The sequence below is a fragment of the Phaenicophaeus curvirostris genome, chromosome 7 (genome assembly GCF_032191515.1).
Source record: "Phaenicophaeus curvirostris isolate KB17595 chromosome 7, BPBGC_Pcur_1.0, whole genome shotgun sequence".
NCBI lineage: Eukaryota > Metazoa > Chordata > Aves > Cuculiformes > Cuculidae > Phaenicophaeus > Phaenicophaeus curvirostris.
In genome coordinates, this window is record NC_091398.1 from 36,090,058 (window position 1) to 36,234,236 (window position 144,179).

Here is a 144,179-nt window from a genome sequence, read left to right on the forward strand (position 1 = left end):
GTATAGCCTGAAGAGATTGTCTTCTTCAGTACCTGTTTCCGCTTGTATATAGTCTCTCCATGTAAAGAATGCAAGATCAGACAGAGAACTGGATCTGTACCAATTAGTGGAGATTTGACTGTTCTGAAGTTCACAATAACATTAGTTCTTGGAAAGTAATAGAAAATGCATGAGATTTCTGAGAAATGTTATACATATGCATGTAGATTGGAAATACATTCTGTAACCAGCTCTTGTCTTGTTATGCGTGATTGGTGGAATTATCCCTCATGCGTGGGGTGCTGGAATAAAGGATGTCTCCTTTCTAAAACACCAAAATGAGTATTGGAGAGTTTATTTGCCAGTATTTTTGATACCAACACTAGGACATGGCCTGGCCCTTGCGTCACCAGGAGCCTTCCCACAGGTGTTTTCAGACACCCTGTGTCAGCTACAACCACCTGCCCTGCCCTGTCTCTGTCCCTATCCCTGTTTCTCTGTCTCTTCCCCTCTGTCCCTCTTCTTGTCCCTGCCTCCGTTCCTACCCGTGTCTCTCTGTCCTTGTCCCTGTCTCTGCCTCCGTTCCTATCCCTGTCTCTTTGTCCTTGTCTCTGCCCATCTCTGTCCCTAGCCCTGTCTCTCTTGTTCTTGTCCCCATCTCTGCCTCTGTGTCTGTCCCTGTCCCTATCCCTGATGCTGTCCCTTTCCCTGCCCTGTCTCTGCTCATGTCCCTGCTCCTTTCCCTGTCCCTGTCTCTGCTCCTGTCCCTCTCCCTGCCCCTGTCCCTGCCTCTCTCCCTCCACCCCTGCCCTTGCCCCTTTCCCTCTGTCCCTGCCCCTGTTTCCCGGTCCCTCTCCCCCTGCTCCTGTCCCACTCCCTCTCCCTGCTCCTCTCCCTGTCCCCTCTCCCTGTCCCCTTGTCCCTCTCCCTCTGTCCCTCTCCCCCGTCCCTCTCCTTCTCCCCCTGTCACTCTACCTCTCCCTTGTCTCTGTCCCTCCCCCTCTCCCCGTGTCCCTGTCCCTTTTCCTGTCCCCTCCCCTTGTCCCTGTCCCTCCGGTCCCTCTCCCCCCCTCCCTCTCCCCCGTCCCTCCCCGTCCCTCTCCCTCTCCCCCTCCGGCCCCTCCCCTCCCGTTTCCCGCGGGGGGCGTGTCCCGCCGCGCGGTGCCCGGATGGAAGCGGCGCGGCGCGCGGCGGCTCGGCCCCTCCCTGCCCGGAAGTGGCGGCAGCGGCAGCGGGGCGGCCCGGGAGCCGCCAGGGGACGGAGCGCGGGGCGGTCGCAGCGGGTCCCAGGGCCGCGATGCGGCTCCGCCACCGCCCGGCCTCGCCGCTTCTCCCTCCCGCCGGGCACCGCTGACCGCCTCGCCTCGCCCCGCCCCGGCGCTATGAGAGCCGCCGCGCCGCCCGGCCAGCGCCGCGCTCCGGTACGTGCCGCCCCGGCCCGGGGTGTGTGGGGGCGCGCTGGGGGCGGAGGGGAGGCCTTTATCGCGGTGTCGGGGCGGGCCGGGGGCTCCTCGCACGGGGCGGCGGCCTGCGGGGCCCTTCCCCGCTGCGGCCAGGCCGGTGCCGGCCCGGCGGAGGGGCCGGAGCCGCCGCCTTGCGCCTCTGCCGGCCCCGCGTTGGGCTGGGGGCGCCCTGGGACGGGCTCGGGGAGGCCGCGGGCTGCGGGGGGCGCTCGCCGGGCCGGCTTTTTATTTCCCCCGTCCCGTCCTCGGTTTGTTGTGGGAAGTTCTCCTCTTGTGAGGAATCAAAGCCCCGGACCCCAGGGGCTTTGGCTGCCTCGTTCAGGCTCCTCAAACTTTGACGAGGCCGGAGCAGCAAGTGAATAATGTTGGAGAGCCGGTGCTGGGGTTCGCCTGCCCTGCGCGCTCCATTTTATACGTGGTCAGGAAGTGGAGTTGGCTAACGCTGGGGTTCACCTGGTGATGTCATCTGCCGAAATTCGCTGGATTCCGCTGAAATTTGCATCGCACTGAGGCTACTTGAGAGCAGAAGTAGCTGAGAACGAGCTTAAAGAATGGAAGGAAGCGAAACAAAGAGAACAACGCGAGGGCTGCTGAGGAGTTCGCAGTATTTTTTAAACTGCCGTGAACTGAAATCAACAGTTTATTTCAATATGTAGCTTTGCTTTGGGAAGGCGTTCTTAATTTGTTTTCTAAAAGGGTGTCAAGAGTTACAAAAATAATATTTGAACAAAAAGGATTGTTTCTAACCTCCTGCCAGGAAGAACAATCTGTGAGAGTCAAGCTGGGTCTTTCCTTATTCTTATCAGTTCTGCAGAATGCATTATTTTGATAGATCTCCCATATGGCCAGAGGAATTCGTACCGCAGTGGTGCTGAAGCTGAGCCATTTGTATGGCTGCCAAGGCATTTTGCTCAACTGTTAAAAAAAAAAAAAAAGAGGTTTAGTTCCTTTTGCTGTTATTTACGAAAAAATGCATTGTTTCTGGTAATAAAAATCTCTTCTGAGAGGGGCACTTAGCAGTTGCAGTCACTTCTGAAAGTGTTTTACCTGGCTTCTCTATCAGGGCCTTCTGGGATGTGTGACTAGGCCAAACAAATGTTTGTGAAGGGTTTCTAGTCTGTGTCTACCACATGCCATTATCCCCCTGCTCTGTAAGTGCACGTTGGCTCGGGAAAGAGAAAACAGTTTTTAAACAATATGCCTTTTGTATCTGAAGCTGCAGACATACCAGGCTTTGGTACATCACCAGAAACTACTTTTAACTCTCTTCTGGAAACCTGAGATTTTAAATATCCAGAAATATCCTTGGTGTTATATTGCCTTGAAACAGCTTTCTGCCAATCTTTTTGCTAGGTTACTTCACAGTCTGCTTTTAAAGTGTCAGTGAAAATAAAGAATTATATTCTGAAGTTGCATAGGCGTTGTGACCTACTTGTTGCTATTAAAAACTCGTATATGCTACAGACAAATTTAAAATGAATTTGAAAAGCTACCGAGTTTTTTCGGGCCTGGTCACGATTTCAGCTGTCAGTGTGTACTGCTTACAGGTCTTGGACATTCAGTTGAAATCACATATTATTAAGCTACTTTCTTTTTTTCCTGTATGTGTGTTTATCTGTTAATTTTTGTGCCTTTGAAGGCACCTAAACGTAAATATGCAGGAGGGATAATGAAACCAGTTGTCATTAACAGCATAAGTGGAAAAGAGGTGGCTGAGGACAGTAATGAGTAGTGTGCTTAAGACTTGCACGTAGATCTTGCTGGCTTCTCTTTTTATTTTTTTCTTCCTTGGTCTTCTGTCTGCATTTGTTGTTTTCCCACTCCTTCATGTACAGTCTCTTCATATCTTTGCCTTATCTGTTTTTTTTTTATCTTTACATCTTGTAGAAATGATTGTAGTTAGAAAGTTGTCCTGTTGAATTTGTTCCCAGGTTCATGGGGTATGCTTGGAATTAACCTTTTGTATGTTTTGCATTACAAAACTAGCCCGTTCCTTGTTTCTTCCCAGTTGATGACAAGTGCATGTTTGTGGAGTTTTATTCTGACAATTTTTTAGTGAGTCTTACTTGCTTCTTATGGGCATTTCTGTCTCTTTGTGAGCAGCAGTCTGCGACCTGCTGCCCTTTGCTTCCTGCGTGTTGGTTAAGAGCAAGGAAATGTGAGATTATTACACTCGGTAAAAGCAGTAACCTGGTAACTGTCATCATAACATCCTGTGGTTTTTCAAATGCTGCACCCTGGATCAAAGCATGAAGACTTTGGAAAGTATTATTCTCTTCCTACTGTTTTTTAGGTCCTCCCTCACTGCTTACGCTAGAACACTTTGCCTTCTTAAGAGTCACAGTTACTGCTTCCTTAACCATCAAATCAGCTAATATGCTACACAGTCAGCTAATGATAGGGCAGCAGGAGGATGTACTGATGATACATTAGCTTGTGTGGATCACATGGTTTCAGAAGCTGGGGGGACACGCAGCCTTCTCCTGGCTCTGTAGAGCTCACTGGAATGAGGAGGAAGAGGCGTTGAGCAGCCGATGGATGTTCTGCCATGTATCTCCTGGGCTCTGCATTTTTAGGATCAAATAGAAGGCCCTTGCCTCAGTGATTGCCTAATGCCTGCTCCATCGTGTCAGAAATGGCCTGCCCAAGAGCTTTTCGTACCTTGGCTCTTGGTTCCCTTTCCTCCCTCTGTAAAATGCATGTATTAACAAGAGACTTCTTCCTTCTTTTGATCTCTTGAGAAACTTTCCGATTTCTGTCCTTGTGGCACTTTGTTTCTATTTCTTCTTGTCCCACCCATATAAAAAAAGACATATTGGAATTGTCCCCTCAGATAGAGGTAGGAAATCCCTTCTTCAGTTTGTGCGTAGTTCTTAGGGTAGAATTGTTTCAACTGGGTGAGGGGTGGAGACGTCTCATCTCATTTTGTGGAGGCGGTTTAGTTTTCATGGAGAGAAGATGGTCACTTCTCAAGTTTAGTGGGTTTCTTGCCTAGTGTGTGTAATATGTTACTGGATGTGTATTGTTTTGCATAAGTGTTTTAACTTTCTGGTAGTGCTTTAGCTGTTCAGCTTGTGTGATGGGGCTGAATTTTGGTAGGGGTATATGTTCAGTGGAACAAGCTTAAGCAGAAAACCCTTCAACTTTCATGACCATTTTACATTAGAAAGCTACTAAAGTTGGGTGATTTTTGGTAACCAAGTTTAAAATTATTCCTTTTCAGCTATAATGGTTTTTTTAATGTTATTTACGAGGAATCACTTTGCAAGCATCCATGTATCTGTCATTGCTCTTTTGATCAGTGTTTGCATATAGCATTTAGGAAATGTAGTGGAAAGTGAGATACTCTTTCAGCTGATTCAGAAATTCATTGGCATGGAATAATCTAGAGAGCTCACGTGTACAAATTCACTGAATTAGATTACTTATCCTTGATGCTGTCTTGTCTCTCCCAAAAGCCATTTATCATTTGAATTTTGTGAAAAATATTACTCTTAGTCTTTTTCTTTCCATGGAAGTCATAAAAAAATAGGTGACATAAAACAAATATAATAAGTTATTTCCAGAATTTAACAATTGTTTTAGTGAAAAAAAAACTAGTAAAACCCAAACCAGTTTATTTTTTCCATGCTGCTTCTTCAGATAATAAAGATGGACTAAGGGAAACTTAAATGCTAGGTGAACAGAGAAAAATTTGTGTTGAGTTCTCACCTCTGTAAAAAAAGTCTGCTGTATATACTTGTACTTTTTTTTTCTAGGTATTAGAAATGTCTAGTATCCTCTCCCTCAATTTAATTGTTAAATATATGGAATTAAGCTGGTGGGTTTTGTGAACACTTGCAAGATGATATTTTACTTGTGTGTCTGTGAATGTTTAATTTAAAAAAACCCTAACTTTAGGTCTCAGCTCCCTTAGTTGATAAGCATTATTTGAAGCTCTAGTTTGATTGTACTCATGCTATAAGATTGCTTTAGAATAGACAGCTGCTTAGCCTCTAATTAGTGGTACTTAATCAATTGAGTATGGAACAGTCTGTGTCAGTTCTATCCACCTCCTTCGCATGGCATTGGCTCTTTTCACTGTATTGTGACTTGACATTTTAAGTAATTCAAAGGTGAATTATCATTTGGTGTGTAATTTAACTGAAAGCTTTAGAAAGAAAAAGCAATTGTGTGCCAGGGTGAAGGCGATACAGTCTTAGCGTAGGCAGTGCTGCTGCTTGTGGGGTAAACATCTCCAGCAGTTGGGAAAGTTCCAAAGTTCATGGGGTGGGAACCTCCTATTGTTGTATCTGCCTCTGTTGTGCAGTGGAGAGGGTCACTGGGTGAAACTTGGGAGCCAGGCTTTCTCTTGGCCTGTTTCCTGGTTTGTTCCTTTAGTGTTTATACCGTCCCAAAAGTGCACTTACCAGTTGGCCAAGTCGGTGCAAAATGAGTTCATAAGTATGGTTACAAATGGAGATGAAGGGAATGAGGAGAGTGATGACTTGCACTTGATTTCTTTTAGGTAGCTTGTTTTCTTGTGTATTAGATGTTTAGAAAAATAATTAGACTTGGATATCTCTAAAAGGGTTAGTTGCATAAGCTGTTATTTCCTGAACAACTGAAATTATATGTAGGACTCATGCTGGCTTGAGGAACAGTTGGTATACCTTTCTACTCTAGTGTCATACTTCCTAGTTCTCTGTTCCATGTTGACTTTTTCTTTGGAAAACTACTTTCCCTAAAAGTTTTAATTTTCCTTGGCTTTCTTTAATCATATTAAGTTTCTATTTGATGGATCTGTTTTGTCCATCAGTGTGGCCTGTAGCCTGTGAAGGACAGCTGTTTCCAATATACGGAGTTAAAGTAGAAAGTCACTCATTTAGATTGAAATAAAATCTAAGTATAAGCAATTTGTTGCTTTGGGCACTTAATGTATTAATATAATGATTCAGATTAGTTAGCTAATAATGTCTTTAAATTCTTTAGAGGAGGCACTTGTTTACTGTCTGCAGCATTTAACACAGTAGGGCCTGGAATCACCGAATTAGACATTACCTCACCAACAAACCAGCAGTCTTTGGTGGCAATTTTTCCTAAATTTTAAAACTGATGGTTTTGTTGTTAACTGAGTCTAATTTCAGAGCCACTTGTTTGTAATCAAAACTCTTGAAGGTAAAATCAGAGCTGTTTTGTAATGAATTTAGGTAACAAGTGCTTAATATAGTTTGCTTCAGCTTCTGGGATGGAGCCATATGTAATGAAAACATTAAGCTTCAACTCCTTTTTATGAGCATCCCATGTACCAGTGGTCACATTGATTTACATATCTAATTGAACAACTATTCTTGTAACAGAGGACAAAATACAGGTGTTTAAAACAAAGTGTTTTATCTGTGGTATGTGTGAAGTTAATTGCAGTAATTATTTTCGTATATCTGCATTTGTACCTATTTTTAGGTGTTTTTTCATGAATTTGGAAAGCTTGCTCACAATCTGTATGAATTCATTAAAAGACTTGAGTCATACTGCTTCAGTTCTGGAAGTGTTATGCTGGAAACCAAATTATCTGAAATCTCTACACTTGGATAAGCGTAGGTTAATGTGCTACGATGCTATGCTGACTGTTGAAGTAGGTAGGTGTGATCTGACTCTTAGGTCTGGTACTGCTTTGGGGATATGCTGGTTTCAGAGGAACAGATTTGATGCTGTTTTGATGTCCCTGTGGAAAAGGTCAAGGTAGATTTTGCTTATTACTTACACATATAGAGCACACAAATTTTTAAAATTAATAATGGCAGCAGAATAATGTTTGTGTTGCAGTGAGTGATGTAGTTTATAAGAAACTGAAACTTCTTATACTGAAGAAGTTTGCATAAATACATTTTTGCAATTTTTGCAAAGTGGTCTGGACGAGTGGTTGGTCTGAGAGGGATTTGAAGATAGAGTAGATACATAAGGAAGACTCGAACATCCTATAAGAGGCTTCTGATCCAGGGCCCAGGAAGGGATGTCCTGCCTTGCTTATGGCAAGCAGTGCCTTATTCTCAATGTTCTCATAAGTGTAGTTGCACTGTTTACTTACATGGGCATTAACCTACTCACAATTTGCCTGCTAAACTTTGTCTCCAGAGTTAGGTTGTATGGTTCTATTAATAAGATTACTGACTACAAAATAAAGGTTGAGTTTGCTTGATTGTCTTGAGTGGTACTTTACAGGCAGGGCATAATTTTAAATAACTTCAGTAAGTGTTTGGAAATGAGCCTTCCCCTCCAACAGTTGAGAGACTCAACTCACTGAGTGATGAGAAGAAAAATATTTTGTGGTAGCGTCACGAAATGTGTTTTGTCTGGGTTACTAACATATTATAGGTCAAAGCCTTCACAGATGTTTTCAGAATCACTTGTATAGATGAGCCTATCACTTGATGTTAGCTGACTTCTTGATTTCCTGATGTTAAATTGCATTTTTCTGTGGCTGCACCGCAGCGAAGTTGAATGAGGTGACCTTGTTTTGATGATTCACAGTGAGATTAGGCCTTGTGGACAGAGGCAACAAGCAGCAGTCTTGTGTCCACTTTTGGTCTGCCATATCTGACAACATTGATGGTGAAAACAAATACATTTACTTGCCATAGCTGGTGGAGAACTTTGCAAGCCCAGCTGTGCCATGGCATCAGCAAAGCAAGGAGGAATATTTGGCCTATTAAAGCATTGATGTCAATGGGTGATTGCCTGGGTGGATGCAGCCCATGTAGCTTCGTGCCTTCTGGAGGCTCAGCTTTTAGTAACAGGACAGCTGGTTGCCACAGCAGTTCAAGTTATAGCCATTTGTGAAGCGTGTTGCTGGTGACAGCCTCTTGAATGGAGCTGATGCAGCTCAGGAAAAGTGTTTGATCTGGTAGAACTTACTGCCTTTTATCAACTCCGTTGCTTTTGACAAACTGAAATCTGCCTGACTTTGCCGGGATGAGCCAGGCCAGCCCCATAGCCCTTCACCAGCCTGTTTGCATTGTGTTTGCCTTGCTGTTGTTTTTAAACTTCAGTAAAATAGTCAACCTGTAGAGGAACAAACTGATGGCATATAGAAACTGTGCTGAGTGGGGGAAGAAGTGAGTACACATCCTGTTAAACAAACTGTGGGTAAGATTTTCTGCATTCATGTTGTGGTAGCCTGGGCTTTTGCAAGACAGCATTTTTCTTATAGTTTTGAATAGTCCTAGGCCTCAATTCTAACCCGCAAGAGTTTGCACACGTTTTGTCAAGTGAGCAGGTGACATGTTAATGTTTTGGATAAAGGCCTGTAGCACAGAAGCCTGATGTGGAGAGAACTGCACGGTTTTCTTTCCCTCTCGCCCCAGGTAAGCAGCCTGAGGTTGCAGATCGGAGCAGTGAGTTCTGCAGTCTCAACTGCTGGAGAAGCAGTGGGGTTTGACATAGCAGAGACGGAAGAGGTTGTTGCTGAGTTGTCTTTTTTTGTGAGGCATCAGATGGTTCTGTGGAAATTGAAAGCTACAGAAATCTCATAGTGCTCGAACTAATTTTAAAGGAATAACCTTTCTGAGTCAAAAATGGGAATAGTTTTGGTGGTTTTTTTTTTTTTTGGTCTTGGGACTTTATTTTTCTAATCCATAATTTTAAAAGCTTGTGAGTGCTGAGTTTGCTCAACTTTTGTGTCTAGAGAGATAAGAGGTACTTTGAAAATTTTCTTCTGTCTTGAGCAAGTAAGACTGTGCTGTAAGGGTAAAACATCATAGGAAACTGCAAAGGTTGGAATCAATTCCGTTATGGAGAAATGGATCTTAAACAGATTATTTTGGAATTGTTCTTAAATCTAAAAGTGAGTAAAACTACTCATGTCTGAATGTTTTTTGAAACAATAGAATATGAAAGGAACCAAACTGGTGGACTTAAGTTGGATATGATGATCCTTATGGGTCCCTTGCAACATGAGATATTGTATGATTCTGTGAGCTTTTAGAATTTTATTTTTACCTCTGTGTCAGTAAACCTGTTTTTGCTTGCCTTGATGGTTTCATCAGGTCTTCATAGAGCTATGCTTTCAGAGACTCCTACTTCATAGTCACCAAAGCAAGTGAGTGTGCAGCTCTACCTCTTGACCTACCTGTCTTTCCTGGGAAGTTGCCTAATCAGGTGTTGTGAATGAAACTTAATACCCAGTCCACTGAAATTAGTTCAGTTTCAAATCTGGGACAATCAGCATCGAGTGCAGTTTGGTCCTCTGGGGGAGTTGAATTTTGGGGTTTGGAAATCACATGTAGGTTTTTTTTTTCCCCCCCTCTTGCCTTGCATTTAAGTATTGGTTGGTTTTTGCATCAAGTGTAGTACTCTGTCTCGTTAAGAGGTGTAGAGCAGGCCTGAGGTGAGCTGCACCTCTCAAAATTTCCATAAAAGTGCACCTGTGAGCACAAAATTGTCCACTGTTTGCTTTGAGTAATAAGGCAACTTTTGAATGATGAAAAACCTCTCCTGATAACATCTGTGAGTATGAACTTTTGTCTGCTGGAAGCAGCTTTACCCTTTCAGTGTGAACTTTGCAGGTGACAGTGGTCAGCAAAGGTCAGTGAGGAGTGTGTTATGCTGCTGTTGCTCTGTACAACTTCTCTGCAACAGCTGAAGGCGCCTGTCTCCAGAGACTATAGTCTGGTGCTTTTCACAAATGTTATGAATTTAAAAAGAAAATGAAAAGGAACCAAAACATAATATGCCAAACTAGCTTTCTCCAGCAGATTTGGTTGTGTTTTGTTGCAATTGAAGTCAACATTCTGTAGGCTCATATGGGTACTTGCTTCATGTGCCAAAACTAAGGTTAAAATTAGCATTTTCAATTTGGTGAACTCTTGATTATGTGTAACTGAAGTATTTAGGGAAGAAATGTCTTCATTTAAAACACTTTCACGTGTCAGTGATTTGTTTGAGTAAGAGCAATGGAGTGAAACTAAGGAGGGGAAAAGATCACTTTGGCTGTATACCAGGAAAAAAAAAACCCACAGCAGCAATAGATTAGTCCAATAGGATAGCTTCTCAAGAGGAATTGTGGTGGAAAGACCCATCTTCTGGGTCTTGTAAAACTAGACTGGGCAGTGAAATTTAAATATGCTGTAAGAAATAGTCTTGCATTTCTTCTCCAGGGGAACGCATAGATGACTCCTTTAGGGAATGGTCTAGGTTATCTAATATGGAGCGCAATGGTTTTTCTGTATTACAGAACAATAACAGAAGCCTAATGCTGAGAGGTTTTTATTAATAAGCTTGGCTGATGTAAACTAGACAGAGTTCAAGCTCTCCTGAGCACAAGGTTTTCTCTCTGCTGAGGTAAAAATCTGGTGTATTTTTAAAGCCTTATGATAGGAAACAAAATTCAGAAAAGCCTGAGAACTACATGTACTCAGCTTTACAGTTTTTACAACTAATAGTGTAATATTTCTAATTTTGAGTTGCTGACTTCAGTATTATTGGTTACAGCTACAACACCATGTCCGCAGTGAGAAGTTGGGCGTTTCACACGTGCTGGATTGTGCCTTGCTGGGGCTTTTCTGCTGGAACCACCTCGAGGATGTGCTTTTAAATTCTGGAGTCTTAGTTGTAGCTATTTTAAGAAGTCTCTGACCCCAGCTGCCTGCCTGGCCCCTGCTGGAGTTTACTGTCCTGGAGCAGGGGTGACGGGGATGTGCATGTAGTTTCTCAGCTGTCACGATCTAGTCCAGGGTAGTAATTTTTCTCACTGGAAGACAGTGGAGAGGCTTATGAATTGGCTCATGGTGTGGCTGCTGAAGCGTGGATTTCTCCTGGCTGGGCGGTTGCTTCCAATGGGGTTCAGGGGTAGTGAGTGTGAGATCTTAAGCACATTGGAGCAGCCAACGTTTATCAATTAATTCTCAAAGCTGTTTAGGTTTGTTTAGGCTTGGTTTGCTATTGTGTGATTCCAGAGCAAACATATAATTTATGAAGCATTTTTTTAAACATTGTATATTAGGGGGAAAAAGAAAAATCAATGTTCTTCCTTCCAGCTGTTATAGACCTTGCTTAAGTGGCATGGGATTTTCCTGTGTTGTAGCCCAACTGCTATTTCCTTCTGCTTGCCTTAAAAAGGAAACATTTTTTATGTTGGAAGTACTAGAAATAACGTTAAATGTAGTATATTCTCAACCTGTAGCTTTTCTAACTTAGTGGAGTAGATATATATATCTGCAGTTGTTTGAGTATTAGTAATACTGCTCACTCAATTGTTGCAGTGATAGATAGGGATTAAATTCAATAAATACTAAACACTATTTAAATTCTCTAGGTATATCTTGATTCTGTTTTCAGAGAAGCAGATGATACTGAATAAATTGGAAAACTGCCTAAGCTTAATAGACCTTTCAAATGTCTGTTATTGTGTTGTGTATCATCCAGCAGAAAATTTAGTTTAATAGGTAGTGGTATAGGAAATAAGCAGCAATTCTTTCAAAAAGATCAATTGTGAAGAGATGCAAATCCTGCTAATTAAGAAACAATCCTATCTTTTTCGAAGTCATTTTTTTTTTCTACTGGTAACGTCATATGAATTTTTGTAAGCATAATCGGCTTACCGGAAAAACTCTTACACAGAAGAGATGGTAAATTTCTGTCTTCGACTGGATATTTTTTATTAGATTTATTGAGAAAGATAATGTCTCTTGTGTGGGTTTGAGCAGGGTTCAGGCCAATTTAATCAGCCACAGGATTTTCATGCTCCTGGATAAGCACGACCAGGTGATGGGTGGCTGTTAACACAAGTCCTTCTGTGACCAAGGAGAAAGTGGCATGACTTTCTTGGCTCTTCAACAGCTTGGCCTTCCAAAGTAAAGTTAATGCTGCATGGAACTGCACAAGTTTATTGAAGCATTGCTTCAGATGGGTGTGTGTGTGAAAAAGTAACTTAGTCTTGGTTTTTAAAATCTTTAACTTCAGACTTAATAGTTTGCATCTGGTTTGTTTGTTTCCTCCACCATGAGCTTTGTATCTGTGTTCTCTCTCACCCACATACTGATAAAATAGTGAACCTTAAAGCAATTCAGTGTTTTTCCCAAGAATTTGCTGCCTTGGTAATTTAAAAAACAAAACTGGTTTCTTGAATGACAAATACTGATAGATGGTTTTATATGTAATAGAATATACTGTATAATGTATAATATAGTACTTTATCCACTGGTAATTGCTTAATGAGAGGAAATGAAATGAGTATTTCTAGCTAGAACGTGGGTTTTGGAAACTGATTTTGTTGAATGGAAGGCTTTTTCTCTTTAGGGTTTTTTAAACAAAATAACTCAGTTTTGGCTGTACAATTAAGACAAACTATCTGCTTTCTGAATTATGGATTTACTAGGAATAAGAAGTTGGAAGAACATTTGGCAGTTAACCTTCAGAAGGTGATCTTTTATTTCAGCCAGTAATGAAATATCAATATTTCCAAAGGGAAAAAAAACATAACAGCTTTGTATTTCTTGAAATATTCGGCCATGTTCAGGGCCAAACTGTCACCATTCAGTCTTAATATGCAATATATGCATGTGAGATTTATTGGCATGGTCATTTATTAGGCTCTCTTTAGAGACTGCTAATTGATATTCATACCTGTCTCATGTTCTGAGACTGTAAGTTACTCTCAACCTCACAGCTGTTGAATGGTTGAAGTGCTCTCGATTAGCGATTTTTGCTTCAGGCAGGAGAGGGTCTGAAGCCTCTTCTGGGCATTGTAAAGCCTCCGTGCTGTCATGGGTTGGAAGTGCACCCTGGCATTGCTGTTAAATATTGCTTTGGTATTCCGTTTCTGGACAGGGCTTGAGAATAAGACTACACCATGCCAGACTCTCTCCTGTTCAGTTATATCATGTGATGAGATGTTGAAAGTGCTATGATGTGCCAATATAGTCAGCCTGGGAGGACAACACTTTGATCCTGGAGGCTTCAGCCCTCACAAGAAGGGAGAGCAGAGAGAGCAGAGCAGGAACTGATACCCATTTCACAAAGCGTTTTCCTTCTTGCTTTTGAGGGAGCAGGACAAGGTCACTGGTTTGCTTGGTCAACTGATCTGCGGGTTGGGCTCTGGCAGGCTGGATTTGACTTTCGGAGTGTGTTGGCTGCTCTGCAGAAGGGTGTTTATCTCCTATTCCTGTCAGTAGTTTGCTGATTGTAATACCTCATGGAAATACAAAGATAAAACATTGCTATGATCACTGGTTAACATTTACTCTTGCTTTTATGCACCTGTTACACCATTGCTACTCTGAAAGGACTATTAGGATACAGTTGTTACCTGGAGATTCTGCTCATAGGCATCATAGCTGGCAAAAGATAATGTTAATATTTAGGGTAATTCTTTGGTAGGTTTTGTGGGTTTATTATTGGAGGAGTAGGAAATTCCTTTCGTGTACTCCTTTGGGTACTTTCTTAATGAGGTAGTAATTTTTTTTTGGTGGAAAATTTCGGATGATTTCAACACCAAGTGTCAGAAACTGGGAATGTATTCTTGTCCAGCTCTAAGAGATTGAAATGTAACTCTTTTTACAATAATGTTGACAAAGGATCTCTTAAGTCAGGAAAATAGTGAGGTGATGCAGCTTTTGAGGAAATTTAATGGACATGTGTATTATGTCGCCCATGCTTTCTTTACAATCTGTGAGCATGTGATTAGAGAGAACCATCTTCAGATGGCTTGAGTTTTAATACAAGTATTTATTTGAGTAGAGAAGTACTTCCGTTGATAGCTAAGTAAAATGAGCTTTGAGAAATCAGGGGTTTTTTTTCATGTGATCTCTATCTGCTTGCCCACTACTGGTCTGTAGTAGTGAAGGGCTCCTTAATATCTTGATTTAACTAGGCTATTTGACAGTGATTAGCAGGTAAAACAATATTTGCCTTGAAACCAGTAGCCTGTCATGTCTGCGTTCCAGGAGTATGGGTTAAGTAAAATACCTTTTAGCTTTTCTTTCCATTTTTGTAGTAGACAACGAAAGCAAACTTTCAGTGTGGAATCATCACTGACTGCTGCACTCTGTTCAGTGTGGGTTATCACTTCATTCAAACAAACAACAAAGGTACTTGACGCATGTTAAAAATACATTTCTAATTTCTATTTTGGAAGCCAGAAAATTCTTCTGCCCTCGTCGTTTAAAACTTTTTTCAGTGTTCCCAGTGCATGTTTCCTCTGGTTGCCAGGCAGAAATCTCTGACTACGTGGTCACACTGGCTGGTTTGCTAAGCCGTGTCCAGACAGGCACCGCATTGCCTGAGAAGTCTCGGAGGTATTACCTGATAATGGCCTGTCACCTCTGATGCTTTGTTCATGATAGCCTGCAGAGGAGTAAACGCATGTTCTAGCATGAAAATTGTCCCTCTTAAGTTGTTTCACCCTGCAGATAACAGGCCTGTCCTTCTGCACTTCATTGATTTAATTCCACACAGTCTTTCTGGGACCGGTTTTGTGAACTGCTGCTCCCCTTGATCTAATTGGCTATGATGAGGGTTTGGTGCTTGAAAAAAAAATTTTTACTAGAGCTCATAACAGTGGCTAATCAATGATTCATAAACACTTCGGTCAAGGTAGTGTTTAGTCTTCTGCCCCAAGCACGGAGCAGCATGTAGAACCAAATGTTAGGGGCTTCCTCTCTGCTTTGCCCTAGTGGCCGCCCCTGGCCTCTTGGAGCAGGTGGGGTACGTGGTGGCCCACTTGGTCTAGGTGTCAGCCTGGAGACTGAAAAATTCCTTCTTTCCCCAAACACCTCCATACTGCAGGATAACGTTTTGGAAGTTTATGTTCTCATTTGCCTTGTAGTTTTGGTAAATATCCCCATGTCTTTACTTAATCCATTCATCAGGATTTGGGTGAAGTGAGGGGCAGATCAGCAGCACCGATGAACTCTTGCTGCATATGCTTTAGTCTGATTCTCTGTTGTTCAGTTTGCTGTTGGTTGGTTTCTTATTTTTTAAAATCATGCATCCAGGCATATTAAAAAAAAAAAAGCCTGCTCCTCACTGCAGGCTCCCAGTATATCAGACTGTACAAAGCTATTGCTTACTTCTAGTTTTCTCAATCTAAAAATCCAATTGGCTTAGTAAATCCATACCAAAAAAGGGTGAGGTACAAATCTATTCTTCTAGACACACAAGGAGCTTGTGAAAATAAGTTGTCTAGTCCTAATGCTGAAATGGGAAACTTTACTAAAAGCTGAAGCTGTTCAGAAGGATCTGAATTGTACTTATGTAAAATTGTGGCTTCTGTGGCAATCAGAAATTAATAATAAAAATGTGTGGAAGCAGCCTCTGAAGTACAGGTACCCTGGGTAGAGCAGGTACTGAGACAAGGCAGCAGATGCACCTGAAAATAGTTGAAAATAACCACCTTTGCTTAGGCTTAAATTCTCAGTGAATCAGGCTGATTTAGCTGTGAGACAGGAGGACACAGATAATGCTGGTAGCTGGTGTAAGGTCACTGGGCACTTTCTAAAGAGGATACTATGCAGCAGTTACTTTCAGCCTTTTCCAATTTAGAGACCATTCAGAGAGCAAACTTGGCTCAGATCTGCCATTCCTTCATGGTTACTAGGAGCTCACTGGTGTAATGGACTGAAAGAATTGAGGAACAGATAAAAGCCAAGACAGTCCTGTGCATCTCATGGAAATGACAGAATAAGGAATGGGCTATGTTTCTTCTTGTTTCTAGTTTTGGAGAGTTGAAGAGCAAACAGGTTCAGTAGAGCTGAGGTAAACTATTCTAGCAGTGTCAGGGTATGATTCTATATAAAGTCCATCATGTATTTGGGTAACAGCTTCAGTAACTGTTGAAAAGGACGTGTTTCCAGAAATAATGGTAATATTATTACAGAATCAAAAGAAATTGCAAATCTGCAAGCAAAACTTATGTAAACAGTTTCTGCAACACGTGACTCCTGCTTAAAAAAATATGGGGCAAGCAAGTTCCATTATCTTAAATTTAAGGTGGCTGTTTGCTACTTGTTTTCATTTGTGGGAAGTGCTAATTAAATACTGAAGATTGCCATAAATAAATACAAGTTTTATTTGGAAAAAAATGTCATTTATGAGAGGCAGCTGGTCTGTTTGTGATTACATGTGAATGTCTCAATGATTCACATCTTGCAAGAGAGCCGTTCAATGATTGGGTTGGTTTTTTTTTCAACTTGTCATAGTAGATCTCAGTACAGATCCATTAAGAGATCTGATTATATAGCATCCGCATCCCCGTTTGGTAAAAACTGAGAATTAGGTTTGTGTTCAAGGTTTCATATGTGTGATGCAGTGCGATTCCCTTGTCAGCAGGCTTTAATGTGGAAGGGCTAATTTGTATTGCAAATAAGGCAGAAGAGGTACCAGAAAGGCAGGAGAAAAAACATCCACTAATGATAATAGAGGTTTGCAAGGAATTTTTCTTCTCATAGGAGTAATAAACTTGTTCACATAGTGACTGAACTGCATGTGGTCTGGCAGTGTCGTCTTACCGGTGTTTGCATAAAACCTTATTTCTGTGTTGACCATCCATGAAGAAAGAGTTCCAACACGATTAATGATGTGCAATTCCATCTTTTGAGTGAGACAATTAACGCTCTTCTGTCACAAGTGAAAAGACCTATATGTTGAAACATCAAATCTTCCGGAAAGTTTGTGGACTTCTGATCTTGCTTTAGTAATAGGATATGTTTAAAGGAGATTTCTGTACTAAGAGAAAAAATGTTTCGTGGCAGAAACAATTGTGACTTTCATCTGGTCGATCAGGGTTTATTTCACTTCTTTTTAGCAACTTAATGGAGCTGCTTAAGTGAGAAGCTGTGCTTCTGGCAGGAACCTGTCTAAAGATGACTGCACACCCTGCCTAAAGGAGAGTCAGCACAGTAACCAAGAGCCTCCCTCTGACAGGCCCGCCTTCTTTCATTAGCTGTGTACAAAGGCTGCTGCAAGTAGGCTGACTAATTATATGTCTGTAGCTAGATGTGATGAATCGAGGCATGTGGCTCAATTCTTCATGGGCAGGAGAAATTACAGTGCTCTGTCAGGTAATAACCCATAACAAAATTGGTTTATTTGGTATTGGAAAGTTCTTCAGAGTTGGTGAGTTGACTTAAACTGTTTTTCAGCTTGGTGCTTTGATGGGGAATGAGCATGTGGTGGTGGTCGTAGTTCTTCAGTCAGATATGTTGGTATTAAAGATGCAAGGCAACCATGAAAGATGTAAGAAGAAAGGGCTGCTTTAAATGCAAGTTTAATTCCTTACCCTCCCTTTAGAAAAAAACAGGAATATTTGACCTTATTCAGCTCCCAGATGATAGGGTGCTCTTTAAAGATAGAATTATGCGTGTGCAGTATTGGTACTAATTACTGAGTTCACCCAGGGCCCAAATCAAAGGAGAAAATCCTGAAGAAAGTTTTGACGTGACTAGAGTGGTCAAAGTAATAATTTGCCAAGGTGATGTTCAAATAATGTTGTGAGTGTTATTGTATGATGCATAAGTCCTTGCTTTTATGAAGTATTGCATGAGGGTTCAGCCTGCAGAATTTGAGTGCAAGTGGTCATTAATGTGTGACACCCAGCTTGTCTAATGCCAAAGTCATTGTCCTCTTTTCAAGTTCAATTTTCAGATGCAGCATTTAGTAAGCACAACAATGTGGATAGGAAAATATAGGTTTTTGTCATTATAGTTTTCCACACTTAAAAAGAGTGACCAAAACATATGAATTACTTCTTTTAGGAGAATTACTGAAGTTTGGATTGCTATCTTGATACGCTAAACCTGCAATAAGTGGCAATGTCAAGGGTTCCCACCCCACCTTCTCCTGGGGAGATGTCCAGTGGACCTGTGGCTGAAAGCTGGTGTTACACACAGGTAATCTACATCAATTCCAGTGGCTTTATTTTCTAGTCATAATTAAGAACAAACCCTAAAAATATTGAGTTGTGCTCACAGTCTGACTAGTTCTCATAGTTAATGCTCGATATGCAAGTTAAATTTTATTGAAACTTTCTACGTCTTTCATTTAGGTTAAAGTAGTAAAATTTTCCTACATGTGGACCATTAATAACTTCAGTTTTTGCCGAGAAGAAATGGGTGAAGTTTTAAAGAGTTCTACCTTTTCATCAGGGCCAAATGACAAAATGAAGTGGTAAGGTGTTTATTCTAGCAGATGCTTCTTTTTTTTGGTTTTTTTTTTTGTTTGGTGTTTGTGGGGTTTTTTCTGTTCAAAAGTTGCAAAGTTAAATTGCAAATATATATTAAAACCTTGACATTTATTGAGGTTTTATAGGAACAGATTGATTCTAATTTCAAAGTTTCAACAGTCATAACAAAAACATTTGTTTTGGCAGCATGTATCATTGTATCTTATAAAAATATTTCTTAATTTATTCTGGGTATGATTTAAAAATGTACAATTTCTGCATTTCTTTCAGGTGCCTGAGAGTGAATCCAAAGGGATTAGATGATGAAAGCAAAGACTACCTGTCGTTATATTTGCTATTAGTCAGTTGTCCAAAAAGTGAAGTCAGAGCAAAATTCAAATTTTCCCTGCTAAATGCTAAAAGAGAAGAAACAAAAGCAATGGGTAAGGCAATCTTAGTGTTGCATGTGGATTTGTTAGAACATCCCAAGGAAAATCAGTGTTCTAATTTTTTTCTGTTGAGAACAGAATTTAATATTGAAATGAACTTTAAAATACCTTATAATACCTGTTGTTTCACAGATTTCTGATCACTGAGCTGTGTCATTTCTGTTCTAGTCAGTATAAATTACAGCACGTTACGAGCTGCAGTCACTCAAGATTCTTGTCCCCTAGCTTTTCTAGCAGATTTTTGCTTCCTGTGAGTAGAGGTGTATTTGCTTGTTTCTAGAGGCAGTGGAAGCAAGTGCTTGATTTCCATAGTTAATTAAAATAAGTATGCATGGTAGTTAAGGCTCTCCTTTATGATGTTTTGGTCTGTTTCATCTGATTTACACTGTAATAAGTTTAAAAATGTGAGCCATGTACCCAAGGAATTAGAAGACTTTGAAATAATTGGTGATTTGATTTAATTGCCTTCTTGGTATGAAAAACGTGTGGATGTTAATTCCAAAATTATAACTACCACCTTCATTGGAAACGCTCTTGGGGAAAGCTGGAATTATCATGCAAGTGTGTCCTTTAGTCCTGATCTGCACTGAGTTTGTGCTGTTGCTAGTCCTGCACATGAAGATTCTGTGTACTTTTCTTCCCTCCTCCTACTCCAAGACTTAAATCTTGCAGAGTCTGTTCTGTTGCAGGTTCAGGCTACTTTCTCCTTGTAATCTTTAAAGTAAATCCACAAAATTGATTTCAAATCTAAAAATTAAATGGTTTGACGTTTTGGAAGGAAAGTGAATGTATATATTTTACTTTATTCTCTTCCACTAATGGAGCTGGGTGCTTCAATCCCTGTAAGTCTTGTGGTTCGGGAACTTACATGAACAAAGCTGCAGTTTTGTACTTTTGGTGGATCGTGGCTTTTGGCTTCAGACAGTCTTCCAGTCTAGTAGCATTTTGGTGTATCTAATTAAATGAAGCTGCAGTGTGTGCATCAAAAAATGTTTTGAATTCTGCAGTTCTGTGATTGAGGTTGCAAGGGATCTCTGGAGCTTGTCTCATCCAACCCCCCTGATGAAAGTAAGGTCAACGAGAGGATGTCGCTTGGGACCTGTTGTGCCTTGAATATCTCCAGTTTATCTGGGAAGCCTTTATAGATGCTGTTGGCCCTTTTGCCTTAGGGTTTTTGTTGCTGTCTTTCCTTCATTTGTTAGAAAGCAGGACCTCAACTGCCAGTCACCTATTTCTTCCTGTTCAGAAGGTCTGTAGCAGACACTGAGCACAGCATTGCTGACAGCAACTAATCCTGACCTATAAACTCTCAGCTGGTTCATTTTTTATTGCAGGGCAGAGCTCTGCATGTTCCTGCTGTCCTCCCGTAAAGGGTAGGTCCCTTGCCTCCCCTTCCCAGCCTGGCCTCCCTAAAGAGTCTTTACCCCTCCCAACAGCATATCAGTCGCGTGAGCTTCCTGCTGTGTCTCTGAGGCCAAGGAGATGGTAGCCCTGCAGCTGCACACAGACTTGTAATTCCTCCTGTTTCTTCCTCATGCTCTATGCCTAAGTTTATGAGCACTTCAGAACGGTACTCAGTTTTCCTGATTTCCCGGAAAATCTGAGAGCTTTCTTTGTAATGCTGTCCGAAATGAGGGAAATCAATGTGGGATGGAGGGGTTTTGAGAATCTGAAGATTATTTGCGAATTGCTACTGTAAGTGCTAAAAATCACAAGCTGCTGAAATAAAAAATCCTCTGAGTATCTTCACTTTCTGCAGTAGTAGCTGTCCTGTATTTGGCACTACACGAATTCTAAACATATTTTCACCTTGGGACATAATCAACAGAAATCTTATTTCTTGGACTTTCCAGCCATTTCCCATCTGCTTCTGGAGATGCTCTGTTTTTATTTATACAGTATAATGATTCCAAACTTCAAATGTCCTTTGTAAATTGATAATTCGTGCCTAGGCCAGTGCTTCAAATCATGAAGCTGTGTATAAAATTGTTAACAAACTAACATTTAAACTTTCTTAGAAAGAAGAAAAATATATTTCCAGTTTTGTGCTGCTTTATTTTTGTGGGGATTTTATACTTAAATTGCTACTGATAACCTAATTTCTGATGGTTAGCGCTAGTTCTTGCTGATAACACTAAAATCGAAGTTTGCAGAGTAAAGAAATGGGCTGCATCTAGAGAAGTTCTGGAAACTCCTAGGATGCGATTTTCTCATTTTATTTTTTCATTGAATTTCATGAGGTTTGAGTTTTTGGCAAGTTGGTAAAACTGAAAACATACCAAAACACCTAACCAGTATTTTTTTAACTGGCAATTTTTCTTCCTTGGTGTACACTTTTAAACAGTATGCTACGTTTGTTCTGTCACCCTCAAAGCCCGTGATGCACTTCAGTAAGTGCCTCTGCTTCAGTGCTAAGGGGTTTTTTTGTTTGAAAATGTGAGTGTGATAATGTGACAGGGATGGAGACACCTTCTGCTCTGGCACTCCCTGGGTTCTTCATTGTTTTCACAACGTACAATCAAAACCTGTACAACATATTTTGCTTGATGTAGTTCTAGTGAAAAACTGTTGTGAATATCCTTTCCTCATCCCTTGACAGTGAGGACAGTGTGTTATATGTGTATGTTCATATGCCGTGTGTTACATGGTCAAGTCTGTTTCAGTGATGCCACCAAACTAATTAGCGTAGAGATCTCTGACTTTCCTGTCACTATTTTGGATGCTGTGGAAGAAATGGTATTTTAACAGATTTTTGTCCTGAAAAATACTTTGCTTTTATAAAAAGCTTGTGACTTAAACTTCTGAATTGCTCTCCAGAGACTAAAGTATCTATACAGCAAATGAAATGGTAACATGTTTCTTGCCTAGCTTTTTTTGGAATGAAAGGAAAATTAGAAGACTCGTCTTGAGAGGTTTCCCCTCCGGTGTTATTTCAGATCAGAAGTATTCTTGCTGACTTCATTTCAAATGGCTTTTGTAAATATAGTACAGAAAATGGCTTATTCCATGTATATTCTCAAAGCCATTCAAACAACCTCATACCTATGTTTGTTCCGTATAAAAGGCATATTGTGCTCTTTCCTGTGGCTCAGTTTGTGGCACAAGTGGCCACCTTACAGTGAACATGTCATGTAAATTAATTAATATTACTGAAGTACATATATTTGCACTAATATGACCTTGGGGACTGTTTTGCGGGCTGTGAACGCTAGAACTGGAAAAAGGGTTTATGTGTTCACAGCAATTTTATAGATTTTAAAGAAAAAATTTGTAACTATGGCTGTAAGGTAAATATAAATAATATCTTTTTCTGACCAAAGAAATAGTTTGTTGCTCAAAAGTGTTTCTCTTTTGCTTTTTTAATGCTTTTACTGTATTTCAAAGTAATTTTAACCTGTGAAACTAGATTTTCCACTTCAGGAAGAAGTCCAAACAGATTGTTATGACAACAGCAGAAGTGTTGTCAGAATGCATTTGTGATGACAAATTCATTGTAATGGTACTTCCTTGTGAACAGTTCCTGTTTTGATGCATCATCATTCTCAAACATTAACTGAAAAAACTCTAGCTGGCTGGTGCCTAAAGATAACATCAAAGATGATGATATAGTTTGAATGGCAAATTGTGCTCTACTAAGTTCGATGAAGTATTCTATAAAATAGTACTGTAGCAACATTAAAAAAAGTTTTAATCAGTTGTGGGTGTCATAAAAAAATTGACGTTTGCGATCCAAATGTATTAAATTGATTCATTTTTTGATTAAAACTTAGTGGTAATATACAATTTATAGGTGTTATTTGTTAATATTTTTAAACTTTATTTGTGCATAAATGTGTTTTATCAGAAAGCCAAAGAGCGTATCGATTTGTGCAAGGCAAGGACTGGGGTTTTAAGAAATTTATCCGAAGAGATTTTTTACTAGATGAAGCTAATGGTCTTCTACCCGATGACAAGCTTACATTATTTTGTGAGGTGAGTGTAGGTATTTAAGTATTTTCTGCTCTAATGGAAGTTTATGTTGATTTAAGTAGTACTATGCGATAAAAGTTGTTTTCTTCTTTAAACTATAAATGTAGTAAGATACACGTGTACTTGCTCTCTGCACTGTATTTTTTCTGTTTTGATAGACATACACTGAAGTGTAGAATGAGTCTGAATTGATTGCTTGTAAACTGTTGGGCTTCTCCATGAATCTGCCAGGATTACATTAGAATTAACTATAGAATTACTTATGCAAAGGCTGACTGTTGTATGCTCTCTGTAGAAGTGCTACTTTGCAGAGGTCTCTTTTACTTAAAAAAGTTGTATTTAGAATTATAGGATTGATTTTGCTGAATAAGCAAAAGGAAATGTCTGCATGCTGGTTCACATTACTAAAAAACCCAAACAAGTAATTGACAGAATCTATGTTCCTGTAATATCATAATTGATTGCTTTAACTGATGAACAGGTCTTTCAAGTAAATGAAACTATGTTTATAGTTATTGTTAGATTTTGTTTTCTGAACAAGTGCGAGTATCCTATAGAAGGACTGCTTAGTACTGAGAATTAATAGAAAGCTATCATGAATTTAATTTCATAGGTTATTATGGGTCACTTTTATAATATCAGTTATGTTGGTAACCTAAATTGTTATATTAAAATTCAATAAAATGCTTACTCAGTGTTAATAAATGGTAACTAGAGAAAGTTGCAGCGTAAGTACGGTGTATGTTAAATATACGGTGGGCAGTTATCTTTGCTGCCATACAGTGATTAGTGGCTTAGGAGGATGATAGATGCTGTAACTGCTAATAAGTTTGCTTTGATCAGTGTATTTACAGGAAATGTGTAAAATTGTCTTGGCAAGATTACAATTTAATTATATGTCATTATACTGTGTAGGAAGAATAATTGAAATGTGGCCCCTGAGACTAGATATTGCAAATATAGTGCATCTTATTTTCACTTAGACAAGTTAAATTAGCTGCATGATAAATTTGTTATGAGTACAATTATTTGGGTGATAAAAGCAGATGTAACAAGTGTTTTATGGTTCTCTAAAGATACTTTTGAGTATTCTCTCATTTTAAGTTTTCCTGGTAATGAATGCTTTGATGTAAATTAACAGCTTTTAAATAGTATTTCGTTTTGGAAATAGGTCACTATCTAATTTTAAAGATGCAGTTTGTTTGAAAAAATAAATTGAAGTGATACTGAATTTTCCAGGGAGAAATAGTTACTTAAATTTTGATGCTACTCTTTAAATTTAACTGTTTCCCTACAAAACTTCTTGATGTTTTAATGCGAGTAGCTTTTGTGAAGTGTTTGACCTACCCTGGTTATAAATGCTGAAGGGAATACAGCATCTCGTTGTGCACAGTGAGCATTTTAAAACAAATTCTGGCCTGTTTCATGCTCAAGCAAAACAATTGGAAATTCAGATTTTGTGTATTCTGATATGTTATTGCAACTCTTCAGCCGTTATTGGAAATAAAGTGTTTGAAGGAGCTGTTTTTATAGACAAGTCTGAAGCTCTTGTCCTTTTAAAGTATAACTAAGTTTTAATTTCTGTGTTTGCCTCCCTATTTGTATCATAAGTCAGCTGAAAGACTGACCAGTTCTTAAAACTAAATTGCACTTGGCTTGATAAAACTTTACAGGTACAGCAGCTATTTAGTAAAGGTCACTGAGTACCAGCTGTGTTGGTTCTTTTCTCTCTGTTGGGTTGCAGAAGAATTATTTGGTCTTCCTTGGCAGCAAAGATATTCCTTCTGTGTTGCTGAATGCTCACAACATCAGTTGGATATGTTCCTGTGTTAGTAACTGGAGGGTTATTAGGTTAAATACTTTACAAAATTTAGTATTGCCACTGTTCAAGGGACCTATTCATTAAATACAACTTCATAATTTCTTTTTTTAAGCAAACGGGTCTCTTTCACTGAGTTATCACTTTTCATATAATCTGAAATTACTGAAGCCTTGCAAGTATTGTCATTTGCTAATAGAACATTAGATTCTCTACACGAATGTTTTTCCTAGGGAGTGCTTTCTCAGATCTCTTAGCTTAGGTTGACAGTAGTATCATGTTATGTTTACTGTTCAAAAGAAAAAAATTGTTATCCATGTTTACTGTCATCACGTATAGAACTTGTTCAAGTCCTAGTTTGTACATTCCTATATACCCTTACGCGTGAGGCTATGCCATGTAGACAGGACCTGTGCCCCTAAAGTATGTAAGCCTCACAAAAGTTGTGTGTTGGGTAGCTTCCTAAGAAGTAAAGTAAATCAGACCCTGTGGAAATCCTGGCTAGATTGCCACTGCTCTCTAAGATAGGTTGTTTGCTGTTAGTTCTAGCATCTTCTCATCATCCTGTGGATTGTGGAAGAAATACCTTCACTCCTGTGAGTGACTTTATAAACAGAAGTAAGGTGTCTGAAGTAAGGGTTGTATCAGGCGTTGAGACAATCATAAACCAGTCAGATTTAGCCTAAGATCAGTTTTCAGTAGTTACATGGGATTAACTTGATTGGAATTCAGCTTGATTTAAACAAATTTTAAGAGAATGCGCATACCATCTGGACAAGCAAGATATGAAATACCAGACCTCTGTCAGTGTTTGTATTGTAGTCTTTAACAGTTGCTATCTGTAGATAATACAAGCCAGACCACTCAGCTGTAGGAGATGTGACTTAAAATTCACATGCTCAGGTTATATCTTAGCAGGATGGCTCATAGGCAGTTGTGTTGCACAGCTATCAACGTATGCTAGAAACCATGAACATCAAAAATCAGTTGAAGTACACAAAGAATGTGTAGCAGACCTTCCTAAGCTGTATCTAGCTACCAAGAGGATGCTCTGTGGACATCTCAGACCATGAACTTTGACTCAAGTCTCTGGAGAAGCAGAACTCTCCTTCTGCAACAGAATACTCACTTTACTAAGCTAAAACTCTGTGTGTATGTCTCCTGAAGTCACTCTGTGTTCGTGAAAACTGTGAAATAGAGTACACAATAGCTGTATAGGTTGTTTTCAGTGTTATGAATGTGTAGCCTTACTGTGAAAGTAGAATTTCACAGTGCTTTGGGGTATTTTTTTTTCCTTCTAGAAAGGGGGAGAAAATAAAGGAATTTCTTATAATCACAAGGGGGTGTGGGATTTCCAGGGGGTATTCCCTGGAAACAGGGAATTAGGTAGTGTTTCAAATCCCCAATCTGCTGCCTTAATTGGATCATCCTCATCTTCTGATGTGGAGTTGGTTTGCCGTGCTGCAACTTTCTGTGAAGCTTAGCTGTGCTATTTTTGCTTTATGCCAGATTTGTTCCAGATGTTGTGCCTCTAGAAATCGAACAAAGCACTGATCTTAACAATATCACCATTTTCTCTTAATATATAATTCTAATTATCTGTGTTTTGTAAGCTGTCAAAATCTTGTCATATAGCTCTCTTCTTTACAAAGTTTTTTCAGGCATGTGCTCTTAGGGGTAGCCGAAGTAAAACCTGCTGAGCTCTTCTGTTTGTCAACATACTGATCAAAAGGACTTAGAATGTAAAGATAACTGAAAAAAACAAGAATGATACTGTCTTGTTTACTGCTTACATGAAAGACACGAACATAGGGAATAATGGCAATACATTCACTTCAGATACACGTATTTCACGGTTTTCCTAATGACTACTTTACAAAAACTACATCCTGTGAGCATGCTTTTAATTATTGAAATTCCCTACTACATCTTGTATTTCATGGACTTGTATTTCTAAAATAATGGCTTTTGATATTGTGTGGAAGACACAAAATGAAATAATGAAAGAGGTATGTTACTTGTACTAGGTTTGCATTATCACATTGCAGGCTAAGAAAGACCTTACAATAATTAAACTTAAAAATATAATACTGTTAAAATTTCCTGGGGATTATTCTGATGGGACGTCTATGTGACTTTTTGATCATGAAGATATATACAATATAAAAATCTATACATGTAATTTCTCTTAAATGTCTGAAGAATATTGAACTGTCAGTTTACCTCCAAGACAGCGTTAACTTTTTTATTTTTTGATTCCTCTGATATCCCAAGAAACTTATCTGTCCTTGACTTATTTACTTAGCAGTTCTTTTAGGTGGCATGTGGTATTGTGCTCTTCCTTTTTATTTTGGTTGGATAAGTGAACAATGTTAGTGTCTCTCAGTAAAGCTCTATTTGTTGTATGTTACTTAGGTAAACTGTAAAGCATTAGTTTATGGTTCTGAAACAGAAAAGCCACTGTTTTTGCTTTGCAATTGCTGAACTAGGTACTGTAATTTAATTATTGGCATTCAGTTATGAAGGAGTTGTCTTGCTGTGATTTTCTGTTAGGTAAGCGTGGTCCAAGACTCAGTAAATATATCAGGACAGTCTAATACAAACACTTTGAAGGTACCTGAATGTCGACTAGCAGAAGATTTAGGGAATCTCTGGGAAACAACAAGATTTACAGATTGCAGTTTTTATGTAGGAGGACAAGAATTCAAAGCTCATAAGTCTGTCCTTGCAGGTACTTTCTATTTTTGTATTGATATTATTTTGCAATTAAAATTGCTAAGAGTTTAAAATTTGACTATACTTAATATTTACTATTCTCGCTGCAGCACGATCTCCAGTTTTTAATGCAATGTTTGAACATGAAATGGAGGAAAGCAAAAAGGTAAGTCTTGCTGAAAACTGTACATGTAAATATTTTTACCTTGTGAAAAAGGGAAGAGTTGCAGAAAGCCAGTAGTATTGCAAATTGAGGAAGATGAATGCTGTGTGATGTGGAGGAGAATACTACTAAGCACTTTCTCAGTGAATTCTGCAGGAGTTTCTTTGTGTAGAAAGAGCAGATAGGACTGACTGTGGAGAAGTTCTTGAGGATTTGTTCTTTCAAGTGCTCTTATCTGCCCTAGATCAGTTTTGGTTTTTTTAATGTTAGCTACTGATGTAATCGACCTAATAATCTGTGCCCCTGTTTGCTTTAACTTGTACCTTCACATAAGCCGATTGACTTGACTGAGGTTTGGCTATAGTGTATTAAAACATTTTATATGGTAGCTAGGACACAGAACAGGTGAATTATGACTCCAATTAAGTGCTGAGGCAGTAAAGCTCCCCTTTTCATTCACAGTTTCTACAGGCACTTGACCTATGTTAAGTGTTTTGGATTGGTAGTTAACTTAATCGGCAGAGAGCTGCTTCTGCTCTTACGCACTCGCTGTCTCCCACAGCAAGGAGTTGTTTGTGTCTTTCACGAAGAATGTCTAAAATGGGTTAGTTACAGGCAGAGTCCATGAAAAGCCAAGGAACAGATAGAGGATTGTCATAGATCATCACTTAGTCTTGGGGGCTGCAGTGGTGCTACTTGTGTGAACAAATGCATAAGTTGAATATGCTGCTGTTTGAGTTTCACAAACGTGGCATTTTTCTTCCCTCCGTTTCTCGAAGCTGGAAATTTTCACAGGTAAAATTGGAATACTGGAAGCATATTATTGAGATTTCTGGACTGAAAGAAAGCCAGATGTGTCCCAGCTTCAGTAATGTGCACTGCCAGGGCTCTTCACCTTCATGTTAGCAGTAAATCTCTAGTGCAGCCCTACTCCTAAGTATCTGTATGTGTTTCAGTGGATTGGAACCGGAACACGTACATCTCATGTTGATAGCCTGTGATTCATGTACCCCATTCAAAAATCTGGTGCTTTATTCTACATCTTTGACTTAATTTCCTGCTATGGGTGATACTGTGAGAGGAGGGGGTCAAGCATGCAGTACCAGTTTTATTAGGACAGTATTCAGCTACATGGTGTCAGTTGGATGTGCTGCTTTGTTTGCCTTTTGGATTCAGAAATCAGAATGTAGTCTGTGTTGACTCAGCTTGAAGTTGAGCCAAAAATGGCTTACTTTGTTCTGTCTTCTCCTCAGACTTCTGATATTCCAAGCACATCGTTGTTGGATTGGAAACTCAGCAGCACTTTAAGTATTTCTGAAGCTGTTTCTTGATTTTTATGTACAGCCTGTGCAATAGAGTCCAGAATTAGACATTTCTAGGAAAAAGTTGCAATTACTTTTTATTGTCTAAGTTTTTCTAGCTGATTTCTACCTGACGTTAAGAGCTACTGATTTTGATTACTTTCCGCTTAATATTGTTAAGCGTTAAGTGAAATTTGTAAAGATTTTGCATGATGGATGGCAAGTGAAAGCTTGTAGCATGCGTGCAGACATTTGATATGTTCATTTTAAAGTAGTGGCTAAATTTCAGAGGCTTTTATTGATTCTTCTTTTTCACCAGAATCGTGTAGAAATAAATGATGTAGACCCTGAAGTTTTTAAAGAAATGATGAGATTCATTTACACAGGAAAAGCACCAAATCTTGAAAAAATGGCTGACAACTTGTTGGCAGCTGCAGACAAAGTAAGTAATTGACTCCTAAGTTCTCAGACCTGATGTTTGCATGTGGAATGTTCTTCTAAAAAGAAACCCAAACATATTTTTTCATATTGATACATATTTTCATTTTTTTAAAATTGGGAAGCAAATCTCATCAGAAATATAGAAGGTAGGAAAGAATAGACTTACCTTTAGCAGTAGAAGTCTGATAAATCTTTCTTGATGAGAAGTGTTTCAGAAATTAATTATATTTGCTATCCAAATTATCTTAGACACAGGGAGCCATTTATACGATTTGGAAAACCATTCTTAAATAAAATCTATCCGAGATGTTTTTATTGTTGAAGGGAATTTATACAAATGTTTGAATTCATTGTTCTCCCTTAAGTCCTGCTAGTTCAGAACTTTAATTTTTTTCTTTTCTTCCCTACAAATGTATTAGTTCTAATCATTCACCTCTTCTGTCTTGGGATCTTATATTCTATTTAAATTGTCACTCTGTTAAATACTTTTTCTACTACCGCCTTTGAGATGAGGGGACTCAATGTCACATTAATTGCTGTGCTGTATTATTCCCTTTTGTATGATGATTTCTTTTCTAACTTTTTAAAAACTTGACCCAATATCTTGGTTTCTATTCACTGCTTTACAACTTGAGTTGATATTTTAGTTAGCTGTCCTCAGAGGACACAGCTGTCTTTTCCAGGAGAAGCATAAGTAGTTTAGTACTCAGAAAATACTCACTTTAGTGTGTGTAATAAGAAACTTCTTCACTGTCAGCTGTGGCAATCTTATAAACTACATTTGCAAGGTCTGAATTGGTTGTGCAATTGTATCCATAAAACAGTAGTGGTGAAACTTCCTGTTCTTATAATCAATCCTATCATAATAATATAAGTAGTTACTTTCAAGAAACAATTTTTTTTCTAGCAGCTGAAGTGGTTTGTTTTTCCAAGATCTCTTGACTTGGCACTGCCTCCAGCTTTAGTGACTTACCAGTCTTATTTTTTTCACATCTCATTACCAGCATCTCATCTTCCAAAACTGATTGTGTTTTTGTCAAGTTTCAGTATGTCCAAGCAGGAAGCTGAAGTGGTGTTACTTTTATGAATGGTGGCCTTTATTTAAGGCATAATTGATAAATGAGAATATTATGTGGAATAGCTTTTTATGATTGTCTGCAAAAGTGGGAAATAAAAATGATGAGTAACTTTTTGTAACAGTTAAAAACTTCTAAAAACTTTCTGCTATTCTGTCTGAATGTAAAATAATCAAAAAATGAATATTCTGCATATTACCAAAGACGTTATACAGCTGTTTTACCTAGTAGGTACAGATTTGATATAATTATTGAATTTGAGTACAGGTATCCTGAGGAGTAGAGTAGGAAAAAAATGGAAATAAAAATGCATAGGTCTAGACACAGAATTTAGCTCAATAATTTGACTTCAGTGGTGTGTGTTTGTTGCTTAAAATAGTTGCTAATATGAAAGTATGAGTTGCAACTTGAGTATATGCCACTTACTCATATAAAATTCTTCTCAGACTTAAACTCTCTCCAAAAGGTGCTAAACTAAATGGGCTGGGTAAGATCTCAGTAGAAAAGTTGCAGCTGAGTGAAATCTGTTCAATCCATGACATTCCTCAAAGAAACAGCACAGTTGATTAATGCAAAATATAATACGGGAATTTAATTATTTTACATCCATTTTCTGGCAGGCTGTGTCAAAGGTATGGAAAAAAATAAGAAATTCAGAATTGGGGTTGGGAGTAATTTGGAACAAGCTACTCTTGGACAATTTAATTAAACTTCCCATTGTATAATTTCTTGCTCCTTGCTTTGTGATGTAAACCTAACTTGATTTTCATAAAGATCTCGTCTGTTCCTTGCTATTCGTCCCTTACCAAACTTGAAGCAAAGTGAACTTCTAAGTTGAGTTATTTGTGTTGTTTCAATAAAACTTGTCTCAGTAAAGTACTTGATCAGTTCGTGCCAAACCTAATGTCTATCTTCCCATTTGAGGACTTTTCAATGCAACATACTGTTTTGAATTACCTTTTGGAAGCAGTTTAATCTTAAGCTTGGGAGGCACCAGGCATTTTCATGACTGCAACTGTCTTAAAAACTGTAAAGTTAATGGTAGAAAGAATGAGTTTTGAGAATGATTAGTTGTTTTGTTTTTTGTTTTTTTTTTTTTTTTTTTTGCCAGTATGCACTGGAACGGCTGAAGGTCATGTGTGAGGAAGCACTCTGTAGTAACCTCTCAGTAGAAAACGTTGCTGACATTCTTATCCTCGCAGATTTGCACAGCGCTGAACAGTTAAAAGCACAAGCAATAGACTTTATTAACAGGCAAGTAATATGTATTAGACTTTAAATGTATTTGTATTTATGCTTTGTGTACCTCTTCAATATTGGCACAGTTTTCTCTTACAGGTGCAGTGTTCTTAGACAACTTGGGTGTAAAGATGGGAAAAACTGGAATAGCAAGTAAGTTTCCCTCCTCACGATGTTCTGTACAAACACTGCTAAATAAACCAGATCTTAAGAACTGTTGCTTCATTTCCACACTACTGAAGCCAGTCACTGACTGTAAGTAAAGCAGAATTCAGCGGATGCTACCGCAGTTGTGATTGTTACTTCCCCTTTAAATGACAGGGAAAGTTAACTGCCCTCCAGTGGGAGATCATAATGATAGCTGATTTTCATTCCTCTCCTAGGGGACACACCAGTGCTGTGAGATGGTGGCAGCCACCTTTACAAAGGAAGCCATTCTCTTGACTAACCAGGTTTGTGCCTGGAGGAGGGACAACCCCATTGTGGTTTCAAGACTTGCTTAGGTTGGTCTGAGCCTGCAGTACTTCCAAAGAAAGGAGGGCAGTTGCTCTTTTTGCCTTCAGCAATGTGTTTGTGCACCTTCCCACATGCCAGCACTAGTACTTTTGAGGCCACACAACTAGTCAGTCAGGTCCCTCTGATCCAGCTGACTCTGTAAGCTGTCATGCCTACACTGGAAATGGGTTGAGAGTACGTGCCTCAAACTGTAGCACTGATTGCAGTATATACTTAGAACATCTCAAGTGAATCATGGAATTGAAGACAGCCACCCTCAGAATAGCTAGTGTTAGGCTGAAACAGTAAAAAAACAGCAGAGGACTTTTTCTTTCCATCAGAGTCTCCAGAGAAGTTAAAAGCTGTGTTGTGCCAATTACTTTCAAATTAGATTGTTTATCCTTTTAAGGAAAAAAAAAAAGTCTTCACAGATGTAATGATTGAGCATCATGGTCTGAAACAAGGAGGGGGTAGTAGAAGGTAAATAGCAGTAGGAAAACTAGTAAAGTTAAGTCAGAATACATAACAATATAAGCTAGTTGTTGTCCTCCCTCTCAAGAGGTTTGGAATTAACTAAGCTGACTTCTGTCTACGGTAGTTGCTAGTAAAGATGCTGGTCATCTTTGCTATAGCTTAAACATCTACAATAAATCAGGGAAATAATGTGAAGAGGGTCTGGCTTAATTTACAGACTCTGGGCACCTGAGAATCTGAACTTCGGTTTTGTTTCTCAAGGCACTTACCTTTACTGACTTGGCAGCAGAAGATTGAAGACTTGCATTAGAAACCTGGAAAAGACACCATGTAGTGTAGAGGTCAGCTGTTAACTTCATGCTTGATGGTGTTCCTGAAACAGTATGAGGGTGATCATGAAAGGCTTTTCAAAATGCAGGACAATGGAAACTTGAGATTGATGCATAAGCTGTTGGTTCCAAATTACAAATTTGTCCTGTGTTAGTGTGGCATGCATCCCAAACAATGTAATATTCTTCATGTGCAGAGTGAATTTTATGCTTTTGTTTTATACTATTTCAAAAAAGTAAACATATACATTGAGTAAATACATAATTTCTTATCTCCTGGATGTCAATGTGATACTTCTTGAAATCTGTTCTTGCTTCTGTGTTAGTTGAAAATCAGAAATGGCCATGGAAAGCCATTCTGAATGTAGTCCATGATCTTGTACTGAAGGAGTGAATATTCTCAAGTATGCTCCACTGGTACTGAAACTGTGAACTCCCAGTGATGGGTTCTGTAGTCAGCCAACTAATCTGTCTCCGTGGCTTTTTCTAGTATATTAAATGCTACATCATTTTTTCTGCAATTTCCGCTGATTCATCTTGTCATCCTTCTCTCTTCCCCAAATTGAGCATGCCCTGCTATGTAATGAGATTATCATGTTTTCCCTTGCTTTTCATCTCTGCACTACACCTCATTTTCTTCTAATTTTTCTCTTATTTTTATTGGCTTTCCTGAGCGATTCCAAGGCAGTTACCTTAACACATGCCCACTATGGGACACAGTTTTCTAGCTAAGCTCTTGCTGATACTGAGTAGAACAGAACAAGTACCCTATGTTCTACATGTGGTGATATTAATATACCCAAATTGCAATTTGCTACTTTATTCCAATGTCATCCTTACTGGCGTTCAAAAAGTCTGTTTCATAATGCTGAACTGTTTTTCTGCAGTAGTTCTGCCTTGCCTGCTCTTCCCCGCTTTACATTTGTGCATTTGGTTTGTAAAATTGTGTGACTATTCTTAATGCTTCTGTTTTCAGCCAAGCAACAGACATAATGGAAACAGCAGGCTGGAAGTCCATGATCCACTCCCACCCTCACTTAGTAGCAGAGGCCTTTCGTGCACTAGCATCTGCGCAGTGTCCACAGTTTGGCATTCCACGCAAACGGCTAAAACAGTCATGAAATCTTCCATGAACTTTAGAGAAATTGAATTGACTCTACTCCTCCATGTCCAGAGGTGTTTTCACAAACCATAACGAGAGTTTTTGTTATCCTTGTCCACAGAACAGAAGCTGAAAAAGCCTATTGTTTGCTTTTCAGATGGATAATTTATGGTTTAATCCTCAGCTTTAAATTAGACTGATTACTCTTAATTCACTGAAAGGCCTTAAATTATCTTCAATGACTCTCTAGTCCATATAGTCTAATGTATCTTGATTTTTTTATTATTTTTTAATGTGCCTTGTCTTTTTGACTAGGCTCTGCAGGATTGCACTAGCTCCATAATGCAGTAAAGTTGATAACTGAAGATTAATTTTTGAAAGTGATCTTCCATTATTTTCAGAAGAAAAAAAAATTATTATAGTTTTGTCCTGTGCTAACTGGAAGGTTCTAACTAGCCTCCTGTTTAAAAGCACTTGCAACTGGGGCACATGATGTACTCTAGACAAGTGCTAAATATAGGGAGAGCCTGTTTTACCTTCAGCGAATGCCTACAGGCTATTTATGGCAATATACTGCTTTGAACATAATTTATTTTTCATTGTGTGGGCAAATATGCAATGGTTTGGCCCAAAAATGTATTTTCATTACAGTTTGTAATGCTTATTGTGTGTGTGTCAAAGCTGTCCAAGTGGTAAAAAGAAACACATAATAAACCTCTTGCTTGTGTTTCTTTTTGGTCCATCATTAGTTTACGTTTAATGCAGAACTGAACGAGAGGTAAAGTGTTCAATGTGAAAACAATAGTATTGTATATGGAAAAAATATATCCCACGTGTATGGTTACATAGAAAAGTAAAGGATGCATAGAATGACCAAATGTAAATTGAAGAAATGGGCCAAATGGGTTCTGAATATGCACTTTTAATGTGTAACTTTTGTATGTTGTGTGGTACATATATATTTTGCTTTTGATGAATTAATGAGGTACAGGTAATTGTGGCTTAACTTTTTAGATACATTTTAAGATACCCACAGCCACATGGGATTTAGTTTTGCTAGAAAAGAAAGGCATGTCTTTTTAAGACTCAATTGAAGGTGGCTATCGTAAGCTTTCATATTTAAGTAACAGAATATTTTCGCTTATTTGAAAAAAGGCATGTGAATGGTAAAATTTTTGAAGGGATTTTTCCCATCTTGATGTGTGTATGCACAGCTTCCATTAACACCTAAGGAGGTTCTGTACACATCAAGAGGAATACTTCCCTGAAATGTCAGATGGTATTTGCAAGCGGAGGCTTGCCCAGTCTTGCATTTCAGTTATTATACTAGCATTGTGGATGGTATTGAAATTCTGCATAATGTGAAAAGGATGAAACATCTGTAAACTGCTTGTCATGGGCCAGTTCTTTATCATATGAACCTTAGCTTTAATACCAACATCCTCAGTGTTTGATAGCTTTGTTTACAATTGGGAGGAAAAGTCTGCAGTAATGCACACTCTACATGTTTCCCAAGTTCTTGCATCGAGTGTACTGTAATGGTGATAATATGCTACGTTTCCCTTTTCAGAAGACTTGGGTTTTCGCAGTGGGGAATGGGAGGAGATCTCACCTAATTTATAAACATATTTGCATAAGGGGTTTAGTTTGCCTATTAAAAAGTTATGTAGGGAGGAGAGCAGAAAAATTTCAGATGGTTTACTATCTTAAAATGTGTCTCCATCCTCATTTCATGATGATTCACCTGAATTGCTCTGAATGAAAATTTTAGTTTTATACTTTGGCATCTAGTAAACTGCTATCACATGTAAATTGGAAAAATGCCTAGTCCAATTTTGAAGAATAAAATAACCTCTTAAAAGGCATTTTCTTCTTGCCTTCTAACTAAATCATTATGATGGATAAAATGGAAAATCAGGAACTTTAATAGTACGTAAGGCATCAAATTATATATTTAAAGATTTATCCTTTTACCAATTTTTAAGTATTTATCTAAAATAAGGTCTAATAAACATTCTTCACAATATGCTGTAAAGGTAATTGTTCCCTCCAAAATAGTGATGTTTTTGCTGCACTGTGTAATATGTTAAGACTAGATATCCTCTTACTCACCACTGGTGGAACTTGCAGCTCTAATATACAAAGTGACTTGAATATTTAGTGCTGTAATGATTGTCCAGTTCAGCTTGTTCTGAAGTAACAACGTACAGTAATCTAATGGAAAGCTTAAGGACTTTTATGAAGACTTTTTTTTTTTTAAGAGCTTAATACACTCTGTACCAAAAAATGTCAGACACTGTGCTATAAAATTGTCCACATCCTAGAGTGTCCACTTCTCAAGTCAAGCAGTGTATACCATATTTTACACTAATAGGAAACAAAAAAAAAGATAATTGACCTGTTTAGATGCAATTTTATTTATTATGTATGTTTTCAAGTTTTGTCAGCTCTTAAGAAAAAGGTAAAACAGTTGCTGTATTCTTAAGTGAGTGCACTAATTATTATTCTATTCTTTAACTACATGCAGTGTTCTCACTGGAACAGGATAGCTGGTAATTACAACCTTCTCCTTTGGATTTAGTAGCTTGTTTTTATTCCCCACATCTCAAGAGCTTCCCCTTCAAAGCTTTAGCTGTCAGTTCTGAGTGCAGCAGATATAAAACTATAATAGAATGGATGTTTTTTTCAGGATTGGGGGATTTTCTTAGTTTTGTATACGGATTAGGAATATTATGTATGAAGGTGCCATGTTTTGGCTTGCCAACACTACTCCCTTGGATATATGTGAACCACCGCTTCCATACTTTTCTGGGGAGAACCCTGCATGTGTCCTGTGTGTGCGTGCGCGTGTGTGTGTGATTGTGCGATGTTTTTGTCAAGAATGACTTTCTAAAAATAAGGACTCGATTTGCTGTTAAAATGCTATTATGTATTATATATATATATTTTTTTTTTTCCATTTGAACCTCTCCTAAGGAGATGCTTTGAGTGGAAGATGCTTCAATAAATAATCCTTATACCCTAGTCCATTTACTGCATGCAGAAATATGAACACATTGTGCCTTTTTTAGGAAACTGTTGTAATGAAGGGGAGATTTAACAGGATACAAGATCTTTTTAAAAGGTGTTTCGAGAGGTGAAGGAGAATGCGATTTCATACACAATTGAAATGGAAAAGTTACAAATTACCCATTTGAGCTTTGTTGCATGTTTGATTCTTGCTTCCTAAATTCAGTTTCACCTGGGTAGAAACAACACAAAAAAAAAGTGGAGTAAATATTACTGATGCAACTTGAGTAATGGTATATTTTTGTGAAAATGTGAAAATATTTGCTGTTACGAGATAAGTGTATGTCAAAATGTGAGAATCATGGACACAAAGTTAGTTTTACAAGTTACTCTAGTTCTGATGTTTTTCTAATCATTGAGTGTTTAGTATAAAATTCACCTTTGCACAGAAGGTCAGGACCTACATGGAGACTGTGTTCCTTTTAAATCCTCATGGAAAGGTTTCTCCCTTGGGAGCATAAAACAATGTGCAGTATTTGAAACTGTGTTTCATAAAAGACAGTGAATTGCAATTGTGAAGTATTGCTACCTGAAATATTGTTGAGTTTTGTTGAATTTTACTGTTAAAATTCCTCAGCTTAACTGATTTATTTTTTGTAATTGACAAATAGAATATTAACTGTCCTCTTCGTCTGGTGTTTATAGGATATTTAATTCAGAGCTTAGCTCCTTAGCTGGCAAGACACTGACGTAGTCTCATAACTTGGCTTCTGCTTACAGTAAATGGACTATGTAAAGGGAATTCACTGTTTCAAGTGGTTTGCTAGGAACTTCACTGTATTTGTAACCTGGTTTTTGAAGGCTTAAGATCAATGAGTCCTATTTTAGAAATTAAACCAGTGACATGACTTAGACCTGTTTTGGGGTGGAAATGATTAAGGTGATTCAGATATGTGAACAGTTGTATCAAACCATCCAGCCTTTTTTTATCAGCTGATGTTAATGGTGAAATACTTTTTGTACCTTGTTGCTGAAAATATTTTTGCGTTTCAGCACATCAAGTTACAATAAAGTTGTTACTTATACAGAATGTGTCTGTGTGGCTTGTGTTTGGTTTTTTTCTGTGTATGTTCACAGTGGTTACTTCTGTCTCTCTCCATCAAGAAAGGTGTTTTACCGGCACTGTCAGTCTAACTTAAAATATACTGTTGTCCTTTTGAAGACATTTTTTGGGGGCATCACATTGCAGTTTTGCTCACATCTCCACTAACTTAGTTATTTTCCCATTTTGACACTTTCATATAACTTAGAGCTCCAAGTAGCTAATAACTTGCCTACCTGAGAAATGACTGCCTTTTTACACAGGCTCTGTCGGAACCAATACTTGGTGGGAAGAATTATTCTGTGATAATGAACCTGGGCTTCATGTTTTGGGTTTTTTTTTCCCCCCACCTACCATCACATTTTTTTCTGTCAAGCAATATGGGCTTATAGTGACCACATCCAGCAGGAACGTTGCTTGCATTTATTAGGGAGAAGTTGTACATAAGAGTAACCTATAAAGGTATTTTGTGGGGTTTAATGTGTTTATTGGTATTTTGCAAAGAAGATATGAAGGCCTGTTGCTATTTTGCTCTATGTATTTGACTTTAGGCACACAGAACTCTGGAAAATGATGATGTCAAGGTAAGTTACTCTTGTAAAACATGATGCGGGCAATTTGGATACCTGTCTTGTGTTATCCAGGCTACAGTGAGAACGTGGCACAGCTGAAGATTGCAGTTCTTTTTAGGGTGACTTGGGAAACAAACAAGGTTCCAGAACTACCATCACAGGGCTGTCTTGGGTATCTCAGTGTAAACATGACTGTTTACCACTCTCATTGGTAATCTGAATTATTTGTGCAAGTCCATGTTTTTGAACTGAGCTTAAGATTTAGGTAAAGAAAGTTATGCTTCATTATTCCGGGTCATTCTGTGATTCTGTAATCGTGACAACTGGCATCTTACCTTTATCTTGAGAAATTCTGGTTTATTCTGGGACTTTGCTTAGCTTACCGTTTGATAAAGAATTCACTGAGCTTAGCCATGTTCTATATGGAAGTATATAGTTTTCTAATATTTGTTTTTCTAGGTTTCAGATGACTTCTCATACAATTACTGTTTATGTTAGAGTATTACACATTCCACTACCAATTTTATTTGCCATGTTTATTAAATAAATTATATTAATGATCAAACTGTTTGCATTATACACAAATAACTTGGCACTTAACATTGTGATAGCATGGTAATAGAGGAAATGTCCATTGCTTTTAAAATTGAAGTGGGCTTGAACAGTTTATCCTCCTGCAGACTACTTGGTAATTTTCCACTAGAGGAGCACCTTTTTATTATTGTCAATTATGAATAATCCTTCTTTGTTCTCTCAGAGAAAGCTGGAAGAAACACAAGTGCAGAAGTGGAATGGAGGATTTCAGATGTGTAATGCAAAGGACTTGCTTTTTCCACTATAAGCACAGCATCGTGGCAAAAATAGCCCCAGACTTAGCAGTGACAATTCACGAGTGTTTGGAATGGAGATGGCATTCCAGTGGTTGTCAAATAAGTTATATTTTAAACAGTATGCGAAGTTGATACTGTAAGTGTGAAATGGGGTTTCTACCAAGTCAAGTATAAATAAGAGAAATGAGCTTGCGACTAGAGACTCGGGAGGGGGAAAAAACCAATTTTGCAGAGTTTGCTTTGCCTTGGCTTATAGAGAAACTACCAAGAGTGGTTTGAGTTCTCAGTTAAAAGTATTTTGAAGGAGACTTGGAGCTGTAGCAATATGTGCTGATCATCCTGTAGAGCAGAGAAAGGATTTGACTTCCTTTGAAAACATTACCTGACAGTAACATTTTTGTCTTGCGTTCTTAGTAGAGTTTGGAGCATAACAAGATTCTTGTGCAGCTACTGTATTTCAATCAAGAGTATGTATATAATGAGTGAAAATCTGTGCTTTGCTAGACTTATGTATGTTTCATGTTGGCAGTGATAGTCATGTAGAAAATAAATTGCGCTATGTCAGACGTTGCACTGCTGATCAGAATTGAGGCAATTTGTGCTGCATTTTAAGCAGTTGTGGTTTTTTGACTTCCCACATTTCTCACTGCATAGCTGACTGAGCCATTTCAGTTAATAGAGGTAAATTCTGAAGCATATGCAAAAAATTATAATAGGATGACTTCTTAAAAGTGTAGAAGCTTTACTGCAGGTTAGCCTCCTACTTTAACATTAATTGCCGTGTGAACTCTTTCCATTTTTAATTTATAATTGGTAACTTCCTGTAAGCTTTAAAATTAATTTTATGTATTCTGTACTTTCTAACCCAGCTGTGTTAAGTTTATAAAGTCTTGAAAACAAACCATCTACTTGCTACTGCAGTATTCAACTGGAATGTTTATTTACTGTGAGCAGCAAAAACTAAGTCTTGCTAGGGTAGTTGTGCCATCCCCAGATTAAGAGCTGTGATGTTCTGTCTCCATAAAGCACACACCATATGTTTTAAACCAAAAGAGTCTATTAAATTTTGCATCTTGTCCCTGTCAGCTCTGGCAGATGGGCTCTTCCTTTCAGACACACGTGGCAGTCCAAGACTAAATTCTTCCTTACAGCACGAGTGCTTTGTTATGCATGATTGAAAGAATCTATACCAGTACAATTTACCTGAGGAGGATTGTCCCAGGGCAACAAATAGAGGAGTGTAAGATTTGTTTGCCGGTTTCTCTACTGCTGTTGTAAGGAGAAGCCTGTGCAGGGTGTGATCACTAGGACTGGCTGCCTAGTTGGTTGCCAAAAGTGCAGCTGAGTTTAACTAAAGCTGTTTGATTTTGATTGCTGGGACACCCGTGTCTATGTACAGACAAGCTCCTAAGCTACTACTTTTCTCTTTCTTTATGGTTATTAAAATGCATTTGGCTGCTACTATAGAATAACTAACACCCAGAACTTGTGTGTTTATTGGCTGGTGAATTTGGGGCTAGATATGGAGCAGTATGAATATCTCTTTTTTTTTTTTTTTTTTTTAAAAGGACATCTTCAGATGTCTTGCTTTGTTTTTTGGAACGTGGACTAGCACCTATCAAATAATACAAATACCCAGTGAAACTACAAATATTTTATAATGGCATTGCAGTAAATTTGATGTCCCCGATGAAAAGAAAAACAACTTTTCTTTGTAACTGTGCCTTTTAACAAGAAATGTGTCTTGTCACATGTAGTTAATCTCAAACTATAAGAAGGGTTAAATCATATACTAGATTAGGAAAATACTAAGTGTTCACCAGTAGTGCTAGAATACTAGGCATCTACTTTTGACAAGCTGACATACTAGAGAGCTGAAACTTAATGGATCTTAATTCTTTGTCATGTACTTCAATTTTCTCAAATTATTTCTCCAATTAGTTCCAGTCTTTACGAAGGAATGATTAATGATAATTAATACATTCTTGTGATTTGCATATTCAGGCTCCGGTGTTTCTAAAAAAAAATAATGTAGATTTGTGTATGTGGGTGAGGCAGATTTGTCTGTTACTTCTTTGGAGTGTTGGGGTCTTTTAGATTTTCTGGAGAATATGGTGGATATTTTAATATGCTACTTCCATATGAAACAGTTTGAGCATAACCCAGGTCTAGAATCTTTTCTGTAAAGCAATTTTTTCTCACCCACTCTTTAGTGGACAGGTAGGGAATGTTCGGATGCAAATCTATCATTTGGAGCTTTAACTCATTCTTGAGTTTACATCAGCTGTGGGAAACATCTAGATCTGCAAGATGGCAAACCAAGGTAAATCCTGATGTAGGGCATCTGCTTTTCAGAGTTTATTATTATTAGAGTCTCTGGACGCTTTGTTTTTTGTTGTCATTCAGTTTTGTGCTACTCCTAACATGCACACATGGAGGGATTAATCCCAATGTGTCATCATGAATTTTGTGTGTAAAATCAGTAGTATGAGGGTTTTGAAAGCTGGTGGGTTTTGTCTGCATAGGATCTCAAGCTTTTCACACTTCTCAACAGGTACCTGAACTTTGACTCTTTAAAAAAGGAGTGTGCTTAACTACTCTTGCTTCTTATGATGCAAATGCTCATCCAGAGGAATGTTTTTTCTCAGTAGTAGAAAAAAAAAAGGACTGTAGATAAAACTTTGTAATAGATTGGTAGGAAGTAAAGATGCAGTTTGAAGAAATAGAACTTAATATTTGGCAGTGTAATCAGCTGAAACAGAATTTGTGCAAAGGAGATGCTTTAAAGCTGCTAACAGAGAAAAAATACCTTGAGGCTATAATGAACACTATGCTAGATGGGACCTTGCAGAAAACAAACAAGTCAGCATCACTTGAGTTATAGACAGTAAGGATGCCAGAGTCTGAGGAGGAATGTTATTGCTGAGCAGTTATAAATATTAAAGGGAAAATTCTAACTGTATTTAGCTTTTGATCTTGCCCAAACTGCCACTTGGTTCTAGGTAATTCAGCATTTTTCTGCGTCTAGGAGAACATGGTGACAGAAAACAAGGATTCAGAGGGTAAAAATAAAGATGTCTTCTGCAGAATGCTTGTCCTCTTTCACAGAGTTGAAGAAAAATGCGTGGATTTAAACGATTACAAGCTGTAGGGTGCACAGCAGTTAAAGCAAAGGGCTCCCTTAAACCACTTAAATGAGGTGGTCTAGGGAGTGAGGTGCTAGTCTCCATTTTAAACATATCGAAATGCAGGAGGTGGTTCGTTATGAACTGTCGGTGTGCTGTTCCTGGGGTTGGTGCTGCCCAGTTATTGGAAGCTGAGGCTAAAGCTGCCCTGCCTCCACGTAAGAGAACTGTCCCAGCTCCACACCTCTCCTGCTTTCAGTGTGGAGGACAGGTACTTCAGATTCTTACTAGGGTAATTCATGGATGGTAGAACTTAGAAAAGCTTTTGGGTATGTATATTAGGATAGGTTCTGCTTGTATCTGGCTTGTAAATGACCTCAAGTTGCATCAGGGCAAGTTTAGATTGGCTATTAGGAAAAACTCTACTGAAAAGTTCTTTGGAGCAGGCTGCCCAGGGAAGTGGTTGAGTCACCATCCATGGAGGTGTTAAAAAAAAAGTGTAGATGTGGCACTTCGGGCCATGGTTTAGTGGGCATGATGGTGTTGGGCTGATAGTTGGACTTTATCTTAAAGGCCTTTTCCAATCTTAATGATTCTGTGGTTCAGGGCTCCTAAACTAGTGTTATTTCTGTGTTGCTGATTAAGGTGACTGCAGGAATGGCAGGAGCATCGGAATCCAACCGTATGAGCTCTGGGAGTCTGAGAGTTGCAGGGTCTGTATGTCTGAAGTAAGCATCTCTTTGGATAGCTACGAGAAGGCTACTTGTTTAGATTTGCCTTATCAAAGAAATGGAATGCTTGCAATTTCAACTACTGTTTTCAATCAAATATTTCATTCTAGTTGTGTTGCCACTTGTTTAGTTAAATATATGATGTTTACTGGGGCAGCGTGTTGCGGTTGTATTCACCTCAGAATATTCTGTACAAATTTTAATCAAAAGTACTTAAACAGAATATTGAAACTGTCACTCTGAAAGAATTATCCTGAAAAAAAAAGTGGTTTAATATGGATGTTCAGGAAGTGTTGAGATGGAGAACAGACTGAACAGGTGGCTGCTGTTTTCCAATAAGGTGATATTCTGGGCAGTTAGAAAAAGGTAAAAAATGCAGGTATTTCATGACTAATTTATGTTACAATGAGGTTTCAGTTTAATGCTGGAGAACGTTAAAGGTCTGTTTTGTGTTTTTTAAAGAAGTATGTAAAATAATCAGCTACGGAGGATGCTTCATGTGGTATAAACCAAAGAGCATTTCTAAGTTGGGGTCATTTTGTGTAAATAATCATTGCTGCACTCTTGGTCGCGCTCATTCTGTGAACAGTTGTTGTATTTACTTTGTCAGTGTCATCAGCAAGTCCATAATCTTCCTTCCTTGCTTGTTTGCAGAGAGCAAGTAAACAGCTGTTCCTGATTCCTCCAAATAAAAATGCGCAGGGGAAGGTGCTGTTGCCCTGAGACTGGCTTTAGCAATAATCCTTGTTTTGTGTTTTAGCATGAATTACAAAGATGAAAAGAAGTTTTTCCTGGCGTGAATGTTTTTCTTCTTGCATTCTTTAAAAACAAACCCCCAAACCGGGGCTGGCCCAGCTCTGTTCAGTGCTGCTGAGACCACATCAGTAATAAAAATAAGAAGCTTATATAGCTGTAGGTAGAGATTCCTATCACAGAACCATCAAGAACGCTGCTATAGTTTTGTAATCTTTGCTTGCTTCTTATAAGGCCAAACCTTGAGTGTCAGAACTGGCTTCTATTCCTGCAGATAAACAGGGTTTAAACATCTATAAAGGAAATGATGGTTCCCCTAGAGAAACTGCTGGCTAGGAGGAAAGTAGAAGTTACGGCTGGCCGGGTAGAGCTGAGGCATCACAGCTCATCTGCTAATAGTCAATATCCTTGTATGTGGTTGTCAAAGCTATTTATTCAGTAATTTTAGCTTAAATAGTGAAGTTGAGGATGAAGTGAAGAAAAACATTTGTGTTGTCCCCACTAGTGCCCTCCAGCAGAGCAGTAGGAACAAGCAGTTGAGCATTAAAGTCTGTGTTAGAACCGTGATCACTGGTTATTTTTCATGGTGAATATACCCCTTGTATTTAGTCTTCAGCCTCAGCTGTGTCATCAATGCTTTTTCACACCAGTAGAAACACTTGGGTTTCTCTAAATGTAATATGGATGTATTTGAGCATGCTGCATCACTCAAATTTGCAGCTGAACGTACCATCAGCTTGGTTACAAGCTTGATGCATTTAGGGTTAATATCCCAGAATTACACTTTGAGTGCCTGCTCACACATACCCAGCAAAAATGTCCAGGATGATTTGTTAGGAGGTTGCTCACAGTTAATTCTGGCATATGAGCTATTACAGGTGGGAATGTCTCCTGCAAACCAGGAATAGAAAGTGGCAATTGCAGCTTGCTTGTGTTTTGGGTTTTTTCTTTTGTGTCCTAAGAAAATAATAGCAATGGAGCAAGCTGCCCGAGAAACATTTTTCCAATTTAGAGAATGAGTTCTTGTTCTATTCTATTCTAGAATTTTCTAGAATATAGAATTTTCCTAGAATATAGAATTTTCCTAGAATATAGAATTTTCCTAGAATATAGAATTTTCCTAGAATATAGTTCTTGTTCTATTCTAGAGAATGAGTTCTTGAGGTTCTAAGGGGCATGGTTTAGTGTTTTGATAGGAACGGTTGGACTCGATGATCCGGTGGGTCTCTTCCAACCTGGTTATTCTATGATTCTATGATTCTCCCATCCCTGAGGTGTTGTAGGCCAGGTTGGATGGGGCATGGACAGCCTGGTCTGGTGGGAGGTGTCCCTGCCCATGGCAGGGGGGGAACTGGATATCCTTAAAGTCCCTTCCAACCCAAACTATTGTATGAAATACGTTGCTGCACTCCCATGCTAGACACCAATATCCTTGTCTTATTAGTTTTCAAAAGTAACAAAGTTACAAGATCTGTTCATGAGATTTGCCTTCATTTGAAAATCATTAAAAAAGAACCATTTTTCCTTTTTTATTTTTTTTAATAAAAAGCAGCCGGTAGTACATGCTTGAAAATGTAGAACTGAGAAATTGCCAAAGTCAGTCAGCTTTAGGGGATTATGTTTAACAAAAAAAGTGAGTATGTGCAAAGTGAAGGAAAGCAGCTATTAAAAACATATATTTAAATTTCTCACTTGCAGCTGTTAGTACCAGTTCATAATTTGTAGCACTCATTAAAGCTTCGTTAAACACTTAATTCAAATATCTGAAGTGTAGGAAAATAAATGATTTAAGCGATCTCAAATTTTGGGGGTGTTGCCAACTTTTGAGATGCCTGAAATAGTTCAGAATTCCAATGAATGAAGACTGAGAATGTGTTGTGATGGTTTTGAATTCCTACATTTTACCAGATGTAGTCTCTTGTCTTTGGAAAATGCTGGATTAGGTGTTATTAAGGATGTAAATGGCTAATTTCTGTTTCTGGAAATGGGCTCTGTGTTGACTCAAGGTAGTTCAAAAAAATCACTGTATGCGGCGTGGTCAGGATCTATTCGAGCACTTCATTTAACATCTATCACCTTGTATTCTGGGATTATCTAAAAATCCACTTTATTGTAGAGGTTTCCACACATTTATGGAGAATTATCTTAAAATTGTTAATTACAGAGGTATCAAGTTGTTAACATAAGGCACTGCTGGTTTGGTTTTCTGGATTATTATATAAACTAGGGGGTTCAGGGAGAAAACGGCAGGCGTGGTAGTGGTATAATTTGTTTTCTGAAAATGTTAGTTTAGTAGAATATTTCCCTTATTATAGAAATGCATTAGCCAAATACACGTGAGTATTTTGAGCTCCTATATTGTTCTTTGGTATCCTGCAGTAGATTAAAATGTCAGTCATGTTCTCCATATTTCATAGTCCTCTGAAAGCCTCGGGGAAGGTGCACATGTCTCGTGTTACTTATGTCCCACCAATAAAACAGCCCTTTAGAAGGAAATCTGTGCAGGCCATACAGCAAGATGTCAAATTAATTGTACCGAAATAATGAGTTAGCACCAAATGCTAATTAAATATTGATGGAAGTCATACTCTCAATTATCTGCATTATGGTGCAATGTTTTATATAGACATGAAATGCTCAGAATATGGGCATGTGTTATTATTAGTCTTGTCATATAAAAATACTAGAGTTATTTCCCTTCTTTAAAATCCATTCAAAATGTTCCATGTAGAGGATCTTTTTGACATAGTAGGTTTTTATTAATTTTGGTTTCTCCTTTTTCTTTCCCCTTCTGTTAAAAACACCGCGAAGCAATCATCTTTAATCATGAGGTTTTATAAATACAGATTGTGCTGCTGCTAGCCCGTAGCCTTTTCTCCAGTCAGCACACTAAAATGTGATGACTCTGAGATAAGTCTCACTATGATTTTTAGTGAGATATTGAACTTACTAGGTAAAGTCCTTCCAGTCCTTTTGGTTTCCAAGGAAGGGATCTATTTCATCCTACTGACAGAAGGTTTCTGAGCTTTTATTCTAATTTATACCCTCGCTGTCAGTCTTCTCCTTCTTCACAAGGTTTTCTTTGCTTGGCTGGAGGGAGGTGGAGGCTGTGAGAGCTTGTGACGGGTGTCTCGCTGCAATTAGGTGGCAAGAGCAGAGTTGGAAGGGTCAATCTCGAGCTTGAAGAGGACAGCAGATGTAGGGCAGCACAGCAGAGGAATCCAAAAGCAGGAGTGTTACAGTAGGAAATTGAGCTGAAGCAGAGAGTGACTGGTAAGTAAGATACAAGCCAGGATGTTCTGCTTTCAGGAGAACGGGATAGTCAAGATCTGCTCCTGTCTTCGTGTGCGTTAGCACTGGAGAGAGGGTTTTTAAGCCTAAGAAATTAGAGGACAGCTTCTTGGGAAGGACTTCGTTACTCAAAAACAGAAGTCCAGGACTTTACATTGCTAGGACTTAATTGCCTAGGGACTAATGAAGACAAAACTTTCAGGAATAGCCCTAACAGAATATTCTTTTATATGCAGTTGTCTTGGGGGAAGATGAACAAACCTACCACAAAACTCACAGGTCAGACATGTGCAGTGGCGTGCAACTTCATTACTCTCAAGTTCCTTTGAGCTCTTCTAGAAGGACAAAAATATTATTTCCAAGAATAAAAAAGAATTCCTGGAAAATGCTGTCCTAAAACTTCTGTTTTAAAGAGTACAGATTTCCTTTTAATCAATAACTAGAAGGCATAATCTGAGGTGAAAATGATTTTTTTCTAGAGATTCTGTGGAAGGGAAGATAGAGGACTGCTAGGGTGGGTGTTCTTTCCCAGGCTGAGCTGGAGAAGAGGTCTGTTTGCCCTTGAGGAAGGTAAATTTGTGCTAGTATTGGGGGGAAAAGCATGGTTTAATGCTCTTCTTTGATTACAGCAAAGCCTGCGTGATTTACTAGTGTGTGTCTGTGCCTCTCTCTGGTGGATGGGCAAAAAAAAAAAAAGCCCAGTCTGCAAAAGCATGAATGGTCTTTGTCACTTCAAAGAGCACTGAAAAGTTTAAGAGTGGAGGCAGGTGGATGACACATAATTAGAAAGGAGGGTGCAGCATTAGTGCCATTGTCTAAGTATAAATTGTTCCTAAAAGATAACGCTAATATTATTCACTGTGGAATATCTGTGAATCCAGCGAGAGGCATTTGAAAATTACCAGTGGTGAAGCTTGGCAGAGCAAAAGGAGCACTTGAGCTGAAGGATAGATAATACCCAATAGAGCAGAACTGCAGTACCAGCTGCTGGGAGGGTAATTCAGTGCTCATAATGATTTTCAACTTCACTCCAAAACTATCACTTTGGAAGTATCCCTCATCTAAAGTAGAAAGTTTCCCCAGACCATCAGAATAGAATCTCTCCACATCCTGAGCATGTGAAATTAATGACTGAATATTATGCTGAGAGCCATTTAATTAAAAACACTTCCATTAATAATGCAGTTGGAGAGTGTATGTGTGTTATGTAATTAAAGATAGTACATCAGTAAATGATACTATGCAAAACCAATTCAAAAAATTCAAATGAGGTGGTGTAACATAAGGAACTTAATTCAAGTGGGAATAAAAGTCAATGTGAAATAAGCTCAGAGTTTTTCCTGGAAGCTGCAATTAATCTGCTTCTGGCAACACAATTCAATACTCATTTTAAATAAGGGGCCCTGCTTATTTTAAAGATAACGGGTGTGGTGAATCAAAAATATATTTAATTCTTCACTCCTTTTGCCAAATAAAATAAGTATCCCTTAATTCTGTGCCACACCGATGAGCTTGGCTGGACTTTTGGGTCTGCATTGCCTTTTTCACTTTGAGTGATCAGGTTGTACTTGGCAGTGGCAAAACACTCTGGGTCTACTATTTATGGTATATTTACTTTAAAACCAGGAGGATGAAGTGGAAGAGAGAGGGTGTTTCCCCAGGACAGAGCAATCACCCTGCATGGCATCGCTTCCAGGAGGCTCGGGTGAGCAGTCATCTGGTTTTACTGGAGTACTTTGGCTAATCCAAATCTTCAGTGATTGAAGTCAGAAATGCTGCAGTTAAATATATCTGACAGGAGAAGTGGATTGGAATTAAGTAGTCTTTAGTGCTATATAATAAATAGGCTTGCTTATCTCCAGTATGGCAACTTGAAATGTTTTTAATCCTTTGGTTTACCTGCTCAGAAATTGGTGTTAAATATTCTGTACTGGGATGCTGGGTTAGCAGCGCTGGTCTGCTCAGCATCGCCTGCCGCTGTGGCGTGTGCTTCAGATGCTCCTTCAAAGAATCATAGAATAACCAGGTTGGAAGAGACCCACCGGATCGAGTCCAACCATTCCTATCAAACACTAAACCATGTCCCTTAGCATCTCATCCACCCGTGCCTTAAACACCTCCAGGGAAGGTGACTCAACCACCTCCCTGGGCAAGGTGGTGAGAGAGGCTGAGTGCTGTTCGCTTACAATAGACTGAAGGCTCCTCACTGACCAGTTCTCATGCTAAGCTGAAACACGTGCTCGTGTTCAAGAGTACCGGCTTGACCCATTTTGAAAACATGAACTGATTTTCTTTTTTAAACATGTTTATTTCCTTTCTAGAACAGACTGAAAGGTTATAATGGGGATTGTTAGGCCAGTAACCATAACAGGTGATGCTGCTGTTGCCGTGTCCCAGGGGTAATGCCCAGACCTGGATCCCCCAGAGGTGGCACCAGTGCAGGATGCTGGTACCTAGTGGTGGGAGCTGTGCTGCCTCCTGGTCTGCACCAGTGGGAATCAGTGCACGTTGTGAGGAGCAGCAGCCATCACCCTGCCTGTGAGCAAGGGCCTTTTGTCTAGGGTGGAGAGCCCTAAATCCTCTTCCCTGCAAGGAGATGCCTTTGGCATTCTCTAGAAGAGCTCGGGTTGAGTTACGTTTCATCAGGGGCTTTTGAAATGGGGATGGAAGGGGGTGCAATCGGTGTCCATCCATCTCAAAACCTCATAACTGGGATATCTGTTCAGATGCAGCTTTCATGGCTGCTTAGATGTTTATCACTTGAATCACGGGAATGAAAATGGGTCGTAGCAATGCAGGAAACCTAGAATCATAGAATCGTTGAGGTTTGAAAAGATCTCCAAGGCCATCCAGGCCAACCATCAGCCCGACACCGCCGTGCCTACTAAACAGTGTCCCAAAGTGCCTTGTCTACATTTTTTTGGACACCTCCAGAGGTGGTGACTCCACTACTCCCCTGGGCAGCCTGTTCCAGTGCTTGGCCACTCTTTCAGTAAAGGAATGTTTCCTGCTGTGATGTTTCTGAGTCCCAGCTGGGAAGAAGTGAGAGTTTCTGCTGTCTGACCTGTGGACTCTGAAAGATTATTGAGGTATGTATCACCTACGGAGTCTGGGCACCTGAAACGTGCCCTCCGCCAGGCTTCCTCACCCGTCACCCTCTGCCCCTCTGTGCGAGTGAGCTCAGTGTATCTACTTCATTGCCTCTGTTCTCGGGAACTGGCAGCATCACTGCTGGCTGTAGATATCTAGAACACAAGATCCCAGATCATATTCCCTGCAACATGATACAAACCTGACCAATACTAGATCTAAGCAAACACCCTGACTGATAACTTGAGATGCTTTTTTTTGACCATTTTTTAACTTCGGGGCTAATTCAAATAACCTCACAGTCCCATATTTCATTATTCTTTCTTGCCAATTTGGAACCAATTATAATGTATCACCTTTCAGGAAGATCACCGGCTTATTTGGAGCTGCTGAGATAAGGTAGCCAAAGCTTAATTGACTGCATAATGATGAAAGAGCCATGTACTGTCTGGGAGTAAGGCAAGGCGATAGAGAAATTGGGATTTGCATCTGAGGTGGCTAAAACCGTGGAGCTGCCAAGGGCAGATGTGCAGGATGATTGAAATATGCAGTGATAGTCTGGGGTTGGGCTGGTAATAAAACTGTCTTGTTTCTTGACAACAGTTAAAGTGAGGGGACAAGCTTGGTCTGGTTTGACCCAAAGCAGAAAATCAGCTAAGTCTCGTCTAAGTAACTTCATTTTCTGAGGGTTAACTTCATGTTTTTCAGATAGTGTTTCTCTCGAAGTGATAACACAGGGCACTGGTGTGCAGAAAGGCCAAAGCTTGTACCTACTCCTGTAGTAACCAAGGGCACCTTGAGGCTGGTGGAGTGTCCTGTCAAAGAGGTGAGAAAGACCACGCTTGCAGGGAAGGGACAGATGGGACAGGTGACCCCAAACTGACCAACAGAGTGTTCCATCCCATATGCATCATACTCAGTATAAAACAGGGATCATGGGGGTCTCGGTTTCTTCATCCTCTGTGACTCCTGCTCAGTGAGGATCTCAACTGTCTGTTTGCCCCTGATCCTGGAGCTGAGTGTTGCTGAATCCAGTTCTTGGGTCTAACCTCCCTCCTGCCACTCATTTTGCATCTGTGGTGACATATAGACATCGAGGTGTGGGGATGCAATTTCAGATATTTGTATGTATTTTATTGATTTTCATTATTATTATTTTATTAAAGCTGTCTTAGTTTCCGACCCAAACCTCTTTGCCTCCTCAGGGTGGAGGCTGAAGGGAATTGGGAGTCCAACTGCTTGCTTTTAGCTGCCAGAATTGGCTGGGCTGGGCCTGACAGAGCTGAGTGAGACGCCTGAGAAAATATTCAAGGTGGATTGTGCAGTTGTTCCTCTGTTCTGACTGCGCTCGACTGCTGCAGTCGGGCTGTGTCCCACGGTGTCCTGTGCCCTGCAAGCTAAAAGGGCTTGTGGTCTTACTGCCTGCCAGCTCCGTGCTTCCCACATCGCTGCTTTCCGTGTAGTTAAGAAAGGTAGTTGAGCCTTTTGACTTATTTAGGAAGAGAAATGCTTGTCATCTCTGAATGCCTGGTGCAATCCTTTGTCTGGATGAGGAATTGCGGATGTGCATTTTATATAAGATAAAGTAAATACATCAAAAAATCCCTAAACTAGCAGATATTTTCTCTGTTCTGACTTGAGGACAAAACCAAGAGCACAGTGCAAGAAATATTGTCTGTCTGAGCTGCTTGGCCATTTCATTACTGTTGAATAGGAAGGTGCTGATATTTCTTTTGGAGTCTTGTTTGAGTCCTACTACAGTTTACGTAGGTAGAACTTTTTCTTCTCTGAGTAAACGCTTTTCCTATGAACCTAATTGCTTTTTAATTGGGCTGCAGCTGGTGCTGCATTTATGCTGAGTTGGAGACTGAATTGCATCTCTGGAAAAGCATTTTTTGTGGTTGTTTTTTTTTTTTTCCTTCAAAACCTAGTCTAGATGACTGAGGCTCTTGCTTGAGAGTACCAGCAGCTGGAGGCTTGCTTCTGACTGAAAACCCACAGGTGTTTTGGGTTGGAGAGCTGTGGGATGTGGTTGGTCGCAGCGGTCTTGGCAGGAAGATGCTGCTGTGCCGAGCTGCCCGCAGTGTCCAGCAGACTCCGTTCGCTTTCCTTCCCTCCTGCTTGCAGATCTGAACAGGTTTTGCAGATCTGAACAGGTTTTGCAGCCCTGTGCTCAGTGACCTTCCAAGTGAGGTGTGTGCTTTGACTGAAGTGGGATATCTGATGACAATTCAGCTCTGCTGCTGGAAACCAGCCCCTTGGACCCCTCTCCTGTGGAGCTGGTGTGTTCATTGCACGTGCAGCAAGCTGGGCTGCATCGGCAATAAGGAGCTGTCTGTGGACACGTGGCTTAGGTTCTGTTCACCAGCTCCATGGAACTGAGTCCACCAGGAACATGATATAAACTTGGGATTTTTGGTTTTGTAAACCTGTTGAGGGAGTTACACTAACTCCTAGGTGCTTGTCTAATGCCGTATGGGCAATATCTTCTAAGTACAGGATGGTGCTAGTGACAAATGTCAGTATTTGCTAGTTTGAAAACAAAGGAGGAAGCCGCTTCTGACAGATGCCTGCAAGAGGTCTTCACAAGAGACAAAAGCGAATGGTTAAGTCTAGTTTTTCAAATGAGACACCCTACAGCTAAAAATCTACTTGATTGATGTGCACTTCATTGAGCTACTTAGTAGATGCAACTTGTTATTGTCTTTTCAGCTGTGCATATTTGAATAGGGACAGTGGTAATGACGAATCATTATTATACTATAAATAAAACATTATCCAGATTGCGCTGGTCAACAGAGCGTAAAACAAATAGCGAATTCTAATGTCCTTGAATTGCAATTAAAAATAAGCACAGGATGCTGATTTGCACTGAGCACCTTTACCCAGTTGCTATGAGTGTTTTTCCAGATGCATCAGGCTTATTCTTCTGCGACTGCCTAGGACTTTAGGACTCCCTAAAAAGAAAATGCAGCAGCCCTGGAGAGCTCACAGCAAACATTGCTCAGCTTTTTGCTTTTCTGTCTTGCCACTGTAGGACAGCGTGGCCACTCGATGTGAGAGGTTGGGAATTGGCACACAGGGGGCGAGGCGGGCAGGGAGCCCCGAGTCCCAGTGCAATATCACTGGCGCTGCGATGATTGAGAGGGTGAAGAGCTTGTGGCAGGATCCAACCACCAGCTAGGGTTACAAGGAGATGAAAAGGCTGAGGAATCAAAGGATGAAATTCTCAAGGGGAAAAGAAAAAGAAAAACCAAAGTTACTTCCCTGTTCAAGTTTAAATGATTAAAACAGAAAATACTGAATGCGCGTGGTTCTCACAGCACAGTATGATAGGTGGTCTAAGGACAAAAAGCTGATGCTTATGTGTATTGTGACTTAACCTTACATTGGGATTTTTTAATATGTATATCCATACATACAGTTTAATATATATAAATACGTATTTGCATTGATATAAATGCATGCAAAATAATGATACTGTTGGGATTTGGATTAAAATATGTATATTAATATCTTTTAGATTAAGTTGCTGCAGTTGTAAGTCATTATTGCCCACTTGGGACACTTAAAAAAAAAGATATTTAATCCTCCAAACTTTTATTTTAAAATCCTTTGAATAACAGTTGTAAGAGGAGCAATCATTGACATTTGAAACTTGTCTGAAACAGTCATCTGTTATACAGGAAAATCAGATTTAGTTCTATTTACACGGGCACTGTGAAATTGGTCCTAGTGAAGTTCTGTCACTTCCTTTGGTTCTCTGGACTGTATTTTGTTTGTCTTGCTAGGTGTAAAGAATTTCTTAATCTGAGTTTGACTGCAATAAGGTTCTAAGTGCTTTTCCGCAGTGCCTTCCTCAAAACTGATCTGAAAGAAAATCTGTAATGCTTTTAAGCTGATTTTTATTGTGATTGAGAAAGTGTGGTGGTGATTTCTCTGATGTGGTGGGGTTTGATACCGAAGCTCCCTCCCTCTCCTCCTGCTCCAGCCGCTCTGCTACCTTCTTGTGCGGCATCTGAAGAAGAGTGGTGCAAACTTCACCCATTGCGCCGGCATCACAGCATCGTAAAGCTGGTCAGATGCTGCAGACGTGGGTTAGCTTCTCCCTGGGAAAACACTCAGACTATGTTAAAGCAAATGCTAAGTCTCTGAGGGCAGACTCTGCTGGGTGAGGAGAGAGCTGAGCGGGTTTGATGATGGTCACTCCTATCTCATTAGGAGATTTGGGGCAGGAATGCTCGTTGAGGGCTTACAGGTGAGACATGGCAGCTCTTCCCCATGCTCTGGATCCAGTGTTGCAAGACACAGTCCTTGTTAACCCTCTCCTCCTGCTATCACAGGCCTTGGTTCTCTGCTGCTCCCTGTACCCAGTGCTGCTCCAATGACATGAGACCATCCTGGGCCTTGCTTGAAGAGGCTGAGAGTTGTTTTAAGCTAAAACCTGCTGGTAGGGTGCATGTCTTCTTATGTAAGAAGCTGAGGTGTTAAATCTGTTAAAATACATGTCTCTCTATCTGTATTAGCATTTCCCTGTGTTTCTCCACGTGGCCCAGGGCGATCCAGGTGTTTCCAGAGTAACGTTTGTCCTGGTTGGTCGTCTTAAGGTCTGGAAACCTCAACCCAGCATGCGGCTGTGTCACAATGAGCAGACATCTGCACAGGGTGAGAATCCAGCTCTGGTTTCAGTGAGAATCATAGAATGGTTTGGGTTGGAAGGAAACTTAAAGCCAATCCAGTTCCTTTACTTTCCATGTAGCTTTCACAATTGTTAAACAGTTCATGGTCGTCTTCATCTAAATGTGCACTCGAATATCATGAAATGCTGTTGAACCTAATTGGCCTCAGCTTGTAGCACAATTCACTACAATGTATACTTGAATATCTCCTAGAAAACCAAATTCCAGCTGTGGAAAAATTTTCAGCGATGTGTTGCTGTGTCTTAGTTTTATTTTGTGTCATTATATATACACAACATTTGGAAAAAAAAAATCAAATATGCCACAAGCAAGTGCCAGATTTAGCAAACTCTCTTTATTTACATACAAATACATGTACACACATATTCTGTATATGTACATATATTTAAGTGTATATACATAGATGATTTCCACATACTCTACAATAAATAGCATGTAGGGTTTTCTTTTAATTACCTACAGTGCTGAGTAAAAATACATGGCAATAAAATCATGGCTTACAGCTAAGTTGCAAAAGCACCAACCACTGAATTCATAGCAATAAATCCAAGCTTATATACAGCCTGACTGAGGACACGCTATACAGAATACAAAGTAGACCATCTTGTAGGAATTGACAGTAATAGACAAACTGAAAAACATCATTTAGACCAGGAGAGACTCTATGAAATAAGATGAAGGAAAACACTTAGATTATTGATCAAACTAAACCACACGTTTAAATTTGTCATCTAAAGAGAAAAATAAATTAGCCAGTTACTTGTATATTTTTAACAGAGTGGGGGTTTTTGTATGAGACTTTACCAAGGAAATCAGAGTTAATCTCATGAGTGAGTCTTTCTGAGCTGTCATCGTCATTTGTCTGGGTGCACACCACTTCCACAGATTATTTTAATAGTACTTAATTTAAGCTGTATGTGACTTCTTGGAGGACCCTGCATGTAAGTTTGATTGCAGAGCAATAAAAAGCACTTCCTCAGCCAGCTTCTTCCATGGGACGTGTGACATCAAACTGTCACAAAGGGCTATGATAGCAAATCTGCAGCGGCAGCAAAATCAACATCCAACAATATCAGAGGGGGCTGATTCTTGAATCTGCATCGCTGGAGCTATTGGCTGCAGTGGGAGCAACATCTTGTCCTACCGGAGCAAAACTAGAGCTGGGCTCTCCATTCTTACAACTAAGTATGGTGGGGTGATCCTCTACCCTGCGAGGGGAAAGTCTGGCTGAGTATTTTTATATTGATATCAATTGTTTGACATCCGCTGTGGACATACAGATTTCTGTTATCTGCTTTATTTGTCATTGCTTATATTTTGAGTTAAGGTGTGCAGTGCAGTAGTAAGGAAGACAAATGGGTGCCCTTAAACAGAATGCTTGTGTTGTTCAGGTTTTGTCCTTATGCTGCAATGTATTTTCCTTGCTACAGCACAGTGGTAAAAGGGCTAGACGGGAAGATAATTGCTTCTGTTAAGTGGAAGCCAGCCCCTGTTATCCTCAGACTTAAACAGAGATTATCTTTTTCCAAGGCAGGTATATTCTCTATCACTGTAAAACTAGTACTGGTGCATGTGAAAACATTTGAGAAGAATCAAAACCAATGGTGACCAAGGAAGAGAGAACATACAACAAACCTGCACACCTGGTGGGTCTAATAAAACTAAATCTCATCAATGTCTAATTACATCATTGCATATCCATGGGTTAGAAGTCTGAGGAAAGAACTACTCACCCTTCACTTCGATGAATAAGTATGACTACTACAACTCAGAAATGCAGATTCCTTCCCCCTTTTTTTTTTGTCCTAGAAATAGCACTTTCTCTTAGTATTTGGACTTGATTCCTTGAGCCCTGTCAACATTCTTTATGAGATTAGTGGGAGAGCTGTTTATTTGCATTTTGTATTATAAGAAGATGGGTGTCTGCTTCATCAGTTTTTCTTTATATTTTTATCTTCTGAAGTTCCCAATGAGAAACAGAGTCCTGCAAAGTGCCGTCCAATTCGAGTAAAAGACAACCTCTTTGCCATCAAGGCCAGTTTAAAAAAACTGATTTTCAAAGTCGATGTTCATTACAGACATAATTTTGATTGATTTTTTCATGTGTTTTGCCTAAAATGCAATGGTCTCAAATGGAAATGATTGTTACATAAATAGTTTGATTATTTACGATACAGCACAAACACAGCTACAGTTTTTAAAGACTCTTTAACCTGATAGGAAAACATATTCTTCTCCAAAAGGTTAATGGAAATGTTTGTTTTTATGACTGATGCTGTAACTCTACAGTTACCGGCGATCGTATCAGCCAGAGGACAAGTACGGAGTCTCACTATGGTAATTATAATCAGGACAGACCTTTTGCACCAGTTTGTAATCTACACTGTAAAAAGCAATGTAAATGCAGATAACTTTAAATGGTTTGGAACACAACCAGGAGACATGGCTTTGAGTCTGCTCTTGATAGCAGATCTTTGAAGGGTCGAAATTGCACAAGGCAGTTTTTTTAGCGCGGTCTGTTTTTTCATACTCAATTCGGCAGTTGAAGGACTTTGATTCCTTGGTCTCCAGCGTTGACTGTGGAGATGACTCAAACTCTACCACCTTGGATGGTGGTACCAAGCTTACAGAAACATTTCCCAGACCTGTGGAGTTATGTCGGAAATAAACACTGAAGGTCCCATTGCCGTGATCGACGATTTTCCCTGTGATCAGGAGGTTCAGCTTAACAGTTTTGATGTTAGAGTGGAAGTCGCCCCATCCAAACATCTTCTTGAATTTCCCAGTTTTTACTATAGGTCTGCGTTTAGTTCGTGCGAGAGATTCCTGAACTTCCGTGATGTTGGACAACCAATCCCAAAAGTTTTCTATGCTGTCTGAGTAGGACACCTGGCCGTGTTTCAGGACTGGAGATGGCTTAACAAACAGGCGTAAAGGATTGATGATCCGAGAATGGACCACGTTATCAACCAATGTCTCTGCAGCATCCTTTTCTTCCCAGTCGAGCACGTCTGTAGCTTGTACAACTTGATTAGCGTCACAAAACACCTGTTTCAAAACAGAAAGAAAGAAAGAATTGTCTAAAGTGTGAAATAAAACTGCCAAGTTACAAAAGGCTCAATGGGGGCCGAACGGATGCATCTCTGGACAGGCTGAGGACAGACACCCTTTTCTCACAGATCTGTTGGATAAAAAAACATGTCTAAGGCTGCTAGAAAACCTGAACAGCCAAGTGACACCTCTGCTGAAAGATGAAGTGAAATAGAAAAGCAGAATTTTCCCTTTCCCTTTGTTTTTTTGCTCTCCATTTAACCTCCAAGCTGCCTTATGGTTAAAGTCCTCTCTTATGTAGCTGCTTCTGGTGTTGCAATTGCACACTAAAACGTTTACCATAATTTGTTTTTTCTGGTGTTGCCTTTTCCATTTCTTCCAAACTAAGCATGCCCATCTGTACTTTTAATTTGAAACAGAACCATGAAAATAACCCTATTTTTGGTGTTTTGCTTTCAGGCTCTAGGATGCCTTCATTTGACAAGAGTTAACCTTCAAGAAGTGCTGAGCAAGCCCAGCCACAGAGCATGTCTCTCTCTTCTTCAGAAATGTGGCTAGGTGAAGCTAAGACTAATGCAAAGTTGTTTACAATTAGACAGCAAATAACTACTTCTGGTAATGACAGACTGGTGTTAGAATCATACACCCTGATTTAATTAGAAACATGTTGCCCATGCCCGTCCTTGCTGTAGACTATGAAAGAGAAGTTCTATTGCAAAGTCAGATCTTGAGCATATGATCAAGAAGTGAGAAGCAGGATTCTTGTAGAAATTATCATCTTTTTCTTTTTAGGCCCTTTGAAGCTTGAATATAAGTTTCGGAGAATGTGTGTTCAGGGTTTGTTGTCTTCAGGACTGTCTTACACCATCATCCTAATGTAGAAGAAAACCTTCTCAGCTGCAAGCATTCTTACAAAATACATGGGCAGAAAGAGTAGGTGCTTAAAAGGGAAGGAAGAAAGAACAGTGTTGTACTGTTGCTGCCTCCTCCTCCTGGCAAAATGCTCCTCTTACTTCATCACCTGTCTTGCTGTACCAGGATCAGGATGGTGGGCTCCCACTATTCCTACCATGCAGGATGGGGTTTTCATTGTCCAGTAAGGAACCACAGCAAGATTCTGGGGTGGAAGTTTGCCTAAAGCAGTTAAAACACTAAGTGCTGATGCTGATTTTGTGCTGCCTGTTTCATTTGGGAAACTGCAACACTGGCCTTGCTTATCCCTCTGTGACTGATCGCAAAGGCGTCTTCTATGCGTTTAGTTTCTAGCTCTATTCAGTTTCTATCATACTCAATTGTTTGTTTTGTAATCCTTCAGTTTTTCATTTCACCATCTGGCAAAGATCAGAAACTTCAAAGCCCTTCATCTTCGCTGGGACTAGTTCTCTAGCAAGAGTCTCTAAACCAGAGCCCAAACCCACTTACCACATGTTCTTCCTGATCATCTCTAATGCAGTAAATTAAGATGGGATATTGAAAAGAAGCCATTGTGGCAATGTTCACAACTTGAATGCTGAGGCAGCCACCACCACTATTGCTAAATAAATCATGGAGTGGTTTGGGTCAGAAGGAACCTTTAAGATCATCCAGTTTCAACCTCTTGTCATGTCCAGTGACACCTCCCACTGGATCAGGCAGCTCAAAGCCCCATCCAGCCTGGCCTCAAACACCTCCAGAGATGGGGCAGCCCCTGCTTCTCTGGACAACCTGTTCTAGAGCCTCGCCACCCTCAGTATAAAATTTCATCCAAAAAGCTCACCTAAATCTCTCCTCTTTCAGCTTAATCTATGGCTGAATCAAACTGTAGTGGTCAGATGCGTCTCTGCAGAAATATATTATTTTCTTCTTCAGATTAGAAAGGGGGGAAAAAAAAAAGAGACAACAATGATCACTCTTAGCCAGAAACCTCATATATCAACTTTCTGCTTCTCCACTACACTTTTTTATGGCTGAGTATGAACTCAAGAAAATAGAAGATTCTAATGGAAACAGTGACAGATGCTTATCTGCACCAGCACAAATAGTGCTGTCATAATGATGTTGGGGGAAGCATTGTTTCCACTGTGATGGAAAGCTCCTGGTGAAGGAATGTCATGTTTATGCATGGTTCTTCAGCCACTTCTAAGCCTGCTTGCAAGCTCAAAATCAGCCGGGTGATGCTGAGAACAGCCGGCCATCCCCACTGCCAAAGACGTAACTCCCCTGCTGTGGAGAAGTGACTCTGCTCAGATGAAACAAGAACTGATGTGCACGTTCACCCATCCTTCACCCCAAAACTGACCTGAGGCACACAAAAAAATAATAATAATAAAAAAGGCTTTTTCTGCACGCTGTACTTCTAGATTCCAGCTAGGAACAGGGGCCTGGCAGTGCTGAAACACCAGAAACTTTTCCCTGTGTCTGCTCAGCTAAATGACCTGCTACTTAAATACCTAATGGCCGCTCAAAACCATGGGCACCCAACAGCTGGTACAGCTGTTAGCAACTGAGCTGGAAGGAGCAATAGATATAAACAAAGCTGCCTTGTTCACAGGAGGCTTTAACTTTGCTCGTGTCCACACCCAGCTCTGACTGTCCTCAGGCAAGGGCACAGGAACACACACAATTGTCCTTCTGGGCTACTTTTTCTTTTGCAATGTTTATTGAAATCCCTACAATGGCTCTTTGGCTTTTCTCCCCTCTCCTTTTATGAAGAGATCTAGAGGGCACTGAGCCATGTGTTACTGGTAATACTCAATGTATGTCTCTTCAGGGGGCTCTCACTCCAAATGAGATGGCAGAGCATTGCTTTCTAAACTGCTCTCTTTCAGAAGGCTCTGATAGAAAAAGAAGAAATATGTGTAAGGCTCAGGAGAGCTGAAGGATGGGGGACATCAATGCATGCTAAAACCAGGTGGGTTTGTTACGCCAATAAGGTATTGGGGCAGAATTATTTCAAAACCACGATGGTGGAGTTGCAGAGTTGTATCATGCTAAACTACTACTACTTTTACTTGTCTATGTACTACACCAAATGAGGTGTACTCATAAGATAATGGCACTCATCCCCAGAGCTACAGTGACATGGACTGTTTCATGTGACAATTAAAAAGCTTTCATCATATGGCAACATGAAATCTTTAATGTCTTGACTCATGATGATGCAATATTCCTTTTTAAAGCCTAGCTAACAACCAATAGCCACTGTTGGAAATTGTACCTTAATGTGAATAATTTTGGCCTATTTATTTCTCAGAAATAGTTTGCAGACTGCAGGATTCTCCAATCCCCCTACAGCCCCAATTCTTGAATCTGCTTCATCCTCCTGCTGTCCTGTTTCACTGATTCCATTATAGGAATGAGATCCGGAGGCAGACAGAGTTATCAGCTTGGTTGGTTGCAGGAGCGGGGACTCTGCAGGCTCTCGGTTCTGCAGCTGTTTTGATTTGCAAATGTTGGGTAAGAAGGTAGGACACACTGTTCAGAAACGTGAATAATATTTGTGTTTTTAAAATGTAAAACCTTTGTGTGTGTGTGCAGATATTTTTTTCTATTTTGAATAAACCTTTCTGCAGTATAAGAGAACCCAACTCTAACGCATTGTTTTCCTCTATACATTGCAAAGGCTCTTTGCTTGCTGACAGCTTTTTGCTGTTAGCAAGGATGGACCAATGTTCTTTGTTCAGCTGTTTATTCACGTTGGTTGGCAATTTCCAGGAAATAAAAAAAGACTGTATTAAAAGAATGCAGCACATGCTGGAAAAAATTACTTCCTCAGCATCTTCCCATTTCACTGTAGTGGTTCTATATAGTGGAAAATATTGCCAGTAGGGTATTTGAAAAATACTAGCTTAGGGAAGTCAGTGTATACATTTAAATAGATGGCTATTGCTGTAGTTCTCCTCTGCTGCACCTGCATTTTCCCATTCCCTCCAAACCATCAATTTTCGAACAGAAGAAATCACCTTATCTTTTTTTTTTCCGTATTACAGAGGCTGTAAAATGTCACCCAGTTACCCAAAAATTTCCATTAGACTGTAGATATTTCCTAGTAAGGGACATAATCTCGGACCCTTTGAGATGTACAGAATCTGCAATGTGCCTTTGCTACGTTAACCACAAGAACAGCTCCAACCAAGGTACGATGGGGTTTATACTTATGTACTTTTTAAACTTCAAGCCATTGGTTCTTCCTGTCTGCTTTTCTGAAAGATTGTGATTGCTCTTCAAAGCTATTCTCTTCCATGAATGATCCCGACCACGGCAGAGCAGCACAGGGTTAAATAATGTTCCCTGAGAACTATTTTTGAAAAATGAGCCTGTGTTGATGAGATGCCAGTATCAGGAAAGGCTATGTTTTCTCTATTTGCCCAAATTAATTTGTGTTCATCTGGAACTCACTCCCATGCCTTTCTCTGTGGGCAAGGCACTAAATAAAAGCAGGTGTACCCGTGCAAGAATTAATCGTTTTGATGCTTTGGGAATTTTATCCAGGTTATTAATCAATCACCAACAATCATTTCTATAGCTTCACCCCTGCCAGGAATCATTTAAAAACTCTCAGCAATTAGCAGAAGTAAATAGATTTGGTGGGATAAACAGCTCTGAAGCACCATTTGGCTGCTCACTGGTACTGCTGTGAGCTTTTTATCCCACCAGCGGAGAGGAAGGGGTGGTAGGAGGGAGTTGGTGCTCGGTAACCTCCTTCTGCCCCCAATTTCACCAGTGAAAAGACTCACACTGGGGGAGGCTTCCAGCGGTCTCCCTGGTCTCTGCTACTTCCATCCCTGGGGCTGTCTTGTGGGTCTATATTTGTGTCATCGCTGCAGCAGCACAGGATACTTCTCTGATCTCCTCGTAGTACCTTCCAAACCATGTGCTACAAGGATAAGGCAGCATCATCGAGCGGCTGCACAAAACCACCCTCACTTTGAGGTGTGGGGGGCGAAAAGAAATAGCTCTGCTTTGTCTGTTTGAAAAGTCAATGATTTCAACACATTTATCAAATTTTAAATAATTTATGTCTTGACAGGCCTTATCAATTTTGCAAAGCACACACATTAACCAGATACAATGATCTCATATTAGCTTTTTCAGCATCTTACACTGGAGCCCAGAAAGATTAATAAAAACTCAGCATGTCATCAATTAAATGGAAAAACATAAAACATAAAATTGTGTTCCATTATAGCCCTTTTTTTTTTTTTTTTTTCAGGAAAATGATGACGGGTTCTAATAATTCATCACAACAAGCTGAGCTTGAACTTTACTGATTATTAAATATGTTTTTCCCAAAGGCAGAGGCCGTGATGGGTTTTATGGCAGCAGATGTGATTGCTGTCAGGAATGCTTCAAGGAATTCAGGAATTAAGCAACATCTTCTTTTAGCGGATCTCTATAAAAGAGCCAAGTTTGTTCTTGTCTCATCACAGCCTTATTTTTCAGGATGTTATAAGCCCTTGTGCTTTCACAATTGTAAGGTGGATTAACTTTCATTTACCACTGCAGCTTTTGATAGGAATGAAAGCTGCAAATAAACAAGGTGGGTTACCGTGCAGAAAAATCCCAAACACAAAAGCCCAAACACATCCTCAGGTTTCTCCTTGGAAATTTTTGATCCTTTCTCCCAAAAATTCTGCTGGGAAGCTTTTGGATTTCCCTTGAGAAAATAAAGTCGTGCAGGTCAGCCCACCCCAAGAAACAAGTCATTGCTTTGCACAGAATCAAAAATCTTTCATTTCCAGACAGGTCCCAAAATTTGCACTGATTCTTCCTCCTCCTGACTTTGCAATCAGCTGCAGCTCCCAGCCAACCTGCCCCTTTGGAATTAGGCAACAGTGGCTACAGCAAGTGGAAATGGAGTGTGTACTCTGCCTTGTAAGCAGCATGTAACATCCTGCCATGGGTTGAAGTTTATGTTTTTTCTCAGAAAGTGGATTTTAAATTAGATAAGTATAGAGGAGTTGATATAAGCTACTTACTAGAAAATTGCTCTGTAAGTTAAAATATGTACGTGAATATCTGAGAGCTTGACAGCAGGGTGAGTGGTTCATACTAGGAAAATAACAATAGAGCTCCAAAGAAATACAACTAACTGCTGTATTTTATTTCAGCTGCGAGGAAAGCACAAAAATGACCCGAAATGTTCGAGATGAAGGGGCTGCTAAAACACGGCCATGTATGTGGCTGCTTGCTTTACTTCCCGAGCTGAATTTTCCTGCTGCGGTTGTGATGCAGGCGATGAGGGGCCCCAAGGTGGCTCAGGGTGACTGACCGTCCCTGCCAACCCACAGCCAGCCCGAGGGCTGCTGAAGGTTCTCCCCAGGTCCTGGTGATGCAAACTACCTGCATGGCAGCCTGGTCTGACCCATGAGGAGCCTGTGAGCTGTCAGCGTTGAATATAGTTTGGGAAACCGAATCTAGTGGAAGGTGTCCTAGGGCATGGCAGGTGGGGAGGAACTGGATGGTCTTTAAGGTCCCTTCCAACCCAAACCATTCTATGATTCTATGATAATCCTCCAAGCACTGAGTTGGTGGGAAGGAAGAACAAACAGGGAAGTACTTGTGTCAGAACTAAAAAACCAAACAAACAAACAAACAAAATAAATTATGAAAGACATCTCAACTGGAGGTTAAGAGCGGGATCTTCGTGTCCTGTGTGGCTCTGGAAGTGGGGCTTGCAGTTTGCAGCATGGAAGAGAAGAGAGGTGCAAGCAGCACGCTGGCAAAAGTGCAACCTGAATAACACTGAAGGCCCTGCTCATCAGCTTGATTAGTTGAGCAACCCCAGCTTTGCTCTGCATTTGTCAAAAGCCACGTAAATGAAGAGACTCCACAGAAATTGCTTTCACCATTTACCCGTGCAAATGGGGGTGGTGGGATGTGAATATGCAGAAGAGAGGCTGAACCTTGTAACTGAGGAAGCCTTTGCTCTCCTGGTACCTGAACCCTTTCCTAGGCTTGTACAACTTCACCCTTGCTAAACCGTAAATAAATCCTGGTTAGTTTTTATGACTGGCATTCTCTCTCCTTTGGGCCACGACAGACTTTTTGAAATACTCTGGTGCAAAGATAAAATTAAGTCAGAAATTCAGAGTTCACCTGCTTGATTTTTGTCTAATTTTTAAAATGGACCAAAAAGAGGGGCTGTGGGGTTCATTCTGCTAATTTCAGCAAAGACTGAACTGCAGAGCACGGGGTGAATTGCCAGGAGTGCTGAACGGTAGCTGGATGGCAGCAGAGTACCCAGACATCTCACAGGCCCCCAGACATGTTAGGGGGGGCTGCAATTTGGAAAAATTTAAAGGCTAATGCAGCTATTACTACTTACTTTCACTTGGGAAAAGTGGACAGAAATCTCCTGTTCAATTGCTAATATAATTGGATTGCTTTAACAATTCTGTCCTGTCTCCAGCAGTTAAAACTAAAATGACAAGCTGCTTCAGCAGAAAAAAAAAAAAAAAAGCCTTCATGATCGAACCTTGCAGCCCATTAAATTTTTTCCTTGTAAATGAATCCTACAAAGAAATTCCCCCCTTGCAGATGCTGTATTAGCATTCCTGCTGGCAGGAGGGAAGCCGATTGTTGCTGCACAGCGTCCTGCTCTCGGTGACTGGCGATGGGGCTTCCTCCAAAGCCACTGCTCTCCAGCACTGCTGGGAAAGTGACTGAAAGAAAATGAAGAGTGACAGAATAAACTATCTATCAATATATTAATTGTGAATATTAATACTTTCTGCCATCTTCTTGTCTGAAAGCTCACTAACACTGCTAAACGCAAGTACACACTTAAATACCTCAAAAAGACACAACAATAAGGGCAAGCCTGAAGCTTTCTCTCCCTTTTGAGCCTTTTGCCTTTCAGGAGTTTCAGACTGTCACAGAAAGTAAGTCGGAAAACGTAAATTGGAAACATGAAAGCCAAAGTGCGACTCAGCACTATTTTTCCATCCTATACTACGGCAAGTTCCTCCTCTCTTCTCCTGGCAGGTGTGCGGGAAGCTAATGAAGTGAGGTTCACCGTGCACTGCTGAAAGGGGCTTTGCCATTATTCCTCAGAAGATCTGAGTGAGAGAGAGCTCTACCTACATCTGTACATACCTAACGGCTAGGGAAGGGAACAGGTAAAAATCTTTAATGAAAATATGAGATGATAACATTCAAATAACTCAAAGACAAAAACATGAATCTAAACTGAAGGGGTACGTTGGGAGAAATTCCAATTCAGGCAATGATTTCACTGCATATTTTAAAACAAAGCACATACTTCTAACTCAGTATCGTATTTTACAGAAGAAAAAAACTCTTGGAAATTCTCCTATTTTTGTGAGAAAGGGGAATAGTGTTTTACTAAAACAGCACTTCAGTAAAGAAACAAAACTGTGAGGAAGAAGAAGCAGAAGAGTGAAAATTAAAAATAAAGCCTGCAAGAACTTCCCTTTTCAAAAATGTATTTGTGGAAAGTATGTTCCATCTTTCCCATAACCCTGATGAGTAGTTTTAGGTTATCTGAATAGTCCCCTCCAGCCTCAACTGGACAAATTGCTTATAGCACAGACAGCTTTTAAATGATATCCATGCATCGAACTGATCTGCCTTTCTGCCGAAAGAACAGAAAATTTGTTCTGAGAAATGCATCTTGCCAAAAATGTGCACAAATCCTACTCTTGAAGACTTGACCTCTTTCTGTTTGCTCCCCCCCAATAGAGATCTTGGAGATAGAAAATAGATATCTCATTTTTATGCTTACAGAGGAACAATTCTAATAATTTGGTCTAACATTACTAAGTAGTCTTTCTCTTTGCTAAAAATGAGACATCCAGCTCTTTTTGGAGGTAACATAAAAAGTATCTAATTCAGATAAAATAGACATGGAAGACTTAGATAATAAAGAAATATATTAAATGTTCAAGAAGAAGACTTGGTTTATAGCAGGACAGAGAAGGAAAGATGTGTAGATGTGGTGCTTAGGGACATGGTTTAGTGGTACATTTAGCAGTGTTAGGTTTATGGTTGGACATGATGATCTTAAAGGTCTTTTCCAACCCAAACAATTCTATGATTCTATGAAATGCTGCCACTGAGTGGGACTGGGAACCACTTGACTGACTGCAGTGTCTTGAACTGTGTTAGAGATGGACTGTCCTTCAGCAAACAAAACAAAAAGGTCATTGAGTCTATGACATACTAATGGAATAATCTAGCTAGGTGGGACTTCTGATGGACTTCTGAATATAGACAGCTAAAAGCTGAAACTCTCACTTCAAAAATCAATGTGCATTTATTTCAAGAGTTGTTTCAAACTCTGGTAACTGGAAGAGAGAAGATGAAACCTGAGCTGAGTGTGTGGGTGCCCACACAGTGATGTCCTGTGTCATCTGGCAGCCCTAGTGAATATCAAGGCTATGGCGTCAGCAATATTTCTTTTGGTGCCTCTTCTCCACAGAATCACTAGGTTGGAAAAGACCCACTGGATCATCGAGTCCAACCATTCCTATCAAACACTACACCATGCCCCTCAGCACCTCATCCACCTGTCCCTTAAACAGCTCCAGGGAAGGTGACTCAACCACCTCCCTGGGCAGCCTCTGCCTGTGCCCAATGACCCTTTCTGTGAAAAATTTTTTCCTGATGTCCAGCCTGAACCTCCCCTGGTGGAGCCTGAGGCCAATCCCTCAGTTGTAGAGAGTCTTGCCTGCTCCTGCCTCTACACAACCCTCTCCCTAGACCTGGGCACGGCCACAGTGCCTCATGAAAAACAGACTGAGGTACTTGTATAACTTTAAGAAGAAAACACAATTCATGCTCTGACAACATATAAAAAGGAACTGATTTTCAGGTGCTTTTCGAGTCACTGTGTACATATGCTTGAAACCCAGGCTGCACTCTAGCAATCTATTTTGCACTAAGCTACACTGGTGCAGTGGACACCATTGGGACCGAGACTGTGCTTTCAGGATGAAGATCTAGTCTTAAGTTATTTTTAGAAGGCATTCCTATTCACTCAGACTGCTTGTGAGACGTCCCAGACTTTTTCAAAATCCACTGAAGTCACCACGCCACTTGCAGATGCTGCTGAGCAGCTCACAGGGCCAAAACCTGAACGAGCCTCCTCCCGTTGCAAATTGGAACAGGAACACTCAACTCCTCTGTCAAGACAGCACCTGCTGACCATCCGTCTGTTGAACTTTACAGTTAATAATTTTCCCTCCTGCTTATTTCTTTAATGCCTGGGAGATTTTGCTTTACATTTGCTGAGATCAGTTCATTAAAATACTAATTTCAAACTGTAATTATCTGTTGGTGAGCACTGCCGGTCGAACCAACGGTAGGACTGATATGCTTGTAGCTGCAGAAGAGTTCACAGATGCTCAAGTCCCTTAAAGCTCCTAGCAGGAGTCACAGTGGCACTCAGATAGAGGCAGGCTTGCAAGAATTTTTTGGGGGAAATGTTTTAAGAGTCAGTTAACCACTAACACTATTTGATGCGATGGGGAAGAGAAAACTGCTCTACCTGTTAGAAATGAACCCCATTTTACTGAAGTTGTCATCGAGGTTTTGTATGCCTTGCAAATTTTAAATTAAAAATTAATTAAGGAACAGCCCTTAATCTCATTGTCAGAGTTTATTCACATTTGGATGCGAAGTCTGAGACCCTGGGTGACCTCCCTCTGTACTAAGTACGATGCAGCAAAGGCTGATTTTCTATCTCACTACTCACATGCCGTTATTCATTTTTTTACTGCATTATGAGGAAGAGAGTTTTAATAATCAAGCCAGATTAAATGAATAAGAGGATGCTTCTGACAAGTCCGAAACAGAGAGAAGCTGTGCCTTTCTAGCAGATTTCAAACTCTGCATTATTACAACACGTAAGAGATGATTAACAAAGAAAAATATTACAGTTATCTACTGCCTTTGAGAGTCTAACTAATGAACCTCTAACAGCTGCTGTTGAAAAATCAGTAACACCATCACTATCAATTTCAAGACAATGCACAGCTGACAGATGTTTGAAGTGATAAATCAGGCTGCACAAGGATTAAAATAACAAGCCCCAAATGGCCTTTAAAAGACAAAGGTGCTGCAGCAAAGTATTTTCAGCCACTTGGATACTGTCAAAAGTTAGATGCCGATACAATTATCTTGCACAACAGTAATGACCAAAGTAATACGTTACGAAAAATCTAACAATGGCAATACTTGAGCCAAGTTTTTGAAAAGAACAGGTTTTATAGTCATTTGTGTTTTTAATGGCAGAACTGAGAACGCTGCGCCACCCTGAATATGACTTCTGGGAATGAGTGATGAAAAGTGTGCATCAGGCTGAAGCATAAAATGTAACCGAATTGCATTCTTGTACATTTTAATTAATCCTATTTTAAAGCAAGAAGTTACACATTTTAATAGGCAATGAGCACCATTATTTAAACAAGGCATAAGATTTTTGTGTTGCTTCACTGCAGGCTGCATTTCCTAACAACCTGTCACCAATGTGATAAAGAGCCCATTCCTGGAAGATGCTGTGTGCTTGCAAACTCTGCTGCCTTTAATGGGAGACAACTGCACTGTAGTGAGGGGAGAGCGAGCTGAAACAAATTCCAAGTTTCTGAAATTTATCTCAGCTTTCACTGCTAAGTGCACCTTGTCAGAACGTGCGTAACTCTCTGTCGGGTTAGGGAGGAACTGCTCAGCTTCAGGAATAAAAAGAGGCAGATATTTTCCTGGCACCACTCCTGGCTCAGGCAGGGTCCTGCTGAAGAACCTCTTAACTGGGGTTATTCAGTGACTCCTTGCGATTCTTCCGGAATCTTCCTGCTGTTTCATGGAATCATCGAACAGCTTGGGTTGGAAAGTACATTAATGCCCATCCAAATCCAAACCCCCTGCCACAGGCAAGGACACCTTCCACTGGGCCAGGTTGCTCAAAGCCTCATCCAGCCTGGCCTGGAACACCTCCAGGGATGGGACATCTATGACTTTTCTGAGAATCCTGTCCCAGTGCATCACCACTCTCACAGTAAAATGTTTCTTCCTAAGATCTCATTTAAGCCTTGCCTTTTCCAGCTTAAAACTGTTCCACCTTGTCCTGTCCCAGCACTCCCTGATAATAAGCCCCTCCCTATCTCTCCTGCAGGCTCCCTTTCAGTACTGGAAGATTGTTATAAGATCTCAGAGCTGTAAGATCTCCTCAGAGCCTTTTCTTCTCCAGGCTGAACATCCCCAACTGTCTCAGCCCGTCCTTGTATGGAAGGTGCTCCAGCCCTCTAATCATTTTTGTGGTCTACCTGAAAAACGTGTGGGGATGTATCCAGGAGACCATCAGCTGGGCAGCGAGGGGAGGAATGACTGGTAAACTTAGATTCAAAGCTTTCTTCTAGGAAACACATTTGGTTGTTTACTTTAAACAGGATGTTCCTTCCTGGAAATCCCACTTCCCACGTGCACTTTTGTTAATGCTTCAAGAAGGGGACAGTCAAACCCAACCTGCTGCAAACTGTGGGAGCTGCTTGATCCATTCTTGGCGTGTACTTAAGAAAAACATTTCTGCTTAAAATCTTTGTGATAGAAACATGTGGGAATTACAAACGCATGCTGGATTGCTACCAGTACAGAGGAAAAAGGTGACCTGCTGCTGATATGCTGCGTGTTGTGGGTGAGGCTGCCTGGGGAGAGATGGGTGCAAATGCCAGGGTCGAAGCTGCTTCAAAAGCAGATTGGGAGAGGAGGGTCACCTGTTGGGGAAAAGCTCCTCCACTTACATCTTTTCAATGAGGTGGAGGCCCTTTAGGAAAAGCCTGGCTAGCATAGGGGTGGGTGTCCTCCCAGGACTGCACCAAACACCCATCCCTTGCTGTGTGGTACCGAGCAGCCCCTTACTGCTGCCTTCTCCCTGCCTGCCCCAACAGAGACAGCTCCATCACACCAGTTTGAGATGAAGGCAGAGCTGAGGTTCTTTCCCCCCTTCCCCTGCCATGCAGCCGGGTGTGGAAGCTGGAGTTGGGCTGGGAGCTCTATCTGCACACCTGCCTGGGGAGCAGAGGCATGCTGGCTCACAGCTCCTCTCCTCCCCGCACTCTGCGTGGAAGACCACAGCAGCTTTCTAAATTAAATTAAAATCTTTTTCCTTTTCAAACCACTTAGCATGAGGTAGCACATTGGGGCACTTGGAGATATTTTATTGCTGCCTACATACATGCATGCATGCTGCTTTCCTAAATGAATTACTCTCTTAAAGAAGAGAAAACCATTGACTGAAGCTGCTTTATTATTAAGTTTTAAGGTGAAACAATATCAGCCTTTGCCTAGCAGCAGCCAGCCACGCCTGCAGCCATTGTGTGCTGCATAATGGTATAGTAACAGTGACTTCATAATTTAAGGTCCTTGGTTGAAACACAGTTTTAATCCCTTTTAATTTATTCAGCCATCTTTTATGTCTCCAAGAAGAGGAAAACCAGAATTCCTTTCAGCCTGAATCTGTTTACGCTTTTAAGATCTGGGGAATAGTTTGAGATTAGTTGGTCAAATCTTTTGTAAATCAAAAGCTTTCTAAAATACAGATATTTTCCTTAACAAGTTTTTAGCTATTTATCAATATAAAATCTTGGTTATTTTGATTAATTTTTAAAACAGGCAGCACAACCATAATGAGTCCCATTCAAGACCAGTGCTAGGTATGTGAAGTGTTAATTCCAAAATGAAATGATGGGTTTGAGACCCTTTAAAAATGACATGGTCCAAATCTGAAAGCCAGTCACCATGCTTTAACAGGGCTTAATTAAAGTTGGTTAATCATCTGTCCTGACATAATAAATCCATGGCTTGGGTTCAGAAAAGAAGATATGAGTTTGGGATCTAGTTTGACTGGAAGAATGTCACAACATGTACCTGGCCTGTTTCCTTTCAGTAATTTACCAAGATTATGAATATCTAAGCTCCTTGTATGTGCACTGTAAGAAAAGAAACAGGATCTGAAGAGAGAAGGGCTTACATCAGGTGAAAATATTACATTTTAGCACAAAAGGAGTTATTAAAAATTGCTGTCATTTGCATATAAAAATATAATTTCAAACCTATTTGCTCCACATATTCTGTATCTGTATCAATCAAAAAGCAAATACATTCAATGCCTCTTTACATCTTTCAGTCTTTCTTTTTGTGCAGATACTGCGCATATAACCCCAGCATCAATTTGGTCTCATGCCATGATGCATTTACGTTCTCAATTGGCATATAAAGAATAACAATTTCAGGTTGTATAAAAGAACTGTACTAGCAGGGTGCTGGCAGTTGGTGAAACAAGCACTAAAGGCAAATAAATCACCATAGAGAGGACTGCGGGTGAGGGAAATGGGACTCTAGCACATCGCTTTTAAGGCACAGATGTCTAAAATCTACACCCTAGACAATGTACAATTCTCAAAACAAGATAGTAGGAAGCATTCTCTTCAGATGCACACTAAAGGTGTTTTAGAGGAAAGGCTGTATAAAACCAGAACTTTCAAAACTCTTCCCTGTGTTAGCGCACATAAAGCAAACTGGAATACAAATATGGGTAAATACGTGTGCTATAATAGCCAACTGGATCCCCAGCCTTTGACTGCAAACCCTCAAAAGGCTGGAATATGAGGTCAGTTTAGATAAGCAGGCAATGAGAAGGCTCAACTCTGTTGACTTCTTTTCACCCACAGCAAACATTTACTCCCCAATAGTTTAAATAAAGTTTACATTATCCATATTCCTCTGCTAACAGCCCCTTTGGCTCTCTTCCCTGCTCCTGGACTTGACCATACATGATAATAAAACCAAAGTGGTTTCTTTTGCACCTTTCTTTGGGGATTTTTCTTTTTCAGTTGACCATAGTCCTGTCCTCCCTGGCAGATTAATGAATTTGCTTCCACATTAGTTTGCTAATGTAAGGTTTACTCTGAAAACAGTCACTCTGCAGTAATCAGTTCTCACTGCCTTTTAAAAAAGCAGAATGAACCAGTTCAGAAGAATCCATAATTGCCAGTAAGACTTATAGGTCACTGCTTAATTCACTCACTGTCTGAAAAGGTTTAATATACAATAAGGTCTTTTTCATTAAATAGACAAATTCTGAGTCTGTATAAGAAACCTAACCACAATCTATGAGTGGCTTTGAGACTGAATGTTAACAAGTAGCATGAGTAATCTCAAAACCCAAACAAATTTGGGTTAGGAAGAAGAGGTTTTTTTAAGTAAGAGATAGGAGATGTGAGCTGATAAGCAGAAGGTATGAGAACTGGTGATAAGTAAGTGAAGTCAGGCTTATGAAGTCATGCATTCCTTCTTGTGTCTAATGTGTGTTTTCATACAGATTGTGGAGATCAAAGAAGGAAACAAATCTAAATGTAACTGCTTCCTAGAGCAAAGCTGGTAATAAGCATCTGACAGGCAAAAAAGCAACGCTGCTGTAAATGTTTTAAACTGCCTCCTGTGGATACAGAGAGTGGTTCTACAGGGACAGCAAGTAATTCCTAGTATTAAAATTGAATGTGCTGCCCTACTTGATCAATTACAAAGATTTTCTGAAGTCTATAAATATGTATGTGCATGACTGAAGCAGTAATAAAAATGTGATTTTATAAATCTCTGAGCCTCCATGATCAGGCCAATAAACTGTGTTACATCAAATAATATTACAACTCCTGATTTCTATAATAAAGTGCCAGTTGCTTGCAATGAACCATTTCAGGAAGGGCTCGTTTCTCAGTCCTACCTGCCCACAATGCTGCAGGGGTAAGGATGACAGGAGCACAGCCCTGTGTCAGCGACCTCTGTTCCCAGATCACTTGTGTTTAAATTTAATCTGGAGCTGGCATGACCATCAAATTAGCCACAGCACACACATGGTGGTGAGCTACAGATTTTTGTTCAGAAATTTGTAACTAAATCTGGTTTCCCTGTTCTTCTTGGCTGAGGTTGAAGCAGAGAACCTTGCAGCTCCTGTTTGAAGCATACCAAGCCTCTTCCATCCACAAGCCATGCATGCAAGAGAGAAGGACGGTTGGACTCGCAGTGAGAAACCTGAATTGTTATCACCTGTATTCAGAGAACAATAAGCTTGAATACGTTCTTTCACTGAGCAAAGCCGGTACTTCCAAATCATGCTCCAGAAAAGAAAACCTTGGCAGATATCCTTCCAGTCAGCAAAGGGCAACACCTCATTAGTGTAGACTGGACGTATGTGTCTCGTGTTCGACTTTGCTTAGGGCTCGCTCAGCTGAATTTCAGCCAAAATTCTGATAGCTAAATATGGATCAAAATGTCTAAACAATTTTGATGTGCACTTCATGGCTGCTCAATACTCGGAAGGAGATGTTTTCTCCGGGGTGCCAACAGCATGCTTCACTTAGCTGCTTTTTCTCCCTTTGTCTTCATGGTCACTACACAGGATAAACGCTGCACAGACTGGAGAGAGGAGGAGAGGTTGCAATCCTGCTGTTTTGCTCCTCCCTCTGGTTTGGGACGCTGCTTTCCTGGCCTTGTAGCCAGACTGTGATGGTCCCACCACTGTTCCTCTCTTCTCAAGCTGAGAGCTGCTCCTGCTCATGTCTCGACTCAGGAATGAGAGGTCAGCCCCGTGCTGAAAGATTCCCTGCTGGTTGTATGCCACCCCAGTGCCATCCTACCGGGTGCTGTACTTTGGGAGCACGTCACTAGTACCAGGGTTTGCATTAAAGACAGCCAGTCTTCTCTTCTGTCTCCTGGCTTGTTGTGGAAACCCTCCCCTTCTCCACTATCAGTGAACAGGCATTCAGGCATGCACACACAAAACTGAGAGAAATTTGGAAGAACGTATGTGGTAAAAGGTCAGATTAAAGCCTGATGTTCTACATTTAGTGACGTACTTGTTTTCCTGTGTGTTAAGTCCAAAGCCAAATGTACTATACCTGGGTCATTTTTGTAATAAAAATCTTACATTTTGCATGAATGTATAAGGAAAATATTCCCTACCAGAAGTCAGACCCATGCAGCCATCCACGAGTTTCAGTAAGAAGTATTTGGAAAGCACACTGGCTGCAGATTCAACTTCTCCTGTCTGATAGCTTCAGGCTAGACTCATGCAAATAACTGATATGTGTGATCCTGACAAAAGTGAATTATGACACCAGGTAGTCCTAGAGAGTCCAGAGAATAAGCTCTGTTGCAGGTCAAGAATGTCTAACCACTACCTTTGGGTTTGATTATCTATATTACGTGATAAATGAATGAACAAGATACTTCCATATTTTATTGCTTCAACCAAGCATCTCTTATTTTTTGCTGCAGCTAATACTACAATTAAATCTTGCTATACAGTCCGGGTATTTATAAAAGAAAAAAAACCTTCTCAGCTGTGCAGCACAAAGTATTTCTTACAGAACTATTCCTTTCCTGATTTCTTTCATGCCTATATTATTTACAGAGCAAACAAACAGAGGGAATCAAATCACATAACCTACAAAAAGAGTGAAAAACAGGGCCTTACTTGCTCCCAGTAGTGAAGAAATGTAGCATTAAGACTTGAAACTAATTTCCAATTTTCTGTGTTTGTAACATGGTCTCTAAACAGTGCATTATCTCACATACCAGATGTGCAGCAGTATCTAGGTACAACAGGGTGTGATAAGTATGGAATTTCAGCCCTATTTCTTCTTTTATGTTTTAAGTCAAATCCTTACTCTGATTTTAATTTAGGTTTTTGTCTTGTTTTCTGCGTGCTTTAGGGGGTGGGAGTGAAGTGGAGAGTTTGGTGTTCAATTATAGAAATGGAAAAAGAAGTCATCGGGGACTGAATAGCATCTTAAATTAACAACACAAGAGAAATCAACATCCAAATCTCTAATTTTATTTAGACTGGTGTAAAACTAGAGTATAGAAACAACTTATGCTGATTTGATTAACTCCACTTAAGTGGAATTTGCCCCCAAGATAGCAGTCTCTTGGCTGACACAAGAAGCTGTATTTGGAACTGCAATAAAGTGGAGAGATCTTGGAAATTATCTGAATCACTGTCAAATGCTATTCTGAAAATACTATTTGAATGTTAAGCAATTTGAACTCATTTCAATAAATAACTCCATTACTTTTGTGTTACTAGGAGTTTTAATATAATAATAATAATAATAATAATCCTGTTCTGTCTCAGCTGAGAGCTGGTAACTGGTAAAGCAGTCAAATTGTACTTCAAGAGCACATTTTTCATTTGTAAGTCGTCATCCTCGAAACAGAGGAAATAAAACTTTGCACCAGGATGAATATAAAACTTGGATACAGCGTGAGAATTCTCTGGTATGTTAATAGTACTTGTAAGTTGGAAGGTGGGAGGAGTTTCAACTGAAGGTGAAAGACAGACCACAATGGGGGAAAATGGGCTTTATTCTTCAAGGGATATTTTTTTTCTTGCTGTTTCTCTGGAGAGATTCCTTTGCCTGCAAGGAGTCATCAAACGCTCTTTGAACTCAAAGGAAACTTGGCTTCCATGGGCTTCAACTGGAGCCCAATGCCTGAACATTACTATGGTGCTTTTTCCTTATATCTAATAGAAATCTTCCCTCTTTCAGCTTAAAACCATTACACCTCATCCTATCCCTGCACTCCCTGATAAAGAGCCCCACCCCAGCTTTCCTTTTTCCCCCTTTCAATACTGGGGGCTGCTCTAAGGTCTGCCTGGAGCCTTTTCTTCTCCAGGATGAACAAACCAAACTCTCAGCCTGTCCTCACAGAGGAGGTGCTCCAGGCCTCTGATCATCTTCATGGGCTCCTCTAGACTCGCTCTAACAGATTCGTGTCCTTCCTGTGCTGAAAGCTGAAAAGGTTCAGCTCCTTGCAGGATCAAATGGCTGCACACCTATAAAGAAGCTGAGCATGATGTGCAGTGCTTTCAGTCATCCACAAATGAATGAGCTAATTAAATTATTTTTCTTGCTCTGGTATAACGCATAGTCCAATTAAGTTGCTAAGCCAATCATCTTGAAATAAATCAACCATATTGTTACATAATTCTTTTTAATAAACAGAGATACCATTATATGAACTAGGTTCTAAGGGTGCCAGATGCTCCTAAACAGGGAGTCTAATTTATTTCATTGATTTTAAGAAGCAACCCATTTATGTGTGATAGCTTTTATAATCCAAAATTCTGACTCTTTTCTCAGTTTAAAGCAGATTTCTGTCTTTCTCATGCATCAACGAGAGCTCAGAAGAGCTAAATATGGACCTTCCTTAATTCCCCATCACACAATCACATAAAACTGCAGTCCCGAAACACTGCGTAAATGCCCTTTAAAACATGATTAATAGGATTGCGATAGAAAGAGACCAAAAACTCCTCTCAGAATTATTGCACACAATATGAAGAAAAAACATACAATCTTGAAAACAAAGGTTTTGCTTAAGGAAGAGTGAAAGAGGGGTGGCTGGGTTCACCACCAGCCGGTAATGCTGCCCAGTAATTGTGCTCAGCCCTGGAGAGGAGCAGAGCATGTTGGTAGTTGGCAGGGATGGCAGTGGGCTTAGCATCTCGGACAGAGTGGGAAACACAGTTCCCTCTGAAAAAAACATGATTATGTGCTTTAGTTTTGATTATAACATTTAAAGGATACTACTAAAGGAGATGGGAAATAGAGCTGTCCCCTTCAAATACTGTCAATGATGTAGGCTCCTTCAGAGGGGAGTATAATGCACACATCTAACCCAGTAACCAAGCACAACTGTTTTTATCTTTCTGCCCTTAGTTTATGCTTTTTTCTCCCATGGAGATTACACAAAACAAAGAATGTTTTGGTCACTTTTGGAGAGCTTCATGGGAGGGTTAAATGAGTCATCCAAAAGTCAAGGAATGCAAAGTAGCTTCAGTCAACAGTTCTCTTCTAACCCACCAGCAAGTTCTTCCTGAAGAAACTGTTGCTGACCATTAATCATCTACACCACTCAAAGATAAAGGCCCTCAGAACATCACTGAGGAGAATGATATGGTGATTACTAAATATTCTTGGTGCACCTGTGCGTACTGCTCTGATTTGTTCCTGTTTATTTTGGACATCAACAAAACATCATTTGCTTTGCATTTTCACTTGGACGCTGATGACTGAAAGCTATTTCTCTCCGTAACAGTTGAAGGTAAAAACCCCTGTGGTTTCCATGTGGACATTTGAGGGTTGATGTATTTTGCTGTCACATTCTATTTTTAAATGCATGACACTGCACAGGTGTTCAGACTCCAAATCCTTAGCTAAATCTGTCATTTCTCTGCATCTTGTCACTACCTCAGCTAACAAACTGAGGGGAGAACGGAGTTTCCGTATGGTAGAAAACTGTGAGTGCTTAACAATGGCTAACAATAATTTCTTTCCATAGCTGCAGAATATCACTATACTTAATACATTTTCAGGTGATACAATTGCTTTGAGGTTCATTTGCTTATCTAGATTTTCCTCAATTTATTAATGTACCTACAAGCCCTTAATATATAGGACACAAACAGACAATTAAAAATGCAAATTGTTTTTGCAGGAGCAAAAACTGTTAGACTGACTTGAAGCATAAACTGGCAGTTTTACCTCTGTGCCTGCTATCCATAAAACATGGGCTGAATTCAGAAAGTTGTGATTTACAAAGAATTGCAAATCATCTTCCTGCATCGGCCTTAAGCATGTATTATGTCTGTATCTTGAGTATTGCTAAAATGGAACACAGCAAAGAACACAACAATCAGTTTTTAAGCAAGCTGGCCTTGAATTTTTACTCCAGAAACGAGGCTAACTGACACTACTACCATTTTCAACATTTTGGATGAATCCTGTACACTGCTGATGTAGACTTCAGGGAAAAGTATACCACATTCAAACTATACAGGGATAGGGAAAGATGGGAAAAGGAAGCAGTTCTTACAGGACTGCTGTTCCAGTCACCAAGACAGTGCATATCGCAGCTCCCCCCTGGAGCAGCATCCTCACTGACAAGGAACATTTTCAGTGCCCCAGAAGCACGTTTCCTTCTGCCTCTACAAGCCAATTGCAATATTAGAAGACAAAACTCAAGACCACCCGTGTAAGTAAAGAAGCACAGATCTCCTAAAGAGACCTGAAGTGAACCACCCTGTCTTCCTAATGAATTTAGAGAAAAAATTATGAATGACAACTATTCCTTTGCAAGTGATCATTTAAATTCTGTCTTAAGGATCATTTAGCATCGTCACTATATAAAAAAGCAGTGATACCTATCTCTGTGATGCAGAATTGAATTCAAAGGGATATATTTGACTCTTGCACAACTAAGCGTAACTGATTCAAGTCCTTGAAAGTTTTGATTCTATTCCCTACGTAATCCTTACTAGCAGTCACAGAACACAAATGAGTCATGGATCTCCTGAGCAACCTGAACCCATACATAGTCCACAGGAATGGATGCGTATCATCCAAGTGTGCTGAAAGAGCTTGGTGCTGTTAATTATGAGGTTGTTCACTATCAAGCTGGAAAGGTCTTGGAGATTGAGAGAGTTCCTTGATGACCAGGAAAACCTCAAATAGAGTGACCTTTTTCAAAGAGGCTAAAAACAATCCAGGAGATTACCAGCTGCTCAGACTCACTTCAGTCCCCAGGGAAATCACGGAGTAAATCCCTTCTAAAGTCATATCTGGGCACATGAAGGGGAAGATGACAACTGGGAAGAGCCAGCATAGATTTACTATGGATTTACTAAATTTACCATGCTTGACTAAATTGATTGCCAAATATTTATCAAAAGACTAGATCTGTGGATGAGCAGAGGAATGTCATCTCCTTTATCAAGGTTCCTGACACAGTCTCCCAATCATCTCTGTCTCCAAGTTGAGATGTTACTACCTGGATGAACGGGCTACTGTTTAGGTGAAAAAGCAGCTGGACTTGGGCTCAGAAAATAGTAGTTAACGAGTGGTTAACTGGAGGTCAGTAACACATGGAGTCCCATTCTTCTGTAAGACTACAGATTGAATTCACAGAGAGATTTTGTAGGCTTAGTTTTCATAATCACTATCATTACTGAAAATTTTTGACGTAGTTTTTTGCAAAACAGAATAAACAAAATAAAGCCCCCAAAAATACAATTCCCAAAGAAGATGATTTAAACAATCTTCTTTGCTTCAAATCTCATTAAGAAGATATTTTCAAAATACAATTTTTGAACGTTGTTGCTGTTGAGTTTGAAGAATCCAAAGGCGGGGTGTTATTAAATACACAGAATTTCCATATAAATGAAAACCTACTTTTCGATTCAACAGACACTGATGGGTGCTGAGTATTCAAGTTAGCTCCTTCCTCTCAGTATCAGCAGTGTGCCTGAGTGTTTGTTCCTCAAGGGCCAAATTTATGCCAGCGGTGCAGTATCACGGGAGGGTAGACTTCCTTCTCCAGGTTAAGCAAGCATAGCTACTAGAAAAGGCACTGCCACCACCTTCCTCCCACTCAGGTACACTGTCTTTCCTTCAACAGAGAAATACTTGAGCCAAACACTGGATATGATCCATTTGAAAAATAAAATAATATCCCTATCACCATTATAGGAATATTGGAATGGTTGGACTAGATGATCCGATGGGCCTTTTCCAACCTGGTGATTCTATGACTCTATGATTATTTTTTAAACCTAACTAATTTAATTATCCCAATTATAGGCTTTGAATGGCAGTGTATAAATGAATTGTGCATCTTCTTTTCCTTGTTTCAAATGTACACATTCCTTGAAACAAAAGTCATAGTTGTACTGTGTGTAGACTTAGAGGACAGCTTTCATCTGCTAACTTCCCAGGACACCGCCTTACATATATATACTAAATGTATTGCAGGATGAGATGTTCTTCCTTGCTTGGTAATAAAGCTAGACATGGAGTGCTTCCTATTTGAGCTGTCTGGAAGACAGAGCACTTCTTGAATAGAGGGCTCAAAAGCGTTTTGAAGAAAACAGAATATTTTTCTTGCCTGATAGACTTCAAAATAGCCCTGCGCAGACATTCAATTAGCACTGTGCGAAAGAATTTATCTCAAAAGTTAACTTCTGTAATTATAAAAGCAATTCTCAAAGATAAGAAAAGATTCATTGTGATTGACTGACTTCACCTTTCACCCTACGCATGGATGTAGCGTTTTAGACCCCATCGTTTGTGAAGTGATTGTGACACACCATAGAGAGAGCTCAACCAGTTGGCCTCAGAATTGAGACTGCAATCAGAAAATGAGCAATCAGGTTGGAAAAAGAGACATTTGTGTACCTTCATGAGTCAAATCAATCAGTTGTACTTATTTATACTGTCTGACAGAACATCAGTAAATGCATAGAACGTTAATGTATTTTTACAGCAGTGTAATTTATAAAAGGAAAACAGTTTTAGGAAAAGCCCCGATGCATCTACTATATAATTTTTTTTTTCCTGAGGGGGATGAGACTGTTAAATTACCTTGCAAACACTACTTAAAATTGATAAAATACAGCCTAGGAAGGTTATTCTGTATCTTATCCTCCACAGGTCAATAATTCTATACTTGGAGTCTTCTCCAAACCGATTTGTCTATACTTCAGATAGGCTCGCACCTTGATGTTTTGAACCAAATCAATGAATTTCTCCCACACATTTATTGTTCTTATTTCTGACTACAGCAAGAAAAACTAACACCTCATCTAGCTTTTAATGGAAAGTTTATCTATTAAAGATGATGTCTTGTACAAGAAGCAGGTAGTGGTTCCAGGTAAAAGGACTATTTTACACACAGGTAAATATTTTCAGGTTTATTTTCCAGGTAAAATAGGTTCATTTTCCAGGTAAAAGGACTATTTTACTCTAAACTATTTCTTTTAGGAACAGGAACTTTGAAGCAATATCAGGTTTATACCAACAGAACATGTGATTTTTTTATAGCATCTTTAAGCAGAAGTTTTCTAACACAGTCAGCTACAAAGGTTGTCACTGCTTGCAAATAAACATCTCTCTCGGGAATTCATGGGATATTTCTTTAATCATAAATTAGAGAGTGAGCAAAATATTTAGGTATACAACCCGTTTATGTGTAATTCCTGCTGTTACTTTTCTTCTCAGCCACTACTGTATTTACTCTGAGCACTGATTTGTGCTCAGCCCTGTACATGAAGCAGAAGGCGCCCCTGAAGAGCTCATAATAGAAGTAAAACATTGGGAACATTGGTAATGTTTCTGGCTAAATATGAGAATGTTCTCACCGAGCTCTGAGCTGATCAAAACCTCTTCACTGTACTCATCCTACCTTTTAGTGTCGTGCTTAACTTGTGTACTAATTATAGTCACATAGTTCACATCTTCAGAATATACACATAGCACACAGTATCCCATCCTCATGGGCTGACTGCTGATGTCCAGAAAAAAAACCCCAAACTTCCCAGATAGCATATCCAGAGCTGGATTTAAAAAAATTGGTAGTGAAAGCATTGCAGTCTGAAGTAGAAAAAAAATATTCCAAGAGAATTATTCTGAAGATAATGTCTTTCTTATGAATCTAGCCCCACTTTTTTTCATCTGCAGAGTCCTCTATGCTTAGATAGTATCTTTTAACCCTAATAAGTTGGGTCAGCACTGCGGATATCTTTCCATTAAGATGTTCTGTGAAAAGCAACAGGAAACATGGAAGAAAAAAAGATGCAAGTTGCTCCAAACACGTATGGACAGTGGAAGAGATCAATAAAGTGGCAAAACTTGCTGTGACTCATACTGCTAATGTTGTAGTTCTTTGAGGAAAATGTCTCCAGGAACAGGCAAATAATGCAGCCTAAAGTAAAGTGTCTCAAGAGTGATAGAAAAGACAACAGCTAAGGATAACAGGAAGGAATTAGGAAAACTTTGTGTTTAGTATTAGGAAATCTTAATAAACAATATACCATCAGCTATGAAACTTCCTAGGGATTATCCTGGGACCTTCTAAAAAAATACTAAGGAAGAATACTTAGAAGGGCTCTATGTGAGCAGCCGTACATCACCGGAGAATATTGAGTACCTTGTCCTGGTAGCCATCTGCTAAAGTAAACAACAAGAGAGTAGGGAGAACTTGAGAGACAGCAGGTACAGTTTTTTCCACAGATTTATAATGGATGCCTAGGTTCTAAATCTGTAACCTGTAACACCCATGACCCAAGTAGTCCTTATGTTTTAAGAATGCAAACTCCCTTTATTTTGTTTTGGACCATGGTTTGCTGAGCTTCTAACCCACGTATGGGTTCTCTGTATGAATCTAGGCATTCCTTCACCTATTTGTGTTGAAGGATCCAATCCAGAATGTGGTCTTCACACACACCTTTGAGTAAGGTCAAAGAAAGAGGAAAAAATGCTTACAATGATGCCTCCATCACATTTTATTTTATTTTATTTTATTTTATTAATCCAATAACTTCTTGCAGAAGCAACTACATCTTCTGGTAGATGTGAGAGGGAAGTGACTATTGTGCTCTCACTAAATTTGAACATGCATATCTTATCACCAAAAAATCCCCACCAAATTTGTATTTATTTTCTCTCGCCCTCTTTCCCTTTCCCTCAAAAAAGTAGATTCAAGCAGTTCTCAGTCCCTTCGAGGCCAGGGACTGAGCACCCTCCTGTAGAACACTGGCTACCTTGATAAATATGATACTGTCTTGAGAGAGGCAGGTTCCCTTTCCCTTCTGCCACCCTAATTAGGGGATGAGAGCTGCCTTATTTGCATGGAGAGAAGGGAGATATTATCACCTATTTATTCATTAGTCATTATAAGCTTTCTAACTAACCAGCTTCCCTGAAAAAAGCCTGCTAGACAAAGTGAAAGAAGGCATCGTTGCAACCTAGAAGAAGGATGTGAAGTTTCTAAAAGGGATATATTTTAAACTTACTGCTCCTTTCTTCCTGGGACCTTGGCAGGTATCTCCCTCCCTTCTGTATGTGGAGCTTGCCGAGTCCCTTTCTCAGGCACCATATGCAAACTGGTCTTTAATTCAAATCTGTGAGAGTGAAAATTTCTGTACTATCTTTTAATGACTTTACATTTCTGGAAAATTCAGTAGAATTCCAGATAACATTTAGGTTATTATCCTTAAACTGAAGAAATGGGGGGGGGGGGGGGGCAAATATCACCTTTATTTGTGTAGGTATTCTTGCCTCACTAAAATTGCTACATCTTTTCCAGTTGAGTATTTTGAAGAGGACCCTGAACCACGTTTTAATAACAGCCAAGGCATGACTAAAATGTCTCCTGTAGCCTCTACATGTCTATACAATAACAACCAAATCCCTGAAATGTGGCCACTCCAAGAAGTCCTGGTGGACTTCAGATTGGGATGCAGATGTGGTTTGGTTTTCAGATGTAGTTCTGTTGTATATATTATTTTAAGTCCATTTCCTAAGAAAATGAAGCTTCCTGTCATGCTGTTGCCCATCAGCTGTGTGCTAGTACCGCTCAAATAACTGTTCAGCCATTCTGTGCACTTCAATCGGATCTGACAGAGCTGGTGATCCCAAGGATAATTAAGGTTTCTGTTAAATAATTGTAGAGGGTAAGGCAGAAATCAGGACACAGGGCATACGAGGTCTGACACAAAAAAATCCCAAGACTCACTCTATAGCTCAGGAATCAAGACTAGGAGGGGAGAGACAAAGAGATGGTTACAAAACGTGTTCTAACCTATCACGGTGAGACAAGGCTCAGCGTCACTGCTTCGCTCAGTACAAGTGGACGCGTCTTAAAGTACAGACATTTTCACACTCTCCGTCGGAAAACACCGGTGTCTAAGAGGGAACAGCCAATTAATCCCAAGACAATGCGCCAGCCCACAACGCTTTGCCTGTGGAACAGTTTTTAGCTCATAACAACATCCCTGTGCTTGAGGACCTACCCTCTTCACCAGACCTGGCTCCCTCTTCCCAAAGATAAAGCTGGTGCTCAAAAAAACCCATTTTCTGTTGGTAGAAGAAGTGAAAGCAAAAATTATGGAGATCCTCAACAGCCTTTCAGCAAATTATCTCAGTATTCCCTGAATATTAGTATCACTGGTATGGGAAAAGTCAGTTAAGTGACTACTGGTTTGTGCTATCAGGACTACAGTTTTAATATCTAAATAGAACATAACACTCAATCTCCTTCAGAGTTACCAGCTTTACTGTGATCAAGTAATATAAATAAATCAAGAAGTTAATCTCAACTGGACAAGACAATCCAATCCATCAAAACTCAAGAAAGATACAGTACTTATTATATTTGTATTTTTCACAATATGAATGTTTTATTCCGCCAAAAATAACTGTGCTGTTCATTGAAAGAATATTGCAAACTCACCAAAAGGCACATTTCTGCAGAATGGTATTCTTAGTCATCATAAATACAAAGTTAGCTATTTTAAATTCATTCCTCCCCTCATTGTTCAACATTATTAAAAACAGCAACACTGCACCTTTAGTCCAAGCAAGCAGAGTAACAGATCCCATCCAATACCCACAAAAAGGTTTTGTTAAATAAAATGCAGAGTTTAAATTCCCTACTCACAGCAGTGTTAGGCTGTCCATTGCTGATAATAGAGGTCACGCATATCTGAATAAAAGGATTATGGGGTGAATACCATAAAACGGATCCAAATATAAGGTATGTCATGTTTTTTCATTCTTACATTTAGAGGCATTTAATTTATTTTAAATCAAATAGGTCCTGATTCAACAATGAATTTATTCTCTTGTCAGACCCTCAAGTACCTTGGTATTATTTTAAGCTAGCTCCTGTTAGGTGTAGTTTTAGTGAAAAGAAAAATAAGAAGAGGCTTGAAGAGGGAGATGGAGGAGAATGGCTCTCTCACTTTTTAAGAACTTTAAGGAAAAATATCAGCCATGATTTCATCAGAACTGCAGTAGAAAAAAAAAAATACTGGGATTTTGGGTTCTATGGGGAAGGAGAGAAATTGTAAAGAAACAAAAAACCCACTGCTCCCCTAGAATGCTAATGTGGTGAAAATGCAGTTTGTTCTATGTCTTGGTCTAAATTTTACACACCAGAGCTCACTGCTACAGCAAGACCTTCATAGAGACAGAGTGTCAGAAGGAAAAAATATGATTTTTAGAGAAATAGCGCAGTGTCTACAGCATCTGAAATTCTGTAAAAAGAGGGTGACAGCCCCCACATCATGTTCCAGCTTTTTGCTTCAATAGTGGCTATGCACTCAAATTTTGCCTTGTAACAACTGGGTTAAAAAATGGACAGTTTTAAATGGAAACACTCTAGAAGTATATTAGACAACCGAGGACTCAAAGCCAACAATGCCTTTGGATTGATCCGCTACCAGAGACTGTGGACAGAGCATTGTCAGCAAAGGGTGAACTCATGAAAACTAATAGATTCTGGAAAGGTGGCTCTAACTATTTGATTTGTTTCCTGCACAAATGCACTATTCTTTTCTTTAAAAAACAAAGTTGAAGTATTTTTTCTACTGGGCAATTGAAAGGAAGGTCTTTCTACCTGCTCCTGGCAACAATACTTTGGATCAGGTGGGAATCTCCAGGAGGAAGAAGAAAGCAAGAGAGCTGCTGCTTATCCTAGAGGAGCTGAGCATTCTCTGCTTGGAAAAAAACTTCAGATGAATGGAGCAGGGAGGGAGGGAGATAGAAAAAGAGGTGGCAAGCAGGCAGCTCACGTCAGAGTAGAGCTTGCAAAAGCTCCCTCAAGGGCCAGAGACTTCCCTACAGCAGACAGACCCAAGCCAGGCAAATACAGAGAAGACTGATGGCTTTGTCATTCAGCACAGAAGACAGTGCAGTCTGAGTCAAAATCAGCTCAAAAATGGATGTTTCCTGTACCGGAGGACTGATTCGATAACTGTACACTACACAGCGGCTCAGCAGTGGGATGGAGTCTGGCACACAACTGCAGCTGAAGCACAGGATTTGTCCTACCCAATAAGGAGTTCAAGATCAGTCCTGTCCTTGCTTTGAATGGCCACAGAATTGAAATTTCACCTGTTTTAAAAGAAAGTCAGGTGCAATTTAATTAGTGCCTGTCACATGTAAGTGTTTCAATCATCTAATTTAAAGCAGCCCAGGCTAACACACCCGATAACTCTTCAGTGGTGCCACATTGACAAAGGTAATATTACCTACTAGGAGTCTTTCCACAAAGCCGATTAGCATTTTGTTACTTTAATGAGTGGAAAACAACACAGGCTTTAGCCTTCTCCCTAGCACGCCGTCTGCATTATATCATTCCAAACATGTCCCAGTCACTGTCCAGTTAAGATCAGATTCAGCAGCACTTTTCAGCTGCTATGGGGGTTTAATCTTATAGCAAAAGTTTGAAGTTTGATCCTTAACCTATTTAAGAAACTGATTTTAAGACTCCATAATAGAATGAAGCACAAGAGGATTTTATAATTATCCCCAAACTAAGCATTAAAATCTGTGAGTTTAGTTTCTCACATGCAATACTAACTGTCCTGACAGGGGAACACATGTGTGCATGGCCTACAACCAGCAGTCGTACAGTTGTTTCACCTGAATTTAAATCTGCATTCATATCCAGAGGTTGCTTAGACATATTTAGGTTTAAACCTTGCCACCCTAGTCTCTCAGCAAGATTTAGTGGCACTGAATTGTGCTGCCATATCTTACTTCCAGACTGGAGTTGGGTTGAACCCCATGAACCAATGGAGTCCAGCAGAGTTTCCATGTACTCATGGAGATCATGGCCTCATAATGCAACCTCTGCCCTGTACTATATGAAATAAATGTAATTATACTTTGTCCTGAAATTATAGTAAAATTTATTGTAAAGACATTCAGGAGGTTTTTCTGTGTTTTATGTTTTCCTTCTCCAAGTGTCTCTTAAGGGTAGGGATAAACCTAACTCTATGTCATTTATATATTCTCCTGAGTAAAAACCCTGAAGTTACTCGGTTTCCAAATACATGGCTCTGAGATGATTATAATCAAAATACAGTTTATTGAACTTTAAATATCTACTCTTAATTATACATTTTCTTGTCTTTTGGAGACAGAAAATACGAAAATATTGTGTTATTGTATTAAAAATATAGATATACTAGAATTTTGTCTGGGGGAAGCACGTGGCACAGCACTAAAATCCAGTTTGGAAAAATACATGAGTGTCAACTTAATAGTAATGGGTTAAAAATCTCAAGTAATAAATCACATTAAACAACATACTGTCATTCACCATGGATGCAAACACATCACAGGAGTCAGCTTCTCCTCTGATAAAGTTCATCCCTGCCTCTGCCTTTGTATTGAGAGAGGCGAGTGACAGAGAGGGTCTATTCTGCTATGCAGAACACTCTCCTGGTCCACTAGAGGTGGAGCTGAAAAACATATCCTGGAGGTCTCTTTCATTAAGCTGAATCAGCCTTCATTCCCTCGGTTTCCCAGAATAATGAGAGCACGCATGTAACATAACTATAAAGTACCATGTAATCCAACTACAGAGTACTATAAAGCTACTGTTAGGTACCTAGTACTCTGATCTCTTAAGTTTTCGCCTTCTAAGAAGCACCCAGCTGCTTGGAGTGAGAAGAAAATACATTTTATGGTTAAGGGTGCCAATGGCAGAGGAACAAGCTCACCAGTAACAGCTAATGCTGAAGGCTGGAGAACAAATCACTGGCCACGAGAGCCTCTAAGCCCCATACGCAACAGCAATTCCAACTTTCCAAACACATGCAATATACAGAAGAAGCAATCAGCTTTTGCAAGGAGAAAAGAAATAGGTAGCCTAAGGGGAAAAGAACTTCAAGGTCCCCTGTTTTACCCTCCTAGGGCACTAAGCTTTGTGGTTCCTCATCCCCCGTCATGGGATGAAAAGAGCAACAGCACCCAAAACTGCTCACGGCAATTCCTAGATTCTTGTGCTTGTACAGCCAAGGAGATGAATTAAGTCAAGGAGTTCAAACCTTCCTTCTTTGCTTACCCCTGCTGAGGGGCTGCTTGGAAGAACCTCTAGTGGGAAGAATAACAGCAGAAAGGAGTGACTGTGGCCTCTCACATGGAGAAACTGGTGTTACTGTGGGCAGGTTCCTTCTTACTGTCGGTCTGTCTGCCCCTCTCCTCCTGCAGCAATGGCTAAACCTGCCCACGGAGCTGCTTTATTTCCATCTTCTTCCTCTTTCTCATATTCACCTCTTGCTTCCTCAGCCAAGTCCCAGTGCTCTTTTGCTTCAGCACAGCCAGATCCTCCTCCATCAAAACCATAAAAAGCCATTATACCTAAATAACAGCAGAACAAATATAGAAGCACTTCTATGCATTGTGTTTTATCTTTCTAGACAATGGGTAATTAAGGTTGTGTTTATACCGGTGATTCATGGTATTAGAAATACCTGGTCATCACCAAAAATGAGTAGTATAAGGTCAGGAAATTCTCAACTGAACATAAACCAAACATGCTGGATCTGGAAAAGCAGAATTAGAACATTTGAAGCAGCCTCAACTCTGCACTGTAATGACACAATAACCATAACTGGTCCCAGTGCGCATAAAACCTGATTTTAGAGACATTAGATTCATAGTTTTATTTTTTATTTCTCCCTATTCTTTCATTTTCACTTCCCTGGTCCTAACAGCTTCTATTACTACCAGTCGTTTAGAACAAAGCGAAAACCTCTCTCAAGAACTCCAGCTCTTAAAGCTTTTTAATTCTACCTTAAATTACAATCAAGTCATTCAAATTCTGTATTTACAGTAAGCATTGCCCTCCCAGGGAAAGCAAAGCATCACAGCAGCACCGAAATCTCTGCTGCAAGGACAAAACTATTCAGTCTTAACTGTAGACCCAACTTCATAGACATTTATTTCCCCTCTGCTCTTAATCTGTGAACCTCTTGTTATCTGCAACCGAGCCTAGAGCTTACAGAACCAGCCCAGAAGGAGATTCCCCACAAGAAAGAAATTAAGGTTGTTTTCCCAGTCCTGATCTGCTGACCTCATAGGTTTTGTGGGAAAAGCATCCAGAAACTCATCCACCACTCGTTCCATCTCTTGCACACCCCGCAAAGCACTGACAACTCCTATAATTCTGCACAAACCCCATAGTTTTTCCAGCACCCCACGCGCCTGGTGTAGGGGGTCTGGAAGCCGATGAACATCAGGGTCCAACCTGTGTTCCAGTCTGCGAGGAGACCTGCTGCAAGGTGCAGACTCTTGTGCTGCACCCTTATGTTGAGGCTCCTCTATCGATTCATTTAATGCAGAATATCCTAAGTGCATGACTGAACGGGCAGGCATGACCCTGTTGCATGACTCTACCCAGATTCTAGCAGTTTCAGTGCTACAACCATACAGTAATAGTTTCTGAAGCATGAGCCACAAGGAAACAACTGATAAACAGGATGAATATAGATAATCAGTGAAAACTTGCAAGCATGAGAAGTGCTGTTTTGCTGGAAAGGGACCTTAAGAGGGTGAAATGTGACTCTCATGGACCTGACAGTAACATTAGTGATGCTCTGCTGGAAGCAGAGTCTACCCAGCAGGTCTACACATTACCTTCTTTAACTCTGATTGATTCTTGAACTACCTCAACAAACTACATCAACTACAGCTACAAACAAGGTGGGAAATGGAGAGAATGAAAACAAAATGGGAACAACGAACAGAGCTGGGAGATACACAGAAGTCTATTAAGATTTGAAGTGAAAGGCCAAAAGATAATATTCAGAAATCAAATTCAGGATAAACACACAACAGTCACACGAGTGCGAGCTTTCACTTTCCTCTCTTCTGGTTCTGCAAGATTTGACCTAGTAAAAATTTCAAGGCCAGTACTTTTGCTTTATAATGGGTATGGCAAAGTGGTGAGTTAAAGAGGTGGGCAAAAATCAGTGCCAGAAGACAGATGCACAGAGCAAATGTGCTGTCCCATGAAGCATGTCTGCTTTTAAACAGTCACTTATCACAGTGATTTTCTGATAAAGGAAAAAAAAAAAATCTTCCTTTTTCCTTACCGCATTTGCGTTTAATATATTGACATGTATGTCTGAAAGCCTCAAAGTGCGATTTTTTTCTGAGCACCAGAACAGCTCTCTCTGTTTCTGATGAAGAAGTAATCCACACCTATGGAATTACAGTTCTTGTCATAAAACCGTTCAGAAAAGACAAGCACTGATCTTTCCTTATTACAGCTATTTAACAGAAGTGCCCAAGAATTACCATGTTTTATTCAACACTTGAGCCAAATTCAGGATAACAGCTCACCCACAGATTACAGGACACGAGGCACTAGCATCCCACGACCGTTCCTGCCCTGTGCTCATTTCCCATGTCCTGCCATGCCGAGCAGCTCTTTCTTCTCCTCATATATTATTATTTAAGATCTGTTCGTTAAGGGTAAAATTTTCAACCGTGTAGAAAGAATTTGGTGCACCAAGAGCGGAGTTGCACCTCCCTGCATCTTGATGCCCTGAAGGTGCAGGCCAGTGAGTGGTTTCTGCTGTTGCACCCTTTCGACTACCATGTCCAATTTCTTTTCCTGCAGAGGCTCAGGAAACAAAACAAAGGTGAGACGGATCAGCACATCCCAATTTAGCGTTTGGATGCCATCAATCCTTCTGTTTCAATTTCCTGACAGTTACACTGCTCTAAAAGTAACAAAAGATGTTCACAGCACATCCCTGATATGTCGTGCTTTACAATGGCAGAACAACGCTTTCCATGTTACACACAGAAAGACTGAGATGTGGATCTTACATTCCCTGTGTCAGAGAAGCCTGGGGTATCTTACGGTCTAGCAGACATCAGTCAAGCAGATTGGTTGTACAGATTTTAAATAGAATCTATAACCTTTCTGTGCCCCAGTCAACCTGCGCAGAAACTGAAAAATATCAGTCCCCAATTCCACAGAATTAGGTCAAAAAATGTGACCTAAGGACAAGTTGAGTTCAGCGTTGCATGTTAACCTCCTATGTAAACTAAACCTTGCCCCATCCAGTTTACTCCTCATTCAGGATACTAAATTCTCCAGCTGCTGGAACCAGCATGTGTTCAGCTGTCTTCACCTTCAAACTACCTGTGTGCTCCTTGGATTACTTCTGTTACTTCATTACACAAGAATGATGACTACAGCATCAAAAGAAATACCAAAATAACCCAAATGTGATGTAAGTATATTTAGTGTATTTAGTAACAAAGATCTTTCTGAAATTAAGGGGGAAAGAATTTGATCTGTGTGCTTTAAGGTGAGGGAAGTGTTTACCTTTCCAAAACATTTGAGAGTTTTGCATGGTGTCTATTTCTGACTCGCTCTGCAAGGCCATGTTACGCCGACCACGTTTGCAAGGGAGGGAAACAAAATTAAAGTAGCCAAGAGGACACATCTCTGTTTCTATGCTTCACGTGGTATATGCATTTTAAATAGGAATGCAGCTTTATCTCAGTTTTCAAGCTATTTCTCTGTACGAAGCAATGTCTTATACTTCAGCAAGTTACAAATGTTCTTTTCAGGTCAAGCTGTTAAACTCTAAACCTCTGTAAAAATTTTGGCTTAATTGTCTGACAAATTGTTTTTAACTATAGGTAACAATTTCAGCCCTTGAAAAGTCCAAGACAAACATAATCTGTTATTGAATTTCATATCAAATGCTGTACTTCAATCTTGGCGGAGAAATTAAAAAATCATAAAATAACATACTGAGTCTTTTGTCTAAACATTTCTCATCCGTACAAACACTACTGGGGAAAAAAATCAACTGCTTTTAAGGGTTTATAAAATAATTGACTGCCAAGTTTATAGCACAGTGACAGCTCTGCCCAGTGACTATGTAAGAAGACAGCTTTTGATAGGAATGCTAATGCAACTTTAAGTACAGCTAATAGAAAATGCTGCCAAAATCCTTCCTTAATTTCAGGTTGCAAAGATGTAGGAATAAACATAGCTAAGGTGCCCGATGACCCTGTCCTGTCTTTGAGTGTTTGTTTGTAAATACACCTGACTGAGACAGATGGAAAATAGGGGCTATACCAGTGATCTACAGCTACAGCAAACTCCACTTCCTCCCTCAAAGCCTGTATACAAACCCTTTTTTCATTTTTTCTCTTTATTTCTTAAAGAGGTAAATTTCATACATTTTAAAGATCCCATTTAAAGCTATTTTAAACAATGTTACAAGCCATGACATTTTAAATGCTCAAATTAATAAAATGTAGATTAAATGTTGAATACTGACAACATTTAAAAAAAAAAAAAATGTTCTTTAAAATGACAAACAATATTCCCAGGGAAGTGGCAGAAGTTCCCCTCCTTTAAGGCATTTAAAACTAACTTAACAAAACACTAGCAGGCATACTGCAAACCATATAATTCTAATGCCTCGGTCTTTTCAATTTCCAACATGCAGAACTCCATTATTTATAAAGAGGTAATTGCCAAATGCCCTGTTAGCTATGTGACAATTGGAAAAGCTTAATGAAAATTCATAGTAAAGCAAGAGTACCTGCTAATAATACAGTGCAATACAACAATTTTTGGGCTTCTTATCAATAACAGCCCAGACGTGCTCTGACTGTGCATTGCAAATTACTGTTTTGATCGATATTGACACTATAAGGTAAATCTGACTTTTAAAATGAGTACATTTACACAGGAGCAAGTTAGCATCTTATTCTGACTCAACAGCAGGCTTCCTTACTGTTTAATATACCCAAATATGCAAAGCAGTTCAGGAAATATATATGTGCTTCTACTGCATGCATATTGGCACACCATCTATTAATCAAAATAATAACCCAGGAATATGCTACAAAAATGCATCCATACTCTTTTAAGGAAATACTAAGCATGAAGTTCTGATTGAACAATATTAGATACAGCATATAAACAACATCTGGCCAACGCTGCTTTCAGAAATCCAGCGAGATTGTCCGCTGTAATCTTTAGCATCTACTGAAATCTGTGAAGTTTTACGTGGGTTTTATCCAACATTTGTGCACCTTTAAGAAGTAGGTAAGTAGGAAACACCCTTTTGTATTGGAAAGCCAAGCAAGCATTTGAAGTTAATATAAAAAAAAAAAAGAAAAAAGAAAAAAAAAAAAAGACTGCTTCCCCCTTCACTAAAACATAGTGCCGTTTTGTATCCTAGCTCCTCTGTTTTCATTAAAAATTAAGATTGCACTATCAGGAGGGTTCGATGGTCGCATTTCTGGGTTACTAGAACACTGCTGTATTGCAACATTGAAACCCACAGTTTTTTCTTTCTCGGCTGAAGCGTTCAGCCTTTAGCACTGTATTAATATTAACCATGTTGATTTCTGGTTAAGAAAAAAAAAGGTCAAGAATTAGTACTACCAATGCCTGCCTGCTAAAACAGCTAATTAGCTTGCAGGAAGCCACCAGTCACTCCAAATCCTGGCCAGAGAACAAGGAATACTACAGAGACTTGTATTCGATTAATTACCACCGACATCAAATATTTCCAAACTCGATTTATAAGCCGCAACTTTAACCAGATGTTGATCAGAAGTTCTGGTAATAACATGCCAAAATGTATTTCCACAACTTTTTAGTAGTAGATTAGCATTAAAATGTATACCTAAAATGCCTCAAAAATTACACACATGCTCGTTTTGCTTTAATTTCTTAATTTATGTCGGCAATAAAACTAATTGACTCCACAACTTTGCTGGTTTGTACACCAAGAAGACAGTAAACACGAAGACTCCTGGGTGAGCCGAGTGCCACGTCCACCTGAAAACCTCCACTGACTACGCATGATTTTTGAGGTTTGTTTAATTCGTGACAGCGACTTTGCTTCTTTACTCAGCCTTCGGCCAAGGCATGTAAGACCACGGCAAGCAACTTCCCAACATCCTCCACAAAACACTGCGGAACAAACCCAATCCCCGCTGGTACAAGTTTCAATCAATCCCTTTGATAGCTGTTAAGAAGTAAGTGAGAGAGAGAGAGGTCGTAGGTGGGAGGAAGGAGCGATTTTATTCGGTTCCCTTCTGCGGAGCGACTTTGTAATCCATTTACCGCTTTCCTTTCCCATCTCTCAGCCTTGTTTGGCTGGAAACGGGGCTGCGAGAACACGAAGGATGTAAACAGCCTCTCATTGTCCAAGAGGAGAGGAGCGTGAGAGGGATGCGCGGCTTATCGCAGGGCTGCAGCTCGCCACTTCGCTGCTGTGATAAAAGTGCTGGAGCAAAAAAAAACATTACACGACAAGCACAATCCAAAAACCGGATTAGAATTTGACATAAGCTTCCTCAGAAAACTCATCAATCAACTCAACGCTGTAATATCAAACTCCGGCTCTTAAGGAGGGTGTTTAATCCCTTCAGGGTTTATTACACACTCCCTACTGACTGCAAACTTGCAGAGGCTGGGGAAGAAGAGCGGAACTTTTGCAGGAGGAATGGTTACGGGAGGCAAAGCACAACTCCCCCCCCGGCCCCATCATTTCAAAATAATAAAGTGAAGGTTGCCACAACGATTACAAACACTTGAAGGCGAAGCCCATTTGTTTTCTACCCTTCGTCCCTCCAGCACAGGACGGTTTGCAGGCTGGGGGAGAAGCTGCGCTCCTCTCCTCGCCCACCTGCTTCCAATTCCCAAGGCTGCGCTCCCCCATCCCGCCCCTCCGGCCCCTCGAACTCCCCACCGGCCTCCACGGAGGAGGCTGCACATCACCGCCCGGGGCCGAAACTAAACGCAGGGAGCTCTCAAACCCTCCCCACGCCACCCGCGACGCGGAAAAAAGGAATAAAAAAAAGAAAAAAAAAGAAAAAAAAAAAAAAAAAAAGAGGCGTTTGAGGAGAGCTGGAAAACTTTCCGGGAAAGGAGCGTTTCAGGGTCGCCCCGCGATCCCAACCGAGCCCGAAAAGCGCGGAGCGGCTGGTTAAAGCATAAATAAAAAGGGGTGAGGGGTGTCGGGATGCTCGGGGGAGGAGGAGGGAGCCGGTTCCCCGCGGAGTCCCGCGGCGTGGGGGCGGCGGGGCCGGAGACTTACGAGCCGGAGGACGCCCTGGAGCACGACGAGGGGCAGGGGCTGCAGGTGCCTCATCGTGGCTGCCGCTCTAGGAGGAGGCTCCGCCGGTCTCGCACATCTCCGCTCCGGGGAGGAGGAACGGGGCGGGGAGCGGGGGGGCGATGGAGGGGCAGGACCGAGCGCAGGGACACACCGCCCCGCTTGTCCCCCCTTCACGGGGCGCCGGCAGCCAGCGGCGCCCACAGCCCCGCGCTCCGCTCGGCTCCGCGGGCGGCCATGGCGGGGGGGGAGGCGGGACGGGAGGAGGCGGCGGCGGCGGCGCCCCCTCCTCCTCCTCTTCCTCCTCCTCCTCGTTCTCCTTGCCCCGGACCCCTCACAACCCGGCGCGGAACAGCCGAGCCGCGGCGAGAGGGGCGGCCGCTACCCCGGGCGGGGCGGCTCTCCCGGCGAGTCGAAAGGGGAGGCGGCCACTCCTCCTTCCCCCTCGGCCCTGCCCCGAGGAGCCGGGCGGGGAGCGTCTCTCCGGGGTTCGGCCCCGCGGGAGCCTTCCTCCCACCATCTCCTCGTGCCCCGTGTCTCTCAGGGACAGGGTCAAGTTCAAGTGCGAGGCTGGAGGGGAGGACCCAGGCCCCGCGGGCTGGGGGGAGCCCGGCCGCGAGGGGCTCGCCCTGAGGGTTCGTTTCATAGCGTCAGGTCACACTCCGGAGCTGATTTTGGGACTGATGTGAGCAGCCGGAAAGTTTGGGTTGTGTGCTTTCAAGCCGCAGGAGTGACAGCCTTCTAATCGTAGGGTCTTTAAGGTTGGAAAAGACCTCTAGGATCGCCAAGGCCAACCATCGACACAACCCCACTGTGCCTGCTAAACCATGTCCCGAAGAGCCACGTTCACATGCTTTCTGGACGCCTCCAGAGATGGCACCTCCACCACTCCCCTGGGCAGCTGGTTCCAAGGCTTCACCGCCCTTCCCGTAAAGAACTTTTTCCTAATATACAAATTAAACGTTCCCTGACACAACTTGAGGCCATTTCCTCTCACCCTGTCGCTCGTTACTTGGGAGAAGAATCATAGTAATGATCTAGAACCATAGTAATGAACCTTGGAAGGGGAGATGAAGTTCTGAGGGCAGGAGGCTGGAGTCGGGTGGGAACCCCAGGTGCATTTGGCCTCAAACTCCACCAGGGGAGGTTTAGACTGGATATTAGGAAAAAATTTTTCATGGAGAAGGTCATCGGGCACAGGCAGAGGCTGCCCAGGGAGGGGGTTGAGTCACCTTCCCTGGAGGGGTTTAAGGGACGGGTGGATGAGGCACTGAGGGACATGGGTTAGTGTTTGATAGGAATGGTTGGACTCGATGATCCGATGGGTCTCTTCCAACCTGGTGATTCTATGATTCTATGATCTTCTTACTAGGTCTGTGTTCAGGTTACATTTGACCACCTTCCTGCCTTCGGCTGCTGAGATCCTTTCCAGTGGCAGCAGCTTTATGAGCCCTTTCATTGGATTGAGAGCTGCCATCTTCCTTCCCAGGTAAGAATTGTGGTTATGCAGTTGTTATCTCCCACTGGTTCCTCTCCCAGCTTTGCTGCTGTGTGGATTGCAAAACATATCCTCGGGGATGCGATCTAGCCGCAAGTGGTTTTCCTGAGCTCATTTGGCTCAGGAAAGATGCTCAGGATGCAGGAAAGGAAGCTCGATACAAACTGAACAACTCCAAAACGGGTTCGGACTCAACTCTACAATAGGTGTCAGGCTCAAAAAAGATTTAGAGAAATATCTGAAAAAGCAGTGGTCACCAAGTCTATATATCATCATGTAATCCACTTAGTTACTTTTGACAGCAGTGTATAAAAGTTCATTTTCAAGTGTCTGTTTAAGTTGTCTTCAATCTGTTGTGCTAACATTTGATTTTGTTTCTAATAAAGAACCACCAGCACAAAATATGTTAGGATTTATCTATTAAGTCCAAAAAGTTATTTCCACGTCCTGGACAGAAAACAGTTAAACACCGATGTGCGTATGTTTAGTGTCAAAAATTGGAATTATAATTTGCCACGTGTAAACGAACAGGTTTGTTGGAGTTTTTTTTGTTTGTTTGTGGGTTTTTTGTTTGTTTGTTTGTTTTTTTGGCTTAACCAGGCATTCTGCGGAGCTGCCCAGGCTCTGCCTGGAGCTCAGGGATGATGCCAGGGCAGGAGTTTTCCCAGCACCGGTCCCTGCAGAGCCTGGGAATATCTTGGGCTCCCTCTGCTGGGCTCCCGTTACTCGTCCGGGAAAGCTGCTTTATAATTAGTTACAATTATGGAGACTAAATTCGGATGAAGCATTTAGATAATTTTTTTTTTAAATGAAAAGCTGCGCTCTATAAATTCAAGGAAAGCTGAATGTCTGTAATTGGCTTTTAATGGAACAATAGCGTTTAAACTAAAGAAGTGTGTTCCTATCCTATTAAATACAAACAGACTCGATTTAAGTGACATTAACTTCGTCACACAAGCTATGAGAAGCTGGCCTTAAATCATACTTTTTTTCTAGATTAACTAGCAGTAAATGTTTGTAATGCGCTTTGAAGATGAAAAGCACCGTGTACAGTCAGTGATAAGTAGTATTGTTATTTTTATTGCTTCCCAGAAAAGTCACGGTAGTGTTGGTTAAGAACAGAATGTGAGGCCTGAGCTTTGCATTCCCTTGCTGTGGCATGTTAGTATGATCTAACATTATCTAAATGAGTAACTGAAATTTTTCTGGTCTAATTTTAAGGCACAATAACAAATAGTTGGTTCATCTCAGGAAATAATGCTTGTATACTGCAGGAAGTAATCCTAATCTCTCTAAAAACGGATTGAGCTGTGGGAAAACTAAAGCGAGAGCTCAGGGTCCTACTAAATCATCTTGGCTGCTATCAGACAGCAAAAAAAAAATCTGAATAACACATGATCTCTAATGCTCATGCACAAAATCATCAGTAATTTTTATTCATTTATCATGTAGTTTATAAGCACAAACAAATAAAGCCTGTACTTAACATAAAGCCCATCAAACCCTTCCAGTACTTTAAAGGGGCCTACAGGAAAGATGGGGAAGGGTTCTTTATCAGAAATTGTAGTGAGAGGACAAGGAGTAATGGTTTTCAGCTGAAAGAGGGGAGATTTAGATAAGATATTAGGAGGACATTTTTCCTGTGAGGGTGGTGAGGCACTGGCACAGGCTGGCCAGAGAAGTCAAGGATGCCCCATCCCTGGAGGTGTTCAAGACCAGGCTGGATGAGATTCTGAGCAACTTGATGCAGTGGAAGTCATCCTTGGCCATGTCAATGGGATTGGAACAGGATGGTCTTTAAGGTTCCTTCCAATCCAAACCATTCTATGATTCTATCATCTGTCACTCAACCGCAATTAAATTCTCAAATCTCTGTGCTGTGACCTAATGTAAAACACTGACATGAATCTTTACTCCTCTTAGCCCTATGTTTCCTCGCTCTGTTTCTAAATGTCAGGAACACTGGACTAGAAAGATCTGCCTGTGTCATTCAGTCCACCTTCCTTGACTGCAGAGTTTGGAAACTCTTCAAGATCCATCTTTAAATTGGCGGGTTAGCAGTAGGGGAATTTCCATGCTGCATTAGAAGGCTGTTCCACAATTCAGTCCTTTGCTACTTGAAAACCTTCTTCTAACTCCTAGTTTCCAGATTTACTCTATTTGAAATCTGGTTTTGTACGCATTTGTTGTTTTCGCAGTCACTGCTTAATCTTAATCAGCTCTTCTTCCTCCTTCTAACAATGTGTAACCGAAAATATTTATAATATGCAGATTCCCTCTCAAAGTTTATTAATTATGTGTGCCAGGCAGTCTCTCTCAGGCAATAGCACTCCATTTCCTGTGTTAGCCTGGCAAAACTTTTCTTTTGTCTATTCACTTTGGAATTAATCTGTTTCAAATGTGTGTGAACATCCAAAATTAGGTGTTGGTAGCCTTGTGAAACATCATTAATGCCTAATCTATCTCTGTTAGAAATGTATTCTCTGATACATTGCGTTGCTGTATTTTCCTTATCAAGAACATACAACAGTTATATTTTTTTCTCTTTCTATTGTTCAAGTTGTTCCAATGTGTTATCCACATCCTTCACACTTCTGGCAACCTATTGGCTCTGCGTCAGCAGCGTATTTCAATAGCAAGTTCCTAAATTTTGTGCTGGAATTGCTAATTAATTTATTGAATAGTAGTGGTCCCAAGATGATCTCTACTAGCTTGAACACTACCTGTTAAATCATACCTTACTGTCTTCACAGCTTTTTCCCAAACACCTTCTCCAGCATATCCAATTTTTTCTGATATGACATCCAATCACATTTTGATTGAAGTTCTGATAGATGACTCTATTTCATTTGTCTAGAAAATTAGTAACGTAATCAAAGGCAGGTAATGAGACATTCATCATCCTAGAATGATCTACCTCTCTGAAAAAAAACCCAAATCGAACCCAATAAATTTATCCCATTTTCTGTTTACCCATGGTTCCAAGCCTTTTTTTGTTCTCCTTCAGATTGCTTTCAGCAGCTTTGCATATTTCTAAATCTCATGTTTGCTGATATTGTGGTTTTCTTCCTTTTCATATTCCTAGGGGTAAGAATTGCATTTGCTGTTTTGCATATATACCATTCCTGATTTTATAGATTTATTACGAATCTCTTCTACCTGACTTGCAGTTTCCTATATTTGAGAATTCTGGAGGGATGATTGCCTGCCATCGCTTCTGCATCTACGCTTGTCTGAACGTATCAACTGTCGGTCTTTGTTTTTTCCAAGAGTGTTATAACTTTCACTTCCATTTTCTCCTGCCCTTTGTATTAGCTACTTTTGCCATAATACTGAGAATCTTCATTCATACTGAAAATTAAAGCTAAAGAGTCATTTGAGGGCACACCTAGACTATCTTTAGTTATTTCTGCATCCTAAAGAAAGAGTGCTTTGGATTTTTTTTTCCTTCTTTCTGTCTAGTCTTGTATGAGGCTGAAGGATCTTTGCTACTTTTTCATGTGAATTTCTATTTATCACGCTTTCTGGCCTCTAATAAACTCATTTTATCTCATTAGGCCCAGCACACCTGACACTGAGACATTATGTAGCTTACTTGGAAGCCTATCTTTGTATATTTAATTTGACCTATGTTGATCATTTCAAGTTGATTTTCTATGACTGGCTTCTCTAAATTTTGTACTACACCCTAAGCAAGTAAGTGTACATCAGCTTTCCATTATTTTGTACTCTGGTACCTAACTGTTTTACTCCAGTCCTTGCAGGAATATCAGTAGTGTTGTTTCCCCAAGCAGGACTTGGCAAGCTGATATATTCTATGGTAGCACTCCTGGGTCCTCCCATTCTCCAGAATCCATGCATTGCTGCCAGAATATTTTAGTTAGTTCTCTCCCTGCATATAACAACTTTCACATAAATCTAAAATCTTAAGTTCTCTACAGCGGCATCAACAGCAGCGCTTTCTGTCTCTCTGCTATCCATCCTCTCAGCTTCTCATTTTTCTTTATCCATTGTTCCTTCATTTATCTGAGGTGCTCAGCTGTCATTAAGTTGCCCTGTAAGCTGAGCTCGAAACAGAGATTGCCTCTCCACTGAAATTTTCTATCACATCAGTTAATTTGGGTTACATACAAAGCCTTTTTCTCAGTGCAGCCAGTGTACTGGGTTTTGCCGTAGTGACTAGTCTAAATAGAGAATGATAGTCTGCTACTGCTATTTAGTACTCCGGCTTTGACTCAGGTGATGGATCTATGCTCTGACAAACTCTCGTTCAGATCCTCAAAGGAGTTGATTACACATTTAGATAGAAAGCTTGGTTTTCAAAGACTCTGAGGGACCGCTGTGTTGAGTTGTTTTTCTTCTGTACCTTTTAACGCTATCTTGAAAACCATTTAAAAGAGAGAGATGAGCCAGCAGCACTTACTAACTTCTTCTGAGTTCCTGGAATTTACTTTTATTCCAAGAAGTTTGAAGATCAAGCAAGTGAAGCACAATGTAGTTTACCAATGAGCACAGAACTGTGAGTAAATAAAAAGTCACATCCAGATCAAAATCTATGGACAAATACAAACTTATGACGAAGCAAAAATTTTAGTGGATATGCTGACACTAGTGGAAGAAGACTGGGGAAAGCAGGTCACTAATTAAACAGAGAGATATACAGTAGTGGCAATCAATACATTTAAAGCTGCCTGGAGGAGAGGGACCTGGGGGTGTTGGTTGACAGCCGACTGAACATGAGCCAGCAGTGGCCCAGGTGGCCAAGAAGGCCAATGGCATCTTGGCTTGTATCAGAAATGGTGTGACCAGCAGGTCCAGGGAGGTCATTCTCCCCCTGTACTCGGCACTGGTGAGACCGCTCCTTGAGTACTGTGTTCAGTTCTGGGCCCCTCACCACAAGAAGGATGTTGAGGCTCTGGAACGAGTCCAGAGAAGAGCAACAAAGCTGGTGAAGGGGCTGGAGAACAACTCTTACGAGGAGCGGCTGAGAGAGCTGGGGTTGTTTAGCCTGGAGAAGAGGAGGCTGAGGGGAGACCTCATTGCTCTCTACAACTACCTGAAAGGAGGTTGTGGAGAGGAGTGAGCTGGCCTCTTCTCCCAAGTGACGGGGGACAGGACAAGAGGGAATGGTCTCAAGCTCCGCCAGGGGAGGTTTAGGCTGGACATTAGGAAAAAATTTTTCAGAGAGAGGGTCATTGGGCACTGGCAGAGGCTGCCCAGGGAGGGGGTTGAGTCACCTTCCCTGGAGGTGTTTAAGGCACGGGTGGACGAGGTGCTGAGGGGCATGGTTTAGTGTTTGATAGGAATGGTTGGACTAGATGATCCGGTGGGTCTCTTCCAACCTGGTTATTCTATGATTCTATGAAAAGGGGGCATACAAAAATCAGTAATTGTTAGTCAATGCCTTATGCTGGGTAAAATACTTGAGCAAATATTAAAGGAATTGATACAACAGGACCTAAGAGATGATTTGGTGCCTAATCTTCCTGCTTTTACAAAGACTAAAAAAAAAAATCAACATTCCAGCCACTTTTTTTCTGACTACATCTTTATTTCTATTAATAAAAATATTTTTTTATGTGAGGAAGAATTTTCAGGATTTCAGCTAATAGTCACAAGAAATAGATGTTATTTTTTGTACCATGGGCTTTTTTAAAATTTTGATATGTGTTTATGGTTGCTTTTGTGAATCAAATGTTTTTAGATCTGAATAGTTCCCATTCAGAACTCTCAGGTGAAACAAGCATCTAATTTGCTGTACCACCACAATAGTTTTATATGTTTCTCTGTCAAAGTACAGAGGATTCTCTAAGCATAGACTAACTCTGATTTAAGATAGTATTGGTGGAAAGTTAAGATTGCTCAAATTGTCCATATTTTTCTATTTTAAAATCAACTAGATGTAGTATAATTTACTAGAAAAGTTAAACTTCCAAAGTTTATGAACTATGGCTAGACGTGTAAAACAGGAACATGGAAAAGATTTTGTAAGATATAATAACGAGAAAAAGTAATGATGAAAATTCTGTTCTAAATTATCTGTAGGAAGGTAAAAAGAGCTATTAAATAAGATTGGGTTGAAAATTCATACTCACTAGAGCTATTGCAACACAAAATATTCACTGAGTGATCATGGCATTTGAGGACTGACTGTCCTTGCGTTAATGCTCTTTTTTCCCCACCTTTATAATTTTTAATATGTTTTTCTCATCATAAATGGATATAATCTTTTATCAGTTAATTTCTTACAAAGGAATCTTTTTTCATTTAGAATAGACCCTCCGGTGAGATTCATTTATGCTGCAGCTGCCCTGTTTACTTTAAGGTTCTACATTCTAAAATTGTTTTATTTTTGAAGATTTTTTTTAGCATGTGAGAGTTTTAATTTTTTAACTATTTTCTCTATAGAATATGAATGAACCCTATCAGAACACCTGCATCATGTGGTTTATGTTTGACCTAGGAGACAAAATAAGCAAGTCTGCTTTGTGATACAAATATTTGCTGTCTAATTCTGCTAAAAAAAGATCTATCTTAATATTATGAAAAAAAAATAACCACAGAGCTGAGCTAAAATGACTGGGGCTTGAGAGATTACAATTTGCTCTTGCATTCATCTAGTATTGAAGAAAATAATGTGATCTTTGGTTCAGTGAATGCTTCCAAATCCACTCCACTTTCACTTTTATTACACTTCTAAGTCGTAATCTCTTAAATAAAAAGACACATTTTTTTTACTATCAGCTTTAGTATGGGGAGTGATAAGAAAAAATCTGCATAGAACATGCACGATTACTAAGTATCAAGGTGGCGTCTGGCTAGTTCTGAAAGACAACATAGATATTTTTAATGCTTTTTAGAGTTTTAGCTAACCAGGGAGATATATATATATATATATAGTTTAAAGAGATGATAACAAGCCCAAATGAACTTGTTCAAAGAGAGAGAAAAATATTTTCCTTCTTAAAGATGGCTCAGGTGTTTGGGTTTTTTTAAAATCATTTTTCTGGACAAATTGACAAAATGTGTATCTCTTTTATTTACATAATTTCCAACCTAAGCAGTGACTTGAATCACTGATGAAGGCATTCTGCTCTGCATCTACTTTCATATTGTTTATCAGCAATTGTCAGATTGCATTACTCTCTTTTCTTATTACTCTCAATCTACCCAGGCTGGACCGCAGCACATCTCCCAGTGGCCTTTGGTACCTCATGAGGTTAAATTCTTCATAAAACATCCAGAACATGAGTTATGTTATCAGAACAATTATAGCAGGTTGGCAAATAATGCAAGCACGTAGGCTAAGTGCATAATAGGTTGTTTCTGAAAATGAGCACAAATTCTTTTTCTTTATCATCTTCCCCAATGCCAAAGCAACTATTCAGAAGACATTTTTATATCCCTGGGAAGCACAGAATCTTTCAAGCTTTCCTCATGTTATGACACTATGAAAGAGTTTTTGTTTATCAGGTTCTCTACCATCCAGCTTGGGGGATGGACACCTGTATGAAAACTGAAATGTAACAATCAATGTTACACTACATTTCAGACTAAGATTCCTCTGTTCTGGAAAAGTGTGGTAGCAATTAGTCTAGAATGGCCTTGAGCTTACAAGAGTCTAAAATTGGGTATCATCAATATCATCAGATCTGATATTGCCGTACTGAATAGGAGACATCCCGCTGCTCAGACGAGACAGGGCTGTAAACCTGGTGTGACTGGAAGATGAGGAGCAGAGAGACTCTGAAGATGTTTTCTTTCACTTACAGTGGTAAGAGGCATATATACGTCCTCTTAGATTCATTTTTATCCACCAAGTCTTTGACAAATCTATCACGCTCTCATTTTTCTTGCTTGCAGTGTTCTGTCAGTTTTTTATGCTTGTAAGACTCAGTTGAAAAGACCATGAAAGACTGCCATCTTTAAAAGACTCAGAATTAGAGAAGAAAAGATTTGACAGATTAATTTTTCTTTTCTTTTGAGACTGAAATCAGGAGGGAGGAAGAAAAGAAAATGCCCAGGTGGATGAGAAAAGTTAGGTTTCTCAAATCAGAAGACATTCTTTAAACCCCTGTAACAGCCACCTTTGATCTGGTGGTTAGTGGAGAGAAGTACTACTGTAACTTTTCAGTCAGCAAATGTCATCAATAAAATAATGAATTGAGGGAAATAGCCTTTGTAGGATTAAATAATTCATGAAAGAGAGCTTGGGGTTTCGTGCAGTGACGCGGTTCCCTCCTTATTCTCAGATCACTCAAGGCACGTTGTAGCCATGTTGTGAATTGTTAAGTGTAGCAAGTAGAAATCTTCAATAACATGTTCAGTATTGAAGGGCCTACAGCTCAACATTCATTTCAGGAGTCAAAACCATCGGTATAAACAGTTGCCTTTTCATAAGTAGCAGTGCTCCCACTCATTTCAAAGGAATAGTGGGCATAAGTTTGGGCAGGTGGAATCTGACATTATTCAAAGTTACTTCAGAAGGCTTTTAAGTTACTAGGAATTTTTGTTCAGTAAACTGCAGTTTCCACAGCCTTACAGCATTTGTAACAGTTTTCTAGAAACAGCATGGTTAATTTTCTAAGATAACCAATATTCAAGATGAGATCTATTGATACTAGTGCTTAATACACAATGTTTCGCAAGGCAAACCTTACTGTAAGGAGTGGAAAGACACTGGGACATTAAAAAAATAAAAGTCATTATAGTGAGGTGGCTTATGTCTACTGTATTTGTCATTTTTCCTTCTGTTCACAGCAGTTGGAGAGGCTTTGAGAAAGCTTAACTATTGCTGCTGCAAGCTTATTGTAGCAGCCCTGTGGATGTCTGAATAGGAATGGTCCGAGCACAGACCTGTGCCCATGCCAAATGGTTTAATTCAGTGGATTCTGACCTGTTGTCCTGAGGCTAATGTATTTGTTTTCAGGGATCAAGAAGAACAGCTGGGAAATACATGCTAATTTGAAGTCGTTTTACATTTACAGTATTGGAATATTGCAATATTTTAAAGGCCTGCCAACTGAGGGAAGGTGGAAAACACAGATTTAGCTGTTCAACTTAATAAAGCAGTGGGTTTATACAGTTAGTTGTGATTATGCGGCAAGATATGCAGATTCCTTCATCTCACAAGGCAGACGGAGAGTGCCACGTGCATGGCTGTTACAGCCATTATGCCTTTTTGTTTTTTTGGTTTTTTTTTTTTTTTGTTTTTCCTGCAGTGTCACATCTGGCACATGTTGCATAGGCTGGTTATACACAGCAACCTTTCCTATGCTGATGTATTCCAGAGCGTGCAGGTTCTCATCCATGAGGGCTGATGGTGGTTTATCCTGCAATTGCTCCTCAGGGCAGAGACAGTTAGCTAGTGTCTCTTTTCATTCCATTTGTGACTGCCTAATGAGACTCAAAATATGATCAGTCACTCTGTAGTGTGTGTTCAGTATTAAAAGAAAATCACTGGCGGTAGGCAGGAGGTCGTTCAGCATTGCCACTAACAGCTTTTGATATTTCTGCATTAAAACTCAAGCCAAACATTATAGGCACTGAACCATCTGCAGGCATAAGTAGGCTTATTGTTGCTTCTTAGTACAAATGAAGAGGTCTGTTATGTACTTCTGTCTGCTTTTGTGTGATCAGGGCTCCTAAACAATGAATCCTCTGCTGCTATTGCTGCTGTGTCAGAGTTGAATGAGATGCAAAGAGGTTCTTTTATTTTATTAAGTGTGTGTTATTGCTCTTTGCTCCCCCATAGCAACATGATCTGACAATAAAAGCGACGGCTCGTCATAAGATAGTGTCAGTAGTTTTTTTTCCAGAATAGCCTGTCTACTGGTAACCCTCCTCCCAGCGGTTCTGCTCTCTGTGATCCAAGACCCAGCTTGCACAGGACATGTTTGTGCAACCTTGGCTTAGACTTCTGAGAAACCTGCTAAACTGACAGAGAGCTGCAAGAGCCTACATAGAACAGAGCCGTGCAAAACAAGAAAGATGAAACTGCAGAGATTAGGTTGGTGATAAGGGTATAGTTGGCTGGTGAAGGATTCAGAAGGAAGAACAAACATGGAAAGCTATACAGTCCTAAGGAGAAAACAAGGAGACCAAGGATGGCAACTGCGGCAGAGAGGATCAGCCTATCCCAAGGATAAGTAGAGAAAAACTTCCTTGCGTGATTTGCTTGGCTGGCAAATGTTGGTTGGATGTTATCTCTGGAGCAGTGAAATTCTCAACCACTGGAGTGGTAGCTCATTGATCCTACCAATCATTTTTGTGTGCCGGACAACAATGAATTGGTTTGTACTTTGATACGTTGTGTACCCCACCTCTAGAATCTATTTGTGCGTGGTAGTTGTCTGAAGTGACCCAGAGTGGAAGCGTTACACACCCAAGGATTTGCTTGCAGAGGAAGGCAGATCAAATCATGTCTTCAGTTTGCGTGAGCATGTCGTATAACCTCAGCTGATCACATGCCCACAACTTTCTTTCTCCTTTCTGATGCCTACTTCTCTCTCAGAGTGAGGCCAGGCCTCATTCAGACCTTTGGTGCTTAGGCTTTTGAAGTTCAGCTGGAGTTTCACCAGTCAGAGCTTCGCTCTTGCGTCACCATTCATTTCCGTGGCTGTACTGCCTCTTTGCAATCTAGGTCTGATTTTTGTGACTTGACTTCATTTCTGAAGCACTGGTGCATATAAGAGAGGAGTAAGAGGGACAGATACTTTAACTGAAACTTTTCTGGCAGCGTCAGAACTGAGATGTTGTTTTATAAACAGGTAAGTGAAATAGTTTTGTAGGTACAAGAACTTACATAATGACAATGCAGACAATATTAGGCAATAAACTATGAAAGACTGGAATTAAATTTGAGGCATTTTATTTAACAGTAAAATTATGAAGGATTAAGCAGAAGAGCGAAGTATTTTCTTCTTAATGTTGAGCAGTTCTAAACTTTTAGCTGTGATAATGTTGGTTATATGTTGCATAATGTGTGGAATATCTTTCTACCTCCAGCAGCCAGCTGTGTAATCCAAATTTCCAAAAATTTGCCAAAGTTAATTGTTGCTAGGGGCTTCTGTGTTTGTAACAGAGACGTCATCAGAATGGAACTTGCTGCTGAACCTTGTTGGATTGCTCAGCTGAAGCCTACTTCATTGCCATAATCTTCCGCTGGTGGCATTTGGCACAGCTCCCTGAAGATGTGATACTCAGTATGTGTTATTAACCTAGACAAGTTATAAGGACAGTGGAGGTAAAGGATGCTTATAACTGAGCAATCATATAATCTCTTTTGGGTGAAAAAAGCCTCAACAAAATAGCAGCTTGTCTGAGAAGAATTTCAGAGAACTTTTTTTATGATGTAAAACTGCTTTTGCTGATAGTCTGAAGGAAGACTGGGAGATAGAGGCACAGCAGTCTGCCAGGCAGTGTTTTGTCCCAGAGGGATATCCAAGACAAAACTAAATCCTTTTCAGACATTGAATCAATCAAGAACAATGGTACATGTTGTACCCTGGAAAGGCCAAGGGCAAACTTTAAATGTTGCACACCCAGATTCTTTGTATCCACACACTTCTCTAGAAATTCATTCTCTTTCTAATTTGTAGACCCTAGTTTTGCTTCCTAGTAGTAGGGACAGGGAGTGAGAATGTGGCTGCTCAAAAATTTTGATCTGCTGGTTTTTATCTGCATTTAGGTGCCAAGTAGCCTAAATATTTGAACTGTCTAGATCAGATATTAGGAGCTACAGCTCAAAGGCTGTCCTGTTAGCTGGAGGCAGCATAATTATCATCTTGCCTCTGCTAGACAGTGGCTTAATTTCTTGCATGTTTCCCTGTCCAGAAGTATTTCCCATGCAAGACTCAAACCCCAATTTTGCTTATTTTTTATGACATCTGTATATAAAATATAACTCATATATATGTATATTCATAGACTCACAGAATGGTTGGAGTTGGAAGGGACCTCTGGAGATCGCCCCACCCTGCTAAAGCACAGTCACCTATAAGCAGACTACACAGGAATGCATCCAGGCGAGTTTTGAATATATCCAGAGAAGAGGATTCCGCAGCCTCTCTAGGCAGCCTGTTCCAGTGCTCCATCAACCTCACAGTAAAGAGGTTTTTCCTTATGTTCAGATCAAACTTCACGTACTCCAGTTTGCACTCATTGCCCCTTGCTCTGTCGCTGAGCGCCATTGAAAAGAGTCTGGCCCCATCCTCTTGACACCCACCCTTTAGATATTTATAAGCATCGATAAGGTCTCCTCTCAGTCTTCTCTTTTCCAGGCTAGACAGACTCAGGTCTCTTAGCCTTTCTTCATAAGAGAGATGCTCCAGTCCTCTCATCATCTTTGTGGCCCTCCGCTGGACTATTTCCAGTAGTTGCTTGACTGTCTTGAGCTGGGGATCCCAGAACTGGATGCAGGACTCCAGATGTGGTCTCACTAGGGCAGAGTAGAGGGGGAGAAGGACCTCCCTTGACCTGCTGGCCACAATATTCTTGATGCACTCCAGGATACCATTCACCTTCCTGACCACTAGGGCATGATGCTGGCTGTGGTTACCTTCTTGTCCACCAGGATTCTCAGGTCCTTCTCTGCAGAGCTGCTTTCCAGATGGTCAGTCCTTAATCTATACTGATGCTGGGAGTTACTTCTCCTAAGGTGCAGAACCTTTCATTTGCCTTTGTTGAATACATATATATTTTTATATGTAAATATCTCTATATAGATCGATTGATCTGTCCATCTATCTATTTATCTATCATTTATATATATATCTGTGAAGAATCTTCTCTTGTTATGCAAGCTCATCCTCTCTGCTTTAACAAATACTTTAATACTGTTAAACTTCTGCTGTGTTAATTATAACAGCAAATGTAATCATATTGCTGAAACAACATATTTCTGAAATCAGATAAATTAGAGGTCCAGTTCTAGGGGAGCAGATTTTATAATCTTCTTGTGCTAAGATATGTTACAACAGAGGTTAAATTGGGCTATAATGTGAGGAGACAGAAAACTGGCTTGTACCTTTAGGGACAGCTGGTGAATTCTGGCATGCCTGCTCATGCACTATGAGCAGTATTTAAATATATAATGACATTAGATCCTGTTGCCCCTCTTTTAACCTTATCTTTGTTAACTAGTACTTCAGAGAAGATTCCTCCTCCTCCTGATATTATGATATATAAAACTTATTAAGAACTGAAGAAACAGGAGGAAACACTGGGAAAGAGAAGTTGGGGAGGATATAGAGATTAATGGTAAGGTAATAAGGAAAAAGAGGTCATAAAAATAAATCAGAGGATTAGAAGAGTATCAAAGAGATAAAGAATTGTGTCATCAGTTGCCATACTACATATACGGTGTGAAACTGAGAAGCAATAGTTGCAAGTAGAATGTATCAGGACAGAGTTTAAAGCTGGAGAAGTGGAATATCTCAGAGTTGCCTGTGTTTGCAGTATTAGATTGATGCAGACCTTTCACTGCTGTTCATCACTGTAACTGTTACCATTTAAATTGTCGTTACTTTGGGGGTCTCTAAATGCCATCATCATTTTACTCCATTAATACTGCTTAGCAGTACAAAGAATTTTTAAATCGTTATGTGCAGTTCATCTATTTCAACTCAAAGTACGCTGAATTTCAAAGATGTATTGAAATTTGGACTTTCTGAGATAGACTCTTGCCATAATTGCCTGGTGATGCTCTCCATGAATAAGGAGCTGGTTTCAATTTCTGTTCCTTGACAGACACTAAATAATCCAAGGAGATGCAGGTGCTCCTCCTGACAGGTGCTGAGAGTCCTGGGCCAGCAGGAGTGAGGTAGCAAGAGGCCCAGACCACAAAGACTTGTAGAACCCTGTGCCTTTAGCACATGAACCCACCAGGAGCATAGGCTTCACAGCCCTTGTTTCCATCACTGTTGCGCATGCTGGCTATTGTACCTGTGCTGTAGGAGCCATGCAAACTGGCCTTACAAGCTCAAACCAAATAGACTTGCTGCTTTAAAAAAAAACCTATATGCTTCTACAAGTTAGAAGGCCCTCCCGAGGCCTCACTTTATTAAGAACAATCATGTGTGTGATATGTTGTAAAATAAAAACGCTATGTTGTTTGAAAGAAGGGTTTTCTTTCCCTACAGTGCTGAAGCAGCTGCTACTTGCAGCATGGAAAAAGTGGAATTTTAACCACTTCTGAGGGACAGGAGACGACTAATGAGATCATTTCAGGTAAGGAAAAACCCACTAACAATCTAAAATAGACTCTTGTTTCCTTAATGTGCATTTTGAAATGGCCAAGTCATTTTGTCTGTAGCATGAATGTGACACAGGGGTTGCATGAGCTGGTTGTTGATTCTTCGCACTTTTGTAAAATTACCAGTCAGTTATACCTTTAAGCTGTTGTGCTGTCAGAAAGGAAAAGGATATATCCAGACTCGGTTAATAGGGGTAGGAGAGAGAAGGCTGCCTATACTCTGAAAACTCTATTATAAAGACATCCTGAACTTCCTAACCTGAAATGAATTGAAATAAGCCTTGTAGGCAAAGGAGAGAAAAATGCACTTTTGTTACATTGCCCACAGCATTTAATATAATTGCTTACTTGTAGGAGCAAACCATAGACCTCAGCTACAAAAAGCAATGTTCATTATCTGAAGCCCATTTTGTTTTTGAAAATGCGAAGAACTAGGAATTTAGAATGACTGAAATCTGTACACCCTACTTACTTGGGGTTTGTTTCTACTAAAATTATGTGGAAACCAATTAGGAATGTAGTAAAATTTTGGAATTAATTATTTTCAATTTGTTTTGTGTAACTCATAGCTGCTGCCTTTTCTATAAATAGAAGAGGGAGAATTGTTACGTATGTGTGTGTATGCTGTTTGATAGCAGGTCAAGAATTCTGAAAAGGCAGAGATGGAAGAGTAGCTTTTGTTGCTGGCAATGATGTCCTACAGATGAAGGACTGGAATTCCAAAATTACAAACCTGTCTGAGTATCTATACCAAGAGACTTTCTCCAGCTTATCTCTGCTTCCCAGAAATGTTTTAATTTCTGCAAAATGTTAGTTTGAAAAAAGAAACCAAACAAACCCCACAACCAAAACCAAACCAAGAGGCAAGGAAAACTTTACTCTCTGACTCAGCCCCTGAAGGACTTCTAAGAGATGTGACTTCAGTATTTTGCTGTGAGAGAATATAAAGGAATGTGGATTTACAAAATCCGCATTGTTTCAGTCTGAAAGTTTGTTTCCCCTGAAGGCATTTTGGAGAGCTCGCACGAGCTGAGCAGCCACATGCTGCCATCTCCTGGCAAAAAGCACAATAAGCAGTCTGGAACACATCCTAGCAAATACCAGGAAAATTTATTTCACAACTTTTTCTTTAAATTGATATGCTGTGAAAGGCAATCCATTAATTGCAAGGAAAAGTCTAGCAAAAGAAAAGTTTTTTTCAGAATCAAAAAAATTGCAATGAAAATGAGTGAAACAAGTGCTATAAATCACTATAATACACAAGTCATCAATATGCAGTATGTAAAAGTAGTATTTTAGACTAGAGGGAAAATGTGGGAGAAGATAAACCATTTCTTAATGAATAAGCTTTATCTCTTTCCCAACAGGCTGAAAATGAGAGAAATACAAAGTATTTCCCTCAAGTAAGATACTTGAGATTGAAATGGTTCTACAAATCTGAAAGCAAATGATTGTGCGTCCAAAGGGGGAATGTTGTATGAATGTCTGCAGCAAACAGCACTTACTGTGAGAGAGATTCAGTAACAAAAATGATGTTTATAATCCCCTCTGAACCTATCTGACTTCACACACTTGAATGAGTAATGTGTCTTACCACTTTTAACTTTCACTCAGCCTCTTGGGATTGGGTCTGTAAGGAATGAAGGCTTGTATACATACAGTCAACACATCATCTGGGGAGAATATGTAAGCAACAAGCATTCTTCAGCGCTTTTAATGAATTGCTCTGAAAATTGTTTTTCAATGCATGATCTGTTTTGGTTTCCTAGACTGCTATAGAACACGTGAAGGGGGAGGGAGGGGGCGATACTCTGTTTCTATGAAGCTGTCTGCTAAATTTTCCTATATATTTTGTATGTGAAAGACGAAATATATGTGAATCTTCCTTCATTTCCATGGAAAAGAACCTATATAAAAATCCTGACAACTTGATGTTGTCATCCATGTCTGGTTGTTGACCAAAGGGTAAAATCGTTCTGTTTATGAGGCAGCTTAATATCTGCCATTAGTGAATCAATGCATTTGCAGTAAAGGTATGCCTTCCAGACTGCAGAAGCATCTAGAGCATCTTACCTTATTGAAACAAGTGTCAACTGAGTGAAATAGCATAAGCAGCCCAAAGCATCTCGTGTGAGCCCTTGTTCCCGGTGCTGGAAGCTTACCTGTCTGAATGAGTACAAACTGTGCTTCTACTTGTTTCCCATCATGTCTTCCTGAACATCTTAGTCTCTTGTTCCCCTAAGTCATCTTCTCCAGCTTTGCCTGATTCATCCACCTTGTTGATGGTTGATGGCTTTTTTTGATGAATGTGACACAAGCATTTTCCTAAAACAGTTTAAAATCTCTGTGTTCAGTTAAAACGTTGCTGTCATGACATTCCCATTCTGTTCTTTTTCTTGTCTGTAGGACTTATCCATCTTCAGAGTCTTCCTTTTGCATATGTGAAAGCACATTTTTTAATAAAGTCAAGTAATGCTGGGACAAGTTGTCTTAATATTTGAAATAGTGAGTTTATTTGCCAAAAAGTAGAATTTTGACCAAAAAATTAGTAAAATATTGACAAGCATTTTCATGAGTAATCTTCAGTGTTTTTTATTATCTCATGCAGAATACCACCAGAAACACTAAATATATTTTAGAGAGCAATATATCGTATCTGTGTTTGGACAGAGGAGTTTATTTTGTGATGGCGATAAAAGATCAACTATCTGACTTGTAGGCTGACTTCCTTTGATGCAGTGTCAGCTTTTTGTATTATTTTAGTGTGCTGATAACTGGGTTTTGTGACACCAATTTACAGCTGGGGGTTGATACTGTCCAGCTTGTAGTACAAGACCTGGGCAAAAGGTGGAGAAGTGGAAGCTGGACTACCAAGTACTCAAATTTCAGCAGAGGAAAGGCTAAGCAGAAAGAGGAGCGGGGTTTGCCTGTTTCCAAGGATGTGAATGTAAATGCTGCCAGCAGTGTTTCTAACCTTTGTGTAACCAAAGTGGTTGAAATTTCCTGACATTTCTGCTTGCCTGTAAACTGCCAAATCACAGCAATAATCTGAAAATGGTGGTGATGGTGATGGTTATGGAGCTGCTGGCAGGGGTATGTGAGTTCTCCTCTTTTTGGTGTCTTTCTGTTCCATCCCTGTTTTGCTAAAGGGGCACAAGAATTCCTGTATGGTATCTAGCTGTTTATACATTTCTGTAGAAACTCAAGGCTACTGTGATCCAAGCTATGCAAGACTGTCTCCTGAATCAGCTTGCAGAGTAAAATTAACAGGACGTATGCAGTGGTCAGTAAACTAACCTGGCTACCATCCCTGTGGATTTCTTTCTACATATTTCTGTTTGGAGGTTAAACTCTTTGGCTCAGAGATGCCTAAATGGTGGCAGCCTGTTGCCCTCAGACAGCAGAGATGCATGAACTACTATGGCATGAATACAGTGAGAAAGCAACAGGCTCTTTTCCTTGTCCACCATTCAGCTCCTTGCTTTTCTTCTTACTAGAATATGATGGTTGGAGTTCCTGGTATAAAGTTCTTAACTTTATTCAGGCTCTCAGACTGTGGGTGAGGCCACATGAGTTTCTATCTCTCCCCTTCTGGTTTTGGGTGAAGTCCAAATTGGGTGGCACCTGTTTTCTAGATCTGCATGGGCTGCAGTCCAAGTTGATGGAAATGTCATGAACAGCTGATCTTGAAGCAAGGACTGTCAAAACACTCATGTTTTGCAACCTTAAACCCATTTTTAGCACCAAAGAAATATTGTTCTGAAATACTGAGCAACAGAAAACCTACTGTTTTCTTTCTGTTGTTCTGTCTTGGAGTTTTGTTGCGAACTATATCAAATACTACTGTTTTCAAATTCCAAATGTATGTTCAGCTATAGTCATAAAATCAAGCCTTGAACCTGTCCTACACCTGAACCCAGATCTGATTACTGCCTCCTGAAGATATCTCTAATCAACAAAAATCGTAGGAGGTGTGATAGGAAAAAGATACAAGCTTGTTCTAAATTAAATAAAAAACATTCTGAAAGAAGATAAAACCAAAAAATTATAAGGACGCATACATATCTGATGAGTCTTCTGCATGGCAAGGTTTTTTGTAAGTCTTGCCATAAGCTACAGATCAGCCAAGTACAGAAAATGATAAGGTTTAATGCTGTGCCCAGTCCTAAATAATTTCATCACAACTTTCTCCTGTGTTAGAACCTGTGCTCTCTCATGCTAAATATATCCTCAATTATTGTACACGGCCTCATAGAAAAGCATAAGAGATACAATGGTGATACAGATTTTATAAAAGAGTTGCTGTCCTGTCTGATTTTATAGGCAGTCTCTCTGGATACTGGCTTTGTGGCCTACCTCTGGTAGCAAAGCAAGTTCCTTCTGGCTTTTAATCAGGTCTTAAGCTGAGGGTTTGGCTAAATTTATGGGACAGAATATTTTATTGATAGAAGAGCTTGCCAGACCTCTTTGGCAATGCTCTCTTTTCGCTTAAAGACCTTGGTGTAAATCTTTTTAATGGTTCAGCTACAAAAGATTTCAAAGAATCTTTCCCTTCTTCTTAGCGTTGCACTATCATCTGTGTAAATCATCTTGCTTACTCATTCTCTTAGCTACTTTAGATTGTTAGGCTTAATGACAAGATTGCAGTAAAAGGGGGGAAAAAAGTATTTTAAACTGTCATTAGTCCATAAAACCTTGATCATTTATAGTAAATGGGAATTCATCTTGGACTTTTAAGAGAAGGGAGAGGTCAGTCAGACCACCCCTACTCAGTTGTGCACCCATGGGATAAAGCATACCTCAAGGGAAAAATAGAAGGTAGAAATGTAAGTGTTAAATGTTTAAAGACTTGGATACAGCTATTCTTTAAGTTGTAAAATATGATGCAATAAGTATTGAGGGCTCTTTTCCTTGACCCTTTCCTGTACTTTACTTTAGTGCTGCATATTTTAGAGGAAGAGTTATTTTAGTGGCACAAAGTTTGATTACAGTAAATCTTTTCAGAGTTATCATTGTCATCATTCAGCAGCTCTTGAAATGTAAACGTCATGCTTATTTTGCTACTGAAAAAGGACTTTTCGTTGTATATACTGCAATTGCACTAATTTTTAATAACTGTGACAGTGTGCAGGAAAGTGTTCCAGGGTAAATGTGGGTCCAGTGCAGAGAAATCTTACAATATCATTTGCATTTTTCTAGTTAAATCTTTAAAAAAGCTTTTAGTGAGACATGAGGTCTTCCTTGGGACCTTCTGCTAAATTAATATGACCTTCAACCACAGCATCTGCGTTTCCCAAGCTTCACTGGAATTGATAAACTGGAATGTATGACCAGACCTTAAATATTCTAAAACTGGGCTTTTGTTATAATTTTTAAGATATAATATTTGACAGATTAAGAGTCAGCCACTTGAAATGCCAATACTTTACAGATGAACTCTCTTCAAACTTCAATTTTGGATTACCTGAAAACCTACTTACTGCTGAAATGTGCAGATCTCATTCAGAACAAGTCAGTTAAAAAAGACTTTGCAGACTATGAAGCATTGCATGAACATATAGAAACTTAGCTCTTGAAACAGAGAGAGGTTTATTGTCATCATTGATGAATACAAGCTGTTCTATGCGCATAAGTTTTAGTATGTGTGTTTTCTTGGGAGGGGTGTTAATAAATGTAATTTATAGCACATCTGAAGATTCGTTCCTGCCATTCTGTCAAGCATCATTCCAGTTCTCTCAGTGACCTCCCTACACACTCTTTCCAAACTTATGCAGACCCTATTTAGACTCTATTTTTATTGTGCTTACTTTCAACAGAAACAGGTAATTGTGGGAATAATTTGATACAAATATGATTACCCATTTTAACTGAGTAGAACAGAACAAATACATTGCTATGCCTGCTACATAGAGCAGTCAAGTTGATTTTGGAATACTCTTGCACTTTGCAGAGTTGGCATATTTGTGAAGCGGTGCAGTGTGCTACTTTCTTGTTCTGAACTCATGCTTTTGTGTTGCTGTTCCATGTACATAAAACTCAACAAGTTTTAACAGATGTAACTATCTATGCAAATGGAACAAAATAGCACATGGACTGCCTACCTTAAACACACATATATCTTCTGGGCAAGTGCAAGAATTGTCTTGAGTAGAACCTGTATATGGTGTGTATGTGTCAAAGAGATTTACCATGTTGTCTCTTTCCCTGGTATTTTATATAAACTCAGTTTGTGTGAAAGAAGAGGTGAGCACTAGGTAAATATTTTTATTGAATTTCAACCTGGATTATGAATAATGATTTTAAAGTCTTAGAACTCAGCTTACAATACTTGCATTTCAAAAGACCTTGTTTCTACCTTGCTTTATTTAGAATCCTTGTGAATAGTTTTTTATTATTGATTTTTGTTGTTGTGTTTTCCTACAAGATTTACTAGATATACCAGAGGTGTCCTTTGAACAATTTCATTTTCTTTTATTGGTTCCCTCAGGACATCGTTATCCTTTGAATAAGCACAGAAAACTCTGTTCTCCTCCTTCTGTTTGGATTTTTTCCATACTCTTTATTTCTGTTTGAACAACAAGATGGGTCAGGGAATTCAGAATTAGGAGTCCTTTTCACACTCTCTTCCTTCCTTGCCTAACAGTGTTACAACTAATATTGTCCTCGGGGTATTTAATCAAATGAGACAGGAACTCATCCTGACAAAACAGTAGGGCCATGTCTAAGGGGCTGGAATGCACAAGGTCATGAATTTTGTAAAATAAGAACTTCTCAAAAGAGCTGATATGAAGAAATTGGCAGTCAGAATTACTCTGTGAGAAGGAAGTATATATCAGAATTAGAATATGATATCCACAAAGTAGGAGAAAACTCTTCTGAAGTTTGTTCTTGTGAATCTCTTCTCCTTTTCTGCCCTTTTCTATCTTTCTGTATATTCTGACTGCTACTTTCCATTAAGAAAGAAAACTCTTTTAAAATGAAGTTAACCAGTGGTGCAAGCAATTTTGCTTCCGTCATGGTGAAGAGAACAAAAGAAAGTCTTCTTTCAGCTTGTTTATCCCAAAGGGATGGATGGTTTCTGCTGTGGTTTCAGGAAACAGGCACTTAAAGGCGCATTTTCAAGTGACCCTAAGATTTGAAGGAATTAAAAAAAAAAACCCTAAAGAAAATGAAAGCAGAAATAGCTTTGAATTAAAAAAGCTGAGCAAGAAATTTTTTCATCTTCATTTATTTGTTCTCTAAAGCTTCAACTGCTAGAAAGGGGAAAAATATATTAAAATTTCAGCTGGAGTAGGAATGAAAGAGAAAAGTGTTTGGCCTTTCAGAACAAAACCTCAAAAGCAAGCTGAAAAGCATCCTCTTAGTGCAGGACGTAAGGGATGAATTCTGCCCTAATTGCAAAAACTCAGAAAACTGCAGAGCTACTTGAAGCTGATGCATGACTTAAAAAGAGAGTCAGCCTGTGCTTTCACAAAGGGTCTTTTCTTTGATTTTAATTTTATTGGTTTCTTAATGTAAACCAGATTTACTCAGATTCAGCTGAATGCTGCTAGTCCTGTTTGAATCATAGAATTGTAGAACAGTTCGAGTTGGAAGGAACCTTAAAAATTATCCAGTTCCAACCCCAATGATGCAGCCAGTGACACCTCCCACTGGATCAGGCTGCTCAAAAAAGCCTCATCCAAACTGGCCTTGAACACCTCTAGGTATGGGGAATCCATGGCGTCTCAGGAAAACCTGTTCCAGTGCCTCGCCACCCTCATAATCTTCCTAATATCTCATCTTATTCTTCCCTCTTTCAGCTTAAAATCATACCCCTCATCCTATCCCTGCACTCCCTGATAAAGAGCCTCTCCCCAGCTTTCTTGTAGGCCTCATCTAGTTCAAGCCATGAACTCTTCAGTCTACTGGAAACACCACAGAAAGACTCAAGTAAGAAGAACTTCTAGCAAAACTATTCCTCTGCTTTGGTATCATTGCAAAGCTTTAATGTTTATTGCCTTACTGTCCTTTTGTGTTTGAATGAGCAGCTTAGTGACACTCCATCTGCTCAGTTCTGATAGAGTCCAGGAGGATGGGAAGGATTTGATTACAGTGTTTGAAGAGTAGTAGATAACTCTGGTATGGTGGCCAACACTCCCTTCCCTCACTTCATAGCTCTGCAGATTAACTGACATTAATGCAAGGATTCACAACTGCACATGGAATTTTACTGAAAGCAGGATGGCTCCATGTTTGCCTTGCATATGCTCATTTGCCTACAAATAGGTGTAGAGTCTTGTTCAGGTTTTATTTTTTCTCTCTTAAGAAAGCGTTCAAGCATTGCAAAAGCTATTTTGGTCAGTGCATGGGACTGTTATATTTGCTTCCATTTATTTGCATTACATAAAATCCTCCAAAGTGTGTTCTAAAGACTCACATACAATTGAAGTCAGACTAATGAATTTGTAGTTCCCAAGATATTCCATCCAGCTTTTTAAAACATTCAAAGTGAATTTTCTCTTTTCAAGCCTCAATTTCTTAGATTTATTAGACAAATCATAGAATCACTAGGTTGGAAAAGACCTTTGAGATCATCAAGCCCAACCGTATCTGTCCATTACTAAATCATATCCCTAAGTACTTAATCTACCTGCCTGTTAAATATCTCCAGGGACAGTGACTCATCCACATCCATGGGCAGCCTGTTCCAGTGCTTGATAATCCTTTCAGTGAAGAAATTTTTCCTAATGCCCAATCTGAACACCCCTGACGCAGATTCTCAGCCTATGTGGTTTTTGTTAGTTTTCACCTTTTCTTCTTGGATCTTGAGATCACATTTGATCCTGAAAAGGAAGCAGCTTTCTTTGCTGAATGATCTTTTTTTGTTTTTATTCCCTGTAGCCTCTGCATATTTATAACACCATTCTGGGGTGTTTTTAACTCAGTGCGAAACTCTTTTTCACTAGCTTTTAATCTTTACTTGAAATACAAGTGCCAAGTATAGTTTGAATTCTAAAACCTAAACCTAAAAGATGCTTTTGGCCCAGTAATAGCGAGTATTTTCAAAAGGCTGAGCTGCATGGTAAATGTGATGCACTCAAAATATTAATGACGAATCCAGCCTGTATAAATTCAGGTTTTTGATGTGCATTTTAAATATACCACATCATGCAATTACAAATTAGTCTTCTGTGTTGGCATCTACAACTGGCATAGATGACAGGCAGCTGCCGAGTCCAGATCTTGTTTGTGATTCCGCAACCTTTACAGAAATGTCATGGCTGGGTATGGTGTTTGGCTGTTATTAACACTGCTGTGAAATTTCAAAGAACCCTTCTTCCACTGAAAGAAGGCATGAAGAGTACCTCAAAATAAAGTTTATATTCCCACTTTGGACCACATCCAGACATAACTGGTGCTGTGATATCAGCTTGAGTCTGAAACATTGCCTCAATGTTGTGACCTGCATTACACAAACTCTGCAATATTGGGGTGTCCTGGTTGCCCAGGGAGGTTGTTGAGTCACCTTCCCTGGAGGTGTTTAAGGGATGGGTGGACGAGGTGCTGAGGGACATGGTTTAGTGTTTGATAGGAATGGTTGGACTCGATGATCCGGTGGGTCTTTTCCAACCTGGTGATTCTATGATTCTATGAAACCCAATGATCCTCTTTGTGCTGCTTCTACCAGTTTAAGGCAGTTCCTCCTCAGTGAGGGGGAACACCATCTTCCTTCCTCTTTTGTGCTCCTGAAGGAGAAGCCCATCAGTAGAGAATCAGTGCCCTTGTGCTGCCTCTAGGCTTGGTCGTAAGGCACCATAGGTATCTGTGTGCTGGCTGTCAGGGAGAAACAGGAATTGAAGCAACAGTTACCTGATTTCATCCTTTGGCTGACTTGGCATTGTCTGACAACAAAAGGGGAGCCAGCAAAGTGTAGTTTTGCAGCATGCTGGGACACAATCTAATTTTGGATGGATTCTGTGTACTGCTGCAGGGAGCTACTGAATTGTTGCGCTTTCGCTAGTTATATTATTTTGCTGGAGGATGTGCTCAGATTCTGTTTAAACAGTAATTAAATTTCATTTGTAGGGGATGACTAAATGTGTGGAAAGACAGATAAAATAATCAAGGACACAATTATTCACAAAATCAATAGAAATTCTAATAATCTTATAAAGTACCACTTCATTTCTTTCATGAAACTGCTGGGTTGTTCGTATTTCATATTTTTCTCATGTATAGGTCAATTCAATTCTATGTAATTAAATACACTTTTTCACTCTTATTGGCCTTTGAAGGCTACTGCACATCACCAATTCCTATAAACTACACTTGCAGAGCCTATTTTTAACTCTCCATACTTGAACAAAGTGTTTGGCTGTTGACCTTTACAGGGTCACACCTGTGTATTTTACTGAGTAATAGCCAATTTGTTCTTCTAATCTGTTAGGTGCTCTGCACGTTTGATTGGATCTACAACACAAATAATTTAAAGGCAATTTTATTTAGAGATACAGAATTATTCTTGCTGGAAGACTAGGGAGGTTTGTGGTAAGAAATCAGAAATTTTTGCTACAACTCACAAGTGCCTGACAAATCTTTAGAAGAAGTATCCCTGCTCTAATATTTTGAGACTTTTTTAACACTAAACTTTATTTCAGAATTGTAACATCTCCATATATGAAAATCTAAACCAGACAACCAGCTCTTAAGTTAAAAGTATTAAACCTCCGTAGTTTCACTGCAGTAGAACATATTACAATTTATCATTTTGCATGTGCTAATGGCACCTCATTATCAATACCTGCTGATATTGTCTTCATTCACTGAAAGTGAATGTCTAAATGCTTTATATAATACATAAATATTTTCAGGTCACCTATTCATCTTTGAATTCATTTTTTTCCACAGGTCTACTTGACAGATGGAAACAGGCACAAAAATAAAAGCATATTCTGTGATTTCTGCATTTTAATTATGTATCGGATTATAAAGTGCAGACCTATACAAAGATGAACGTAAATATATGTACATTTTTAATAGGTTATTAAGCAACAACTTATTTAATGAAATATTGGGGTATGAAGATGAGAATACACAGTCCAACTAAGGCAACATGTGCAGCAGTGTAGCACTGCTGTTACTGTCAGTCACAAGTTTAAAATACTCCTAATCACAAGCCTTTCTGTCTGCAACCTTGAATTAAATTCCACAAAGCTCCTAATTAACACAGAAATTTATGGTAACCTCATGAAGTTTGTTACTGTACAAGGTACTCACTATATCTTGCGTTAATTTCATTTAGAGATGAACACCTGAAGTAATAGCTGCAAGTTAGCATCTATATTATTATTATTCACATTATATTGCATGCATTAAAATTATTTATTTTGCCAGCATAAAAACGAAACAAAAAACCCAAACCCCAACAAAAAGGATGGGTTTTTTTCTAGGTTACTAACAAGTATCCAAGAACCATCTGCAGACTGCTCAAGCACCTCAGAATATTGAATGCTTCAATTTCCTCTCCGTTACTACATCACAGTGCTCAAGGCCACTTCAGTGCCTATTTGTCATGCTTGTAAGCACCTGAAATCTGATTTTTCTTGCTCACTGTGCAGCATACACAAACACCAATATCGAAAGACCCATAATAGGATTCTAAAGTTTGGTGAACACAACACTTAATCAGTGCCATGAAATTTGTTTTAGCTATACTTTCATATACAATCAGAACAAGAGGTACTATTTTAATTTTCCAAGGTGACACAAAGTTATTAGAAACTGAAACCCATCCTTAAATGTTGAGGCAAACTGAGCTGTGGGCTTCATCTCTGCCTAAAATGGGAGCATAATGGAGTACCAGACCTGAAAAGAATTAGGACTTGGACATTATCTGATACAACCTTCCAGTTCTGCGTAGCAGATTGACTTGTCAGGGATTCACAGGAAAGCTCAAACCATGTACCATATGTCATCAAGGAGCCACACAGAAGGGCTTTTTGTTATTTTTCCCCCTGCTCGGCAGTGAGCTCGCCCTTTTCTTCCAAGCCTGAACGTTGCTCAGCTGCTCTGCTGACATTTGCTTGTGGAACACCAGTTGTGTGTTCAGGGACGCTCTCAGTGGAGATTGCAGAATATGCTGGTTTGAGCTAAGCTACTGAAATGTGTATCTTGATTCCACATCTTTGGACTGTAAAAGGGAGCAAACAAAAAAGAGGAAAGATGTAGACGGGCTGTTTGTCAGGGAGTGCAGTGGTAGGGTGGGGGTAATAGTTTTAAGCTGAAAGAGGGGAGATTTAGATGAGATATTTGGGAGAAATTCTTTACTTTGAGGGTGATGAGGCACTGGAACAGGTTGCTAAGATACGTCTTTGATGCCCCATTCCTGGAGGTGTTGAAGGCCAGGCTAGATGAGGCTTTCAGCAACCTGATCCAGTGGAAGGTGTCCCTGCCCGTGGCAGGGGTTTGGAACTGGAGGATCTTTAAGGTCCCTTCCAACCCAAACCGTCCTATGGTTCAATGACTCTATGATAAACTGTGCTGAGCATCTTGTTTTCCAACTTGTCCTCTCTGTGACCTGGCTGTGTGGCTTGTCCTGTTCAGCAGGGATGGAGTACATCTCTATCAGTATCTTTATGGAAGTAAGCTGGTAGCCTTACAAAGAGATCACACATTCTGTTGATCACTTCTTAACTGATGTTCACCCCTAATCTGCACTAGTTTGCTCACTTTCTCAGGCTGGAATACACAAAGACAGACTGCTCATTTCAACACTGGTCAGTTTTAGGTAATGGTTGGTCTAGAAGTACATAAACAGAAGCAAGTTCAGATGTATGTAGATGTCAAATGTTTGTATGCACTGTCGTTATTTTAACAGCATCTGAATACTGGCATTTTTTTCCCTTTAAACCCTTAATTTCATTTTCAAAGTCTTGTTGCAGTTCAAATGCATTCGTATATTGACAGGTAAGTTCCAGCAATTCCTGACAGTACAGGTTTAGAAGCTATTGCCCCACCTGTGTGCCTTTTCCTGTGGTAGAGTAAGTGGCTAGGCATAGTTGGCTAAAGTAACTGGATCTTTAACTACCACAGCTAACAGTCTAATGCGTCCCTTGAAACTGCTAAACTGCTATTGATCTACTTTAAGCTATTAAATCAGTCTGGGAACAGTGGTATCTCCAAGATTTAATCTATTTCTGCTGGTACAGACAGTAACTTTTGGCAGATGAAGATGGTGGGCAACAAATTCCAAATGACTGGTGCAGGAATTGCCCAACCTTGTCTTTTAACAGCCTTCATTTTTTGCAATGCTTAGACTCTTCAGCTTTCTTTTTCCTTTATTTTTTTTGTATGTATTTGGTATCCATCAAACTACTTATGAAAGAGAACCAGATCTGGAGGGTAATGGAGTGAAATTATTAGCCTTTTAGAATCGATGATAATTAAGCCAACATGAGAAATTCACTAACTATAAATAATGCCAGTGAAAATAAGTTCTGTAATTCTTATTTACATTACGGCTACTTTTGGACCCCTTTATGCTCTTTGAGGCCATAAGATCTTTAAAGTCCATAATGGAAATGAGAATGAGGCTTTTAAATAGTTTTAATTAAACAGTTTAACAGGCTTAATTAAAACATTTCAAGAGTGGTGTTTTTTCCTAACAACAGTGATTTGTTAAGTCATTTTTCCTAGCTGGGCCACACAAGCGAGCACAGCAAGATGGCAGCAAGAAACAATTTCTGCACAGAAAAGGATCTGCTCACTTGTAATATGGTAGTGACAGCAAAAATGTGCCAATCAATGGATTGTCTCATGTAATGAAGCACACCACAATGTTACGGCATTTGCTGGAATGTAAAGGCTCACCATAACATGCATTTTATTTCTGCTTCATCTCATTACAGATGCTAAAATAAGCAGTAACATGTTTTATGTAGCAGAAAAGTAGTCTTTGATTTTCATCCTGGTTCTAGTTGGATTCAGCTACGTTTTGTGCAGTGGAGGAATGCTGTGGATTGCCTTTGTTTGCTCTTTCTCTATGGGTCTGTCTTGCCGACCACTGATGGTGCTTCAGTGGCCCTGACCCACGCTCACCTAGTTCAGGGCTAATGCTTAGCACCTAGCTGGTATAGATACTGCGCGTTCCAGAGACTGCCTCTTATATCAGCCAGGAATTCTCACTTACGCTGTTATCTTTCACAACACCTGTTATTAAAGCCTCTCTTTTTCACTCACATTTTCTTTGAGCAGTGTGCCAAATAAAAATCATCGGTTGCAGTGGTAACAGAACACCACACAGCAGGACCTCACTCCCCTACAGGCTGACTCCTGTTTCCCACATATATATATCTTGAATCATTTTGTGATACCTCTTATCATGATGCTAAAATTTCTGTTGTGCATTTCTGATATGCTCATTGCTGTATATCCATGAATTTAGCATATACTCAGGCTCCAGTCGCTAGCAGCGCCACATGTTCTTTAACTGTTACCCTTGAAAATTTCAGGGTCTCATGACTTCTTTTTATTCTGCCGCAGATGTATTCAGTAGATCTTTATTAGTTAATAAGAGACAGATACGCTGTGTCACCGCAACCTGCTTTGGCATTCACAATCTCAAGTCCCTCTCCATCATTTCATTTGCGCAGACACAGTAGTTAAGTCTATCTATCTCTCTACATATGATATTCTTCTAAGTTACAATTTTTAACAGATTTTCCACCCAGCCACACATCTCAGGTGGAACTCGGGGAAGTTCTAATAAACATAGAAAATAGTGCCGAATGGGGTCTTGATGAAATATGCATCCTGTGTGAGGCTTCCTTTTCTTGCTAAGGCTTGTCATGTTTGTGATATGCGACACCTCAAAAATCATTTTCTGCTTGTTGTTCTCCAGCACTTTTTTGCATGGTGGATTATTCCTATTCATGTGCAGCACCACATACATTTCAATAATGAAATGCACCTTTTTAAGAACATTTTTCCTTTTATTTTCCTTTCTGTGTTCATCTCTAATTTTTTCCTACCCTCTAAAGCTATCACCTGTAAATTTAAATCTTAAGGCATCATTGAAACAAATTATTAAAACTTTTTTACTAATTCAAGCCCAGAATACACCTAAGAGGTCCTTCTGATAGAAACAGACCCCTGCCTCTGACTGTTTGTCTTTTTGGAAATCACCCTTATAGGTACCTTCGGTTCCTCCTTTCTCCAGGAATGTTTTGTGATTTCTTGTTGATATGCATATGTGGATGCCCCTCATTTTCACCTGGAATAACAGATCCTGGCACTTCCTAGATGTATAGATTTTTCCCATGAAGTCTTTGCATTTTTCAACTTTTCTCATTATTCTGTGCCACAATCTTCCCTTCCAGAGAACCATAGCTCATCAGTTCATAGAACCATCAGAAAAATTAGAGTGAAAAGGAGCTTTTGAGTTATTCAATACATCTTTCATTCTGAAAGCAAGGGTGACTTCAAAGTTAGACCGGACTGCTCAGGGCATTGCTGCATAAAGTTCTGAAACTCTCCAAGGAGAAGGCTTCCACAGCCTTCCTGGACAGCCTATTCCAGTGCTTAAACATGCTGGTGGGGAGGAACATCTTTCCGCGAGTAAAAAATAAAATTACCTTATTGCAGCTTGTGATTCTTGCTGCTTGTCCTGTCATTGTATGCTGCTTAGATAAGCCTAGTTCTGCCTTCCTCTTTAGCTGTTCCAAGACTGCTGGTACATTTCCACCTGGCTTGCTTTCTCGTCTCCATTTTAACCACCCTTATTGCCGTAGCCTGTCCTAGGTGCCATGTGTCCCAGCCCTCTTATTATCCTAGTGGCTCTCTGCAGTTGATTATCGTTGCTGAACTTGCCTCTTAGCTTTGATTGTAATCTAAAGGATTAATTTGGTTGGGAATATAAAGTGAGATGATCCTTCCTCCCCTTATTTTTCAGTGTTTGGTAAGATATTATCCTCTTCTCATCCTGCATTTTTTCTCCTGACACAGGGTTAGTATTTTAGATAAAAATGAGCTCTGAGAGTTTCTGTTTTCTCCACGTATGTATTTGGAGACTTCATTACATTTTGCTGCTTTTCATACAGAAGATGTTATTTCCCTAGGAAAACTTAGCTTCACAACTCCCTTTCAGGATGGAACACAGCTTTCTGATCTTATCTGGGGCTGACAGATGCCCACCCTTTCTGGCAAGCACAATTCTTTTCTTGAAAGAATTACCTTCTTCTGTAATCTTTGCACTTAAAAACGATCTGCATACATATGCTAGGAAAGTAGGGTTTATTTTAATAATGTGAAGAAAAGACAATCAGATGTTAGAGAGAGATGCCATAAGACGCAGAATTACTTTTATCACTTACTTATTTCATCACCCATTTCCGTGTAATTGTCTCATTTATATTGGCTTCCCCTTTGGAAGAACCCACAGCAATTTCCAAAAGTTTAATTAAAACTTCACAACACTCCTGTGATGTGAACGTAGTAAATGAATGAGACAAGATAAGGCCTTTCTAAAGCAACTGGTATCTTAGGTGTTTTGTCACATGAATGTTTTATCTAGCATCAAAATGGGACAATTTCTTTGGTACATCATAGTTCAGCTGCATCAGGATCTCAGATACTTGCAAAAGCCTCATTTTGGTTTTGGGTTTTTTTTTGTTTGTTTGGTTTGATTTGGGTTTTTTAGTTTCTGTTGGTGTTCCTTGTTGTTGTTTTTTTGTTTGTTTTTTTTTTTTACCATAATTATTTCCATCTTCTGGCTTCAGAGAAGGTGCATAAAAAGTTCTGGTGACCCAGTGACACAACTGAGGGGTCAGGAAAGAGAAACTGGAGGAGGGACTGCCTGAGTAAAATGCATGCATGCTGAGGAAAATGCATGCATGCATCCATCCTGATTGTCAAGAAGGCATAATTTAGGTACCCAGCAGAGCAATTCCTGAGGACCTCTCTTAGATGCCTAAATGATGACAAATGTCTAAATATTCATTAAAAGAACAAAACCTCCTTCAGTTGCCCAGCTCATGCCCACAGTCCTTGCAAAGTTGAGCGTGCAAATACCTACCTCTCATCAGATGCTGCTTGGGAGTGTCAAAATAGGCACCAAATATAGCTCATATGCACTCCTGGCAGGAGAATGAGGGACAGTCACAATGATGAGAGTATCTGTAAGGGTAAATGTTGACCTGGACTTGAACCGGGATTCCTCTTGGCGCCACAGAGAATATTGTCCTCAGAGGGTAACATCTTCTTTATCAAACCCTCTCTTTCTCCTTCATCTCTTAAGGAAGCCCGTATTCACTACTGTAAAACTTCAAACGTGGAATGAATATTTGAGGTTTTTGAAACTCTGTATTATGTCCTAATAGCTAAAGGGTTTCATTTGAAACAAGATGCTTGGCTGCCTGGCTGCTTATGTACATCCAAATTTTGTAAAAGTTTCTGAAAAAATACATTCGGAGCAGCCAGTTCAGTTCTTCTCCCTATTAAGTGACGTATTTTTTTCCTTAGCTTTCACAAAACTCTATGGCATTTTTTATCCCACGAATAATTTTCTCTTCCTCCCCCGCAATCCCCATGTTGATTCTTCAGAAACATTTTCTTCAACTTTCAAAGGATTCCCAGTATAATATATCCCCCCAGATCTTATGACTTGGCAGCATGCTGTCTGTTTTAGCTAATTTTTATATATATGTTTCTCTTAGCCTTGTAAAATCCACTACCTCTTACCATCAATCAAGACATTACTACTCTCTTTTGCAAAATGGTAGAGGCATTTTAGGTTTTGTATTTTTTGGTGATACTCTCTCAACATAGTGTCTAGTGCCTCGCAGTGCAACAGGTTAAACCACAGAAAACAGGCTTTTTTTTTTTGTGTGTGTGTGTGTAAGTTGAAGGTCTGTTTTGAAAGCATCTAGTAGCAGATGGCATCAAAGATTTTTGTGTCTCACATTTTCCGTGTACTCTAATTGTGGTTAACTTTTTATGGCTTCTGTGAAATGGCACATACAGTCTTATATGGAGTATATATAAGGGGGAAATTTGTGACAATATAAGATTTAAACGATTAAAGATTTACTGTTTACTATTTGCCTTTCAAGCAGGGCCACAGAGAACCATTGTGGTGAATGTAAGTTTTTTTAAAGGGTAAATTCAAAAGAGTTTTAATGTAGTCACTTGACTAAAAAGCTTTTCCTCTTGTAATAATGTTCTGTTTGCTGCTTTAGGAACAATGAATCCTTCTGGTCTTAAGCAGGTAACATCTAAAGAAAATTGCTCATGGGGAAACATACTCTTCATATTATGAGCTTTTTAGCTTATGTACTGGCTTGTTTAGCCTGATGCTGGAAACTGCTGGACTTCCATTGGTAAACCCACCTCCTCTCTTCTCCCTCTATCCTTCCTCCTTCCTTCCCTCCTTGTATTTGTCAATTAGAATGTCATGCAGACCCCGAGCAGAGGATCAGAATGCTGCTTCCAAAACATAACTGGTCCATGGTTAATGGTTTAAAAACTGGTGGACTGGTCTTATGCAGCCCTGTAGTATGTATGTACCTACATACACATGTATGTATGCTGCTGAAATCTTGTATCAATAAATTTGAAAAGGGAAAGAAAAGGACTAAATACTTGTATCTTAACTGAGATGGCTACAGAAGAGAACTACCACCTTAGTGTTTACAGTTTATTGCTTAATTTCTTAACAAAAATACTGTTTATTTTAGCAAATATAAGCACATTCTGCAAACAAATACAGATTCTTTTAAAGATTTTCCAAGAAGGTATTAGAAAGGAAACTTCCATTTGTAGAACAGAACTGAATATAGTAGCTAATATATGAAAGTACTTTGACCTACATTATGATTAATTCATAAGTAACCAAGTACTATGTTCACATTCTTCTTTACACTTAACCAGCAAAATCAAACAACAGGATTTATTCATTTTGCTTGATGCTGTTTTTATATTGTGATGCACCAGGTTAAGTACAACGTTTTATACAAAGCACTATACTTGGATTATTTTAACAATCATTTCAGAAGATCTAAGATCAAACTGTGTATGTCTTACCATTTCTGCTTTATTCATATATCATGTAAATTGAATAGTTAAGTTTTTACAGGAAAATAAAGATGGTACTGGCACTGGGCATGCCTCTCTTCATACATATAGAACAGAACGCACTTACAATAATGTGGAAAAAACAATGCCTTCACCAAAACAAGAAGATGCTTGGAACCTCTGGAAAAACTCACATCATTCCAATGCCTGGCCATCAAGTAAGGTACTTGCATTTACACAGCTGAGTTTCAAAGATTTGGCTTATAAATATATATTTGTGCATGCCATGAACAATGACTCCTCACTAAATGATTAAAAAAATAGAACTGATAATACAAATAAACTCATGCAGTAAAAAGTCACTAAAACTCCTAACAATGAGTGAGCTCTTTATTTGTGAAATCTGAGCATTCAATTCATCTGTGTCTCTAGAAATTAAATTCTTTTTCCCTAGGTTTATACAAAACCCATTACACAGTAACAGCTCAATCCTGTATCTGTTTTTGCTTCTGAGAGTAGAGAAGTTTTAAATTATTATAAATAATCTTCAAACAATCTGTCCCCACCCGTCCCCATTTAAATATATAGCATTACATATGCATAAATGCAGGCTTGGGGTCTGTTTCCTCAGAAAAATAACTGTCAGTTGTTTTGGATAGATACTATCTATCTATACCATGAATATCTGGCTCACAGTTCTTTAGGGCCTATTTTCTGCCATGATCAATCAGTCTTACTGGAATTCCAATCTCATTTAGTAATTGCAGTCCTGAGCATTATACTGAAATCTTCAAGCCCACTTGAATTCAACAGTTTATCCTGAGTAAAGAGAGAAGAATTTAATGCTACATTGAGCCATGTTAAACAGGAGACATGGCCAAGCTGTAACAGCCTGCTCCTGCTATTGTCATTGAAAAGCATTTTGTATAAACATTACACAAAACCAGGGAGACAAAATACCATGCAAAGTGAAAACACCAAATTCCTGTTGAATTGTGATTTCAGCTAACAGTGTTGTGGAAAAGTGGGCCTCACTTTTTTAAACTGATTTAATTTAATAGCAAAGTATAGAGATAATCCTATTAAATCCAATATGCTGCATTTTCCAGAAACTACTCTTAAAACTGCAATAACATCACAACATCTCTAAAAGCTGAAATAATTCATTTTATTGTCTTTCTTATGAATTGCAAAATTCAGAGCCTACTCAATGCAAAATTTTCCTAAAACTGTTCTATAGATTTATTTTCTGCCATTTAGGGGTATCGCACTGAATGATACAGCTAAATGAATAGATTAGTATTAATTGTCTGTAAAGCAGGTTGGATGCTTTAGTTTAATGTCTTTGCAAGAATATAGAGCTTAACTGTATGATCAGATTTAATTATAAAGTAAATAATTTTTTAAAAGACAAACTTCTTCAAATTCATTAAAAAAAGAACCAGGAAACGTGTTTGTAGAAATCAATACCCACACACACATGCCAACATGCTACAAAAACTTAAGCACTCTGTATATATGTGAAAGAGTTCCAGGTTCACAAATTGATGCCAAAGTGAAACAAAGATTGTAATCTGGCCGCAATCTGAAATTCCTTATTAAAAAAATAAAATTATAGGAACCTTTTAAAACCAAAAATCTCTTCTCAGTCCAGGAAAATAGAGTATGTAGTTTTTAATAAGTGAATAGAGGAATTGCTGGAACTTTGCTTCAGTGTTTTTCTTGATTAGAGTGTTAAAGGAGAAGTTTGTGGCTCATTCTGTAGCTACAACAGATTTTTCCTTATTGTGATAAAGGAAAGGTGATTGGTGCGTGTTGAGAGAAGGAAAACTAAAAACGTGAAGTTGCATAAGCAATATACCAAGATTTTATTCTTGCTATGTTCTGCATCATGAATGCCAGAATTTGCTTTGCATTTATTTAGGGGAAGAGGAGAAAATTCTGTACAGAAAGTAAAGTGAGCAACACGGCGTTGCTGCTTCAGCTCTCACATTTGGCTAAAGCAGCAAGGCTGGTTGGGAGAATGGAACAGATGGTATCAGTGGAGAAAAAAAAAAGAGATGAGTATTCTTTGCAGCACTTCTCAGAGCAGTAGTTACCAAGCATTTGATGAAGACAGAGTGCCTCCCAAAGTAACACGTTAAAGATTAATTACAGCCTAATTAGTTCTATTATAAATAAGTATGAAAAACATAGCAAAATTAAACTAGCTATATGGTTTTTTTTAAATCCACTACTATTGGGTTTAAGATTTTAGCCTGCTGCTTCATTAATGTCCAAAACTGAAAACATAACATGCATACTGGCTTTTTAGAGTTCTAAAAGAAAAGCATCCAAGTCAGTAAACTGAGGGGAGATATATGACATCAGTGATGTACAGACACAATATGGGAATGACCTAGGTGATGGGTAAATGTAGAGAGCCCTTGGGAAACCCTGCCTGCTAGATACATTTAGGAATATCCCCAGCTATTTAAAGCATTGGCATGACTCGCACCGTTAATAAGAAAAGAGCACCGCCTACACTGTGCTTCTCCACTTTCCTCTCCTCTCCTGGCTACGTCCCATGTCAATGGGCTGCTGTACCTGTGCACACAGTGAACCATGGTGCTGTCACTGGAAGTTTCCCGTCTTTCTGTGAAAATCTTAAAATAATCTTCCAGCACGGTTCACACCTCCCAAGCATGTCAGCAGTCACCATCAGCCCCCCACTCGAAGAATGAGCGTGCAGCTGGAGGAGTGGGTGGCAGCACTGCGTGCAGCGGGACCCGTTCGGGACAGCTTCCCCGGACAGGAGACACTGGGTGTCTGGAAGATCAAGTTTCACCATGTGACACAGGTTTAGGAGACATCGAGTTCAGGGCTTGGCTGCCTAAGTTTAACATTTCCCCCACTAAAATAGCTGCCACACCAGGTGCAACGGTTTCAGCAGCTTTCAATGTCATGTGCAAAATACCCTGAATTAAACCTGTCACAGAGCAAAACAGAGCGCACAGGCTGAGAAAGAAACTCTTGTAGGGCTGTGTATTTAAATGTAAACACAGAGCATGTGTGTGGCGGCATTACCCAAGCAGTGATGCAGCCAGGGCAAGGTCTGTGACACGTCCTCAGCCGATTCAGTGTCCACTTAGAGCCAGGCTGGACAGTGGCTTCTCTCCTTCACGGTGCTGCAGGAGGGACAGAAAACACAGGTTAGGAATCACAGAACACAGAGGTTGGAAAAGACCTTTAGGATCGTTGAGTCCAACTGTCAACACTGCCAAATCCACCACCAAACCATGTCCCTAAGTGTCACCTCTCCATGTCCTTTCAATGCCTCCATTGACACGTCCTTTAAGTCACAGAATAATAAAATCAGAATCACAGGATCATAGAATCATAATCGTAGAATCAGAATCATAGAATCAGAATAATAGAATAACAGAATCAGAATAAAAATAAAAATAATAGTATCAGAATGATAGAATTATGGAATCAGAGTCATTGAATCTGAACCATAAGATTAGAATCACAGAATCAGAATCCTAGAATCAGAATAACAGAATCCTAGAATCAGAATAATAGAATTATAGAATCAGAGTCATAGAATCTGAACCATAGGATCAGAATCACAGAATCAGAATCCTAGAATCAGAATAACAGAATCCTAGAATCAGAATAATAGAATTATAGAATCAGAGTCATAGAATCTGAACCATAGGATCAGAATCACAGAATCAGAACTGTTGAATCAGAATAATAGAATCATTGATTCAAAATAATAGAATTATGGAATCAGAGTCATAGAATTTGAACAATAGGATCAGAATCACAGAATCAGAATAAGAGAATAACAGAATTATGGAATTAAGAGTCATAGAATCTGAACCATAGGATCAGAATTGTAGAATCAGAATAATAGAATCATAGATTCAGAATAATAGAATTATGGAATCAGCGTCATAGAATAGGAATCATAGAATCAGAATCACAGGATCACAGAATCACAATCATAGAATGGTTTGGGTTGGGAAGGAGCTCAAGGCCACCCAGTTCCATGAGCAGCATTTCCACTGGCTCAGGTGTCTCCAAGCCCCATCCAACCTGGCCTCGAACACCTCCAGGGCCGGGACATCCACGGCCTCTCCGGAGATGCTCAAGACAGCAAGAAGAGCCCGACCGCCTCCAGGCATCCCGAGCCCCCGGCTCGCCCCGAGGAGGCCCCGGGACCCCCCGCTCTCCCCACCCCGCTCGGGCCCCTCACCCTGCGCCGCCGCAGGCCGAGGCAGAAGGTGCAGACGGCTCTCGGGGCGCTGCCCCCGGGCGGCGGGCAGGGCCGCGGCTCTCCCCGCCGCAGCGCCCTCAGCACGTTGGCGAGGTGCGAGATGTAGCTGGAGGCCAGGCGGAGCGTCTCCACCTTGGAGAGGCGGCGGTCGGCGGGGCGGGTGGGGATGAGGCGGCGGAGGGCGCCGAAGGCGGCGTTCACGCTGTGCGTGCGGTGCCGCTCGCGGGCGTTCGCCGCCGCCCGCCGCCCGCCGCCCCGCATGGCGCCGCCGCCGCCGCCCCCCGCCCCGCGGCCTTTATGGGCGCCCGCGGGGCCTCCGCCTCCCCGCCAGCCCGGCCTGGGCGGGCTGCCCCGGGGCTTTGGGATCCCCCCTTCTCCCGCGCCTCCCCGCCGCCCCGGGGGGACGCGCGTCTCACCTTCAACAGTTGGGGGGTCACCGGGGGTTGGGGAACCCTCCTTCTTCCCCCCCTCCCCGCTGCCCTGAGGGACGCACTGACACATCTCACCCCGGACAGTTTGGGGGTCGCCAGGGTTTGGGATCCCCCCCTTCCCCTGAGTCTCCTCACTGCCCAGGGATGCACACGCTGTCACATCCCACCCTGAACAGTTTGGGGGTCACCAGAGTTTAGGGATCCCCCCCTTTTTCTCCCCCTCCCCGCTGCCCGGGGACACACACACTGTCACATCTCAGCCAGGACAGTTTGGGGATCACCAGGATTCGCATATTCTCCCCCCTTTTCCTGCGCTTCCCTGCTGCCCAGGGTCACACACACATCGCCACATCTCACCTTGGACACTTTGGGGGTCACAGAATCACAGAATCACCAGGTTGGAAGAGACCCACCGGATCATCGAGTCCAACCATTCCTATCAAACACTAAACCATGTCCCTCAGCACCTCGTCCACCCGTCCCTTAAACCCCTCCAGGGAAGGGGACTCAACCCCCTCCCTGAGCAGCCTCTGCCACTGCCCAATGACCCTTTATGGAAGATATTTTTTCCTAATGTCCAGCCTAAACCTCCCCTGGTGGAGCTTGAGGCCATTCCCTCTCGTCCTGTCCCCTGTCACTTGGGAGAAGAGGCCAGCACCCTCCTCTCCACAACCTCCTTTCAGGGAGTTGTAGAGAGCAATGAGGTCTCCCCTCAGCCTCCTCTTCTCCAGGCTAAACACCCCCAGCTCTCTCAGCTGCTCCTCTTGTTCTCCAGCCCCTTCACCAGCTTTGTTGCTCTTCTCTGGACTCACTCCAGAGCCTCAACATCCTTCTTGTGGTGAGGGGCCCAGAACTGAACACAGTATTCGAGGAGCGGTCTCACCAGTGCCGAGTACAGAGCAGAATAACCTCCCTGGACCTGCTGGTCACGCCGTTTCTGATCCAAGCCAAGATGCCATTGGCCTTCTTGGCCACCTTCTTGGTCACCAGTGTTTAGAGATCCCCCCCTTTTTCTCCCCCTCCCCGCTGCCCAGACACACACACACTGTCACATCTCACCCTGGACAGTTTGGGGGCCACCAGGGTTTAGGGATCCCCGCTCTTTCTCCCCTTCCCTGCTGCCCGGGGACACACACACTGTCACATCCCAGCCTGGGTGTTCTGGGGGACACCAGGGTTTAGGTATTCCCTTTTCCCCTGCATTTCGATACTGTTCAGGGACACACACACACTGTCACATCCCGCCCTGGACAGTTTGGAGGTCACCAGGGTTTAGAGATCCCCCCCTTTTCCTCTCCCTCCTTGCTGCCCAGGGACACACACACTATCATATCTTACCCTGGACAGTTTGGGGGTCACCAGCGTTTAGGGATCCCCCCCTCTATTTTCCTCTGCCTCTCTGCTGCCTGGGGACACTCACACCATCACAACCCAACTTGGACAGTTTTGGGGTCACCAGGGTTTGGGGATCTCCCCCTTCTCCTCCGCCTCCCTGCTGCCCCCCCCCCCCCCCCCCCCCGTCACAACCCAGTCTGGACAGTCTGGGGGTCACCAGGGTTTAGGGAACTCTTCCTAAAATCATAAAATGGTTTGGGCTAGAAGGGACCTTAAAGATCATCCAGTTCCACCCCCCCGTCTTTTGTGATTCTGTATTACTTCAAAACGTTTTTTTGGTATCAAAATACAGAAGATTTATATCTTGGAGTGTTAAATTTTATTATTGACATAAAGATCTGGAAGATCTTTTCAATTTTTTTTCATGGAAGGAATATTGCATCTGAGTTAAGAAGAAGAAAAATGTCCCTTAGAATAATAGTATCGTAGAGTTGCTAGTTTTGAAAAGACCTTTGAGATCGTCAAGCCCAGCTGTACCTGGCCACTACTAAAACACATCCCTAAAAACTTCATCTACCCATCTTTTAAATACCTCCAGGGATGGGGACTCAACTACCTCCCTGGGCAGCCTGTTCTGGTGCCTGAGAACCCTTTCCGTGAAGAACCTCCCCTGATGCACCTTGAGGCCATTTCCTCTCATTGTCTCACCTATCCCTTGAGAGAAGAGACCAAAAGATGCAATGGGCGGTGAACAAACTGTGAAAATCACAGAATCATAGAGTGATTTGGCTTGGAAGGAACATTAAATTAAGACTGAAAACTGGGTGTGTTTATCCTTGAGAGGAGGCAGCTTAGAGGAGACCTTATTACCACATACCAGAACATGAAGTGTGCCTACCAAGAGGATGGAGACTTCCTTTTTACAGAGTCACATGGAAAAGGCAAGGGATAATGGGTATTAGTTGCTCCTGGGGAGGTTCTGATTGGATTCTAGGAGGAAATTTTTCACCATGAGAATAGTTAAACACTGGAATAATCTCCTCACGGAAGTGGTAGATTCCTCTACACTGGACACCTAAGGCTCAGCTTGACAGGGTGCTGGGCCATCTCATTTAGACTATATATCACCTATAAAGATTATCCTTGAGGTCCCTTCCAACCTGGAATTCTGTGATCCTATGAATAAGATTGGCATTGGCACTCTAAATTGATGTTAAGGGAAAAGAAAGAAAGAGAAAAGGGAGGAAAGTGGGGGAGAGAGAGAGAGAAAGAGAGGAAAGGGCAAGGACACCACCTGGGCTCTGGTCCTCTTCTTCACCTCCCAGGATGGTGGGTGCACTGCTGCAAATGCCCTTCTTGTAGAGTATTATTTTTAGGTGTTTTTTTTTTTTTGTGGGCCTGCACAGTGCTTTTTCTAGAAAAGTTCTGGAACTGAGTTTTGGGGGGGAAGGGTGTGCTTTCCAGGGGGCTCGCTGGCAAATCTCAGGTACCATTCTGCCCCTACTCTCCCTTCCAGCAAGGTCTCAGCATCACTTCTTTGGGCAGCAAGCACAGCTAGGCTACTTGCGAAAGCAAGAGAAGCCTGAAGGACACTGCCTCTGCTGTAGCTGAAAAGAAGTAGTTTAAGGCAGCAAAAATAATCAGTCTCTGACAGGCAGTGAGTGGAGCGCAGCTTACGGTAGATGGTGTGGACCACAGTGCACGATCCTGCCCAGACTAGGCACCTTGGGAGGCTCCCACGGGCACAGGTTGGCTTGTACGTCCCCTGGTTTGTGTGAATGGCCCTTGTCTCTGCTCACAGGGTGTGCAGACGTCTGCAATCTGCACTGTTCCAGCTGTGATGTGTAATGGATATATGGATGTGTGCGTGCGTGCATGGATAGGTTGGAGTGGGCTAATAGAACAAGCACAGGGGCGGATTTCATCACCTTCCCCAGCAAGCACTAGACACACAGAAATCCAATTTCTTATTCCGTTCAGAATGCGTGCCTGCCTCAACCATTTACTTATTAAAAGGTCATCACAAGCACTAGCTGATTACACCTCTTTTCTCCATAAAAATTTGACAGCCTGCCTGTGCTCAGAAACTCGCGAAAGGTCATGGTGCAGGTTTTCTCAAATGAATCATCTCTACCTGATTAAGCATCCTTGACTGACTGGGTTTTTACGGTCCCAGAAGCTTATTTGTAGTGGTGGTGTTGTGTAAATATTAATACTTCTTCCCAAATCAGAGCTGGATTAGCAGACTCGTATGTCTTTAATCATGGATGCACACTCCTAGGACAGACAGCTGCTTTGGCATATTTGGCTGGGAGTCATACCCTCTCAAAATACAGCTAGTACCAACAGGCAGGGCTGCATCTATGCACTACGTTTGTCTGCTGGAATGGCGAGCTCCTGGGTTGTGTTCATCGCACCTTCCTTTTTGGCAGAGGTTGTAGGCAAAACCAGACAAGCAGTTCTGTTTGTCAGCCGGTTGCAGCTGCACCATTCCTTGGCATATTAATGAGCAAAACATATTTAATGTGTTTTTTTATCTGTATTACTCGCGAGAGAGTGAGAGACAGGAAAAGGTTTTGATTTCCCATCGGACAGAATTTTCAGGTTTTTGTAATTGCTGTAACAAAATCTCTTCTCCCAGGTTGCTAGCAGGAGGATGAGAGGAAATGGCCTGAAGCTGCACCAGGGGAGGTTCAGACTATATATTAGGGAAAGTATTTGTTACTGAAAGGGTGGTAAAGCATTGGAACAGGCTGTCAAGAGAAGTTGTTAAAAAAACATGTAGATGTGGCACTTCGGAACGTGTTCTAGTAGGCATGGTGGTGTTTGGCTGGTGGTTGGACTGTATGATTTTAGAGGTATTTTCCAACCTTAATGATTCTATGATACTAGAGGTGCAAATCAACCTAACTCCAGGTTGAGGTGGTTTGATAGCAAGGACTGCAGAAATATGAGGCTAGATGGACGGGTGTGTGACACACCATTGATCCGAAGGAGTTCCTTTGAGCGCAGAGCAGGATGCAGCCCTTCATCATCAGATACTGGGGAAAGCCATGCTAAAAATCATGCAAGTGATAGTTTTCCCTGGAGTACGTGATCAGAACTGTGTCATGCTTCTATAGAGTTAAAAGCTCTATCTTCTGTCTGCTTAACCTTTTAAAAAGTAAATGATCTAGAAATATCTGAAGATGAATTTCAGTACTTGGAAGTGCTGCTTTTAGTTTCATGATAAATGAAGTTCCTAGGCAAGCTTGCACTGTTTTCCATATGGGCTTCTCCCAGCTGATCACATACACTATTTCTAGAGGGAAATTCTAGCTCAGCTGAAGTCAATGACAAAACTCCCATTGACTTTAATGCACGCAGGATTTCACCCTTGATATGTTCTGGTCACTGAGCAGTGTAGATTATTAATTGTTTGTCATACTCAGTCATTTGCTTACCAGTGTTTGCCTCTCCTTAGCATTTCAGTTTCTTTCTTTGTTTTTCTTTCTTTCTTTTTTTTTCTTTAGTTACTGGAAGTAAACAAAACCAAAACCTCTTAAGAAAAAAATCCCCAGCAGTTTCAGAACCCTGAGACAAAACTGCTACTGGTATTAACAAAATCAGAATTTATGGCTTGTTGATAAACTGGGAGAATGAGAAAAGGAATAAGCAGTATTCAGGAAGAAAATGATACTGTATTTGCAGAGGAAAGCAAAAAGATTGTCTCAGACATTACTGTAGAGCTAATTAAAGGGTTAAGGACAAAGGGGTGTCTGAATGTTTCTTGTTCTGTTTCCCGCGTAGTTAGAAAAAGTAGAGCAAGAAATGTTTGGTGGGTTTTTTTTTGTTTTTTTGGATTTTTTTTTTTCAGATAAGGAGACTTGTAAAAAGGCCAGAATGCTGGTGACTTTAATTACTAGGTTATTGATTGGGATAATGTTTATGCAGGTGCTAGGGGGGAGCATAATCCTCAAGGAAGGTGCAGTAACGCAGGATTGCTGTTATTTTACAAGTTGCTGAATTGCTAATAACAAGCTTGAATGGGGCTGTGTGAATGTAGAGCAGGAGGGTGGGCAGTATTTTATGTGTAGTGATAAGGTTTTGCTTGAAATGCGCCTTCGTGCTACACAGAAAAAGATATCTGATGGTCATTGTAAGGAAGCATTCAACAATATTCAAAAGACTGGAAATATGAAATATCTAAGTGATATCATTTCAGTCTAGTGGCTGGTATTTCTTTGATTTGCCTCTATTTTTTGAATAACAGTGTTAATAGGAAGTACATGAAAAAGAATAATTTTGAAAAGCTATGCCTTTGAAAAGAGCAAGTTGATTAGAGGATAACAAAAGAAACAAACCTAAATTAGTGGCTCAGAATGTCTGTGGTCACAGCCAAGAAGACTTCCAAATATATTTTCTTTAAATATAAAATATAACACAAAATTATTTCATTTATTAGAAAAACCACATTTAGAGACAAAAATGCCCTTAAAAAATAATACTTGAATGTTTATGGCATCATTCAGGGCTTGCAGGTCCTACTGACTTCAGTCAGCTTCTCCTGTTTGTTTAAGAGCAGAAGTGAACTCCGATCCTGTAGACAAAAAAAAAATTGTTTTGCCTCACATTATGGTGCTCCTGTTGCCACATGCTGTCTCTTTGCAGGCATGTACTCTTTATTCATAGAATCACAGAAGCATAGATTGATTTGCATTGGAAAGGATGTCAAAGATTATCCAGTTCCACCACCCTGCCATAGGCAGGAACACCTTCCACTGGGTAAGGCTGCTTAAATCTCCATCCAATCTGGCTTTGAACACCTCCAGGGATGGGACATCCATGACTTCTCCAGGCAACCTGTACCAGTGCCTCACCACCCTCACTGTAAAAAAAAATCTTCCTAATCTAAATCTAATCTAAATTATTGTTTATGTTCACCATCAAAGTATTTAAACATACATCTATATTTATTTCCTTATACAGCCGTCCACTTGCCTGGACACTTCTAGTGGCTCCGTTCCTCACAGGGCAGGAATATTGACCAACCTATTGGACCAGGTCCCGAGGAGGCTACAAAGATGATCCGAGGGCTGGAGCACCTCCTATACGAGGACAGGCTGAGAGAGTTGGGAATGTTCAACCTGGAAAAGAGAAGGCTCCAAGGAGACCTTAGAGCGACCTTCCAGTACCTGAAGGGGCTACAAGAAAGCTGGGGAGGGACTGTTTACAAATCCTTGTAGTGATAGGACGAGGGGCAATGGGTATAAACTGGAGAGGGGCAGATTTAAACTAGACATAAGGAAGAATTTCTTCGCTATCAGAGTGGTGGGGCACTGAGACAGGTTGTAAGGGAAGCTGTGGCTGCCCCATCCCTGGGGTTGTTCAAGGCCAGGTTGGATGGAGCCTTGGGCAGCTTGATCCAGTTGGAGGTGTCCCTGCCCGTGGTAGGGGGGTTGGAATGAGATCATCTTTAAGGTCCCTTCCAACACAAACTATTCTATGATTCTGTGATTCTATAATCCTGAATTTTGGTGTTGTGATCTGTTCTCCCATGCAAAGAGGCACCAGGCATGTAAGCTGTGCAAGCTTGTGTGGAGTGATTGGCAACGCACCCATCTGCAGGGATAGTTCTTACACAGCGCTACCTGATGAAGTAGGTCCATGAGATATTTCAGTCACGTTTGACAGATTCAAGGGAGAGCCCAGAGGGATCTAACAAAGAGATACAAGTAAAGGATGTTGACGGCTGGAAATGCCCACACAGTTCGGAATAATAGATTGGACAAAGCGTTACCCATTATGTGTCTGTCTGTGACTCTGGCTGCCTGTGACAACTACTCCTCTCCTTCACGACAAACCTGGGTGATAGAGTTGTCACTTTTATTGTAGTTCTTAATAAATGTGACTGCTATTAAGCACAAGTTGATTGACAAATGTTTTAAATGGCGTTTTACCCTATAGAGGTTCTCTAAGAGAATGATTTTAAGAAGAGAAGGTGGAGGAGCAGTGAAAATATGGAAAGGTACAAGAGAATTTTTTGGAGGAGAAGGACTTGCATAGGGCATGTTAAATGAGTAAAGGTTAAACATGAGGTGGATTTAAGTCTTCTTGTGTTTAAATCATGTCAGGTGGGAGGGTAGACCTTCTGGGTTTTAATAAATATCCTCTACACAGTTTGAACTAGCAGTCTACTGCCGCAGTGTGATTTCCAAGGTAGGGGAGGAGCAGGACCAGCTCTGACCTGGACTGCTGGTAGTTGATTAATGTGGGATCTAACAACTCCCTTCTTGATATTCTACCCAGCCAGATTTAGCATGACACTTATCTCTTCCCTTGCAATCTCTTCACTTACAATCTCTGTTCTTCATCTGAATTGATCTGTGCCATGATTCTCCTGTGTGTTAATGAGTTTTCTGTGTGGTGGAGTGCTGGAGGCCTTGTTAAACTCCAGAGACATCCTGCCTACTGCATTTCATTTATACACCCACTCTCTGTTACTCTTGACAAAAAGAAGCTGAGTTGTTTACCTTGACTTTTTGTCAAAAAATTTGTCTTACAGTAATTTTCTCTGCTCTGTCTGCCTGTAGAGGCAAATCTGAATATATTATTCACCTGTTATTTCAAAACCATTTAAACTTGCCAAATCTAAGTGGTGTTCTGTACAATTCTGCTGATACTCTCAAAGTTGTTATTAACTGCCTCAGAAGTAATTTTTGATCGTGGTTGCATTCAGCAGAATGATGACAAGGCATCTTCTTTTCTCTATCAAACTGAAATGATATAAGGACAGTAAACTTGCCCTCGGAAACAAAATGTTTTGCAAGCAGTATTTGTGCAGACACTTTTTTTGTTCATTAAAGCTAAATGCAGTTGGAGCTTTCCTTGCCACCTCTCTTATTTTCGTTGCTTATTAAATCCATCCTAAACAAGCTTGATTGGTGGTTGGGAAGATGTTGTCTACAGCGTTTGGCTGTGGTGTGTGGTTTGGGGGCTGAGATTCGCT

At 40.3% G+C, this 144,179-nt stretch overlaps 3 protein-coding genes across 8 annotated transcripts; 1 reads left to right on the plus strand and 2 right to left on the minus strand.

Moving 5' to 3' along the window:
• Positions 1–1,250: 1,250 nt before the first annotated feature.
• Positions 1,251–61,833, plus strand: SPOPL (speckle type BTB/POZ protein like). Of its 6 annotated transcripts, none has more exons than XR_011337761.1 (12): positions 1,251–1,400; positions 18,170–18,304; positions 18,460–18,581; positions 18,868–19,019; positions 22,870–22,997; positions 27,367–27,544; positions 27,639–27,694; positions 29,312–29,434; positions 31,621–31,763; positions 31,848–31,901; positions 32,132–32,251; positions 34,023–34,242. XR_011337761.1 is itself a non-coding variant. In XM_069861576.1 (12 exons), exons 2-11 carry the CDS (start codon positions 18,227–18,229, stop codon positions 32,190–32,192), a joined length of 1,095 nt encoding a protein of 364 aa, XP_069717677.1. In that variant the 5' UTR covers positions 1,251–1,400; positions 18,170–18,226; the 3' UTR covers positions 32,193–32,200; positions 34,023–34,242. The 6 variants fall into 6 exon arrangements, 3 of the variants coding, with proteins under 3 accessions (XP_069717677.1, XP_069717676.1, XP_069717675.1); XM_069861576.1 differs by having other exon boundaries at positions 32,132–32,200; XR_011337762.1 differs by lacking the exon at positions 32,132–32,251 and having other exon boundaries at positions 31,848–32,003.
• Positions 55,476–96,617, minus strand: NXPH2 (neurexophilin 2). The gene is made up of 2 exons (XM_069861577.1): positions 96,342–96,617; positions 55,476–58,399 (listed from the first exon to the last, which is right to left on the minus strand). Exons 1-2 carry the CDS (start codon positions 96,393–96,395, stop codon positions 57,656–57,658), a joined length of 798 nt encoding a protein of 265 aa, XP_069717678.1. The 5' UTR covers positions 96,396–96,617; the 3' UTR covers positions 55,476–57,655.
• A 34,178-nt stretch (positions 96,618–130,795) lies between these two features.
• Positions 130,796–135,926, minus strand: LOC138722925 (basic helix-loop-helix transcription factor scleraxis-like). Its single transcript, XM_069861757.1, has 2 exons — positions 135,405–135,926; positions 130,796–134,328 (listed from the first exon to the last, which is right to left on the minus strand). Exons 1-2 carry the CDS (start codon positions 135,924–135,926, stop codon positions 134,278–134,280), a joined length of 573 nt encoding a protein of 190 aa, XP_069717858.1. The 3' UTR covers positions 130,796–134,277.
• Positions 135,927–144,179: the final 8,253 nt, after the last annotated feature.

Bases quoted from the DNA above. Each gene is read 5' to 3' on its own strand.
- SPOPL (XM_069861574.1), top strand. From the start codon at position 18,227: ATGTCAAGGGTTCCCACCCCACCTTCTCCTGGGGAGATGTCCAGTGGA. The intron at 18,305-18,459 runs GTAATCTACATC...TCTTTCATTTAG, and splicing joins AAAGCTGGTGTTACACACAG to GTTAAAGTAGTAAAATTTTC. The intron at 27,545-27,638 runs GTACTTTCTATT...TTCTCGCTGCAG, and splicing joins TCATAAGTCTGTCCTTGCAG to CACGATCTCCAGTTTTTAAT.
- NXPH2 (XM_069861577.1), bottom strand. From the start codon at position 96,395: ATGAGGCACCTGCAGCCCCTGCCCCTCGTCGTGCTCCAGGGCGTCCTC. The intron at 58,400-96,341 runs GTAAGTCTCCGG...GTTTTGAAACAG, and splicing joins TCCAGGGCGTCCTCCGGCTC to GTGTTTTGTGACGCTAATCA.
- LOC138722925 (XM_069861757.1), bottom strand. From the start codon at position 135,926: ATGTGTCAGTGCGTCCCTCAGGGCAGCGGGGAGGGGGGGAAGAAGGAG. The intron at 134,329-135,404 runs GTGAGGGGCCCG...TCCCTCCTGCAG, and splicing joins TCGGCCTGCGGCGGCGCAGG to CACCGTGAAGGAGAGAAGCC.